Source organism: Zingiber officinale, chromosome 3B (assembly GCF_018446385.1).
Source record: "Zingiber officinale cultivar Zhangliang chromosome 3B, Zo_v1.1, whole genome shotgun sequence".
Taxonomy (NCBI): domain Eukaryota; kingdom Viridiplantae; phylum Streptophyta; class Magnoliopsida; order Zingiberales; family Zingiberaceae; genus Zingiber; species Zingiber officinale.
Window position 1 is genome coordinate 4057725 of NC_055991.1, and position 139942 is coordinate 4197666.

The window sequence follows — 139942 nt, forward strand, 5'->3', positions numbered from 1 at the left end:
AAACCTGGAGGGCAGCAAGTGCAAGGTTGCTCTGTCGAAGTGGTAAAGAATTTGCAAAATGCAGGATCAGACACAATTCCACAAGATCTATTGGGTAAAGAAGTAGAATGTGCAGATGATAGCGAATTATATAAACTGCTGGAATTTGATATGGATTTAGCGATAGAGAATGATGTTGGCAATGCTAATGATGCATCAGAATCTGTTGCGCCGAAGTCGCATGCTGCAAAAGAATCACTCACTGAACATGCAGACAGCAAAGTGGTTTCCTCTGTCTCAGAAACAGAGAACTTGAAAAGTGGATAATGGAGATTATGCTTCAGCAGGGAAGGCAATTTCATCAATCAATAAGGATAATAAAATCTCAATCAACTAGTTTCAAACAGTTAGACATATTGGATGAACCAAAGGCTAGACCGGTAAAAAAAGCACAGGAATCTTTTATGGAATTAATAAATTTTTTAGGGGCTATATTTCATGTCCATGCTGACTTTTTCAAAGACCATTTGATTTTTGACAGATGATTATGATGTGCATATATGAAAGTATTTATTTTTTTAATTCAGTTTCCAGCTCAAGTAATTATTTTTCATCAAACTTGTTTCTGTCATTCATGTTCAATAAGTTGCATGTGGAAATCACAATTTGGTGGGTTTATTCACTCTTATCAACAATGTCCAAACTTCTCATCCTGTTGACATCCACACCCACCGAAGAGTTCTCAGACTGCCTCAGCATACAAGTGAACTCTTGTGATCCGCAATGGTCCACTGCTCTTTCTTCTCTGATTGCTGCTGGTTGCGGGCCGACTAGAGAATTTTCTATCTTAATTTTGAAACGTTCAGTAGTGTTCTAGTAGTTACCAAATCGTACTTACTATTGTAGGATTACATGATTTTAAAAACTCGTATTTGGTTCGGAGTTTTCGACGAGTTTTACTCTAACACTCATGATCCCTCATACCATATCGATAGACAATCCACTATAATCCTCTTTCGGAATTGCTAAAAGAGTGAAACAAGTACAATAGAAAAATTAGAACAAGTGTAACAAGTTATACTTTCCTTTATGCAGTAATTATGTATAGAATTAAACTTTCATTACCCAACACTTTTGAAGATGATCGGATCGAGCTCGGTGTTGGAGGGATTCTCAGCAGTAGTCGGGCATAGTAGTGTTGTAGCACAGCGGGACGAAGTTGAAGCAGTCGGAAACTCGAAGGGTCACGTATTGAAGTTGTAATTGAGTTGTATTGAAAGCTTGTCAGAACCCTTCTTTTATAGGCTGTTTAGGGCGCCTCCAAGCCTCGTCCAGGGCACCTCCAAGAGAAAACTTTATCCCACAAATCTCGGTCACGATAAGCTCTACAACCTTTGGTTTTTATCCTTTGGAGGGTGTCTTCAATGCTCTTCCAAGGCGCCTCCAAATCAACGAAATCTAAGCTCAAAACCCTGAAGGTGACGTGGGACGAAACGTCGCCATCAGAATCCGAAGTTGAAGCCTATGCCAGACTAAACCCTAATAGCATATTATCAAAAGGAAGATGAAAGCAACTCAAAGATGAACATTGATGAAGGGAGAGGATCATCAGAGGAAAGCTGCGATGAAGGAGAAGCATTAGAATACGAGGTAAGTTAGATACGTGCCTTATCTCCTGAAAAGTCATTTCAATTTATTAAGATCCTTTCTAAGGATTTAGTAAAATTAGAAAAATAAAATATAGACTTGAAAAGACTTAGCAAATGCACGCCCTTTAGATTTGTTTGATAAATTAAAGTTAGAAAATGATAAATTGAAAATACAAATTGAAAGTTTTAAAAATGAACATGAATGTTTGAAACTGAATAACTTTTAAAAATCAAAATTTAGAAAGTATGATAGGCTAAACTGGTACATTAGAAAACATCAGAGACAAATTAGAAAAAAAAATTCAAAAATTACGTACCTCCTAAATTTTTAGTAAATCCAGTAGGTAGGAACTTATACTGGGTTCCAAGATCATACTTAGATTAAAATGTGATCATTCAATTTTTTTTAAATAAAATAAAAAAACTTAGAAGTCTCAGAAAAAAAATTAAATATTTATTTTCTTTAAAAGATTTTGTCCAGAAGTGGTTGTTGTTCTAATACCTAAGAATGTCTAGTACCTCGCTACAGTCTAGAAGTCAATTATTGAAATTAGTATTTAATTGTCTAACTGTTAAGATGGTTAATGGTTATAAATTTTTTTTAAAGACACGTCTAGAAAAGTGTTTCATATTTTTTTAATATGATTAAAGGGGGAGATAAGTATAAGTTAAGGGGGAGTAAGAACGTTTTTACTATTTTTTTTTTTTCAAATTTTTGCAAATTTTGTTAACTTGGTTAATTCTCTATATTGCAAGATTTTTTTGCAACTTGTTATTATTTTGTAAGATCCTAACTTTAACTTGGGTTGATGCACATCAAAAAGGGGGAGATTGTTAGTACCCCGTTATAGTTTTGATGTAGTCAACCAAGTTAAGTTAGGTCATGCATATTTGATCCTTGTGTCTAAGTGTGCAGGAGCTTAAGAATACAAGAAGTCGAGTGGAAGACGTAGCTAGCGAGAAGGATGGTGCGGGAAGGGAGCCGACTGGCTCAGTACATCCAAGGGATGAGAAGGACGCGCGCGACGCTCAGAGGGACGAGAAGACAGGGAGGAAGGCTGCTCGAGAAGAAGGTCAGAAAATGAGTTTAGGTGAGGCCTGTTCCGGTGGCCGAAATCACCCAAATGAACGGAGCAGCAGAAGAGCAAAATGGAGTTGCTGGAGCTGTTAGAGGAGCCTCCAATGCTACTGAAGGCGCCCTCGCACCTTTCTCGTGGAAGGCGTCTTCAAGTTATTGAAGACGCCTTCAAATGTAAATCCGCTATATTAACGGCCCCCTAGTGTCAGCTCCACGGATATGGAGAGAGGTACATGCAGGTACACAGACGTCAGCCGCATGGTATTGAAGACGCCTTCAAGCCTTCATGGAAGGTGCCTTCAATCACTTGAAGGCGCCTTAAACTAGGTAAAAATTGGCCGTTAGCGAGGATAAAGTCTTAACCTTGCCTGCCTCGCTGGAGGTGCCTTCCAGCTTGTTGGAGGCGCCTTCCAGCCCCAGATAAAATTTTTCAGGGGCTATAAAAAGACCCATGGAGCTAGGAAATAGATATGAACTCCTGTATTTATTTCCTAGCAACTGTCTGAGCATTCAACCAATGTAAGAGGCTTATCCACCTTCATCAAAGGAGACTTTTAGTGCTTTTCATTTGTTTTGGATTAACAACCACCTACGTCGTAAGCAAGTAAAGTTTTTTGTTTCTTCTTTCATTTTTTAGTTGTTATAATTATACTGTTGCTACTAATCTGAGTTGAAAGTTGGGAAATGTTCATTTTTTTTAATAGGCAATTCACCCCTTCTTGCTGGCCCACCTAGACTAACACACAAGATTTGTGTCTTAGAGTAGGAGTCGTTGAAGACTTTAAAATAAGTAAATCACTTGTGTTCGTATTGTTTATTTATTTATCTATTCTCTTATTCAACTGCGTTCGTACGTTGAATTGAAAATTGAAAACAACAAGATTTTCAAAATCACTTGATTCACCCCCCTCCCCCCTCTCACGTGTGACTCGATCCAACATATGTTGGCTACCTAACAACTATAGGCACATGATTTCTAGGAGAAGTCCTAGGCTAAGTCCATAACAATTTTGAAATACTAGAAAATTGGGGATTTTGAAAAAATAAGATAAGAATTTTTCTTAGAATTTGAAAATTGCTTGTAAAAAAAATGAAGTGAGATTAAGTCATAATCTGTCATGAAACAAAATCATTAGATTATCAAGGGAAGCTATCCATCAGACAAAATATGATCAATAAGTAGGTCGATTAGTCAAATAACATATCCAAGTATAGTCATAAAACATAATAATATCTAAGGATCATCAGTAGGTGGAGATGGGGGTTGATCAGTGATATGTAGAGCTTGGAGGATCACCTGCATCTGCTGGTCCAACTTCCAAAATCTAGTAGTCATCTTGTCTCGAAGGATGGTGTACCCTTGTGAGATGGGCTGCTCGATCCTGGAGAAAGACTTCTCTAATCTGGCGAGGCACTCATCTATGTAGAGTGAGGTGGAAGGCTATGTTGGGATTAGAAGAGGTGCAAAGAACTCATCAAAAGTAAACTCTGGCATCTCCTCTTCCGTGGCGGCAATCACCTCGTCAATCTTGGCCAGAATGACTGGTGGGATACCCCCATCGTCCTTATCTGAAATAGTTAGCTCAGGCTGGATACCCCCTCTCCAAGCTAGACCCCCCTGAGCAATGACCTCTATATGTGATAGGGTTAAATAACGCTGCCCAATACTATCATACTCACTCAGCAAAGTGAGCATGCCCTGGGTGACAACGCCTATGGACGAGAAGATGGCGGTCAACACATGACAATAAGACATATGAATGTGCCCATGGGTGACTAGGCTGGATGCATGTATGATATTATATAAGATATGTAATGTAATGCTAATGTCTAATCGTTGGCACAATACGTAAAGGAAAAATGAGTAGGATGGTCTCATCAATGCAACATCGCGGGATGTGACCGACAAAATGTAGGTGGTGAGTGTTGGTGCAATTGACCTCCAGAGTTTTGATATTTGACAATGTACCTAAGTCTGGTCATTTTGACCAAGGGTTGATCCAAATATGATTTGATGTTTGTAAGAGAGAAGTCTAGTAGGACTAGATGACTATCAAGGGTAAGTCCTAACCGAAGGATAGACAGGTGAGAAGTTTATTGAGTGACTAGTTCTAACTGGATGTTAGGCAAGGGAAAATCCTGATGAGTGAAGCCAGACCTTAGTGAGCGAAGCTAAGTAGTAGAAGTCTTGGTGAGTGAAGTCGGGTTCTAGTGAGTGAAGCTACGTAGTGGAAGTCCTGGTGAGTGAAGTCGGACCCTAGCGAGTGAAGCTATGTAGTGAAAATCCTAGTGAGTGAAACTAGGTAGTGAAAGTCCTGGTGAGTGAAGCCGAACTCTAGTGGGTAAAGATAGATGGTGGAAGCCTTGGTGAGTGAAACCAGGTAATTGAAGTCCTAGTAAATGAAGTTGGGCAACCATAGGGAGAGGTAATCCTAGGTAATATGTGATCGACTAGTTTTCGGTATACCGCGCATGATTAACTGGACCAGCGAATTATTAATAATGCTAACGCTATTTTTCTTTACCATTTTATATCTATTGTACTAACTCAATGTTGCAGACAAGTCTTAGTAGATCAGCTTGGTCAGATACTAAGCAAGGCTAGAGAAAGTCCAAATAGGTCTGAAGGACCATATATGTGGAAGGTAAGTGGAGGTAAGTCACTGGAGGAGAGTGACTCAGTGAGGATGGTCCCGGTTGAGGGGACAATATGCGTCAATCCAATTTAGGTCTATTTTGAAAATTAAATTGAGACCCTAACTATATCTTGATTTGGAGGACAGAGTCTAAATTATAAATTAATCATATTACTATTGTGCTAACTTTATGTTGTAGATTATTATTTGTTATATTGAACTAACATGTTATATAAGGCAAAAGGAGCAAAATTTTACCTCGGGTGAACAATACTTAAGACGCCTTCTATTCAACGAAAAACACCTTCAGTACTATTCATGGAAGGCGTCTTTGGTGCTATAGAAGGTGCCTTCCATCAAATAAAATCTGACTTCGTCGACAATAAGGATCAGTACATTTTGGAATAAACTTTTATCTATGGAAGGTGCCTTCATCCCTATAGAAGACACCTTCTACGCTCTATAAAAGTGTTGCTCGACTAAGACTTTTACAATATCAACTCTACAAGCTTCTACACATCCGATTGAGGATCCGCTACTCTAGCTTCCTACTGTTGCTCTGCTATAATGCTGCTGTGCTCGACCACTGTTGAGGAGCCTTCCAACACACTGAGCAATCAGATCATCGTCGAAAGTGTTAGGTAACAAAGCTAAATTTTGTATTTACTTTCTGTAAAAGAAAAAGTGTTGCATGTTACACTTATTCCTATTCTTCTTGTACTCGATCCCCTCCTCCGGCGGTTCTGGAAGAGATTATTAGTGGATTACCCATCAGTAGGTCCGCGGGACTTGGGTCTTGGAGTAAGAGTCATTGAATGCTCCAAACTAAGTAAAACCGATTGAGTCGTGTTTTCTTGCTTTTTATTTTTGTGTTAAAATTTTCTACTGTGTATACCTTGATTTCAAAACTAAAAAGAAAAGTCTTTTGAAAATCATGTGATTCACCCCCCTCTCACATGCATCTCGATCCAACAGTGAGGACTCGATATAATGTGTAGTCCTGTACCCTAAGGGAGTGAGATATAAAATCAGGAATCTAGCATCGATAGATGTTGTAGTGATGGGTGGAGTAACTGTTGGTGCAATTTACACTAATGGTCTAATTCAGATTTTGATGAATGACAAGTGAGTTAAGTTAGGTGTTTTTATGATCTAATGCATTTACCGAGTGTGTAGAGATTGATGAGTTTAGGGGACCTGATATTAGGATGAAATCCAACTAGGTTTGAGGATCCGATAGTTGGTGCGAAGCCCAGATTGCTCAAAGGGCTGACTTGATATCTGGCGAGAAGTTGAGCTGGGTCCGCGAGGCCTAACAGTTGGCCGAATTTTAGTTGGGTCTGCGGACCTGACAATTGACGGGAACACTTGGTAGGTTGAGAGTCTAGTCAATAGAATGCAACTTGGTAAGTAAAGGTAAGTCATTGGAGAAGAGAGTTCCGATGAGAACGAGTCTAAGTTTGAACTTTAGGCACCGGCCTAATTTAGGTCCATATTGGATCCCAAAACTGAGGCTTTGACTAGTTCCTACCTCCTGATAAGTTATTTTAGTTTATAAAAATATTATCAAAAAATGCATGTAGATTAAAAAAAATGAAGAGTTAAAATTAACCTTAGCAACATCTTATCGACTAGAGGATTTTGATAAGATAAAAATTGAAAATGAAAAATTAAAAATAGAAATAAAGAATCTAATGAATTCTACATGTTCGAATATAGCTATTTCTAACTTCAAAAATTATCAAGAACTAAATTGACACTTTAGATATCATAAGGACCAAATCAGAAAACTATCAATAAAATATATCCCTAAGAAATTTTTGATTAACCTAGTTGGAAGTAACCTATGTTGAGTTCCAAAATAATGCTTAAATTGAAAAATCAGTATGAATATTTTATTTTTAATTTAATTCCATATTCTTGCTGAGAATTATCAAATAAATTGTTCTACATAATTTTGTTATGAATTAATTAAAATTAATTTTTTTTAGAAAGACAATTTCATTCCTCATCTATAGAAATTTTTTTAAATTTTTTTGACTATTGTATTATTTTTCTATGAATTTTCTTAAAAAAAAATTCATATTCTTCGATTTAAAAAATCTTGCAGTGCAACTTTTTTTTTTTTTTTTTTACAAAATTTATTTTTCTGTGAAACTATATTCTTTTTTTCTATCTAAGAAAATTCTCCTGAAATTTATCCAAATACAAAATTTTAACATTAAATTTTTCAAAAATTCAAATCTTTAAAATTTATTTTTTCTTGAAAATTACGTACTATTATACAGTCTTAGAAAATATTTCACGATTTTTCGAAATTAATAACTATTTTTAATTATTTCTTTTTTGGAAAATATATATTTATGCTGAAAAGAATTTATTTTTGCTTAAAATAATTTTAATTTTTCGCGAAAATTTTTATATCTGCTTTAAATATATTTGTTCAACCATTATAAAACTTTAAAAAAATTTCAAGTCTAAAAACACTTTTTAAAAAAAAATACTTAGGAGCATATTATTAAAAATTACAAAATTTATACTTATTACCTTATTGTTATTTATGTTAGATTTACCCTAATTTAACTTGGGTTGCTCACATCAAAAAGAAGAGATTGTAAGTGTAGGACCGTTGGGCCGGCTAGAAGGGGGGGAGGTTGAATAGCCCTAAATAAAACGCAACCCTTTCTCAAACGATTAAGCTAACACTTGAAAAATAGATTAAGCAGAAAATAAAGCATAAAGACGAGGCATCGGATTTGACTTGGTTACAACCGGGGAGGTTGTTAATCCAAGGAAGATGGTCGCACTAAGAACTCCTTCAGGCGGAGAAGCCTCGTTTACAACAGTGTAGGCACAGAAAGACAGAAGCTTATCTAAACAGTGGAAGTGCACAAGTGTTGTTTACAATTTCTGAATTGATGAAGAGCTTCTGGACCAAGGCTATATTTATAGCCTTGGTCGGGGCGCCTGGAAGGGGTTCCGGGCGCCCTGGGGGATAAAACTTTATCCCCAACGTTCAGATCGCGTTTGATGCGATCTGGTCAAAAAACCAGGTCCGGGCGCCCGGAAGGGTTCCGGGCGCCCCGGGATGCTCCGGGCGCCCCGGAGCCTAAAAGTCAACATTGGTTGACTTTTTCATCCGAGACCACTGCTCCGGTTCGGTTCGACTCGGTCCGGGTCTTCTACTCCGGATCCGTTCGCTTGGGTGATCTCTGCCATCCGGAAAAGGGCTCACCCGAATCCAACTTCCAGTCTTCTCGTCCGTCGGCGTACTCATCTGCAGTCTTCGTCCCACGGACGCACCGCGTGCCGTCTTTCTCGCTAGCTGCGTCTCTTGCTCCCCGAGCAATCTTCCGCTCGGGCTTTCGTCCCTCGGAACCATCGCACGCTTCCTTCTCGTCAGCCGGTGTACTCTTCCGCAGCACCTCGTCCCTCGGATTGCCGTCATTCTCGCTAGCTGCGTCTTCCGCTCGACTACCTGTGCTCCTAAGCTCCTGCACACTTAGACATTAAGTTAGAAACAAACAGGACCTAACTTAACTTGTTGATCACACCAAAATAACCTTGGGGTTCCAACAGTAAATACCCCGTGATAGTTTTGATGTGATCAACAAAGTCAAGTAAGTCATGTTGTGTTTTGATATCCTTGTGTCTAAGTGTACAGGAACTTAGGAGCATAAGAAGTCGAGCAAAAGACGCAACTAGCGAGAAGGACGGCATGGGAAAAAGTCGACGGGCTCGGTGTGTCTGAGGGACGAGGTGCTGCCGAAGAGTATGCTGGCGGGCGAGAAGGAGGCACACAACGTTTCCAAGAGACAAGAAGCCGGAGTGAAAGTTTGCTCGAGAAGGCTGAAAAATAAATTCGGGTGAGGTCTATTCCGAATGACCGAAATCACCCAAGCGAACGGAACCGGAGCGGAATACCCAGACGAAAAGTGAACCAGAAGTTGACTGCGATCCCAGGGCCTAGATTGGGTCTGAGCGCACGGACTGCCCGGACCTAGGGTGCCCCAGGAGAGTGCCCTGGTCGCTGGTTGGACTAGCCTTGTTGAGGCGCCCATACCAGAAAAGTTATCAAAAATGTAGCTGTTGTGATCTGCTGCAACGAGGATAAAATTTTATCCTCATTCAAGTGTCTGGAACCCTTCTAGGCGTCCCGATCGGGGCTATAAATACAGCTCTAATCCCAAATGCTAGATACAATACTTGTAATCGATTCTAATTGAGTTTAGCTTTGTAGTTGTGAGATTTGACTATTGTAAGAGACTTCTCCACCTGAAGGAGACATTAGTGAGCTTTCAAATATCTTGGATTAGCAATACCCTATTGCAAACCAAGTAAATTGTTGTGTCTCTTTTTTTGGTCTATTAATCAGTTTCTTTTTATACAAGTGTTTTATTTCTAAAGTTCTGAGAAAGGTGTTTATTTTTATTGTGCAGGGCTATTCACCCCCTCTAGCCGACAGCCAAGAGACCAACATCTCCTTCCTGTATTTTAATATTAAATAATTTATTTAATAAAAGGTCGCATTTGGTTACATTGGCATCAATCGTTCCTTTGTACAATTCGATGAGTTTGTCCCACAGTTCCTTTGCATTCTCGTGTGGGTCGATGCAGTTCAGTTCTTCTTTTGTGAGTTCTCACTGAAGAGTGTTAACAGCTTTGAACTTGATTTGTGCCTTTTTTCATCTCAAGGTTCTAATTTTCCTGGTCGAGGGATATTTTTGTAACTTCATCCATTGACGCCTTGTAACCTCATCGAATAGTGAACCATTGGTCGATGTCGATCTTGAGGTATACCTCCATCCGCTTCTTCCAATAAGAGAAGTCATCTTTGTTGAACAGCGGGCGACGAGTGGTACTGTATTCTTCGATGTGGGCCATATGATTGCTGAAATAGTAAAGGCTAAACAGACACTAAGACTTGGTCTTGAGGTAAGTAGTTTGGTAGAAAGAATAAGACAAAAACTTCAAGTGGTGTTGCACCAACTTGAGCAAAACCGAAATGAAAAAGGATTTATTTGAAAAGGTAATTATACCAATTCAAATAGATTCAAAAACTAAAATCTAAAAATATAAATCGTAAAAGGAAAAAATAATTAAACTCCTGCTTAATTGACGGTTGCACTAATCCAGAGCTTACAAGATTCTGATACCACTTGTAGGATCATAGCGCACGTGAGAGGTGGAAGGTGGGGGGTGAATCACATGGTTTTAAAAACTATTTTTTGGTTTTACAAAAATGAGTACACAATGGAAAAGATAGAAACATAAACAAAAAAGAAATAAGAAATCGATCAATTACTTGGTTTGGAGCCTTCAGCTACTTCTACTCCAAGACCCACGATTCCTTAGACTGTATCGATGGACAATCCACTATAATCCTCTTCTAGAACCGCTGGAAGAGGGAAACGAGTACAATAGAAAAACTAGGACAAGTGTAACATGTTATACTTTCCTTTATGCATTAATTAAGTACAGAATTAAACTTTCATTACCCAACACTTTTGAAGATGATTAGATTGAGCTCGGTGTTGGACAACTTCTCAGCAGTAGTCGGGAGCAGCAGCACCATAGCACAGCGGACGGACGAAGTTGGAACAGCCATAAACTCGAAGGGTTGTGTATTGAAGTTGTAATTGAGTTGTATTTAAAGCTTGGTCGAACCCTTCTTTATAGGCTGTTTAGGGCACCTCCACGCCTCGTCCAAGGTGCCTCCAAGAGTAAACTTTATCCCATAAAGCTCAGTCATGATAAGCTCCGCAATTTTCGATTTTTTATCTTTTGGAGGGCGCCTTCAATGCTCTTCCAAGGCACTTCCAGCGACATGCAAGACACTTTCTCACCCTCTCATGTGGAGTCTTCGACCATCATTCGAGAAGCCTCACGCGCACAGGAGGCGCCTCCAAGCCACTATCTAGGGCACCTCCAATCGACCATGATGTGCCTTGAGCTATTGAGCACTGTTCACCAAGGCTGATTTTTCTCTTTAACTCCTGTAAAAATATGTTACTCTAAAAATAAAGTATAACCTATAAAATGGAGTTAACATAATAATAAAATAGTATTATTAATTAGATCTTGTCTTCTCGAGACAAGGATCTAGTTACGGTCTCAGTTTAGGGATCTAAAATGGACCTAAACTAGACTTGCGCCTAAAGTCCTTAAATGGGACTTGTCCTCACTAGAATTCTCTCATTTAGTGACTTACCTTACTTACCACGCAGAATTGCTTGACTCTCTCAAGGTCCACCAGGTCATTCTGCCAGATGTCAGGTCCGCAGACCTAACTGGACTTCAGTTAGTTGTCAGGTCCTGCAGACCCAGCCAGACTTCTCGCTAGATATCGGATCACTCCTTAACCTATTTGGACTTTTACACTAGCTATCAGGTCCTCCATAACTAGCTGAATTTTAGCATGGTGTCAGACCAGTTAAGTCCTGCTCACTTGGTAGAAAGGTTAAATCACAATATAACTAACTTTAATCCACTGATCATTCATTAAAACTTAAGTTTGACCATTGGTATCAACTGCACCAACAACTACACATGTTGCAATATTTACGATTTTATAGCTACTACAATATGAATATTATGTGAGCATGTTGATTCTGTATTACAACAGTTTTTCTTTTGTAACTATTACAATGTGAATGATAGGTGAATATGACTGAATTTGTATAATAGCAGCTAGGGCTATAAACAAGCCAAACCGAGTCAAGCTTTATGGTGTTCAAGCTTAATTGATAGGGCAACCAAACTAAGCCAAGCTGAGCCAAGCCTAAACCAAGCCGTTAAAATAATGGTTTAATCTTGGCTTGTTTTTTTTTTAATGAGCTTGAGCTTGGTTTAAGTTTAGTTTGAGTTTGATTCATTTAGATATTATTGAGCTCTCAATTCAAATTTATTTGATTATTTGAAATTTTTACATTTAAACTTGTTTGTTTGATATTAATTATTGAGTTTGATAATAAAAGTTTATTTATTTATTTTGAAAGTGTTTTATTTATTTAGCAAGTTAATAAAAATTTTATTAATTAATTTGATTCATGAATATTATTCACGAATATTGTTTACTAACAGTATTCATAAACATTAACAAATTAAACACGTATATATATATATATTCAAGCTTATTTATTTAGTTAAACGAATTATTTAAACTTATTTATTTAATTAATTTTATGTATATTCAACTTTTACTAAACTAAATATTAAATTCATTCATCAATATTCTTTTTATTTATCACCCTAATAGTCACTTAAATTTGTTTAAATAGGTTAAATATGATTTATATGTTGTATTAGCTACTACATGCATAGATTAATTTAAAATTTAAAATTTAAAAGAAAAATTTAGATATAAAAATGAGGGTAATAGGATAAGAGTGTAAATATACACAATTGATAATTACGAGTCACGTGCTTCCAATACCCGTTCCCCTATATAAAGGGAACAAAAGAGGGGGCAACGAAATCGCCCACCTGCCCCACCTCTCCAATGCCTACTGCCGCCGACTCGCCCTCCTCCTCCTCCTCCTCCTCCAATGCCTCATCCATCTTCGTCGCCGGATCCGATCCTGACGGGAAGCACATCGTCGGCGCCTCAGGGGCGAACGTGGCTCACTCATGGCTCGCTCCCGGATCCTCGACCTTGCATCCCTCCTCTCCTCGCCGAGCCTCGCCTCGCCTCCCTCGCTGAATCTCACCGCCCCTCTCGCTCCCTTGGTGAATCACCAGCCGATGCCGGCGCCATTTCCTCAGGCCCTTGCCTCTCCATCCTCCGGATCCGGTGACAACCCTCTCTGCAACTGGCCTACGACACATTCCAATCCTCTAACCCCCGACCTCTGCCTATCGCCCTTTCTCTCGGCCCGCGTCATCTCCTTCCCCTCCGCCACCGGCGCAGCCAACTCTCCCTCCCTCTCCGGGTTTAGGGCCGTACTCCTCGCCCTCTTTGCCGCCGAGGACAGAACCCGCGCAGGGAGGCCCGTTCTCCTGCCACAGGCCATCTTGTCTTCCCGTTGCTGGATTCAACTGGATAATAGTACAAGGAACTCTGCCAAAACTGTATCTGGTAATACTTGAAATCCCAACACTCCAAATCAGCTAAACTGTAGGTCTCTAAATGATCTCTACTTGTCTATGCAGTTTCAGCATTGGTTGTGTAATTTCTTTTGTTGCTGTTTTCGTAGCTTTCAAATGATACTGTCAATGTGCAACTCACAAATTCAACTAAATCAATCGTATTTAAATGAGGAGGTAATGGAGTAAACCTTTATAAATTGGGATGAAACCTCTACATCTCCTATCGGTATAAATCTAACTCAGTGGGCGGATTATTCTTCCCCCTCCCCGCGACACGGAAGCGGTTGCAGTGGCGTCGGCTCCTCCCCTCCCCTCCCCTCCACTTGTTTCTTTAAAGCAAGCGCCGGGTCTCGACGCAGTCCCACTCCAATTTCCGTGGCCTGCTCTTGCCTTCTCGCCGGCCCCTCCTTTCTCCGTTCAATCCTCCACGGAATAGACGGTGCCCCGCCGCCGGAGGCTGCATTAGCACCACCGCGGCCCTCCATTTTCCCAACTACTCGCGCTCTTCTAAGTGGTTACTCTGTAAAGGGCCCTCCTTCCTCCCTCGGTTTTGGGTTGGTTCGGTAACCTTTCCAGCGATGAAGAAGGTCACCATCAGCCAGCAAGATATCTTTATTCTCTCGCAAAGGTTCTTTCTTATTCCCTTCTCAATCCCTCCGGGTCGCTGGCTGGTGCTTTCTTTTCTTTCTTTCTTTCTCGACTGGCTGCGTCTTTAATCGGTAGCAGATTCTTTTGTCATTTTGCTGAATTTCGAAATCGGGTTTGGGGTTTAGTTTAGGGGTTAGGGTTTGCTCGTTGAGATTTTTGCTGAGTTGTTGCTATCGGAAACTTTTTTTTTTTTTTTTCTGGAGCTACAATATTCTGGTAGTAACGTAATGCATTTTTCTCGCAATCTGCAAGAATCTCAATGTGTTTGTTTACAATTTTAGGGTATCCAAAACCTGGGTCATTTCTTGAGAATTTGTATGTGAATTTTGTGGCGGTTATTTAGAGGAAAATCATGAACGCACAATTTTCAAACTCTTGCAGGTACAGCCCATCAACGGTTCTTACTCTATTACAAGAGGTTTCTGCAGCTGCTGATGTTAAGATAGACTGGAATGCGCTTGTCGAGAAAACTGCAACTGGAATTACGAATGCCCGAGAGTACCAAATGCTGTGGAGGCATTTGGCCTACCGTCACCCATTGCTTGATAAGATAGAAGAAGGAGCTGAACCTTTGGTTGGCTACTTTGTGTCCATATTCTGTTCTTGTGTATACAATTTTATAAAAATGGTTGAATTACAATTCAATCAGATTGATAGTACTTGCTTCATGTTGCAGGATGATGACAGTGATCTCGAGATAGAATTAGAAATTGCACCTCCTATCACAGAAGAAGCCTCATGTCAGGCGAAAGAGTACGCCCAGGTACTTGTTTCATCATATTATGTGCCTGTACCGTCGTTTGTATAGGAATATTTTCATTGAACATCATGAAACATTCAACTAATCTATCTCCTCTGGTATGAAACTTGCAAACACACATACACACACATTGATATAGTAGGTGTGCTTAATGGTTTGACACGAACAGCTAGCTACAGACTCAGAGAAATGCTATACTTCTGACAACCTTCGGAACAAAAGATTTAGTTCTGTTGCCCACCAAGTCCCTTCAATTTTCTTCTAAATAGTTTATACTCTTAGGACAAGATTGTTCTTCAAGAATTTATTGTATTTTTAGTTCCATGTTCATACGATTTGAATGGATTGGACACACTAGAAACATCTGCAAGTTTAAAAAAGTTCTATTCTTGGTTTCTCTCAATTTCCAATTGACATTCATGTGATTTTCCAAGATTTGTATTAGGGAAGGTTGAATTGTTTTGGCATAATATAAATCTACTGTCAACATATTGTTTTATATTGTCTACTAATGGTAAGATGAACTTTGATCATGCTTATTTGTTATTGTACAAACTTTTGTCATGGTCGAAAATGCTCACTTATTGCAATTGAAAAAAAAAATGGTTACCATACAATTGCAGAGCACGTCTGAAGACAAATTTCTAAACTAATCTAGCTTAAATGCCCAAGCAAGGCCAAACCCACATGTTCAATACCTCATAAACCTAACTAAACTAGATTATTGCAATTGGACAAATCCATGAAAGTTTTTTTCCCCATTAATTGTAATTTTCATATGTGGCTGATTAAATTAATGAATTCCCCACATGTTTAGCTTTTGTTAGGCTCAAGGAAGAATACAGATCTAGAAGCTCCTTTGGCTGAAAAAGGAGTTGACAAGGAGATGCTGGACACCGCTCCAGATAAACAACCCCTTCAAACTAGCCATGCTGTTGCTTCTAGCAGTCTCCAGAAGAAGCTGAGCCAGCCAACAGGAGCACCTATCGTCGGCAGCATTGAACCAGGATTGGATGAGGTAGCAGAGGGTGTGGTTGGGGATGTGCAGGGCCTGGTCCGCAAGAAGCGGCGGCTTGGTGATGGGGCAGATGAGACTCCGGTTGACTAAAAGCCAACTCTCGATGCTGGTGATTTGAAGCGATATGGGGCAAATGAAGTGGTGGGGGACTTCTTGATCCCTTAACGATGTCTACTGGTCAATGCAGTTTCATCATAGTTATGTTCCCATTTAACATTGGTTGTGTGTTTTCTTTTGTTGCTGTTTTCTAGCCTTCAAATGATACTGTCAATGTGTAACTCACAAATTCAACTATTCAATCTTTTGAATGAGATAATGAAGTAAACCTCTATCAATTGGGGATGAAACCTCAACAACTCCTATGGGTATAAATCTTAACTCTAATGCGAAAGAGATATTACCTATAAGTGCTTTCAAAGACATTTAGTGTTTCCTTTTACACTTGAGATAAAATGTTCTTGATTACAAGTGTTTTTGTTCAAGCATTGGATTTTCAGTGTATTTAGCATTGGATGTTTAGCAATATTACTACGTGCTTTAAGATTATTTTACATCTTTCATCATAATCTATTCTTAAAATATAGATGCCATTAGATCTTTTATCTCAATCTGCGAGATGCATAAATACCATGAGATTCTTAACAAAAGAATAATTTTATTTATATAAAATGAAATTGATTAATGATTCCTTAATCCCTACTTCAAACTGTGATTTTTTTTTCTCCTTTTGTTTCATCTTCTTTTGTTTTTTTTTCTTTGGGTCTTGAATCATCATTCTCTTTGAATCTTGAGTATCAATTTTCTAATTGCACTTCTTAAATCTAAGTTCGCTAAGCGGACTTAGATTCACCTCTGTAAAGTCTCCAACCTTTTGTGGCCTGCTGCTTTTGTGTAACTCTGCTCGTGACCTTGTACACCCAAGCTGCTTATCTAACTACAAAGTTAACACCAGTGAGAGGGGGTTGGCATTGTCGGCTTTACTTCTCCGATAACTTAAGTCAACACAATGCTAAAGAAAAAAGTCACCTCCCTCGAGAGGAGGGCTTGAACTAGAAAAGAAATTCGTTCTGCAGGGGAAAGGTTTTGGCAAGCTGCCAGATAGAGTGCATTCCGTTGGGAGAAGGACTTTAACAAGCTGTGAGCCAAAGTGCCTTCCACTTGGAGAAAGGCTTGAGCAAGTTGTGAGGCAAAGTGCTTCCAGTTGGAGAGAGGGCTTGAGTTAAAAAACAAAGAAAGACAGAAGAGAAGAGGAGGAAGAGGAAGTCAAACCACTGCCTTGACCCCTCAGTCCTCACAACACTCTTGTCTAATTTGTTCAACTAATTGATCAGTCAATCCCCCTTTAATGAGCTTCTTCCATTTTATATAGAGTTAAAATCAGGTTCCTTGTATACAACCATATGTGCTAACAACCTTTCTACATTATGGGCAGAGGACAACTTTATACATGGGAGGCGGCTGTCACTTCATGTCAAGGATATACTTTGCCATTTTGTGTTCTCGGCATATTGTAGACAATCAGAAGTCAATCTTCAAAGTACAAAGTGACGGCCATCACCTTAGGTATGAGACATCTTTTGGCACCCCTAGGCCCAACATGTTGAAGATAGAAATTGAGAGGTATAGTGACAATACATGATTTCCTCTGTATTAGATTTGATCCGACCGACTACTTCTACCTTTATAGCTTCCTTCTATTCCCTTACTCAACACGCACCTGCTTATAAAGATATTGTTTCAAGGAGAGTCCACATAGTTGATGAAACAAAGTAGCCAAAAGGGGTTGGAGTGCATGAGAGATGCTCCCATGGGAGACTGTTCTCGCAGCCTGATTGATAACATCTCTTGTTGGATTACTAAGTATAGATATAGTTGTAAATGAGTCAAGCCTAGTTAAGTTTTGAAATGTTCAAGCTTATTTAATAAGGTAATGAGTTAAACTATGTCTAAAATGAACCAAGCTATTGAAATGATTATTCAAACTTGACTTAGTTTCTTTTATAAGTTTGAACTTGGCTCATGCTTGGCTCGAGTTTAGTTTGTTTAAATATTATCGAACTATAAATTCAAACTTATTTTATTGTTTAAAATTTTTACTTTTTTGATTGATTATTGAGTTGATATTATAAATTTATTTGTTCATTTTGAATTATTTATTTATTTAACATGTTTATAAGAGTTTTATTAATAAACATAGTTCAAGAACATTAGCGAGCCAAATACATATGTGTTAGTTGTTCAAGTTTCATGATATTATCCACTTTGGGTCTAAGCCCTCAAGGTTTTATTTTTGTACTCTATCCAAAAGGTTTCATACTAATGGAGATATCTTTCACTTATAAATCTATGATCTTTCCCATGTATTTTTAATATGCGACTTTGTTTGCAACCTTACAACTTAACAATCCTCCCCTCAAATGAAGGATTACAGATTTTCCACGTCTGATCCTCGACCCACCAGGTCTTTTGCCCCTCGGTCCACCCAACCTACTAGGATTTTCTTGCCTAGCCGCAACTAGGACTTCCTATCTGGTGTATGGTCCTCTTGATTCGGACATGGGAGCCCCCACTTCAGTTGTTCGAGGTCAATATTTTACTCATATGACTCAATTAAACTAAAGTTCTTGTGTACAGTCGACGGTTAGACCTTCTGGCTGTCCGGGCTATGATACCACTTGTTAGATCGAGATGCGCGTGAGAGGGGGGGGGGTGAATCACGCGGTTTTAAAACCTTTTTTATTTTGAAATCAAAGTAAGTAAGTGCTGCGAAAAATTAAGCACGAAAATGGAAAAAGACACGGTCAATTTTACTTGATTAGAAGCTTTCGACGACTCCTACTCTAAGACAAGGTTCTGCGGACCTATCGTTCCTTCGTACAATTCGATGAGTTTGTCCCACAGTTCCTTTGCATTCTCGTGTGGGCCGATGCAGTTCAGTTCTTCTTTTGTGAGTTTGTACCGAAGGGTGTTAACAGCTTTGAACTCGATTTATGCCTTTTTTTCATCTCAAGATTCCAATTTTCCAGGTCGAGGGGTATTTTTGTAACTTCATCCATTGACGCCTTGTATCCTCGTTGAATAGTGAACCATTGGTCGATGTCAGTCTTGAAGTATACCTCCATCCGCTTCTTCCAGTAAGAGAAGTCATCTTTGTTGAACAGCGGGCGACGAGTAGAGCTGTAAATAAGCCGAGCTGAATCGAGCTTTGGGGGTTCAAGTTTGTTTGATAAGGTAACCAAGCCGAGCCGAGCTAAGCTTAAAATGAACCAAGCTTTTGCAATGAGTGTTCAAGCTTGGCTTGGTTTATTTTTTATGAGTTTGAGCTTGTTTGAAGTTTGGTTTGAGTTTGGTTCGTTTAGATGTTATCAAACTCTCAATTCAAGCTTGACTTGAGCTTGATTCAATTGTGGCAAAAGGCGAATACGCTCGCCCCCAACGCCCCCGCCAACCCGTCCCAGGGCCAACACGGAGGAGGTAAATCACGACTTGAGCTTGATTCAATCTTGGCTTGAGCTTGGTTCGAGCTTGGTTCATTTAGATGTTATCAAACTCTTAATTCAAGCTTGTTTGATTATTTGAAACTTTTAGTTGTTTGATTGGTTATTGAGCTTGATAATTTAAATTTATTTATTTATTTATTTTATTATTTATTTAGCATATTGAAAAGAGTTTTATTAATGAATATGGTTTGTGAACGTTGTTCACGAACATTGTTCACGAACGTTAACGAGTTGAACACATATGTGTTCAAGCTTGTTTGGTTAGCTTAATGAGCTATTCAAACTTGTTTGTTTAATTAATCTTATGTATATTGAATGAACATAAACAAGCTCTTACCAAGATGAACACCAAGCTTGTCCACGAACGCTTAGTTCATTTATAGCCCTAGCGACGAGTGGTACTATATTCTTTGATGTGGGTCATGTGATTGCTAAAATAGTAAAGGCTAAACAGATACCAAGACTTGGTTTTGAGGTAAGTACTGTGGTAGAAAGAATAAGACAAAAACCTCAAGTGGTGTTGCACCAACTTGAGCAAAACCAAAATGAAAAAAGATTTATTTGAAAAGGTAATTATATCAATTCAAATAGATTCAAAAAACTAAAATCCAAAAAAATTAAAGCGTAAAAGAAAAAAATAATTAAACTCCTACTTGATTGGCGGTTGCACTAATTCAGAGCTTACAGGATTCTGATATCACTTGTAGGATCATAGCGCACGTGAGAGGTGGAGGATGGGGGGCGAATCACATGGTTTTAAAAACTTTATTTTTTTGATTTTACAAAAATGAGTACAAAATGGAAAAGATAGAAACAAAAACAACAAAAGAAATAAGAACTCGATCAATTACTTGGTTTGGAGCCTTCGGCTACTTTTACTCCAAGACCCATGATCCCTCAGATTGTATCGATGGGCAATCCACTATAATCTTCTTCCAGAACCGCTAGAAGAGGGAAACGAGTACAATAGAAAAACTAGGACAAGTGTAACATGTTATACTTTCCTTTATGCATTAATTAAGTACAAAATTAAATTTTCATTACCCAACACTTTTGAAGATGATTGGATTGAGCTCGGTGTTGGACAACTTCTCAATAGTAGTCGGGCGCAACAGTGTCATAGCACAGCAGACGAACGAAGTTGGAGCAGCCGGAAACTCGAAGGGTTATGTATTGAAGTTGTAATTGAGTTGTATTGAAAGCTTGGCCGAACCCTTCTTTTATAGGCTGTTTAGGGCACCTCCAAGCCTCGTCCAGGGTGCCTCCAAGAGCAAAGTTTATCCCATAAACCTCGGTCATGATAAGCTCCGCAACCTTCGATTTTTTATCTTCTGGAAGGCACCTTCAATGCTCTTCCAAGGCGTTTCCAGCGCTAAGCTTAAGGCGCCTCCAAAGACATGCAAGGCGCTTTACACCCTCTCATGTGGAGTCTTTGACCAGTATCCAAGGCGCCTCACGCGCACAGGAGGCGCCTTCAAGCCACTATCCGAGGCACCTCCAATCGATCATGATGTGCCTTAAGCACTATTCACCAAGGTTGATTTTTCTCTTTAACTCCTGTAAAAATATGTTAGTCTAAAAATAAAGTATAACCTATAAAATGGAGTTAACATAATAATAAAATAGTATTATTAATTAGACTCTGTCTTCTCGAGACAATGATCTAGTTACAGTCTCAGTTTAGGGATCTAAAATGGACCTAAACTAGACTTGCGCCTAAAGTCCTTAAATGGGACTTGTCCTCACTAGAACTCTCTCCTCAGTGACTTACCTTACTTACTACACAGAATTGCTTGACTCTCTCAAGGTCCACCAGGTCTTTCTAGACTTCAGTTAGTTGTCAGGTCCCGCAGACCCAACCGGACTTCTCGCTAGATATCGGGTCACTCCTTACTTATTTGGACTTTTACACTAGCTATCAGGTCCTCCATACCTAGCTGAATTGTAGCATGGTGTCAGACCAGTTAAGTCTTGCTCACTTAGTAAAAAGGTTAAATAACAACATAACTAACTTTAATCTACTTATCATTCATTAAAATTTAAGTTTGACCATTGGTATAAACTGCACCAACAACTACACGTGTTGCAATATTTACGATTTTATAGCTAATACAATGTGAATATTAGGTGAGCATGTTGAATCTGTATTACAACAATTTTGCTTTTGTAACTATTACAATGTGAATGATAGGTGAATATGACTGAATTTGTATTATAGCAGCTAAGGTTGTAAACAAGTCAAATCGCGCCAAGCTTTATGGTGTTCAAGCTTAATTGATAGGGCAACCAAACTAAGCCAAGCTGAGCCAAGCCTAAACCAAGCCGTTAAAATAATGGTTCAACCTTGGCTTGGTTTTTTTTTTTAATGAGATTGAGCTTGGTTTAAGTTTGGTTTGAGTTTGGTTCATTTAGATGTTATTAAGCTCTCAATTCAAGTTTATTTGATTATTTAAAACTTTTACATTTAAACTTGTTTGTTTGATCAATTATTGAGTTTGATAATAAAAATTTATTTATTTATTTTCAAAGTTTTTTATTTATTTAGCAAGTTGATAAGAGTTTTATTAATGAATATGATTCATGAACATTGTTCACGAATATTGTTCATGAATATTGTTTAAGAATGTTGTTCATGAATAATGTTTACTAATATTATTCACAAATATTAACGAATTAAACACGTATATTCAAACTTATTTATTTAGTTAAATAAATTGTTCAAATTTATTCATTTAATTAATTATATATATATTAAACAAATATAAATAAATTCTTACTAAGTGAAAATATTAAATTTATTCATCAATATTCGTTTATTTATCATCCTAATAGTCACGTAAATTTGTTTAAATAGGTTAAATATGATTTATATGTGGTATTAGCTACTACATCATGCATAGATTAATTTAAAATTTAAAAGAAAAAAATGAGCGTCATAGGATAAGAGTGTAAAATCTACACAATTAATAATTACGAGTCACGTGCTTCCAATACCCGTTCCCCTATACATAGGGAACAAAAGAGGGGGCGACAAAATCGCCCACCTGCCCCACCTCTCCAATGCCTACCGCCGCCGACTCGCCCTCCTCCTCCTCCTCCTCCTCCAATGCCTCATCCATCTTCGTCGCCGGATCCGATCCTGACGAGAAGCACATCGTCGGCGCCTCAGGGGCGAGCGTGGCTCACTCATGGCTCGCTCCCGGATCCTCGACCTTACATCCCTCCTCTCCTCGCCGAGCCGAGCCTCATCTCGCCTCCCTCGCTGACTCTCACCGCCCCTCTCGCTCCCTTATTGAATCACCAGCCGATGCCGGCGCCATTTCCTCAGGCCCTTGCCTCTCCATCCTCCGGATCCAGTGACAACCCTCTCTGCAACTGGCCTACGACACATTCCAATCCTCTAACCCCCGACCTCTGCCTATCGCCCTTTCTCTCGTCCCGCGTCATCTCCTCCTCCTTCGCCACCGGCGCAGCCAACTCTCCCTCCCTCTCCGGGTTTAGGGCCGTACTCCTCGCCCTCTTTGCCGCCGAGGTCAGAACCCGCGTAGGGAGGTCCGTTCTCCTGCCACAGGCCATCTTGTCTTCCCGTTGCTGGATTCAACTGGATAACAGTACAAGGAAATCTGCCAAAACTGTATCTGGTAATACTTCAAAACCCAACACCCCAAATCCGTTAAACTGTAGGTCTCTAAATGATCTCTACTTGTCTATGCAGTTTCAGCATTGGTTGTGTAATTTCTTTTGTTGCTGTTTTCGTAGCTTTCAAATGATACTGTCAATGTGGAACTCACAAATTCAACTAAATCAACCTCATTTAAATGAGGAGGTAATGAAGTAAACCTTTATAAATTGGGGATGAAACCTCTACATCTCCTATCGGTATAAATCTAACTCAGTTGGCGGATTATTCTTCCTCCTCCCTGCGACACGGAAGGCGGTTGCAGTGGCGTCGGCTCCTCCCCTCCCCTCCACTTGTTTCTTTAAAGCGACTCGGGTCTCGACGCAGTCCCACTCCAATTCCCGTGGCCTGCTCTTGCCTTCTCGCCGGCCCTCCTCCTTTCTCCATTCAATCCTCCACGGAATATACGGTGCCTCCGGCTGCATTAGCACCGCCGCGGCCCTCCATTTTCCCAACTACTCGCGCTCTTCTAAGTGGTTACTCTGTAAAGGGCCCGCCTTCCTCCCTCGGTTTTGGGTTGGTTCGGTAACCTTTCCTGCGATGAAGAAGGTCACGATCAACCAGCAAGATATCTTTATTCTCTCGGAAAGGTTCTTTCTTATTCCCTTCTCAATCCCTCCGGGTCGCTGGCTGGTGCTTTCTTTTCTTTTCTTTCTTTCTTTCTCGACTTGCTGCGTCTTTAATCGGAAGCAGATTCTTTTGTCATTTTGCTGAATTTCGAAATCGGGTTTGGGGTTTAGTTTAGGGGTTAGGGTTTGTTCGTTGAGATTTTTGCTGAGTTGTTGCTATCGGAAACTTTCTTTTTTTCTGGAGCTACAATATTCTGGTAGTAACGTAATGCATTTTTCTTGCAATCTGCAAGAATCTCAATGTGTTTGTTTACAATTTTAGGGTATCCAAAACCTGGGTCATTTCTTGAGAATTTGCATGTGAATTTTGTGGCGGTTATTTAGAGGAAAATCATGAACGCGCAATTTTCAAACTATTGCAGCTACAGCCCAATAACGGTTCTTACTCTATTACAAGAGGTTTCTGCGGCTGTTGATGTTAAGATAGACTGGAATGCGCTTGTCAAGAAAACTGCAACTGAAATTACGAATGCCCGAGAGTACCAAATGCTGTGGAGGCATTTGGCCTACCGTCACCCATTGCTTGATAAGATAGAAGAAGGCCCCCACGGGCGGGATCAACCGGTTATGACATGGTATTCTTGCAACATGGGTCGGGAGGTCGAAGGTCTGCGGCAGCAATTGCGATAACATCAATATCTGTCCGTGCTAAACACCTTCGACCGCCATGTCATCGCCGGGCCCGTATTCACCGTGATTTACTCCCTCTCATACTCGTGGGGCAGGGGTGAGGGGGCCGCTGGGCGGCGGGACCCGCCTTTTGCAACTTGATAAGATAGAAGAAGGAGCTGAACCTTTGGTTGGTTACTTTGTGTCCATATTCTGTTCTTGTGTTTACAATTTTATAAAAATGGTTGAATTACAATTCAATCAGATTGACAGTACTTGCTTCATATGCAGGATGATGACAGTGATCTCGAGATAGAATTAGAAATTGCACCTCCTAACATAGAAGAAACCTTATGTCAGGCGAAAGAGTACGCCCAGGTACTTGTTTCATCATATTATGTGCCTGTACCATCGTTTGTATAGGAATATTTTCATTGAACATCATGAAACATTCAAATAATCTATCTCCTCTGGTACGAAACTCGCAAACACACATACACACACATTGATATAGTAGGTGTGCTTAATGGTTTGACACGAACAGCTAGCTACAGACTCAGAGAAATGCTATACTTCTGACAACCTTCGGAACAAAAGATTTAGTTCTGTTGCCCACCAAGTCCCTTCAGTTTTCTTCTAAATAGTTTATACTCTTAGGACAAGATTGTTCTTCAAGAATTTATTGTGTTTTTAGTTCCATGTTCATACGATTTGAATGGATTGGACACACTAGAAACATCTGCAAGTTTAAAAAAGTGTTATTCTTGGTTTCTCTCAATTTCCAATTGACATTCATGTGATTTTCCAAGATTTGTATTAGGGAAGGTTGAATTGTATTGGCATAATATAAATCTGTTGTCAACATATTGTTTTATATTGTCTACTAATGGTAAGATGAACTTTGATTATTCTTATTTGTTATTGTACAATTTTAGTCATGGTCGAAAATGCTCACTTATTGCAATTGGAAAAAAAGAAAATTGTTACCATACATTGCAGAGCACGTCTGAAGACAAATTTCTAAACTAATCTAGTTTAAATGCCCAAGCAAGGCCAAACCCACATGTTCAATACCTCATAAACCTAACTAAACTAGTTCATTGCAATTGGACAAATCCATGAAAGTTTTTTTTCCCCGTTAATTGTAATTTTCATATGTGGCTGATTAAATTAATGAATTCCCCACATGTTTAGCTTTTGTTAGGCATAACGAAGAAGACAGATCTAAAAGCTCCTTTGGCTGAAAAAGGAGTTGACAAGGAGATGCTAGACGCCGCTCCAGATAAACAACCCCCTCAAACTAGCCATGCTGTTGCTTCTAGCAGTCTCCAGAAGAAGCTGATCCAGCCAACAGGAGCACCTATTGTCGGCGGCATTGAACCAGGATTGGATGAGGCAACAGAGGGTGTGGTTGGGGATGTGCAGGGCCTGCTCGGCAAGAAGCGGCATCTTGGTGATGGGGCAGATGAGACTCCGGTTGACTAAAAGCCACCTCTTGATGCTGGTGATTTGAAGCGATATGGGGCAAATGAAGTGGTGGGGGACTTCTTGATCCCTTAACGATGTCTACCTGTCTATGCAGTTTCATCATGGTTATGTTCCCATTTAACATTGGTTGTGTGTTTTCTTTTGTTGCTGTTTTCTAGCCTTCAAATGATACTGTCAATGTGTAACTCACAAATTCAACTATTCAATCTTTTAAATGAGATAATGAAGTAAACTTCTATCAATTGGGGATGAAACCTCAACAACTCCTATGGGTATAAATCTTAACTCTAGATGCGAAAGAGATTACCTATAAGTGCTTTCAAAGACATTTAGTGTTTCCTTTTACACTTGAGATAAAATGTTCTTGATTACAAGTGTTTTTGTTAAAGCATTGGATTTTCAATGTATTTAGCATTGGATGTTTATCAATATTACTACGTGCTTTAAGATTATTTTACATGTTTCATCGTAATCTATTCCTAAATGAATCTCTTAGATTTTTTATCTCAATCTACGAGATGCATAAATACCATGAGATTCTTAACCAAAGAATAATTTTATTTATATAAAATGAAATTGATTAATGATTCCTTAATCCCTAATTCAAACTGTGATTTTTTTCTCCTTTTGTTTCGTCTTCTTTTGTTTTTTTTTGCTTTGGGTCTTGAATCATCATTCTCTTTGAATCTTGAGTATCAGTTTTCTAATTGTACTTCTGAAATCTAAGTTCGTTAAGCGGACTTAGATTCACCTCTGTAAAATCTCCAACCTTTTGTGACCTGCTGTTTCTGTGTAACTCTGCTCGTGACCTCGTATACCTAAGCTGCTTATCTAACTACAAAGTTAAGACTAGTGAGAGGGGTCGGCATTGTTAGCTTTACCCCTCCGATACTTAAATCAGCACAATACTAAAGAAAAAAGGTGCCTCCCTCGAGAGGTTTTGGCAAGCTGCCAGATAGAGTGCATTCTATTGGGAGGACTTTAACAAGATGTGAGCCAGAGTGCCTTCCACTTAGAGAAAGGCTTGAGTATGTTGTGAGGCAAAGTGCTTCTAGTTGGGGAGAGGGCTTGAGTTAAAACAAAGAAAGAAGAGAAGAGGAGGAAGAGGAAGTCAAACCACTGCCTTGACCCCTCAGTCCTCGCAACACTCTTGTCTAGTTTGTTCAACTAATTGATCACTCAATCCCCCTTCAATGAGCTTCTTCCATTTTATAGAGAGTTAAAACCAAGTTCCTCGTATACAACCATCTTTCTACATTATTATGGGCAGAGGACAACTTTATATATGGGAGGCGGCTGTCGCTTCATGTCAGGGATATACTCTGACATTTTGCGTTCTCAGCATATTGCAGACAATTATGAGTCAATCTTCAAAGTACAAAGTGACGGTCGTCACCTTAAGTATGAGACATCTTTTGACACCCACTAGGCCCAACATGTTGAAGATAGAAAATTGAGAGGTATACTGAGGGACATGATTTCCTCTCCTCACTGTCAGTTAAAATTTTCATAATTATTTAAAGTTGATTTTTATTAATTTCGGAATTATTTAACGTTGGATTTTCATTAATTCCAGAATTATTTAAATTAATATTTGAATTTTTGGAATTGTTTAAATTTGATTTTTCACTACTTGAATCTTTATTAATATTCATATTTTCAAAATTAATTAAGTTATTTAAATTGATTTGGTCAATGACCAAATCAAGGTTGATGTTGATTTGATCAAAGTTTCGATTTACTTGATCAAAATCTAGATTTATTTTAGAATTTTTCATATCTAACTTAGCATGTAAATCTAGATTATCATACAGATTATTTAAATCATTATTGACAGGGGTATTTTGATAAATTATATTAACCTTAAGCGCATACCCTACTTCAGTAGGTTTTTTCGTTGGATTGGACTCGAGTTTGGATTCACTTTTGACTTGATCCTCTAACTTCAATGGCTCAAACTTGGTCAGGTGGGTCCAAAACTCATGGGCATTTTTGACATTTCCTATCCTTCATGTAACTTTGTTTGGTAATAAATCTGAAATTAACTTTATTATCTTTTGATTTGTTTCCAAGTTATGAGAAGATCGCTTCAGTGTCATGCCACCATCGAAATCATTCATCAGGATGAAGCTTTCCTTTTACATCCTCCATAGATTGAATTCTTCCTTCTTATATATCTCGTATGGAGGTGGTTTGTTAACATTTCACCCAAGTATTTCTTTGTTCACCATTTTTCAACGCTGAAAATGAACTCACGAAGATTCTTAGACTGTTTCTTGGGATAAGTAGCATGTGAGATAAGGAAATAAAGGTGTTTTATTAATTTTGAGAATAATAATAATAATAATAAATATTATGACAAATTTTGTCAAATGAGATATTTCATCAATTCTGACTAATGATGAAAAATGAAAATGAATCCCCTACTTGATTGGTGGTTGCGCCAATTTAGAGCCAAAAGAAATTTAGATATCTTCACAATGACATAATATTGTCTACTGGTTTTATTTTTGGGCTCTACCCAAAAGATTGTTAAATATATATGAATGGAGAAGAGGTGGAAAAGAGAAAAAACTCCATTGTGAATAAGACTTTAGTCTCATATTGGGAGTTTTAAGGTATTTTGGATGGTTCATATTGATTCACATGCTTTGATGGCGTGAACAAATACATGGGGAGAGACTCTCTCTCACACGTGGGTGTGCAGGGGGTGCAAATCCAGTGCTCGGATTGCACTGAACCAAGTTAACTCATGCTCGAGCACGACCTATGTGTGTCGAATGCTGAACCGGTCGGGGCATAATTTGCCCAAGTGGAATAACCAACATTTTACCACGTAAATCTTTTTGCTGCTTGTGTAACAGATGCATTAAAGAAAGATTAATGCAGTCGAGTGAAACGTCCGCAAAAGGTTACACGAACAAAAAGTTGAAGCTCTCCACCTATGATCCCCTTCTCCTCTGTCGTGTATCTCTTACTCGGTGGAGTGCCCGTGATAGCAGTCAGGTACCTCTCAGTTCGTCGTAACCATCAATACTTGGTGGGAATCATAGTTCACTGTTGTATCCTGCGAAACAAATAACCCAAGGAAACCTCGAAGCACAGCCGGAGGTGGGGCAAATTTGTTTCAACGAAACTACGTATCGCGGGCCTCGGTTCACATGTTCGGCCGCTCGCATCGCTCGCCCGATAGCAATGCCCACCCGACCTCTCGCTCGACCTATCTGCTCGCCCGACCAACCTCTCACTCGGCATATTTGCTCGCCGAACTGGCCACTCGCTCGACCTCTCACTTGGCCTGTTTGCTCCATTAGAGTATTGTTGGCTATTGTCACTTTATAAAATCTCAAAATACATCAGATGGATGTAAAAATAATCTTTCAAAACGGAGATTTAGAAGAGGAAATATACATGGAGCAACCGGAAGGGTTTTCTATGCCAAGACAGAAAAACAAGGTTTGTAGATTGGAGAAGTCATTATATGACTTGAAACAAGCACCAAAATAGTGGCATGAAAAATTCGATAATGCCATGAAGGAATGTGTATTCAAGATTAATGAATGTGATAAATGTATCTATATAAAAGTCACAGAGAATAACTACATTATATTGTGCATATATGTAAATGTCATACTTATCATTGGGAGTAATGATAATCAAATCCACTAAAGATATGTTGAACTCAAGATTTGACATAAAAGACATGGGCCTAGTTAATGTGATTCTAGAAATCAAAATTCTTAGAATAACAGAAGGACTTGTTCTTAGTCAGTCTCATTACGTGGACAAGATTTTTGAGACATTCACCAAGGGTAATACTGCGTTAGCACGAATATCGATTGATATGAGTCAACATCTATCGAAAAATTAAGGTGAAAGTATCTCTCAGATAGAGTACTTTCGAGTAATTAGAAATCTGATGTACCTGATGAGTTGTACACGACCAGACTTGGCCTACGCAGTAAGTAAACTGAGTAGATATACGAGTAATCCTGATGTTGAGCACTAGGAAAGGATAATAAGAGTACTGAGGTACTTGAAGTATACTCGTGAATATAGTGTTGGCGTTGCTCGGAATTCCGTTCTGTTTCCCTTGTACAAAAATTTGTACAAGCACAGAAATTTTCCTAGCAACCCATGTGCTTTTCAGAAGTTAAACTTGGATTGCAAACGAAACTTAACATTATTAATCCAAGTTCAACCCATGTGTTCATCAGAAGTTAAACCATATTACAGAAGTTGATTAAATATTTATTTCAAGGATTGACTTCCAGGTCGTTGGCGAGGCACTCGGCCTTCTTGGGTATGGGATCATCTACCACTTCCTAGTCAAAGTTTTTCAAAGAAATTGAATATTTAAACTCCTTACAGTAAACCCTAGGTTAAACTACAGAGACCTCAATCAAAGCACAAGATTGCTAGCCTCTTGTGTTGGTACTTCAGGATCCATACAAAGGAAAAATAAACTAGTACATAGCGGAAACAATTAACTAGTTATACCTTTCTTTGTAGCTTAAAGATCTCTTGATCTTCTGCTGTATTCCTCTCCTCCTCTTGGACATTGTGTGGGCGACGATCTACCAAGATGCAAAAATAACCCAAGTCATTCTTTCTTCCAAGATTTTCGGCCACCAAGGGATCGAAACTAGGAACACCACCTCTTGTTCTTCTTTTTTCCTTGCAACCCGTCGTCCACAAGATGGTTGAAGCCTCTTGATGTCGCCGACCTTAGGTGAGAGAGCAAGGGGAGAATAAGAATATGAGGGGGCCGGCCACAAGGAGAATAGAAGAGGAATAGAAATTGTGTAGATGATTATTTCCTCTAATCCACCATCTATCCTCTTTTATAATCCTTGGTGATGGCTAAAAAGGAAAGATTTTAACAACAATTAAAATCTCTCTTTTAAATTTCCTATTGTAAATGACTACAAAAGGAAAGATTTTTAAAATTAAAACCTCTCTTTTAAATCATGGTTACAAAAAAAGAAAGTTTTAACAAAAATAAAATCTCTCTTTTAAACCATTGTAGATGACTACAAAAGGAAAGATTTTTTAAATTTAAAACTCTCTTTTAAAACCATGTGGATGACTTCAAAAAAGGAAAAATTTTAAAATTTAAAATCTCTCTTTTAAAACATTGTAGATAAATTAGTACCAAATTATACTACAACTTTTCAATGGTTTGTCCCAATCCATCTTGGTTGTGAGCTTCTATTTATAATTTATAAGGAATTGATAACATGATATTCTGTGTGACACCACACACCATGTTATTTACAATATAAATTAAATGGATAACTACATTTAACTTAATTCAGACATTGACCAATTTGATTCTCATTTCAAAATGAATGTTTATACAAAAAGCTAGGCGTTTAGTGTACATTCTAACATATAGATTGCACTATACGAGATATCCTGTTGTGATCGAAGGATATAACGATGTGAGTTGGATATCTAACATAAAAGACTCTAAGTCTACGAGTGGATATGTATTCACTCTTGGAGGTGCAGTCATTTCCTGAGTAAACGGTAATAACCATGATGTAGTGATAAAGGGGGGCGTACTAAGTGCGGGTCAAAGGACAGAGATAGAGGCTAACGTGGAGGTCAAAGTCAAAGAGGTTAACGCCAGAGAACCGGCAAGCACACGGTCCGAGTCAGTCTCTACTGCAATGGCCAATCGGGAATAAGGCTCCCAACTAGCAATGAGCTTGCTAGAGCAAGTTTCTACTGCAACGACCGATCAGGAATGATGCTCCCGACCGACAATGATTTGGCCAGAGTGGGTATATTAGGAATGAGGCGCCTGACCGACCATGGTCTGGTCCGAGCAGAAGGCCCATGCAGCCAAGATCATTGGACACTCATCATGGAGCAGAGGAGAGCTAGGATGACCGGGGCGTTAGCCCGGTCAGGCGAGCATAAGCTATCAGGTCACGCTACCCCATGGAAAAATGGCCCAATTAGGCCTAGCGGGGGAGTACTCGACCCAGCAGTTATCTTGCTCAGCTGAGCAAAGGGACCACTAACGTATCTTTCAATATCCTTTTGGGAGATAGTGCTCCTGACACCAAGCATAGTCAACATACAAATCGTATGGTAGAAACTTTCACTGTCTCATCATAGGTTTGCACGCCCTGTTAAGGCAAGGTGTCAGAGACGCTTTATTGACACGTCCTTTCATAGGACAAGTATGGAAATATGCATGCACCTTAGGACGTGTGGTCGTACGTTTCTACGGCTCCATATGTCTAGGGGCGCGTGCTCGCACATCACCGTAGCTCTATATAAAGGGGGTCCAACCACTAGAGGAGGTACGCACGCACACCTATTCTACTATTTAGAGCTCTCGTCTACTGTTTGTGTTCATCTTTGCTACTATCGGTGACTAACTTGAGCGCCGGAGGGCCAACGTCGGGGATCCCTTCCCCGGCCTGGCACTGACATTTTGTCCTTGCAAATCAGGCGTAGTCTTCGCATAGTCCACCAAGGAGCCACATCCCCAGCCACTCGTCTTCACCGAGTTTGGATAGGATCAAACTTTATCCATGATGAAATTTGAGTTTGTAGCTCTTGACAGATGTGGTGAAGAGACTGAATAACTACGATAATTCTTAGAAGATATTCCAAGATGACTGAAACTTGTGTTGACAATTTGCATACATTGCGATAGTCAATCAGCAATTGATCGAGCACAGAACCATCTATATAATGGTAAGTCTAAGCATATACGTCGTAGACATAATTTTATTAGACAACTACTCTCAACGGGAGTTATCGCTGTTAACAATGTGCTGTCAAAGGATAACCTAGAGGATCCACTAACTAAGAGGTTAAACTGAGAGTTAGTTGCAAGCTCATCACGAGGGGTGAGTTTGATGTCGATAAAAAATATTTGTACAAAGGAAACCAATCTATGCAAACTGGAGATCCAAAGAACTAGGTTCAAAGGGACAACCTAATTGTACCGACAAAGTTGCTCACTATGGGGGAACGACCCATTAAATCAGTGAAGGATGGAGGTTAAACACACAACTTTTAATGATCCAAGAAGAGTAATGTGGAATAATCTTAAAAGATCACCTATGTGAGAAAGAAGTGGGGTTGCTTCGAAGAGAATTGGAGACACAATTCTTAGAAGTTCTCACAGAATCAGGCGTGTTCATGGCTAAGAACAAACACACTCATGAGAACTGAGTTGTAGGGAGAGTATTGGGTGAGATATGTTAATGCTTACACAGATGACAGAACAGTTCAAGGACATCGCGTCCACTGTCAGCCAGTAAGCAAACAGATCTTCACAAGGGAAGGTTCAAAGGTAAATAGAGAAGAGGTGGAATGTTATACTGTCCTATACTAGACTCAACTGCTAAATGTTATCATATACCCTATCTCCATTCATGTGAGAGACTGTTGGATATATGTGAATGGAGAAGAGGTGGAAGAGGGAAGAAGCTCCATTGTGAATGAGACTTTAGTCCCACATTGGGAGTTTCAAGGTATTTTGGTTGGTTTATATTGATTCACATGCTTTGATGATGTGAACAAATGCATGGGGAGAGGCTATCTCTCACGCGTGGGTGCGCAAGGGGGTGCAAATCTAGGGCCTAGATTGTACTGAACCAAGTTGGTTCGTGTGGAGTACGACCTATGCACGTCGAATGTAGAACTAGTCGGGGTATAATTTGCCCAAGTGGAACAACCAACATTTTACCGCGTAAACCTTTTTGCTGCTTGTGTAACTGATGTATTAAAGAAAGATTAATGCAGCCGAGTGAAACATTGACGTTTCACAGTTGGCAAATAGTGATCATTAAAAGATCATTAATGTTGTGCTTGGTGGGATTCACGGTTCACCATTATATCCTGGGAAATAGACGACCCGAGGAAACCTCGAAGTATAGCCGAAGGTGGTGCGAATATATTTCAAGGAAACTACGAATTGCAGGCCTCGATTCACACGTTCGGCCGCTTGCATTGCCCACCCGGCCTCATAGTCCGTTTAGTTGCTCGCATCGCTCGCCCGGTTGCAGCGCCCGCCCAGCCTCTCGGTCGCTTGCCTGATCGCCGCTCACTCGGTCACTTGGCCTTTCTGCTTGCCCGACCAACCACTTGCTTGGCACACTCACCAGACTGATCGTGCTCATTGCCTGGTCGACTGCTCTATCTGCTAGAACTTGCTCGACCTTACTTCCCAGTCGGCCTCTCTGCTATGTGACTCGGATGCGGGGTTGATCGCTCACTAGCTCGGTCTAACTGCCCGCTCGACTTGTTTGCCCAGTGGTCCAATCTACTACTTGCCTGCCCGACCATTCAGTCCGCTCAGACTTTACTGCCCGGACTCGGAGCTCGGTCTACACTCAGCAATTAGTAGAAACCAGCCCCTGCTGGCAGCTTGAGATTATCTGCTCAGATCATCTTTACAGATAAGTTGAATTTAATTTCGTGTAATTTAAATTCGACAAAGTTCCAAACATCTCCGGCAGATTATTGTTTTTTATCCAATAAAGGTCTTGTAATAATGGAGATATCTTTCTCTTATAAATATATTATCTTTCCATGTATTTTCAATATGGGACTTTATTTGCAACCTTGCAATCGAACATATATTACTTCGGGGATGTTCCCAATCCTTTCACTACTAAATGCATGAATTTATGAGTCCACGCACTTCCGAGTTCATGTACTTCTGAGGCCATGCATTTTCGAGTCCATGCACTTTTGAGTCTATAATCACTTAGTCTTTCTAGAAATATACCCAAAGGGGTTGTACCCACTCTGCCATCCTTTCAAAATCGTGGACTCTTAGTCTTTTTAAGGATGTATCCAAAAGGGTTGTTCCCAATCCACCATTCTTTCGAAGCCATGAGCACTTTCAAGGATGTATTCAAAGGGATTGCTCTCAATCCACTATCCTTCCGAAGCAATAAACACTTAGGTGACGTTTGGTTTAGAGGTTTGGGAATGGATTCATTCTCAAACCTTATGTTTGGTTGATGGGAATGGAATCAAGATTTTGGAATGAATCCCAAAAATTTGGATATGGATGAAACTCACCTTTTCCCTTGGGTTTTGATGGTATGGGAATAAGAATTAAGTTTAGACGAAAATACCCTTAGTATATTTGTTTAATTTTTCTTTCATTTCACTCTCTCTCCTTGCTCTCTCTCATCATACTTTCTCTCTCCTCAGTCTCTCTCATCACACATTCTCTACCATTTTCTCTCTATATTCTCTCTAATCACACACACTCTCATTATTTTCTCTCTTCATTCTCTCCTCATTTTTTCATCATACTTTTTCTCTCCTCATACTTTCTCTTACCATACTATCTCTCCATATTTCCTCTCATCACACTTTCTCTCTCTTCATTTTCTTCCATCACACTCTCTCTCCTCATTCGCTCTCATCATAGATTCTCTACCATTTTCTCTTTGTATTCTCTCTCATTATTTTCTCTCTTCTTTCTCTCCTTAATTATTTTTTCATCATACTTTCTCTCTCCGCAATCGCCATTACCATACTCTATATCTCCATATTTTCTCTCATCACACTTTCTCTCTCTTCATTCTCTTCCATCACACTCTCTCTCCTCATTTTCTCTCATCACACTTTCCCTCTCTTTATTTTTTCCCATCACACTTTCTCTCTTATCATACTTTATCTCCTCAATATCTCATTTTCTTTCATCACACTTTCTCTTTCTTCATTTTTTCCTATCACTCTTTCTCTCTCAGCACACTTTCTCTTTCATCATACTTTTTCTCTTTTCAATCTCTTCTATCACGTTCTCTCTCCTCATTTTCTCTCATCACACTCTCTCTCTCTTTATTTTTTTCCATCACACTTTCTCTCTCATCATTTTCTTTTATTATATGTTTCTCTCACATTCAACTTTTTCTTCCGTATAATTTTTTCTCTTATTTTCCTCTAAGGGTAAAAAAGAAAATTTAGATTCATTCCGATTGAAAATATTCAATTAACCAAACATTATTTTTAAGAATGATACCCAAACTCATACTCATTCTCATTCCACTATACTATGATACTCATTCACATTTCAATTCCTAGAAAAAAAATCAAACGTCACCTTAATTTTTCTAGAATGTACGGTGTACCCAAAAAAAAAAAAAAAATGATTCCTAATCTGTCATCCTTCTAAAGCCATGAGCACTTATACTTCGTATGGGCGGATCATATAAAGGATTTAAAGAAGCCATGAGCACTTATACTTCGTATGGGCGGATCATATAAAGGATTTAAAGAAGCCATGAGAGTGCTTCGTATGGACGGATCATATAAAGGATTTAAAGAAGCCATGAGCACTTATACTTCGTATGGGCGGATCATATAAAGGATTTAAAGAAGGTATAGATGGATGATTTTAAATACCTCCACATATTGAATTTAATATATTTTCTTGTCCACCTAAAATTGGATATAACACTTCCATTCCTCCTTCACTTTGGCTACTTCAGGTTACTCAACAACCAACGGCGAGGTTACGGGATGAGGCATGAGATGAATTTTTTTCCCTTTCTTTCTTCGGGTCTAGAATTATCAGTCTCTTTAAACCTTGAGTTACAGATTTCTAATTGCACTTCCAAAGTTTCTATTCGATTTCTTTCAATCAAAATCAATTTATCTATCGTTACGATAGAGTCATCAATTTAGATTAAGACTGTGAGATTAGTTCGAACCGTCAAATAATTTAAACAGATTAAATTAAAATTTTATTAACTCAATTTTAGGGTCTAAACCAGTTTAGGCTTGTAACTGACCAGTCTAGGTTTGTAACTCGTGCGGATTGACATGTAGAATTTTCTTTCTTTTAAGCTTTTAAATTAAAATGATTCTTTTTTTTTTTTACTTTAAATTGAATTGGATGAGAGATTTCTTAATTCTATAGCGGATGGATCCGTCCCATCCGTTCCGTTCCGCACCATAACGGAATGGCCGATTGACAGCACTAGTGGAGGTGAGGTTCGTTGATTCAGTTCTGAATGAAGAATTTAATTTATTTTTGGAATTAAAAAGTTGCTTGTTTGGTCCGATGGCCTTCCTGATAAAGAGTCCGTTCTACGCAGGCAGGCCTGAATTCTTCTTGCTTTAATCCCGAAAAGAGGCAGAGGAAGGCGATTGGGCCGAGTTCCCAGATCAGTGGGCGGACTATTCTTCCTCCTACCCGCGACCAGGAAGGCGGTTGAAGTGGCGTCGGCTCCTCCGCTCCACTTGTTTCTTTAAAGCGAGCGCCGGGTCTCGACGCAGTCCCACTCCAATTCCCGTGGCCTGCTCTTGCCTTCTCGCCGGCCGCTCCTCCTTTCTCCGTTCAATCCTCCACGGAATATACGGCGCCCCGACGCCGGAGGCTGCATTGGCACCGCCGCGGCCCGACTGCTCGCGCTCTTCGTAAGTGGTTACTCTGTAAAGGGCCCCCCTTCCTCCCTCGGTTTTGGGTTGGCTCGGTAACGTTTCCGGCGATGAAGAAGGTCGCCACCAACGAGCAAGATACCTATATTCTCTCGCAAAGGTTCTTTCTTATTCCCCTCTCAATCCCCCCCGGGTCGCTGGCTAGTGCTTTCTTTCTTTTCTTTCTTTTCTTTCTTTCTTTCTCGACTTGCTGCGTCTTTAATCGGATGCAGATTCTTTTGTCCTTTTCCTGAATTTCGAAATCGGGTTTGGGTTTTAGTTTAGGGGTTAGGGTTTGTTCGTTGAGATTTTTGCTGAGTTGTTGCTATCGGAAACTATCCTTTTTTTGCTGAGTTGTTGCAATCTGCAAGAATCTCAATGTGTTTGTTTACGATTTTAGGGTATCCAAATCCTGGGTCATTTCTTGAGAATTTGTTTGTGAATTTTGTGGCGGTTATTTAGAGGAAATCATGAACGTGCAATTTTCAAACTCTCGCAGGTACAACCTATCAACGCCTCTTACTCTACTCCAAGAGGTTTATGAGGTTTATGAGGTTGCTGATACTGATGTTAAGATAGACTGGCATGCTCTTGTCAAGAAAACTGCAACTGGAATTACGAATGCCCGAGAGTACCAAATGCTGTGGAGGCATTTGGCCTACCGTCACCCATTGCTTGATAAGATAGAAGAAGGAGCTGAACCTTTGGTTGGTTACTTTGTGACCATATTCTGTTCTTGTGTTTACAATTTTATAAAAATGGTTGAATTACAGTTCAATCAGATTGATAGTACTTGCTTCGTGTTGCAGGATGATGACAGTGATCTCGAGATAGAATTAGAAATTGTACCTCCTGTCATAGATGAAGCCGTACGTCAGGCAAAAGAGTGCGTCCAGGTACTTGTTTCATCGTATTATGTACCTGTAACTGTCGTTTGTATAGGAATATTTTCATTGAACATCATGAAACATTCAAATAAACTATCTCCTCTGGTCTGAAACTCGCAAACACACATACACACACACTGATATAGTAGGTGTGCTTAATGGTTTGACGCGTACAGCTAGCTACAGACTCAGAAAAATGCTATACTCCTGACAACCTTCGGAACAAAAGATTTAGTTATGTTGCCTACCAAGTCCCTTCAATTTTCTTCTAAATAGTTTATACTCTTAGGACAAGAATGTTCTTCAAGAATTTATTGTGTTTTTAGTTCCATGTTCATATGATTTGAATGGATTGGACACACTAGAAACATCTGCAAGTTTAAAAAAGTGCTATTCTTGGTTTCTCTCAATTTCCAATTGACATTCATGTGATTTTCCAAGATTTGTATTAGGGAAGGTTGGATTGTATTGGCATAATATAAATCTGTTGTCAACATATTGTTTTATATTGTCTACTAATGGTAAGATGAACTTTGATTATGCTTATTTGTTATTGTACAAATTTTAGTCATGGTCGAAAATGCTCACTTATTGCAATTGGAAAAAAAAAAAAAAAATTGTTACCATACATTGCAGAGCACGTCTGAAGACAAATTTCTAAACTAATCTAGTTTAAATGCCCAAGCAAGGCCAAACCCACATGTTCAATACCTCATAAACCTAACTAAACTAGATCATTGCAATTGGACAAATCCATGAGTTTTTTTTTTCCCGTTAATTGTAATTTTCATATGTGGCTGATTAAATTAATGTATTCCCCACATGTTTAGCTTTTGTTCTCATCATGCGGGCTAGGCTCAACGAAGAAGACAGGTCTAAAAGCTCCTTTGGTTGAAAAAGGAGTTGACAAGGAGATTTTAGACGCCACTCCAAGTAAACCCTCTCAAACTAGCCATGGTGTTGCTATTAGCACTCTCCTGAAGAAGCAGACAGAAAATGAATTGGTAGGTTCAAGCTATCATCCTAAGAAGAAGAGGAAGCTATGGACTAAAGAGGAGGATAAGGAATTAATAGCTGCAGTACGTAAATTTGGAGAAGGTAATTGGGTAAACATTCTCAGAGAAAATTTAAAGCTTGACCGTACACCATCCCAGTTATCTCAGGTACTGAACATGTTTTTTTTTTCTCACTTAAGGGGCCATAATATTTCTTTTTTGCTCTTTTTTCTTTTTGTGATATTAATGGCCGATAATATTTTGCGACAATAGAAGATTGGTATATTTTTCAAAGGGAGCCTTGGCGCAATAGTAAAGTTGTTGCTTTGTGACCAAAATGTCATGAGTTCGAATCTTGGAAACAGCTTCTTGCAAAAAGCAAGATAAGGCTGCGTACAATGGATCCTTCCTCGGGACCCCGCATAACGGGAGCTTCGTGCACCGGCTGCTTTTTTTTTTAGAAGATTGGTATATTTTGTTTAATGGCATGTTCCCATGCTAATATGCTTCAAGATATGCAAATTGAGATATGGTAATCTGGTTAGCAGCAAAATGAATATATGTTGTAGAGCATGAAAGAACTAACTGTTCCACCTTCTACATAGATTAATGCATATCCATCAGATTTAATCTAGCAATCAATTTATGCAAATTCAATGCCTCATACTTCACTAAAATTTACTCAGAAATAAAAAAGTTTCTTTTCTGATATTTATGAACACCGATGATAATTTTGTATACTTTTGGTAACTGCAGAGATGGTCCATCATCAGGAAGCGTGATGCTAACATCCTTGCTGTTTCGGGCAATAAGTCGGTTAGCTCAGCCCAATCTGAAGAGAGGATAGCAGCACAAAAGGCAATTATATTAGCTCTTGGTACTCCCAAAGGTGGTAGACTGTCAGGTTTGCAGTCTAAGTTCTTTCTTTATTCCCTTTGTACACTAGTAAATGCATAACAGCGACAATCTTAGTAGTGGTAACTATACTTCTCAACTTTATTACAGGTGGCGCGCAATCAATTGGCAGGACAAGTTCTTCACCACTCGTAGGTTCAGTGCCTGAAGCATTGGCCGTCTCAAGCCAACCATTTAATCAACATAAACCACCTGTTCCAGCAGCATCTCAAGCATTAGATTCAAGATTTCCCTATAAATGCGGGACAACCTCAACAAAATCTACTACACATTTTGCTACAAATTCTTCGATACAAGCTGCTGCATTTGCTGCTGGGGGGCGCATTGCTACACCTTCCACTGCTGCCTCTTTATTCAGAGCTGCACAATCTAAAACTGCTGTTCATATTGGGCCTTGCAGCAGTAGTGTACCTTCTTCAAGTAACTTAATCAAATCATTTGCTGTTACTAGCACTGCAGCAATGGCGTCAAAGAGCATGCCGACAGTTGGTACGACTGCACCATCTTTGGCAAATCCAGTGTCATCTTCCTATAATACAAAACCTGGAGGGCAGCAAGTGCAAGGTTGCTCTGTCGAAGTGGTAAAGAATTTGCAAAATGCAGGATCAGACACAATTCCACATGATCTATTGGGTGAAGAAGTAGAATGGGCAGATGATAGCGAATTATATAAACTGCTGGAATTTGATATGGATTTAGCGATAGAGAATGATGTTGGCAATGCTAATGATGCATCAGAATCTGCTGCGCCGAAGTCGCATGCTGCAAAAGAATTACTCACTGAACATGCAGACAGCAAAGTGGTTTCCTCTGTCTCAGAAACAGAGAACTTGAAAAGTGGATAATGGGGATTGTGCGTCAGCAGGGAAGGCAATTTCATCAATCAATAAGGATAATAAAATCTCAATCAACTAGTTTCAATCAGTTAGACATGTTGGATGAACATACGGCTAGACCGGTAAAAAAAACACAGGAATCTTTTATGCAATTAACAAATTTTGTAGGGGCTATATTTCATGTCCATGCTGACTTTTTCAAAGACCATTTGATTTTTGACAGATGATTATGATATACATATATGAAAGTATTTTGTTTTTTTGTAATTCAGTATCCAGCTCAAGTAATTATTTTTCATCTAACTTGTATCTGTCATTCATGTTCAATAAGTTGCATGTATAGTTTGAAAATTCTCAATTTAGTTGGTGCTGCCAGATTGAATTTTTTTATGGGCAAACATGAAACTAAACCAAACCCTTTTTTGAACTATCATAGGAGTAAAATATCATCTAATTCAGTTAATAATTGTTCCATTGAACCTGTTACTTAACAATAACATCAGAATACTCACAGCTGTGGTCTGAACTGGTGCCATCAATTGTTGCATAGCAGCAGGTGCCTCTTCTTTCAATTTCTTCTGAGAATTGACAGAGAATGATCTTATTATTATTATGCAAAAACAATCCACTCCTCAACAACATATATAGCTTAATGAGTTATTGAATTATTGCCTTTGGCATTTGGCAAACAGACTACCTAAAAAGAACTTTCCTTTGGCATCCCCTTCTTCTTTCCTGAGGCATCTGACTGCTTACCTCTTGCAATCGTGCCAGTCTTTGAGTGTGCATCTTCTTCACATGGAGGATCGTCTGCTGCAGAGGACTTCTTGGAACAGAACAATCCCATGGTAAAGAAATGGAGAACACAAGAGAAGAGATCGATAGGGAGCTGGGAGCAAATCATGGAAATGGAAACTCATTTCAATGCCACAATCTCCATATGACTTTGTTAATCAATTGATTTTTAGGCGGCCAGGTATTATTTTTCTCTGTGCAAAGATTTAACAATGAGGTCTGAGGTTCGAATAGAAACTCATTTCAAAGTTTGTCCTTTCGGATGGATCTAGTGACTAGCACATGAGATATTATCACAATAAGGTCTGGGGTTCGAATTTCGGCAAAGCCGAAGTAAATACCTCCCTTATGTGCTAGTCACTATTCTAAAGGTTAGTAGTCGCCCGTGATTTACCTCCTCTGTGTTAATCTTGGAACGGGTTGACGAGGACGTTAAGAGCGAACGTATTCACTTTTTACCACGAAGATTTAACAATATCAACTTTTTAGTAACCTTCAAATCTCAAGAACTATTCGAGTTGAGGGTGAGCATAAACTTTCTAAATTCATTCAGGGGCAGACTTTAATTTTAGTTATTCTACTATGTTATATGGATCCTTTTACTAATAACTCTTTTTTTTTTATTATTATTATTATTTTTTTTTTTTGCGTTTGAAGTATTTCCTGACCGTATCTTTAAAAAAAAATAAAAAAAATCAATTTAAGTGAAGAAATTTGATCCACGCAACGTTATTTGATATCGTCGCGATGGTGAATGCGGCTGCTCCTCTCCTCTCTCCTCCTGGTTTCGTACGCTCTTCGGCCGCTCAGAAATGCTCGATTCCTTCCTTGATTGCTGCTTCCAGGAGGCGGAGGAGGAGGAGGGGCCTCCTCCTCTCCACGGCCGCCGCGCTCCTCCTCGCTTGCCGGGGTTCCGCCGCCGTGGTCCCGCCGCCCTTCGACCCTGTCACTCAGCGCGAGAGGAACGCGAGCGCCTCCCTCTCTCTCCGGATATCGGACGCCGTCCGCTTGCTCGACCTCGCCCGTGACCTCCAGGCCAAGGGGGACTACTCCCGAGCCCTAGACTACTTCACTCTGGTAATTCTTTTCTTTTACTGCTATGTGCCCCTTCCGTCCCTTTGGGGAAGCAGAGATTGCACATGTAGCTGGGACTGAGGCCTGTCTAGCACTTATTTTTAGCATTTACATCACCAAAAGCCAGCTTAATGGTCAATTTCAATAAGATTTAGTGGCTAAAAATCTTCATGCCTAACACACCTAGATTTGGCAAGCATTAAGTCTATCCCATGAAGTGAATTCAAGTATATTTAAGTCTATTTATAATTTGAGAGTAAAAGCACAAATAGATTTGGAAAAAGCAAGAACTGACCCCTCTACTGGATTTTCAGTCTCCCAATACCTCAACATTCATCCTGAGTCTCTCAAGGTTTTAGAGTGCTTTTTTGGTGAAAACCTATAGCCTTGTTGTGTATGACTGATATGATCTATAAAACAGATCATGAAAAACCTAAAATATAGTTTTTGTTCCGTGCTAATTGTAGCTATGTTGTTGGTCCTTGCACTAAAGTTCATGGCGTTGTGTGCTTAAGTTGAGCCAACATATGCCATGGTCATTGTCTTCTTGTCAGTATCCAACAAACTCTATTTCAGTGAGATCCTACTCCATTGCTCCATTGTTATGCCAAGGTGGTATTCCGAAGGAGTCTGACTCCTTTGGCCTACATCATGTTAGCATTGTGTTCTTTTTGTATTTGTTCGTATTTTCACTGCCCTAGGCAAGGTTGAGTTGGCTATTGTGGGGCAAAACTTGCTACAATGAGAAGGGATCGATTCTAACCAAAGCCGAATGAATAACCCTCACCTGCAGTGGCTAACTGCAACTTCTCGATTTACCTCATAATAGTCTTGGGGCCGACGGTGTAGGGGTGACAGATTCCACCTTTTGCTACAATTGATACAATACATATAAGCACTCACACTCAACCCTTGTTTTGTTTGAGTTTTGGTGCAAGAAGTCAAATTTGAGTGCGTTGTCTCTTCACTCCCGCTGATCAGTTACTTGATGGAGCCTTGGTCTTTTGTGGTAGAGGGAATGCACTGGACACTTTATGGGCACCTAAGCCTACAACTTCCAAGATGACAAACACAAATACATATGAAAAGAACAAAAGCAATACAACATGATTTGGCCTAAGTCTATTCCATGGAGAGAATCCAAAAGTACTTATAAATTGGGATTAGCCATCGCTGAAATTTAATGCAAAAGTTCATTCAGTCCTCCCTAGACTTCCTTCTCAAAGTTGATGGAAACAAGATGTGAAACCTCACTTAAAGTGCTTAGTTAACAAAAACCTCTTTGAGAAGAACACCTTCTCGTATGTAGGTCACAGATCTTTGATTAAAATATGTAACTCTTTTGTCATTTTAGGTAGTTCAAGAGTACAAGGACTTTGCTTTCTCAGACTATGCAAGAGTTGGAAGGGCATTGTTATTGTATGAGATTGGAGACAGGGACGAGGCCATTGCTGAGATGGAGGATGTTTCAATTTCCCTAAAGGGCTACCCAGGTACTTCTTCAAGATTAGCTTTATGCTTCCTACAATACATGATCTTTTACAAGTTTTTATAACAGGTATCTTTCATCTTGCAGAGATACATGCAGCTCTAGCTGCAGCATTGTATGCTGACAAGCACGCTGCACTCCTTGCTGAGAACCAGTTTACAATTGCCACTCTTTTGGACCCTCATTATACTGATCTCTCATATGTGAGGGAAACTAAGCATTGGCCTCCGAGCTTGATCGATTCCTTGCAGCATTTCATCACACTTTCCTAACAAGCTCCAATATCTTGCTTGGTTGCTAAATGGTGATGCATTAAGTCTCTTTCAATGCAGATGTTAATAGGCTAGAAACAAATTTTGTGTGCCACTTCTAAAGGCAATCATATCATGGGTAAATTCTAAAGGATACATTTGATAAGCTTATTTAAGTTGATTATGGGATCATTACAGAAGAATCTGCATTGCTGATAACACATGCCAAGCATACAATTTTTACTTTAAACCTCATCTCAGGCCCAACGAAAAGGCCACATATAAACAGAGCTAAGTGATGCTCAAAATTACTTGCATGATGCTATTTGAGGAGACATTGGTAAGCGAAGAGTGCAGAGCAGTAGCAGAAGAAGAGGAGGAAGAAGCACTACTTGATAATATGGAGGATTAAGATGCAGAACAAAGAAAAATGAAAGGAAGGGAAAGGAGCGGCAGTTCTAGATGATGGTCCGGAGGAGGGTGTGGAGGTGGAGGAAGGGTCAATCTGTGCGGAACTATTCGCGGCGAGGTGCAATTGCCACTCCGACACTGCGTCGCCGGAGCTGGTGTTCCGCGTGTGCGTCCTCACGAGCACGTAGCCGAGGGCGAGGCGGAAGGCGCCGGTGCCGCCCACGACCGGCAGCTCACGCTGCGGCGCGTAGATGGGGTCGTGCCCCATCACCGCCACCGTGCTCCCGTTGGGAAACACCAGGTTGAGGCACAGCAGCTGCGCCGCCGCGTCGGCCCGCTGAGACGCGAAGGCGTAGAACCCCTGCGCCCGGCCGACCAAAGCGGAGTCGGCGGCGGGCCCCTCGGTCAGTGGGTCGTCCACCACGTAGACGTCGCCGAAGCCGTTGCCGAAGCCGAGGCCGGTGGAGTTGGGCCCCTGCACCACCCGCATCGCGCTGGGGCTCGACCCGCTCATCGTGTCGTGCATGTAGAACCGCACGGACGTCGTCGTCTCATCCGCTGCCGCCGCCGCTGCTGCCGCGCCAAGTAGCAGCAGGAGGAGGTTGGACTGCAAAGAAGCCATGGCTGCAAGCTGGTCTTCTTCTCGGTAGAGAACAAGTTGTAGAGGTTAATGGCTGAGCAATTATGATGCTTCTTGACTTCGTTGGGTCGAGTATTTTCTTCTTTAGTTCCCACCTACTGCGTACACCTACTCTCCTTCCCGCTAAAAAAGGTACACATGGTTGGACTAATTGTCTGCAGTTGATCTACCCGGCCGGCCACCTAAACTTGTTGAGTCGATGGCCGTTCTTTTTAACTAAAGCAGCCCTCGCGATGAGTTAGGTGTTAGGCGTAGCAGTAGGTGCTCGAATAGTCAACTGCAGTCGTATGACTTGACTTATAATTAGGCGCTTCTTTGTTGACGGTGCGGAACGGATCACGCTTTCTCAGCCTCTCATCTAGGAGCGGGCGCGGATCGTATTTTATCAGATTTCGATCATTATAATATCCGATCACTACCTAATAAGATCGGGTACTCATAATTCAGGTACCCAAATAATATCGATACCGGATGTCAAGTATCGGGTAACTTTTTTTAAAAATATATATTAATAAAATAAATGAGAAAAATTTATACCCAAAACAAAAATAAGAATTTTATGTGACAAAACAAGTAGAAAGAGATAAAATTATAAAATTTAGAAAAATTACCCGGCCCAATCAGGTTGGGTTTCAGATGTCCGAATCCGAATTTCCACCCCTACTCTCATCAATACTAATTTTTTGTTATCCTCTTCCACCTTAATTGCCAAGCTAAAATAAAATGTAAGTTCCATTCTTATTTCTTCATAAACCTCGCCTTATTAAAGAGAAATCACACGTTACTATCATCGTTGTGAGTTGTGACATATGGTAGGAAGGGAAACTAAACCTAGTGTTACACGAAGATATTAACTAAGTTCCAAGGGTCCTTCCAAACTATGTAATGCTGTTTTTCATGAAGGAACAAAGTGTGAGGTTACCTTAATCACATATTTTAGTATGTGAATAACCAGACTCAAACACCAGACCAACTTCCAGGATCTACGGTCAGCACTCAGGTTGCCTTTTGCGCCATCCTTTTGGCAACCAACAAAATTTCTCCTACGAACCTTGAATTAATGAGTCCTTCATGGGTACCCCGATGCACCAGGAAAGAGTTCTGAGATCTTTGCGAACACATCCATGATCTAGGACAAGTGAATCATGAGAATGTAAGAGTATAATACAGCTTAAGGAAATATGGGTGTGAAGATTCATAAGTACAGGACAAATTGCCATTTTAACAAAATTCATGGAGATGGCAAACTGCAATTCTATGTTTCAAAATGTGACTGCAATTCTATGTTTCAAGATGCTCACATCTACTACTGATTCTTTATAGGTCATTCTGTCGTTATATGGGCAACAAAAATATGAGTGCAGCATCAGTTGCAAAATTCAAAGGGCAAAAGGACTCAATGGAATAAAATAACTAACCCTACTGCTAAAGCAAAAGATACTCATACAAGAGAATTGTTGCTTGTTTCTTCTGTTGTAATGTGTGACACTACAATGTTAGTCATGGTTCATGTTTTTGATAAAGTTTTATGATTCAATATAGATTTTTTTTTCCCTCCGGCATCTGTTTTTTTATTTATAGAACAATTTCAACTAACCATAATGAAATTCTTTAGGTCTAAATTCCAAGAAATCAAAATTAAGCATGAGTATCCAGACGGGTAAATTTACGACTAACAGCTTTAAAAGAAATAAAAGAGCTGGATTGCATAACATAATCCACAGAATGTTCTTTAGGCCTACTGATCTTCCTCTTAATATTTACATGAACCTGAAAATGAGAGGAACGGCTTGTTCTATTCAGATGACTGTAAATAATCTCAAGTAGAGAGACTGGGCAGTTGAAGGATATATGGACATAAAGGCACATATAACTCCCAGATCAAAAAGGTAATTTCTGATAGAACTAAGATAGTGTTTAATTCGTAAAAGATATTCAGTATTCATCTTACACCTATAAATATAAGTAACCTTGGTATTGAAGAGCCAAAAAAGATTGACCACAATTGTAACAAAATATAGCTAAATGGCAGGATGTATGACTCACCTCCTTGTCATTCTGATACTTTGCAATGCTAAGTGGATTCTGAGAGCACTGTTTAATCAAAAAATATGTTAAGATATTGGATAAAAGAAGAAACTTCAAGAAAATGAAATGTATTTAAGAATACATCTAATATGGCAGCTTGCACTTTAGGATTTTGAAACGCCATGGCAACATCAGGATTGGCCATTATCTTAGATATAACTTCTTCTGGTGTAAGTCCTATCTGTTCTGAAAATATAAGATGAATATATTTTAGCAACAGACCCAACAAACTAGAATATGAAAGAACAAGACTTCCATTCCATGGTTTTCCATAGTTTAGACTTCCTGATTGTCAGATGAATGATAAAGTAGATATACAAAACCACCATGTAAATTTCAAGCAAGTTAAGTTGGCACATTAGTAGATGATTCTGAATCCTACTCCTGGAGAGTGGACAGTGTGCACTGTGTCTAGTATATGAGATTAATCAGATGCAAGGGCAATTTTAACCCTGAATATATGTGGCACATAAAGGCATTCAGAACCACCTGGAATTTCATTGCTTAATTCTTTCAAACAACAAATAAGGCATAGTCTTGGTTTCTTCAGTTGTATGATTCTAGAAATAAGACCACATGAAAAGGCCAGCCAAGAATCGTGACAGTTAGATACTGACTTTTTTAAACAATCAAACAAGTAAAAAAAGCAAGAAGAGATGGTAAACTAATAAAACCATTGTTGCAAGAAGTAAAGAACAGAAGAAAACAACAAAAAGGAAAAGCAACCAAGGGGAGTAGAGGGAATATGCAGGGTAGTTTTCTGAAAGGCTAATGAATGAAAATTGATATGAATACTATAGCCAAGTTACTAACATTTCAAGTTGTTGAGTTGATTTTTAAGTTTCAATCCATGCTAACTCCAATATGCAATTCAGTGCTCCTGGTTTCCTCCACGATGTTGCAGGAACCTAGGGAGCAATTTTTTTTCCTATGCTCTAACAAGTAAACCAAATACCAAGAGAAAAAAAATGAAATGGAGAATCAATAGAACGACTCATTGAAACAATACTTGCATTTTAGCAGTCAAATGAGCATCTGAGACAAATCACTATATGCCAGAATCCAAGCTTGATTTTCCTTTTGTATGTATAGAACGTAGTAGGACAAACAAAGAGATAATCTTGGACTTACCAAATTGCTGCTTGACCTCAGGACTGTTGAGATTAAAGTTTTTCAAGGAATCTGTTAAGCGGTTGTCCCATTCATTATTTCCACCCATATTGTTCCTAAGCAACGAAAATTTCATAAACACAGAAGCAATAGTCTACATTTTTATATATAGAAATATGACAAGTACAACAAAAGATAAAAGTATAGTGCCATATATAATAGACTGTAAAATAAAGAAAATCAAAGTGTTCAAACTTGATTTTGGAAGTAGAGATTATAGACATACAGCATATCTTGCATTTGTTGCCGGAATTGAGGATTTTGCATCATCCCTATCAAAAGGCAATAACAAAAATCTGTTAGTAATTTCTGAAAATTTACAGCCATATTGTAACCACAATGTTCATTTAAAATTATAAAAAAACTGAGCCAAACTTCTTTAGCAAATCAAATGAACACATACACTTGAATGTCTCTGGGTTCCTCATTTCTTCAGGTAAATAGCTGCCAAATAGGAGTATGAAACATGAACAGTATTGTTGTATTTGTGAAGTGATTCAATATGATAATAAAAGGAATACAATCAAGAATATGTTGAGGATGAACGTTGGAAACAAGAAGGCAAGTCTAGTTCGAAAAGATCATAACTATTCGTGCTCTTGAACAATCAAAATCAAAGGAAAAAGCTACAGGCAATAGATGCAGTAACAACTCTCACACAGTGAGTATCTCACCCAGAAATTAAACAGGTGGGATACTATAAAGGTTATTTTGCTTCTAGAAGGCCAGTCATATGACTTCATGTCAATAACCCTCAAGAAAAAGTAAACCTTCGACTATTAAACAACTTAACTTCATTGCACATGAAAAGGTGAGTGGCCACCTGTCCTAAAGGGATGAAAAGAAAAAGGTAGCGAGAAAATTCACGATAAGATTTCAATTGTTTAATAAGCATGAAGCTTACGGGTAAACCATTTTCTGCACAGTAGGGTCCTCCATCATTTTCTCCAATGCATCAACTGATAAGGGAGATGATGATGATTGACCTAGAAAACAGTGAAGAAAATTAAATTTACATGACCAAAGCATATACCAAATTCCTGATCATGAATAACAGTTGAAAAAAAATGCAAAAAATAAATTTTGTGAAACTTGGATTATCAAACATATACAGTAGATATATGATTAAAAAACCAGAGAGAAAGTAAATAAGAAAATTATGAGAAATGGAACTACTCAAGTTGATACAGGCAATGAATGGAACCAAGTATGAGTGAATGGATGTTTGACTATACAACTGTATCCATACAGGTAATGTATTGATGTTTGACTATGAATCCAAGTACTAATGAATAAAAAACCTTATAAAAAATAAGCTCTTGTGCAGATGCATTTCATAATTTTCAACTACTATATATGATGACAGTTTCAATAGAAAACTTATACATGCGTGAGAAAATGGCACTCGCCAAGAAAATTCTGATTGTAAAAGGAAAAAAAAAAGTGTAAGACATGACCTGAACCACAACTTCTCCAATGTGCAGTAGATAGCAGGAAAATGTATAAATAAATGTATACATGAAAAACAAAACAAAAAAAATCATCCAATGTCACTTACGATAATCAGGTTGTTCGGTTGAAGAACTTGCATTCTGTTTTACAGTTCCATTCGTTTGTATCTTCAATAGGCACAAGATAATAATTCAGCAATAAATTAACAATAATACCGAAATACAACATAGCTTATTCCTAGCATTGCATACTTACTTCCTTAGCGGATTGAGTCTCCATCGTGCTTGCCTTTGATGCCTCATTCATAAAGGAACGTTCATTGTGAAATAGTTCTTCTGGAGAAACATCTACAAACGCTGCAGAATTTTACATAAGACAATATGTCTCATACAGATAGAAGGTATAAAACATAATATCTCTATCATAATTCTTTTATATCATGTTCAATGCCTTTAAATTTAGGACTCAAATGTTCTGTTTGCTACTCTGCTTTGAGTATCCCTAGCAGAGATTCAAACTAGTTTATTGGCTCCAACTAAACAAATTTTTGGGATTTAGTAAGGATGGTTTCTTTAACAAATTTAACACAGTATTTGGAAGCTTTGGGTTGTCTATTGTACTATAGCCAAATATGCTGTGGACACTATCCAATTTAATATGGTGTATTCACTAAATGTGATACCTTATTTAATTAGAACCGCCAGCATTTCTATAACTGGACCTTCAACTATGATTTAGTTATTTGTAACCTAATCAAACATTTCCTCAGCGTAACTCCATCATTTGAGTTTAACCCTGCTCAACCAATGGCAGGCTCAGAAAGGGTAGAAAAGAAAAGAAAACATAAACCTGAGAAGAAGCTGGATTAACTAAGGATAGGTTTGGGACCCCAGAATAGTTCTGGGTTAAAAGAATGGACGTTTATTACAATGCGACCTATATAAGTAACAGTTCTGGCTAGCAAAAGCCATGACCTGAGTAAAAAAATGAAGCAGCAACAGAAGTCTTTAATATGATGTTTGATGTTTGTGGAAGTTGAACCCGTGACATGAAGGTTAGTGTAAAATAAGACCATGGAAGAAAACTATCAATAATGATAATGACACGTAAAGGTTATAAGAGATCCTTTGGCTTTCACAAACTGACTTCAACTGTTGATATACTAGAGCAGCAACATATGTTTAAAAATACTTATCCAGAATGTTAGTGATGAAATTTTGACTAACATTGCAGCAACTAAATGAGTATCCAATTATGTTTACAGAATTATGTGAGTTCCCTATATGGCCATGAGAATTATCAGCTTAATCCAACCAGAACAATAAGCAGATTAATAGCGCATTGTCAAAAGTTATAGCTAGAATATTAAAATAATACAATGCCTAGCCTACAATGCTGCATACCAAATTTCTTCGATTGTGATTCTTCTTTTGGGGCCTGAACCTCAGATGACGAGGTTGATTCAACCTTAGTTGGTGCAACATCTACTGTAACTGGTTCCTGCACAGAAACCTGTTTAGGTGGTGGTGGTGTGGGATTTTGTGGAGGCATTATTGTAGTAGGAAACGGAAACGGTGGGCTTGATCCAAACGGAGGACTGTTAAATTGTTCGCCTTGAGGTGCTGCTTGGTTCATCATCGTCTTGAAAGCTTGCTGAAGGGCATATGTCTGTGACAATGATTCACAATTTCAACCATTAAGTTTAAAGACATGTTTGATTACAAAGTTCACATACAGAAGCTTGTAAACTTGCTGAGAATAAGAAATAGGTGCATGCTATGCTTTTCTAGATCCAAAATAACTGTTTATACCAAACCTGCACTGCAACATTATGCAAAGGCCCCCACATGTACATGTCCAAATATCAAGATAGGGGAAAAAAAAAAGATGCATTGTAGGAAAACTCGGACGATCCCACTAAGGATTGGCCGAGTTGGATTGGGATCGGCAAAGACCAATCTGATTTTGACTGAGAATTGGGCAATGCTATCAATCCTTTGGAGGTATGCAAGAATACGTTAAAAAGAATTGGGAATCAAATTAGTTTCAGCATGAATTAGATAGAATGGAAGAGAATTGAAGGAATCAGCCCTTTTCACCCAAAGTCATGCAACATCAATCCAAGATCGTTCTCTCACAAGCAATCGGAGGAAAGAAAAATGAAGTCAGCTAGGGTTGGGACACCTCGTAACTGTGATTTCTCAGCAGGAAGAGGAACCGAAGAAGAGGCCATTAAGTCATATGAATTGGCTTGGAAGGAAAATGAATTGGTGCCATTAAGTCATATGGCTGCTAAATTCGGAAGGATAAGATGAAGGAGATCTCTTCAGTGATCCATGTTTGCTGAAAGCTTGCATAGTTTCTACTTTCTAATATATGAAACAGTTTCAATTAATAATGTTTATTAATTTAATCTAAATTTCAATATGTCATTGTTTTTAGTTAAGATATTGTTTGATAATTAATTTGTTTAATAATTAATACAACACTATATAATTTATTCATATATGACAATTAAAGAATGTACAGCAACTAATTGCCAAAAATATAATATATATAACTGATAATATTTTTGTCTATCAACATAAGAATATTCAGAATAAGTGTGGGAAAAAGGTGAGAGTGAAGACTATGGAAAAAGTGGATTGGAACATGTCATCTGGAGGGAGAAGGGGGTAATGAACATATCAAAGTGGAAACCATGATTTCAAATTTTGTTCTGTAACGGTCAGCATGGCCAAAATTTCTCATTTTGTCTGCCAATTGGCACACGAGAAGGCACAAGACATGGTCATGAATGGTAAGAACTCCTTCCTCCTCCGCTAGCAATGAAGGATGACTAGGGTTCCACAACAAGACTTCTTCAAGTTACGCCTCTTCCTCCACCTCATACGCCTCTTCCTTTGCTTTCATCTGCTCCTTCCACCTTCGTCCGCCTCTTCCTCCACCTCCTATTCACACCCAACTAAAGCAGCAATATTTTTTTGAAATAATATCACTATGGTCTCTAGTCAAAACTCTGATTCGCATCAAAACTATAAACCTTGGTAGAAACATTTGTTTGTTGTGGGATGAAATAATTATTGGAATGATTAATTACTACAAAATTAATTAATAACTTTATATTGCTGATTAATATGTAATTAATTAATATTGTTAATTATGTACAATTAATAGGTAAATTGGTAATATATAATTAACATTATTGGTTAAATTGTTGATTAACATTATCAAATAATAAATATCACTGATATATAATTAAAGATTTAATTACACAATATATACGAAATGCAATTAAAAGTTTTTTGACTACAAATATGTTAATATATAACTAGATCTAGATTAACAATGAATTGATCAATTGCAATATCTGGATACTAGTAATTACATTATTTGTTATAACATTATTGATGAAGTCATCAATTTTTAATAATACTTATATAATAGTATATTTAAATATTTAAATTATTTATTGGGATGGTGTTGATTGAAGGGGAGCCTTGGCGCAACAGTAAAGTTATTGCCATGTGACCAAAAGGTCAAGGGTTCGAATCTTGGAAACAGCCTCTTGCAAAAAGCAAGGTAAGGCTGCGTACAATGGATCCTTCCCCGGGACCCCGCATGGCGAGAGCTTCGTGCACCGGGCTGCCCTTTATTGGGATGGTGTTGATTATTTATCTTGTTTTCACTGATATTTACAGAGTAAACAAAATTTAATAATAATATTTAATCAAATATAGCATGTATCATTCTTAGGTTTTTGAATATTTTATATTATCTTATTTATTAAACAAGCTTATTTCTTTTTTCTTTCTTTTTTTCTTCATTGATTTCGATCCACCAAATTTACCAATCCAATATAGCCGATACCTAAGTTTTTGGAATGCCTGATATTGATACCAATATTGACAACCATGCTATATTGTTCCCAGTGCCCACACAAATGACACAAGAGAAGCAAGTAGAAAAGACTGCAATTGCAAATAGAATAATTTAGAAGACAAATTGAAATTGTAATGAAATAAAAATCTTTTTCAGTGATATTTACTGGTTTGCAAGTACAATAATCACATTTCAAAAATAATTCATTTTTCCATTAGTTATTTACTACTTTGCAGGTTCAATAATCATAGGCAATAAACTGGAGATTCAAACATTGTGCCCAAAGTTAATTCAGAAAAAAGAAAACAGTTAACTAATAGTGAGAAACCTCTAACAATATCTCTTCTCTTTGATGAAAAAAAGAGGGAAAAACTAATAGACATTTTTTCAACAACCAAACAACAAGGCTATCTTCTGAATCTTCTCACTTCATTGAGCTCTACGCCAAAGCATATCACTAGTAATATTCAAATCCATTAAGAAGATTCAAATTCATTGAGGTCTACCTCTATCTGATTGAACTCTTCCAACCATAAAATATATTAGTGCCCTTTAAAGATGAACATATCATCCCAACCTATTTCATGATATAACTGCCCTATGATATGAGCATTTTCTTATTCACGATATACAAAGCACTAAAAAAGGAAGCCGAGAATGTGCAAAACCTTTCTACGGATAGGAAGATCATCTTGTTATTTCCAAAAGAGACCTGGACAGTGTACTTTCACAAACCAATGACAACATGTTAAGCCAACTTCCAAAGAAATTCACACAATCTAGAAATAAATTTCTAATATCAAGCATTTTTAATTGAAAATAAGATTCTTAGGATAGAGATAATCTTACAAAGGGTACAAGCTGCAAAGGGACTCACCTTTAATCTATTCGCAACCTGTCACACCATTAACATGCTTTTCAGTAAGATAAAGAAGAAATCTTCATAAAACAAAAGCAAAACTTATCCAAGAAGTATGAACAGACTCACCACTTGAAAAATGACTGACAGACCAACTCCAACTCCAATCCAAAACAGTGGTGAACCCCTACAATTTCCCAGGGGGATTAAATGGGAATGATGAGTCGTGCAAGTATCACAAACATATATGCTATAAAAGAAACAAGTTCACTCATTATTGTGAGAAAGAGCGACAAGTTATTAGTTCGAAACATGAACAAATATCAAGTAGCAAATGCTTCAATTTCAGCGTCAACCAAGAGTAAACCTTCATTTTCAAACACAACGAAAATGCCTACGGGACATACATGGATGACGATGATGACAGCACAGGAATTGGGGTATTTGCGCTACTTGTTGTCAATTGGCCGTTGCCAGAAGACGTAACACTAGCAAAAAACTGCGTATTGAGCTCTTTCCCTACATAAAATAAGATGTAGTACGTCTGTAAACCACATCTACTCAGAGAGAAGGCAGTAAAATTTTTAAGAGAAGCAGATGCAGCGAGAACATTTACACTCACAAAGTCGAACAAAATTAACCATCAAACTATGCAGAGATAAACTAATATGAACAATTTAAAAGAAATTGCCAAATTATGATACGAGGAACCTAACCCCTTAACGGAAGAGAGACTTGCAAAACCCGAAACAATTAGCTAAGTTACGGCTCGTGGAAGATCTAGTAGTTTACGAAGCGAGGCAATACCAATACTAGATGAGGCTCGATCGCTGCTTCCACTCGTTAGAGCGAAGGTAACGAATCCAGGACCTCCTCTGCTTCCTACCCTTCTGCTTCTTCTCGCAGGTAGAGGGGGAAAGGAAAAAAGAGTAGGCCGCCGCCGGCTGATGACCTCGTGGGGATTTGGACCCGCGGCAAGAAGGGAGAATCTGGAAAGGAGCGCGAAACTATCCATTGATTAGGAAAGGGTGGAAAACCTAGAGATCGAGCTGCCCCAATCTGATGTTCTTTCTGCTCTTCCTTTGTCGCTTGACTACACCAGCAAGGAGAAGGGCTATCAGTTCTGAGCCGAGAGAGAAAGACAAAGAATCTATGCATGGGCCGGCATAGGACGGCCCAGTTCTAGTTTCCGTCGGCCCGTCATTCGACCCACCGGACCTCGGACAAAATATTCACACGTACAGAAAATCGTATATATATATATATATATATATAAAGAATCTATGCATGGGCCGGCATAGGACGGCCCAGTTCTAGTTACCGTCGGCCCGTCATTCGACCCACCGGACCTCGGACAAAATATTCACACGTACAGAAAAGCGTATATATATATATATATATATATATATATAAAGAATCTATGCATGGGCCGGCATAGGACGGCCCAGTTCTAGTTACCGTCGGCCCGTCATTCGACCCACCGGACCTCGGACAAAATATTCACACGTACAGAAAAGCGTGTATATATATATATATATATATATATATATATATATAAAAGAATATTCCTTTTGAAAATATTTAAAATGTGTCTATTTGTTATTTATTTTGAAAGTCTCTTTATTTCTTATAGTCATAATTATTATTTTATGGAAAAAATTATTTTTAATAAGTGCCTTTTAATATATAAAGAGGGTTTTTAAATTTTTATATTTGATTTTAATTAACATTTACATGTGTTATTAAATAATATAATAATAAAGCATCCTGTTCCAAACGCCCACGCTGTCATGTCACAGCACAGGAATCTCTTTCGCATTGTTCTTTCTTTCAACATCCTTCCCTTTCTTCTTCTCCCCACCTAACCTCGCTATTTAAAAGTAAAACTCCCCATTTTCCTGTTCTATTCGAATCCCTAAACCGACCTCCCCAAGGCCATTGCGTTCCGCTGCTCATTGCAGGGATTCGCGTTCTCTAGCTAGAAAATAGTCGTGATCTCGAGTGAGAAGCCTGCTTGCGAGGTAATCGGAAATCGAAAGTCGGAAATCTATAGAGAGAAGAGCAAGGTGTAGCAACTTTGATGCATCGTACGTTTTCCTATTTGCTCGAACCAATGTTTTCATAATTATAAAAAACGATACTTGCAAGAAAAATCGTGTTTTGATCTCCTGGTTTTGGAAAATTAAGTTCCCTTTTATTGGTTATTCTGGTGGATCTGCTCACTTTTTGGTCAGGTTAAGTGAGTTGCGACCCCAGGGAGGCGATGCTTGATTGGTTGCACTGGAGGGAGGAGAGTGGTCTTCCATGAAGGTACTGTGCGATGTGTGCGAGAGGGCAGCGGCGGCGGTGGTCTGTTGTGCCGACGAGGCGGCTCTCTGCTGGGGCTGCGACGAGAAGATCCACGCCGCCAATAAGCTTGCCGGGAAGCACCAGCGAGTGCCCCTGCTCCTTGCCAGCTCCAACTCTGCTGCCGCTACTAATTCATCTTTGCAAATCCCTACTTGTGATATTTGCCAGGTTTGTCACCTCTCTTAGATCTTTTTCCATTGGAATATATTTATCTGCTATAGAGGTATAGTTGGCCATGTAATTGGTTGCTGTGTTAGTCATTATGAGTTTGGTATTGGATATTTTTATTGATCATAGAATATTCTGTGGAATTATATATTGATTTAATAACAGTTAAAGTTGATTGGCTAACCACTAACCTAAATGCTCAACCAGTTGTTAAGAAAGAGACTAATGTTTATATATTAGGCCATCCCACTTGCTCATGTGGGACTAATGGGCATGCAGTATCTTAACTTTAAAATGGCCCCATGCTCATGATAACTCAGAGGTAAGTGCCTTTTTTTGAGACACGCAGGCTTTGAACCCTAAACTTTATTCTGATACCATGTTAAAGTTGACAAAAAAAAACACTCAAGATGTTAAGAAAGAGACTTGTCCATGTGAGACTCCTGGAACATTCTAGCTTCAACAATGACATAGAAATGATTATGTAACCAATGGAATCATAGGTGAATTGAGAAGGAATCAGGAGTGAATTGGGAAGAAATTGATATAATCTTGCATAAGACCTAGGTATTGGTTGATCTGATATGATCAATGTCCACCAGAAAGTAAACAAAAAAAGGTTTGAATAAGTAAAATACATTTGTTTCTTGTATCAGATAAGAAGAAAAGTTTGAAAATCCTAAGAAGTGCAAAATTATACTTTATTGATATCTAAAAATTATATATTGACATAGGAAGTTTAAGAAAATGAATAAAATATTAAGTTCATTTTTTGATATATAAATACTGACATAAAAATGCACTGTTAAACTTTCCTTTAGATAGGTTCCCTCACTGTCATGCTGGTAGTAAAAATGACAACAATTATACTTGGGGTTGTAAGACTGAATGTCACACTTACACTTACGAGGTTTTTATCTTCTCTTTAGTACTAAAGTTTCGCTCTTCTCTTTCTTATTTTATCTGTATGTTTCATTCAATTTGTTAACATGCTTTAGTATGTCATCCAACCATCTATTTCACTCGCTTGTTCGTGTTCGCCCCACTTACCCCATAATCTTTTTTGTTAACTTAGTGCTTTTAGTGATTTAGCAATAAGAGAAGTAATTTTTCTTGCTTCACAACATGCTTATTGGACGGGATGAGTTAAAAAAAAACTTATTACAAGTGAATGAAGATCAAAAATTAAATCTTTGCTTGCCCCCATACCACTCCAACTGCTGTATTTAATATGGTACTTTTGGCCGCAAAGTCATTAAAGTCTATTCATTTTCACTTTACCATTTTTTAAGGGGGTTTGTCTTTAGAGGACAGGAAGTGGTCCTTTTTTCAAAGAAAAAAAAAAAGAAAAAGAAAAAAAATGGAGTCCACTAATTTATTGATGCAAGATTGTTTATATGAGAATGTGAAGATGGTTATTTTAGATTAATGGAAAAAATATTATTATGGAGCAATCAGGTATAGCTCCAATAGATTGATGATAAATAAGAAAAATAGGTATATGATGATATGGATATGTTCAAAGCTGGTCAAAATATTTTATAGCTAAGAGGTATCGAAGGTGATATAGGCATAGAGTGGAAACAAAACTCTAGTCAATATGATTTAATTGGCTTGCATATTATTGTTGATATAGTCATCCATCGTGCTTAATGGAGGAATATGAGTTATGTAGCTGACCTTGATAGTTTGAACAAATACTTCGTGATGGTGATGATGATGTCAACTATATATATTATACAGAATCACAGTGCAGTCATCATGCCTGATAGCCATTTTATTTTTTCTCTTACAAATTTTGCACCTTCGTATCATGTTCTTAATTACATTAATTAGCAACTTCTCTTTGAGGATATTAAACTTCAATCTCTCTCAGTCAGACAGATTTTGGAAAATTTTCCTGATTTCTTTTGCCTTTTCAGTCCATTATGTATGCATTTTTCTGTATCAACGCATTAAGAAATTGGATCTCCAGCTTGAGTGCTGCACCTTTTTCTATGTTTTCTTGCATACAAACTCAATTTTTAAGTTAAAAAGAAGACAAGGAATTCTTCTGTGATGATGTGAAGCCTACGGTCTATGGAAAATCTATTTCTATGCAGGAAAGTAATTTATGATACAATAAATGTGTAGCTGATTAGGCTGGTTGTGCTAATGTGCTTCGGTGGTTTTCTTCCTAAAAATCAAAGCAAATTCAAAAACCGTCACATCATGTCAAATGTTGATGCGATAATCAGATACTGAATTCATAAAGGAGAAATAATGTCTATGCTAGGCGCTTGGGCTTCATAAATAGTGTCCGCATATAAAGCTGACAGACATAAGACAGTGACTGTTTGGATAATTGAAACCATTCATCCATTAAAGTGGTCCACTTGCCACAACCATGCATTCAAACACCTAATCCAAGGAGATGGTATTAAGAAGTGTGATATGAGATTAGTCGTGAACAAAGTCAAGTCGTGATAAAATGCTTACTTAGTGGTTTTCTAGAATATGCCTTAAGAATTTGTTAGGTATGAAGTTCCATTAGGCATAGACTTGAAGACTCCTACTCTAAGAATTCATTTATTTTTTTAAAATGTTTTCCTTGAGAAATACAATAATTCTTTAAAGTTCAGTATATAGTTACATGTTTACATTTTTAGGAGAGAAATAGAATATTTAATGTTAGACAAGGTTGCAATTTGGAGGCTTCTTACTTGAAAGCTTAATTGTTAGATTTGTTCGGCCTTTCAATTGTCATTTCCTAAATTAATAATCTTCCACTTCTATCTAAATTAGTTGCTCTGTGTTTCATTTGCTTGGTTTCTTGCAAAATAGCTTCTTCATACTCTAAAGCCATGTTTGATAGGGTAATTGGATGAGAATGGATAATCTCCTCTATATATAACTTTATTCCAATATTTAGATAGATAAATTTAAGGTTAAATAGTCATATATCAACATAAATGGCTCCAGTTCCCTAGTTTAAAATTAAAATATAGCTAAATAAGATGGATGATTGACTAGACCAACAAATTGAGTTGACCGAGTTAGTTGGGCCAATTGAGCAAGATCCTGTGGATGGGGTTTTAAAGATGACAGGAGTTGGTAGAGTAAACTGCTGGATACACCTAATAGATTAAGAAAATTGAACAAATTCAAAAAATCCAACGAGGAGAACAAATTGATCGGGCTAGATGGATTAGTAGAGTTGATGAATCAAGTGAGGCAGATAAGCATGGCAAAGAAGATCAAATAGGTTAGGTTGACAAAGTAGATCGAATAGGCAGACCAGATGAGCTAATTTAGTTAAGAGGGTAAAATTGACTAGATATATTGAGCAATTGGACTCGTTGTCTAAGTTAGGTGAATTGGATGGACTAACCTAAGTTGGATGAGCCAATGAGCTAAGCTGTTGGGATTCAATTAAAGTTTTATATATATTAAAAGGATTTGATAAAGATAATAGGTTTAAAAGTATATAGGATATCTTCATTAGTATGAGGTCTTTTGAGTAGAGGTTAAGAGTAAAGTCATGAGGGCCTAGGCCTAAAGTGAACAATATCATGTTATTATAGAAATACGTGAACATTCGTTAGGCACAACAAATGGTATCAGAATCATGATCCAAACCAGATGTCATATAAGGCGGCCTTAAACAAAGTTAAGGGTGGACTTGGGGTAGGTCAGGTTGATTGGATGTTTACAGGAAGACCCCGAAATAGGTCAAGGTGACTGAATGCTTGCGGGGAGACCTGGAGTAAGTCAGGATGACGGAATGCTCGCGAGGAGGGCCAGAGCATATCAGGATGACCGAATGCTCGCGGAGAGGCCCGAACTATGAGAGAAATTGTAGTCGGATGCTCACAGAGAGGTCCGGACCATGAGAGTAATTATGGTCTTTCGTTTGAGGGGAGTATTATTAGGATTCAATCAAAATTTCATATTGGAAATGTTTGGTAAAGATCATGAGTTTAAAAGGATGTAGGATATTTATATTGGTATGAGACCTTAGGTAAAGTTCAAAAACAAAGCAATGAAAGTTTCGACCTAAAATAGATAATATCATACTATTATACAAATATATAAAAATCTTTTGCACACAACATCACAGATCATGAATCACTTCATTTAGATATTTCATTACATTGGCCGACCAAATATTTTAATGGAATGAGCATCACAGAAATGAATCGCTTCATTTAGCTATTTCATTACATTGGCCGATCAATATTTTAATGGAACAAGTCATTCACTTATAATTCTTTTCCTTTTCATTCTATTCTCTACTATCAAACATAGACAAATGCTGTTGTAATATCTCATCATGCTGTAATACGAATGGCTTGACAATTCCATTTATTACTGTCAATACAGGAGAAACCTGGGTACTTCTTCTGCTTGGAGGACCGAGCATTGCTGTGTCGGCAGTGCGACGTGGCCATCCACACAGCCAGCCCCCATGCTTCTTCGCATCAGCGTTTCCTGATCACTGGTGTGCGAGTTGCGCTCGAACACCATCGCACCCATGGTTTCGACATTAACAACAGTTGCAGCGACGGCAACAGCACAAACACTAACAACAGCAGCAGCATCCCTCTTGCATCCGTCGTGCCCACTGATTCCATTGCAGACAAGAAACTTCAAGAGGATTTTAAGACGCAGTGGCCTTGGAATGAGTTTCTCGACAGTTTCGAATTCGATCCTTACGGGTTATCGGGGCCAGGTTCATCCAGCTAAAACCCGATCCAGGGAAGTTGAACGAAATGATTGGAAGTTGTTTAACCGTCCGATTGATCCTTTCTTGAATCTTGACTGCTTTTAATTTTGTATTAAAAAATTATACCTTTTTATATAAAAAACATTTATCATGTACTTAAAATTTATCTATAAATACTAACGCAATATAAATTATAAAATACAAAGGGCCGGGAAATCGGTCCGGCGTTTAAATTTCAAAAAAAAAAATCTTTTCTTTTTTTTTGAAAACAATATTAAAAATAAATTAAGTTCCATTTTTCTAATAAATGCTCCGGATTCCTTTTATCTCTCCCCTGCCCCTTGCTCCTTCGTCCGCCTCGCTGCCCTACGCCGATCGTGTTTCTCCGCTTCCTAATCTGGTGAGCGGAGGAGAAGACGATGGCGATGGCGCTGGCGGCCTCGGATCAAGCCGAGCTTCTCAATGAGTCAGGCAAGGCCTTCGTCGGGAAAAAGCGTTTCCTTGCTGCCATTGAAGCTTACACCGAGGTAAAATTGGCCTTTTCTTATTTACATTTCCCCTTCGTTTCGATTCGCCGCGATCCGCTCTTCAGCTTTCTGTTGTTACTGGTTCAGCGGGGGATTACTTGTCCGTTGTTGTTCGATGTAATCTGTTCTGTCTTGATGGCCCCATTTTTTTTTTTTTTTTTTTTTTGAGGTTTGAATTTCCATCGTTTCGTTATTTTTTAGGCATGGTAGATCCTGTGTCAAAATTATCATACAGAGCTCTGGTTTCTTATGAAATTTCCACTTGTTTGTTACAATGTTTTCTTCATTGGCTTTCTATTGTATGCTCCTTAATTCTTCTCGGCATAATTTGTATTTTGGCATTCGAGTTTTCAGGCTATAACTCTTTGCCCAAGAGTTGCAAAATACTATGCAAACCGAGCTATCTGCTATAGGAAATTGAGGTCTGTATAATTTCCTTTTTTTCATTGTCAATTATTCTTCAGCTTGCTGTTATCAGTTATGCTTGTTGGGTTTGATAGACAGTGGACTAAGGTTGAGTCTGATTCAAGGAGAGCAATTGAACTTGACAGTAGATACTCCAAGGTGATCCTGTATCCTTGCTTTTATGGCCGTTCTTTTGATTGCTTTAAGGTTTCAGCGAATGTTGCGTTATGTATGTTTGTAGTCAAATTTATCTTGCGTTTTTATGATAGTTGTGATGATTTCTTCTTACATCTGTGCTTGAAAAAACGCAAAATGTTCTTTATCATCTTCTACATTTCATTGCAGAAAGCTGTTGGTAATTGCCCCTCAAAAATACTGAAAGCCTAATGTAAATGACTATTTGATTGCCATAATGCATATTCATTGGTCCAATCTTTGTAAATCTGAGATATTCAAGTAGATTTGACTCACATCATCCGAAAACTGTTTTCTAAACATATAGTTTATGCTCCATCACTAAAGTGAGTCACAATAATTTTCCTGTTCAGTCTTATAGGGTAGTTATAGGACAAAACAAGTTAATCCTAGGAAAGCTATAAGTTGTATCTATGATGTGAGTGCAGATGCACAAGATATTTAATGGCTAAATATCTAAATTCATGGTTACCCTTTTTTAAAAAAATATATATTTATTTGAGTAGTAAAGTTTTTCTCTTAACCCTTGTCTGGTATCTATATTTCTTACTTGACATTTTGGACTTGTCTAAAAGTCATTGTTTATATCTTAGTTTGTTCTAAACCAGATTTGACATGCAGGCTCACTATATCTTAGGAGTTGCATTAGTGGAGTTGCAGGATTTTGCTGGAGGCATTAAAGAACTGCAGAAGGTTAGCATCGTATTATCTAACTATAACGGTGAATAGTTTCTAGACTAGTCAGGATTTGATGCCAAACGTGGAACTTGATTTTTTTTTGCATAATTTGTCAAACAATCCATGCCCCATTTCAGCTTCTGCACCTTAAAATTACATTACAATTGTCTTCAGTCACATGGTCATCAGTGAAAATCCTACCCTTGTGGAATTGGGAAAAGAAAAATATTCAATTTTTATTAATCTATTGAAGTTTAGATTTGAAATATCTTTTGTTAATCATGTAGTTGAATGAAATTGGCAATTGCAGTTTAACACCCCAGTAAAATATGATTTTGGAATTGGGGAGGTTCACTAAGGTGATAAACATCAACTATTTCATACAAAGTTTTCCACTTTCTTTATTAAACTTGTTAAAATTTACTGTGTTAAAGGATCTGCATAACCGTACTTCATAGTTTTAACTGTTGGGTTGTGAGCATGGTCGGTTTCCCTTCGCTCATTTCTGTTGCAATGGTTGTTCCAGTGGTATATCTCAGTGATTTTGGCCTAGTATTTTGACTTGTGCTCTTATTTGTCTAGTTTTGGCATTATTTTTAGTCATAGAGTCACGATTATTTTATCAAAATTGTCTATGGAGTCCCCCTGATAACCAACTTGAATAAGTCAAGTGTGAAGTAAATGAAAGAAGCTTCCATCTAAATATAACAAATCGAGGAAAGAGCTTCCTTGTGAATTTTCAAAATAGCAAGAGAGTGCAGATAAGAAGCTACAAACTGGGTTCGCCATCAAGCTATTGAAAAGTGGTTCAAGGCTGTAGGCGGCGATTAAGGCATTGCTTGGCGCCTAGGCGATAAGCAGTAAAGCGGAGGCTGTCAACATTAAATTAATGTTAAATGATTGGTTCATGACCTGGTGATGGCAAAGTTCATTCTTTATGCACATCCATACTCCACACTTCCCACAGATAATACCCAACTAACGTGATCTACCCAAGCTACCTTGAGTGCTAACTTAAGTTGTATATACTAAAAATTAACAAGTTCGATATTAGAAACGGATAATATATGAGGAAATGCTAACACAGGAAAGTAAGATTGGTTACTAATTAAGCTCCTTGTAGTATCAAATAAAATAGTATCTTTGCAATTTACAAGCCAAGATCTGCATTCATTGACATGTGGGGATGACAAGAAAAGGAACTCGTCTGAAAATTAATAGTTTGGTACTGACCTACCATTGTGACCTCATCAATGATTGCAGTGCTTACAGTGTTCAAGTTGAGGAAGAACAAATTGATGTCATATTTTTAGTTATTTGGTTTTCAGGCTGAAAGTACAGACATGCTCAATAGAAGGAGATTATTACATATAGTCAGTGGATTAATTTGACTGAGATGCAAGACACATTATGCTTAATATCAAGGCAAAAGAGCTGAGAAATGATGTATTGTCTTCAGAGACATTGAGGAGAAATGGTGTATTCACTTGAACCACTTGAGATAGATGAGTTAAAGAAGCAGAATATTAGATTGTCTAGCCTTATTTTAGATTTTTCAGTATTAAATGAAACATACAACATAACTTCTAGCCGGATATATGTTGATATCAGCGTAACTTTTTTTCTATTGAGATAAGCAATTCTAGCTGATGCTGTTTAAAGGATCAGAAGTGCAATTCTAATTTTTTAGGTGTTTTTTTCTCTTTTGTACTAGAATTAAATAGTCAATAATCATGAGTATACTCATAGAATATCAGTTTCAGTTTTATGTTTTTCAAAGTTGTTATTGATTTCATTGGTGCTTTTGGTTTAATTTTAACCATCTCAATATTTCAGTAAGATAGTTACAGTTACTTTGCTATGTAGGCCTTGAACATTGAAGGAAATCATAAACAACAAAGTGAGCAAGTGATGGAGATCCGTGAGATTCTTGCCAAAGCGAAATACAGTGAATGGGAATTATTGTTCAGCAAGCATGATTTGAAGCTGTTAAATCTCAAGTACGTAGCAGTTCTTTAAAATTGTATCAATCTCAATTTCCTTCCAGTAAAGGACAGGTTTGATCAAGTTTTAGTATAAACCAAACATTCACTTATGTTCCAGGGAATCTTGTGAAAAAGCTTTGAGAGAATATCATTTTCTTCATGATTTTCAAGCGTCTAATGAAACAGGGAATGATCTTATTGAGCAACTCAAACTCCTTGATGAAGTGTTTCGAGAAACCACATCTATTAACATGCCAACAGAAGTAACCATTCAAATCCCTTCTCAATTCATTCTGTTTCTCTAGACCATATTGATAAAAAAAAAAAAAACTCTTGGCCTTTCAGGTGCCTGACCACCTTTGCTGTAAGATTACACTACAGCTCTTCCAGGATCCTGTAATTGCGCCTAGTGGTGTAACATATGAAAAAGCTATGATAATGCAACATTTAGATAAGGTAATCTGAAAATTCCTATCAGTAGAGCTTCTGTGTATATGTGTATAAACTGGATGGAGGCTGAGTTCTTTGATCTGTAGGTTGGCAACTTTGATCCATTTACTAGAGAACCATTGGAACGAAAACAGTTGGTACCAAACCTAGCAATCAAGGCAGCAGTGCAAGCCTATCTGGATGAGCATCCTTGGGCATACAATACAAACCAATGATCATTTCCTAGATCTTATGGGAGAACATCGATAATCTGATATTCTTCACTGAAGGTATCAGGTTCAGTTTGAAATCTGATGGTGTGAAGTTCTGTTTTTGGTGTAAATGTTCAGTTAGACAGACTGCAGGAATGCGGGGACTTAATAGGATAAACTACTGAAAATAGCGTTGTAGATGCTAGAATGGATCATCGATGGAGACCTTTGGTTTGTGATTTTTTTTTTTTTCAGTTTTAGTTTTCATTGTTTAAAAAAAATAGAATATAAAAGTACTAAAAATTATTATTTAACTTTTTGACACTATTTACCTTTAAAATTAAAACTGATCCTTCTATTATATTATATATTGTTTTATAAAAGATAATAATGTTCATTTGAGATGGTTTAGTATCGCCGGTTCTCTTGGTTAGATATAGATAAGTAAATGGGTTTGTGTGTGGTAATATCACTGTATGAATTATTTGTGTCAGTCCGTGGGGCAATCGATTATATTTTTGATCGCATGGATAGAGTTGGATGACATTATTAAGTCGTAGTAAACATTGTTAAGGAATTGTAATGCAGAAAATGCAACAAAGTTGATGGAAACTACTAAACGATATACAGTACGCCTTGTTCCCACAAAAATAACGATCGAAGCAAAAGGTGAAGATGAGGCTCCTTTTCTCTCCTTCCTCCTCAGCCAAACATTCAATTTTCACTCTCCTTCCTTTCTCTCTTTCACCTTTTTTTTTTCCTCCTCATCTTTTGATCCAAAGTTATTGCTTTTCAAATCAAATTATCAAGTAAAAGCAAATCATTAATCCTAGAAATCACAAACATATGCAATCACAAAAATATTTAGCTTTGGAATGAAATTTTAATCAAGGTATGATCATCAAGTACTACTATCAAAGCTAATTGATGGAGTATTTAATGTGAAAATGAAATGTTTAAAAAATTAGAAAAATGCTACATTACAGTAATCTGTCTTGTCTTGACCATAATGACTTGAGAGTTGAGAGTCATTAAAAACGTTGAAAAGTACTGTTCAAACACAGTCTGGACTGTTAATAAAGACTCCCTCCTCCATGGCCAAGCTTGCTTCCCTTGCGCTCTTTAACTCCACTAGCTTCTTCTTTGACCACGCCGTCCCAAGTCTTCTTGACTCTTGCTCTGCTCCAATCACCGAGAACCATGGCCGGAGGAGGTGGCGGCGGCGACGAGTCGAACACAACGCTGGAGCAAACTCCGACATGGTTCGTCGCCATCGTCTGCTCTGTTATAGTCTTCATCTCCGTCCTCTTCGAGCGCTTCCTTCATCGTCTCGGCAAGGTCTGTACTCCTTTCTCTATCCCTCCTTCGGCGAAGGTGGATTCTAAAAATTCGATCTTGCAGGGGCTCCAGAAGAACAACCGAAAGCCCCTCTTCGAGGCCCTCCAGAAAATTAAAGAAGGTCGAAGCGGATTTTGCTGGGAAAAAAGTGTTTTTTTTCCTTCTTGTTTGAGATTTTAGGGCTTCATTTTGAATCTTTGGTGACAGAGTTGATGTTGCTGGGGTTTATCTCGCTCTTGCTGGTGGTGCTGCAGGGCCCTATCCAGCGCATCTGCATCCCTGAGGGCATCACGCGTAAGCTGCGCCATTGCAAAGGAAATGATGCGCCTTCCTCCGTTGCCGGCGGTTCCTCCTCCGGCGGAAATCACGGTGGCGCGCGCAGGTTACTGGCCGGGGGAGGAGAAATTTCCGGCCACTGCCATAGCCAGGCGAGCTGCGACTCTACTTTCTTCAATTCTTTGTGTTTTTTTTTCTGAGAAACTTTCATTTTGCCCCCTCATACTTTACTCTCTTTCTAAAATGTCATTTTTTTATCCTTATGGTTTCAAAAACGTTTAATATTTTTGGAGATGCAAACTCACGTTACATTTTGTGTTAAATCTAGGAATTAAAAAAAGTTCATTGTGTCTCAAATTTTGGCCACAAACTATTTTGCAAATCATTTTGGATTCATTCTATGGAAAGTTATGGAAATACAATAAAAATGAATTAATAATTTGTAACTTAATGGAAAAGTTATCACTTACTTTGGTCTCAAATAATATGCTGAATAAATTTTTCTGGCTGCACCCAATTAGCAAGAGCTAGAAATCCTTGAGTTTTGAGCTACAAGTATGGATTTTGATTCCTAATTGTATGCAATTAAAAGAACAAAAGTTCACCATATTTGATAATGATTTCCTTAATATCCTCCAGGGAAAAGTTCCATTGATGTCGGTTGAGGCAATTCATGAACTGCACATGTTCATCTTTGTTCTGGCTGTCACTCATGTCATGTCCAGCCTCATCACTATGGTTCTTGGAATCATGCAGGTGACGACTTGACGACGCTTGTTCTCAACTAAAATGCTTGTTCAGCATGCTAAAAAGTTTGAGATGTTTACATATTTCAGATGCGCAAATGGAGAAGCTGGGAGGATTCAATCCACGAAGCGAAGGGGAACGGTAAGAATCAAGTTTGGAAATCTTGATATGCTTTGCTTTCTCAAATGATGTTTGTACTTACATTTTAACAAGAAGCATGAGATGAATTGACCGAGATGAATTTGCTGAATAATTAACCAACAAAATTGAGTATGTGCAGTTCCTCCAAAGATCAGAGATGTACAGAAATGCAAATTCACCATAAAGTGTTTCGAGGGATTCAGCAAGGATTCATCGATATTAAGTTGGGTGGTAGGCAAAATATTTTCCTCCTTACAACTAATGAAACTTTCTACCTATCAATAGCAAACCTATGATTCTGTTTTTTTCAGCATTCTTTTTTTAAGCAATTCTATGGATCCGTCACCAAATCGGATTACAATACTATGAGACACGGATTCATCATGGTGTGTACAATTTCTCAGCAATTCTAAAGACAAAATCACTAGTAGCTCTTATAGTTCCATTTGATTCCTCATTTTCTCATTCCAGACTCACTGTAGAGGAAACCCGGGGTTCGACTTTTACAAATATATGATAAGAGTCCTTGAAGCTGATTACAAACAAGTTGTTGGCATAAGGTTCAAATTTAGTGGTTTCATAAATATTTTCTTTGTTCATTATTTTGATGTGGTTCCTTGTGCTCTGCAGTGGGTACTTGTGGATTTTCGCTGTGATATTCTTGCTGGTGGGTGTCGAAGGTGTGTTCATCAAGTATTTTCAAATGCACATTGCTCTATCTTCAAACACAAAATTATATTCTAATAATCAGTCTATACATTTATGTCCTGAACTCACAAATCTATAGAATTTTTTCTGTTTGTTATGGTTCTTTACATTTCTTATTCTGCTTGCAGCTTGGCATGTATATTTTTGGATATCATTCGTGCCCCTTATTGTAAGTCTATAACACGAACATACTTTTCGTTCGATAGTTTGATTGATTCCTACATCATTCATGAAACAGATTTGAGAATTAATTGGTTCTTATCATCATCCTGATGACTTTACAGCTTTTGCTTGCTGTTGGCACCAAATTGGAGCATGTGATCGCCGAACTGGTTAGTCAGGTTGCTGAAGGCCACTTGAAAGCAACTCTTTCAGATAAATTATTCTGGTTTAACAATCCAAGAGTTGTGTTGTTCTTGATCCACTTCATGCTGTTCCAAGTTGCATTTGAGATTGCAATTTTCTTCTGGAAACTGGTACATAGCACAATTTTATTAGGGTTTGAGTCGAGAAGAGGGTTTTATGATCTCAATATCAAAAAAGAAGGATTTTCTATAGTAAAAGCAATGGTTTTGGTGATGCAGACAACATATGGCATGGAGTCCTGCATCATGGAGCAAGTAGGCTACATTGTTCCCAGGCTTATCATCTGGTTGGTGCATGCCAAATTCTTCTGAATTTTCCATTATTATCTCTCTTTTTCTGTAAGAATGTGTGTCCTTGAAGTCACGAGTTCGAGTCGTGAAAATAATCTCTTGCAAAATACAAAATAAGGCTGCGTACAATTGATCCAATATGGTTCGACCCTGCACTGGTAGGAGTTTCGTGTATCGGACTGCCTTTTATAGTTTTAATGATCTCCAAGTCTAGATGCAGATAAATAGAGTGTAGCTCATGGGGTCTTATGATTGCCGTTTTGATCTCCTAAACTTATATAATTGTTGCCAATTTTGGAGGCATTTCGACAATACTTATGAAAGTGAAAGTGCAAGACCTAAAATAACAATAATAATGATGGTGAAATTAGTAGGGGTGTTTGGATAAAAGAGTAAACTCAGAAGCATTTTGTTGTCAAAATGTTTCCTAGTATCAAAATGACCTTCAATTTTCAGTTTTGCCCTCAAAGTTTTCTGAACTATGGCAAAACTGAATCAGCAAACTAAAACTTTGGGCATTTTGTAAACAAAAGCCGAAATCTAGGCGGATTTTTAACAATGTTAAAACTCTGGATGGCACTTTGTAAACTAAAAAAGGCTGTTAGATAAGAGCTAATATTGTCTATGTTAACTCATTTCTTGTTGCTCTCCAGTGTGCTTGTCCAAATCCTTAGCAGTTATAGCACCCTTCCACTCTATGCCATTGTTACTCAGGTGAAACAAACTTCAAACTGTATTTCCTTCCTCTTTAAATGATGAATCGAGTTACTGTCTTTTAACTTGTTGAAAAATCCAGATGGGGAGCTCATTCAACATGGCCATATTTAATGAGAATGTGCGAGCTGGTGTTCTCGATTGGGCCAGATGTGCAAGGAACAAGAAAGATAGGAAAATGAGTGGTGACGGCGGTGAATCGAACATGAAGGAATCGACAGATGGAAACAATAAGTTTGATGATAGCCCCCAGTTGGAGAGAGTTGTTGTGAAGGAAGATGCTGCATTGGAAGGTTGAGATATTATCTCAACTACATCACTACCCAATATTATGAAGCAAATGAAGACTGCAAAACTTGATGGAGCAACCTCAAGATCATCTATTGTTCTCTATCAGGTAGACTGCAATAATAAATCACTTCCTTAATATGTGTCAATAGATAGCATTTGTTAGCCAGGTTTAATTGTCTTGTGTTAAGTCTTGCTCATGCACATTGTTTGTTATATATAAGTTGATATTTTTGGCTGATGACTTGTTAGATTAAGGAAGTGAGATACATCAATGTTTTTGTCCATATATCCAAGCTTTCTTTAGATTTTTATTATCTTGATTGATTGATCTCAATATGCTTCTGAAGAATTTGACAGTTTTTACTATGATTGAAATATATTATTAGAAGCAATTCAAACATCTAGTTTATGTGATTCTCAAAGAAAATACAAGTTATGCAAGAATAAACAGTTAAAATAATGAACATGCTTGATAATTCGAACCAGAGGTTTTTGATTACGAAACTTGTTATTTACAAATAATAATGTTATCATTACAAGAAATCAAGCCACAGAGCCAGAAAATACTAACGTCTTCAAAATACATCATTGAGGGTGCCCAAGTAGCCAAATAAGATTTGTATAACTGCAGGCTAGGCCACTTATATACTCCCATTACCAAGGTTAAATTACAGAGAGTTGGCTGAAGCATGCAATTGATAAGTTGGAAGGGGCAAATTTAGCAAACAAGACTCGCATATGGCCAAATGTTGAAAGGCTTAATCCTTCACAAAATCAATTGCAAAGAAGCATCAGAGAGGAAATGGTATTGCAGATTGTAGAATGGGAAACGCTCTGCTATGCCTTGCATCCTGGAATGCATTGTTCTGCACAGCAATCTCAACCGATATCTTTGTGTGCTCTGCTCCGACCTGCTTCTTTACCATCCTACCACAAGTAGAAAAATTATTCAAGCTGCTGTAATGTCACTACGAAAAAGTGTGCAGTGCCAGTGTTATGTTTGACATTGAATACATAAGAGAACCAAGCAAATCACAACCATATGTTTGACATTGAATATCTCGAATTCCATCTATGAGATAAATGATACACATGTTCTACAGAATTGATTTTTAAAATATAACAGTTTACATCACATAAATTGATTTTTCCAGAGTTAATAACCATTTCTTTTTTGAAAAATTTTAATAATCGTGCAAGAACTGCTGAATTTCCAGCCCTAATTAAAGTTACATGAGCAAAAAACTTTGGTATGAGTGATCACACATTAAGATGCAAGTACTTAGCTAAAGAATAGTCATCTAAATCCATGACAATGTGATCTGGCATGATGTGTAGCATACCTTGGGTTAGATGTGCAGTTTGGTGTTGTTCCCATTAACCAGTTGATGCGACAGGAGGTTCTTTTGGATCTTGAGTAGATTCAACAGGCTTTTGATCACGGAATATCTTCCGTCTCCTTTTGGGGGGACCTGGTGCCAGAGGATCCTTTGGGTTCTGAGTAGCCTACATATTATCAGATTATGTCAGGATAAACACAATTTGAAATACTCCCATGAAAGGAACAATAAATCAACTAAACTATACTTGGAGCACTGGCTGGTATATCCATGGCATCAAAGGTCCATTTCCAAATGTCTGTGGGTCAAATCCACCCTGTAACACAATTAATTATTTAAAGCTCAATAAAAAGTCATGATGAATATTTGAAAAATTAATATAAATTTAAAAAGTCTTAGTAAACATTCATTTTAGGATACTGAAACAGATTGAGACATTGATTGCTATTATAGATATGATGTAGTGACCTAAAACTGATGAGCATACTCTTGCAATGACAGAACGGCCATGGAGAAAATTCACTTATCATGCAATAATTTTTAACAAGGGAAACATTAGAAGGAGAATGGAAGAACTGAAGATTAAGACATACTGGGAACATATACACAATGCCTGGTCGTACTGTTGCTTGGTTTCCATTCAGTGGCATGCCAAATTGATTCCGAGGCAAGACAGCTGGGTTTCCACCTTCCTGTTGCAAACATAATTTCCAAGAAAAGGTAAGTGACGCCATATAAATCTACCAGAATAGAAATGTACAGAAAGGAAAAAAAAACAGAATAATGAGGACCGTGGATTTTATATTTGGTTGGGGCCTGCTTTGGGTGGCAAGATATGGAGTTGGAAGAACTTGAAACTCAGTAGCCTTTGTGATTCCTAGAGAAGGCTGCCCATGAAGGGTTCAAAAACATTTAGTGATGTATCAATCATAAAAGAAATTATAAACACAATTATCAATCAACTAATGGATCAAATTAAGCGCAAACCCTTACATGGCCCTCATTTAATTGCACAAAACCACCAAGCTGCTGTACTGCATTTCCATTTCCAGATGCCATGCTAGTTCCAACATTTAGCTTGCGATTTTGGATCAATCTATTTGCTTTAGGAATTCGAGGCTTAATCTTAGGCTGTGTATCATCATATGTGTTGTCACTTAGAAGAAACTTCTCCATCTCTTTTATCAATCTAAGAGCTAGTTGGTATTTATCTGACAACATTCCTACTTCAACAAGCTGAAGACATCGCATTGATAAGTAATCATATCGATCAATTCTGTTATTAGCAATGACATCATCCGAAGACTGAGCAAGAGCATGCAATTGCTTAAAGTCTTTTTTCCACCGGTTAATGACATACCGCAATGGAATTTCATGCACTTGTTGCAACTTGAGTACAGACAAAGCATGCCTGCATAGGATCCCTCTAAACTGAAATGAACCACATATGCACTGAATCTCCTTCTCTTCTGTGTTGTATAAAACCCCATGGTTCTTGTTCATTGTTCTCTTGCCATCATCAAGAAAAATACATTCCCTGACATCAAAAGTAGATATGGGTCCATCTACCTTGAGCAGAGATGCATGACAGTACATTATGGCCTCAATCTCATCCTGAAACTTCTTAAACATATTAAGTGTGAAGACTCTAGAAATTTGTTCTTCCATGTAAAACTTAGACACAGAAGGTCGCCTCTTGTGAAATGTCTCAAAATCTGCTTGGGCTTCCTTTTCATATTTATCCAGCAACGCCATCTCGTATTTACCAAGAAATTGCTTCAAGGAAGTCTTTGTTTCAACATGCCCATCAAAAAATGCAACTATAGTCTCATTTCGCTGGGTGGTAGACATGCCAGCCCAGAATGTATCTTTCAAATATACAGGGACCCAAGAAAGCCGGAATTCATACAATGATCTGATCCATTCATTGCCTTGAAGACCATATATGTCAACCATCCTTGTCCAATCTTCTTCAAACTCATCAACTGTTAAGGAATCATAAACAGCCTTTTGCAATGCCTTATTAATGGATCTATAATCTGCTGAGCCACCTAATTTTTCAGGTACCCTTTTCAGTATCTGTGACAGGCACAAGCGATGGCGAACATTGGGGAGAACTTGACCCACAGCACTCTGAATGGCCTTAAAATGATCCGTAATAAGGGCCTTGGGGAACTCCCCATACATACATGCTATCCATGCCTTAAACAACCATACATATGTCTCCATGGTCTCATCTGATAGCAAGCTGCAACCCAGTAAGACCAACTGGCCATGATGGTTCACCCCAACAAATGTAGCAAGAGGTAGATCATATTTGTTCGTCACATATGTGGTATCAAGCATGACAACGTCATTGTAATATTGATATGCAGCTCTTGACCGTGCATCTGCCCAGAAGACATTTCTCACATGCCCCTCCTCATCCAAATCCACGACATTGAAGAAATTAATATTCTTCGCTTGCATTCGAGTGAAAAAAAGGCGAAGGGCTTCAGCATCCCCTTCCCCAAGCTTCAATCTACCTCTTTCAACAAAACTCCTATGCTGGCTCTCACTAAAGAGTAATTCTTCAAGCGCACTTAATCTATCAAGCGGCATAGTTGGCGGCGATCTTGGTTCATCTATCTCTCCTTTGTTTCGATCAGCTCGCTTCTTGGCAGCACCTGACAGCTGCCTATAACAAGTCAAGAACCTTGCCATGGAGGGGCTAACTGGGTGGTTGTGGTCAATGTTAGCCACAACCAAGTGAAGCATCCCATCACCCCAGAGCTTAACTTTAATCCTTGCAGGGCAATTCGTTTTTGCTGAGTTGCGCTTCCTGTACTTGGGCTCTGGTCGCTTCCGGCCACCTTTGCAGCACATCAATTCTAAGTACAAGCAGTGTCCGTCTTCCGTAAAGGCAGATCGTCTTATAGCGATGCCAAACCCCACCCGGCGAGCATATCTCTTGTAGAACTTTGATACCTCTTGATGATTCTTGAACACCATGCCCACCTCAGGTACTCTGTCGTCAAATTCATCTCCAACACTATCATCGATCAATTCATCATCGTCCATTCCTTCAATTGCGTCCATGGTAGTATCTCCCGTCACATCCTACAGAGTTTTTTTTTTAAAAAAAATCATCAAACATATAAAAGAATAAAAATTTCCTATCAGAAATCGCCAAAGAATCCACCTTTACAGCTAAAAGCAGAAGAAGAAAAGAAGGGAAGAAAGTAAAACCCTAAATCTACAACATGAAGTCGTGAAGCTAAGAAGACAAGAAACTAATCGAACGGAAACCAATAAACTACGAGTATGCGGGATGCAAGAGATTGAAAATTGACTTCAAGAGGTGAGCCAACCTGGGAGTTGAGAGTGAGGGCGGGTCTTCTTGGTTTCCTCTGTCGACCGCTGGGTCCTTCCATGACCTGCATCGCTTGCTCGAGAAAAGAGAATTGCACCTTTGTGTTGATCCCCGGCGTTGCTCTCCGACGAAACTGTAAGGATTTCGCCGAGGGTTTCCTGACGGTGAGCGAGAGAGGAGGAGGAGGAGGAGGAGGAGGAGGTGGTGGTGGTGCCGCGATGGTGGTCGGGCTCGGATCGCGAGTGCTGCTCCTTCTTCTGTAGGGAAAAGGACCCCACCGTAAACACGCGAGAGGCCAGTGACGACGGTACAAAGTTGAGTAAGGCCATCTATTTTAAGTATGGTAATTCTCAACTGCTCTGCCCTAACGTATCTATTTTTTATAAAAACCCTATCAAAACTTTCTTTTTCAGAAACACCCACCGGATGCTCTTTTTAAGTAAACCACCAGAAATATTCTGCAATAACCAGTCGTGCCTGTCCTACCCAGAAAATATTTTTCCAATCATCCTCTCAAAGTTAGAGATCCAAAAAGATATTTTACATCTATTAAAAATTAATCTCAACTATGTCAATCCGTAGGGATATCAATCACTCACCATGAGATCGGAAGATCAAATCCTGACTAATAGTCAGATGTTTACCCTCCACGCTATTCAACTATCCAAGACTAATAATCATCTATAATTTATCTCTTCTATGTTGATAATATCAATCACTCACCATGAGATCGGAAGATCAAATCCTGACTAATAGTCAGATGTTTACCCTCCACGCTATTCAACTATCCAAGACTAATAATCATCTATAATTTATCTCTTCTATGTTGATATGAAGACGGACTAGCGGAAATGCTCAACAAACAAATCACCTTTTTACCGGTAGACAAGCAAATTGGCCAAAGTTTTTTTCACTGTTTTTTTTTTAGGGTTTAGTTTCTGAATAGCAGCTATCCGGATTGTGAAGTTTATGAGATCACCGAGAAAGGCAGGAAGGAGTAATCATCATTGATCTATTTAGTCTAGCCTAAAGTCTACTTTTGGCACAGCATCATATTTTAACTAAAGATGATTGAGCACCCAGGTCAGAACTCAAAACGTACACGATAACCTAATCATTGTGAAGTTTATGAGATCACCGAGAAAGGCAGGAAGGAGTAATCATCATTGATCTATTTAGTCTAGCCTAAAGTCTACTTTTGGCACAGCATCATATTTTAACTAAAGATGATTGAGCACCCAGGTCAGAACTCAAAACGTACACGATAACCTAATCATAGTAATTAATGTTGATGAAACAGTTCTTTTTATGGTTGATTAACGTATTAATATGATTTAAATTATTACCATACTATATATTTTTTTTTTTATATGCATCAAGTATACAAATGCTTAGGCAGTGCGCATATAGAGTCAGAACAAATGGAGTAATATGAAACGTTGGATATTGCTGATGCACCATGTAGAGTCTCAAATTAGTGTCTGTTTGACAGTGATCTAATAAATAATACGACTGAAGAAAATTAATGCATAACTGAAGAACCACTAACAGGCCGACCCCCTCACATTTCTTCAGAAAAATAACCTTTAGGGCTAGTTCAATTGGGAGGGAAGGAGAGCATTATGCGAGACAACTTTTCATTGGTCTCGGTTAAAGCACACCAGGGATTATAGTAAACAACCACTACTTCCAATATATTGTTTGCTATTAGATATGAGTGACAATTAGATATGAGTGAAGTAAACAGCAGAAGGAATACTTGAGGCAGTTTTCATCCTCCTCTGAAGTTACAACATGGGAAGTTAAATCACATCCATTATGTTTTATATCCTTGAAGTAAAAAAAAGGCAAGTAAAACATAGGATTTGCACTGTATCAATGTATGGTTCGAAGAGAGAGAGAGAGAGAGAGAGAGAAACAAAATGAAAATGATGAATTAGATATCACCGAATCCAGAGAGAGAGAGAGAGACCTGGCCTAATTTCTTGAGCTACTCATTTTCATCTTCTTCTAGCATTAGCACTTGGTGCCCGCTGTGCAGCTTGCCCAGCAGCCCCTTCCTCTGGCATGTTCATGGCTTGGGTCATGGCATTCAGCACAATGAAGACTAGAGGAATTAAATACATCCACTGCAGATAAGATGATAAAAACGATTGGAAATGTTAGGTAACTTGATTAAGTCATCAGCAATTGCACTTTATGCTAATTGAAAAATATTAACAAACTTAATGTATGGATAAAACCTAACTGCACATGATGAAAGAAAAACAAAAAGGTCTCTTACATATTTAGCCCAGAAAGATCTTTCGGGTGGCATCACACCTTCACCAACTCCCTCCTCTGCAGCAAGCAATTCTTCAGTAAATGTCGGAGTTCTGCAGGTATTAGAGAATAAGGTTTGATATTTAACAAAGTTGTATTGGTTTACTGGTTAATACTTTCAAAACATTTACTCTGAAAATTTAGTATCAAATAATAGAACCAGTGCATTATATAAAGACATGATGGATTTATACTCAGTTTAGACAGGTGTAGTTGTACCTTGGAGCTTGCTCACTGGTCTTCATGACAGTGTATGACGTGAAAGACCACTTTGCAGGCTGAAAATGAGAGGTTATGCATACAAATATAGTTTTATTAACCAAAAGAATGCAAATAAACTAATTCTTATGCTCAATAACCTTCAACAATCCACCTCAAATACACAGAAAGAGGCAAGTTAATTGCAAGCCTAAGCTCTATAAAGTTCTCTTTCCTTAAAGTAGAACAAAGATAAGGCATCACCAAATGGTCTCATGGGAAGAATTAGCAGTTTTCTCTGAACTCAATCTGGGATCAAATCAACAATAATTCAACTTAAACTGAGTTTGAACTAGCAGTTTTGGGGCATTGGTTCTGCTTAACCAGTTTGAAATGGGATTCATATTGGCGACAGGGTTGATACTATGGATTTCCATTTCTTATTCCCTTCTTGCCTTTGTCTTCTGAGAGAGGGTGAGCATCATAGTCTGATGGACTGAGCTGGCAAATACCAGCAGCCATCATCTATATATGGGGAAGAGAGGTATTGGATGTGATGTAAACATCATCTTGGATTTGGGTGTGAATGTCTATAACTTGGCAGTTAACATAGTCAAGATGTTTAAACCACTTTTAACTTTGAACGTTTGAGCTTGATTGCTTATGGAAGAACCAAACCTGACATAAAACCTCTACTTGTATTGATGCTTCTTCTGTACACTTATTTAATTCAATTCTGTCCAGTTATCTCCTTGGTAATATTTGTGTATATGTTATTCTTACTAGTGATTGTGCACACGTGTTGCGTGTGTAATATAATACAATCTTAGCCAAAAGGCCCCTCATAAATTGGGTAAAGGTGCGTCAGACCCATGCAATAGTGCAATGCAAGGGTGACGCTAGCGATCGTGCACACGCGTTGCATGTGTAATATAATATATGAATACATGTAAATTTTATAAGAACAAATACTACATTTAATCTTAGCCAAAAAGCCGCCCATAAATTGGGTAAGGATCCGTCAAACTCATGTAATAGTGCAATGCAAGGGTGACACTCGAGAATCGTAGCAGCAAGCTATTGTAACGGACTCACTCTTATAAAAAAATAATTTAATATATCATACTTGATCTTAGCCAAAAAGTCGAAAAAATCATGCTTTCTAATATCGCCGACCCAAGGTATTTATAGAAACTTCTTTGCTCACAGTATTGCCAATCCTAAGATGTGGGACTAAAGAGATTCTAAATTCCTAATTGATTAATAAAAAAAATTCTCAATAATACGGCGCAATTGAGTCTCAAACTCTAGATCCCTAATTGATTAATGAGAAAAATTCTTAATAATACACTGCAGCTCAGTCTCGAACTCTAGATCCTTAATTGATTATTGAGAAAGATTCTCAATAATATACCGTAACTTAGTTTCGAACTCTAGATCCTGATTGATACGCTTGTAGAAATTATTAATAAATTTTAAAATTATTTTCGATGTGAATAAAAAAAAATGACATTAACATAATTTCATTTTGGACTTCACCAAAATTAGTTAGTAAAAGGTCCAGATTCTTAATAAAATAATAAGATAATATCAGGCTTAAATATTTTTTACAATTTATGTGGAGATTGAGGCTCACTATAGATTATTGTAATACATCTTTCATCACATGCATGCTATGTCATGTTGTATGATTGATCTTAGTTCTTTCCCTAGAGACAAGTGGATTTGTTCTTGTTCTACTTCCTTCCTTGGATCTGAAATTGAATTCACTAACAAACAAAAAAAAAAATCCTTCTCAGTCAAAACTTCGTAAACACACATTTTCCCCAGCATTTTGACTTATTTAATTAACGGTTCCCTGATAATGAGCAAGATTGAGAGAAAGTGCACAAGTAACATCAAGTAGGTTAGATCATAAGAACTCATAAAAGAAGAGAGAGAGAGAGAGAGAGAGAGAGAGAGCCTAGCATAGTAAGTCAGATATTCACTCAGTAAACACAATACTCCAAGATAAGACTAGGAAAAGGCATTCACCAAATTTCAATTTCTGCCAAGAATGGCTTTGATTGATTTCTGCAGTAGAGAACACCGCTTTCCTCCTTAATTGAGTTATTTTATTAAGGCTTTTTATATGTGTGGTTATCTTGTATGGATCAGCTGTTTAGCTCAGAGCTGACGTTAATACTTAAGAGCATCCATACAAACACTATAGTAGATGAATAGCCAACGAGTGTGGAGCATTCGGTGAAACATTATCACACTAACAAGATATTACATTATTACATAATTGTGCATATTCTTGAAGTTAGGGATTAGGAAGAAATCCATAGATCCTATATGCTCTGGCACATAAGCTGACATATAGTTGGTTGCTTGCTTAGTAGTTTGTATGTGATTGCATTAGTTGATAGAACTTTTTTCATTTGATTGCATTTGTTATCATTAGCAGTAAGTCTAGTGCTTAGTTGTGGAGTAGGATGCATTATTGATAGTGTTTTTATCAAACTTTCAGCGGTAATTGATGTGAATGCATCTGCATGATATTTATGGTATTCCTACTCAACATTCCTTGTTGACTTCCTTCGATTTATACTTAATTGAACAAGCTCCATCCATTGGCTTGTTCATCCATCAATCCACCTTTATCATCTAAGGAAAAATGAAGTAATCGACCAGAGTGGTGGAGCTACTTAATATCAGCTTGATAGGTTTAATTGTATTCTAGTCCACCTCATTTTGTTTTGGTTTCGAAAGTGATAGATAGTGTACAGATTTGATTGTTACATGTACTAACAATTAAGATATAAAGCATTATTACAACTACTTAGGAGAACAAACATAGTCTTAACCATCTAGGAGAACATACATATCTGAGTAATCTCGGATATTGACAAGCTCCAGCTGACCCATAATTCACTGCCAAAATATTCACACCATCCTGCAAAATCAGATGCAATTTGTTAAGAAGATAAAGCATTAAGTTAGTTGAGAGGATGAAATATCATATTGTTGTTATTAAGAAATAATTAGTAATTTATTATAATTATGATATCAATAAGACTCAATATGATGCTGTATAACTATAGCTCTCAAAGTCAGAATAGGCCCACAACAAATATAACTAACACCACCATTAATCTAACAACTGTACACTGTCTTTGATGCAGATCATAGAAATTACCTATGTTCAACTTACAACACTAAACCAGCAAAAGATCTTATATATAGAAAATATAACCAAAACACTTCATGATGATGAAAACAAGGATACAACATTGGTGCTAAGATTGATCTTCAAAGAGTTGATGACTGAACCAACAACCATGAAAATAGGGAATTAATTTAATGTTTGGTTGAGTCCTTCAGGCATAGGATTGTTTCTTCCTGGAATAATTTTCAATTTAGTATTGTAAGGGCCTAAGAAACCTAATCCCCCATGTTAGACATCGTCTTCTTAATAATATTTTATTTTTCAAGAGTTTGGTTGGTGCAGCAACAATTGGAAAGCTGAATTTTGTGAAGTATTTGATACTTTGTTTGTGTTTCTCCTCGCCATGCTCCACCATCACCCTATGAACAGCAAGGAGAAGAACCTTCCCATGATGTTTAGAAATGACCCTCTTGCCCTGTCAGCCTTTTTCTGCACGCTCGATTGTGACATCAATGCATGCTAATTTCATTTCAATGAACATAAGGATAATATATGAGACACAATTTTCAAGTAATCGCTGTAAGGTAAGGAACTATGGCATGAAGTTTTTTTTGCAAAACTAGATATCATTATACATGCCAATCATAAGTAATAGACAATTACCATATGGATGACCAAATGCTCGTCCAAACTCTCTCTAGGAATGCACCTCTGGAATAAAAACTTAATTAGCAAAGTAGCAATTAAGATCCAATTGCTTATGAAAATTAAATCCATCAACTATTATTGTCATTGAGAACAATCAATATCAGCGTGATATCCTTCAGGATGACCTTTAATACTTTGAAATATAGGTACAAAATAGCCATTTTCCATCATTACACAAAACATGGCATGGTTTTAAAAAGATTATCTAGAGGTTGTAACAATCCAAGAGATTGAAAAAATGTTGATATACAGCAAAGAATAGTAAAATTTATTATTCATTCCAAAGCATATTTGAGTATTATCTGGAGGATCAAATCTTAAAATAGTCAAAATAGTCCATGAAAGAATTGCTTAAAACAATTTTACAAGCATGCAAAAGCATCAACTCAGTGTCTTAAGAAGAAAAAGGAAAATCATGTAGCCATAGTAGAACCATTGATCTTGTAGAAGAGGTGGAAAATAAAAAGTCTAACCAGATAGTTTTTATTATATTATATATATAACAAGCTTTTATAATCTGAGCCAGACATTTAAGCACCAACATTTATAAAACTATTGCAATGTGAATTAAGTGTTAAGTGGACCAAACAAATCAGTCAATGAAATATATTTCATGTATTCAGACCTTTATTCTTATGTCATTGTCTTGTAGTTCACACATACATTAAAAGTGGGTTTATTTCTACTGTTACGTAGAATAGAACTGAACCTAAATCTGACACTATCTTGTTACAATATGGTACTGGAAGTAACTAAACTGCAATTTCAGAAGCATTATTTTGCATATCTTTCCAGTTCAAATTAGAATCAAAAGCGAATAGAACAAGGTCAAAAATATGAAGTTAAGCAGAAAGATCAGCAAATCAATGGTTGTTTACTCACAGCTCTGACTGATGAAACAACAAAATCTCTTCCCGGAGGGTCTAACACATTAGATGGTAGTCTGATCGTATAGTATCCATCTTCCTTCAATAGCTTCTGCAGCACATTAAATTTAACAGCTCCAGTGTCGATTTTATGACTCATCTAAATTCCAGTCACGCATAATAAAGGACATTTTCTCCGAAACAAAAAATACCTTGAAAGCCTCCTTTTCTTCTTCTGCCAGCGAGTTTCTCGAGAACCTAAGCTTGGTCAGAGTCTGTAATCATGTCCAACAGCACTGAGAGATGCAATAATTTGACCGGAAAAGACCAACACTCTTATTATCGCCCGTAATGAATGAAGATTACAAATCCCCCAAACATTAATAAGAAGATCGATTGGTTAAAGAACCAATAAATTGAAAAGCAATAGCGGTAGATCAAATCAAAGGGAAAGTGGAAACTGATCTATACCTGCCCTCCATGGCTCCAAGACTTGAGGCGAGCAGTAAAAGTTCCAGCAGGCGAGAACCCAGAGGTTCCCAACTGATGCTCCAGAGAGAACTGGACCGACTTGGAATCGGATGATCCGAAGGGAAGATCAAGCTCAGGTTTGCGGCGGAGCGGCGGGTGGGTAGGGATGGAAGGTTGCGGATCGACGGCTGGTCGGCCACCCTCGAGCCCGAATTCTTCATCATCCTGCACCAACTCATCTGACTGGAACCCAACGGCACCCGAGAACGAGAGGAGGGCCAAGAAGAGAACCAAGGGCAGCCGGCGGTAGCTCTTCCCCATCTCTGCGCTCCGCGTCGCCTGTACAATGCCAAACTTCTGCTCGAGTTACTACCAAAAGAATGTTGTCAGTCCAGCTCAGCCCGGCCCATTTATGTGTCTAGTTGGATTAGCCCAACAGGAGTCCACGATTCTTTTCTTCAAGTTAAACACGAGAGGACATGAAATAGACAAATATAATTTATTTGACAAATACTACATTTTTTTTTATCCAATGCAATTTGTGGCTAGTTGTTGTTGACCAAATTATATTTTTTTATCTTGGTTTTATTCGATTGAAGAATATTTGTCATTTGAAATTAAATAGAAGCTCATGATGGACCTCGACATACTTTCCTCATTCTTCAAGTCACTAAGTGCTATCATCAAACTACGAGCTTTTTATAAGGAATAGAAAGAACAAATAGCAGTCAGTGGGTGCCAAACCTGATACAGATAATGAAAACACCAAAACCGTTTTGCGCAAATTGCCAACATGGAAGGCTCATCAGATTGAATCGAAGTCCAGAAGTACAAAACTTGGAGTCATGCCAAGCGACCACCAATCACCAACACCTCGACAAGCTTAACCATGCCCGTCGTCACATACACCAGAAAAAGACATGAAGCGAAGAAAAAGAAGAGAACAAAACCCAATTGAAATACAAATATTGCATCCACTATTCACATGGCGAATTGGTATGGCTTCGTAGGGTGGTGTGCCACTCCCGGAGTTCCCAGCCGTAGATCTCTCCTACATTGTTTTCTTACCGCCGAGACCTACTGCTCCAGAATGCATCACTCCAACGCACAAGTCAAATCGTTTCCTCCAAAATGAGTTGCGAAACATGGATACCGACTCACCTGATCTGAGTGGTTTCCAGACATCTAGATCAACCTTGATTTAGATTTGGAAGACCATGATCATAGCACTAAGCTGGCAATGATGTACCCAACAGTGACTAAGGTTCTTGCAATTTCGTAGCTACCTAAATTTAGCAACGAAATAATATCAATGATAGCAACAATACAGAAAGAGAAGACAATGTAAAACGAGAAACAAAACGGGCTTTCGGAAGAAAATTAAAAACTATAAAGAGTGCAAAATGATTTATCATAACCCTAGCTGACAGACAGCAAACACCTTACAACCAGACAGTCCACAAAAAATTGCCAATAATGCAATTGACTGTTGGGACTTCTTGGATGAAAATAATGTCAATATCAACAGATCTGATTTACCTGAGTTTACAGAAGTTTGTGGTACTGGCAGTGCAGGCAATGACATCTCTGCATATATTAAGAGAATAATTAGAAACATAAACTTCAGATTTGATACTAATCACATCATTTTCCTACCTAATTGAATGGGAAATAACACTACAGAACAAATCTAGTCACAAGAAACAAGGTATACCACTCAAAGCAGGTAATACCCTTTTTAGCATGTATGATTTGTTGGTGTTTTTTCATTTAGGAAATTCAAATTTTAAAATACATTTTTTTGTTTTTAGTTTTTAGCCATTAAGCACTTAAGCCTAATTGAATGGATATTTAAACGAGTCATTTGCTATCCATAACAAAGGAGAATCATTCCATTTGTTAATGCATCTAAAAAGCCAAAGTTCTAATAAACTGTGGAGAATTTTCCTACTTGCTTCCTATTCTTCTTTAATTATATTATTCAAAATCGAAAGTAGCTAAGGCAGGCCTCTGCACTAATGTAATGGCAATAGAGATAACACTAGTTGCATTCATAGGGTAAAAGATTAGAATCAGACCCACACAAAATTGAATATCTGCCTGACTGAAATTCAGCTTGTCGCCGAGTTCAGTTTATCTAATCTTTCTTATTTATATGAATTATATTAGCAGATTAATTAACCATACTGATAGTCGGGATAGGCTATATGCAATTTTATTCCTTGTGACTTATCAAAAACGAAGTTATTTTAATTCAGTTCCAACAACCCAATCCAAAGAAGAATTTCAATTTTCAAACTTGAGATGGGTACACATACAATTACATTCATTTTATGTATCAATATCATCCTTGAACAGTACATTAGTTTTAAACACTTTACTTTCATGCTACACCATAAAAATTTAAAAATAATTATAATTTTATTACTTGTATTTCTATGCATACATATTAAGGAAAAAGGTAACATCTCTCTCACTTGGTATCTTTTGTTAATGTCTGTTCTATTTATGAGAAGCTTTTGTTTATCGGTCAAAGAGGAAAGGAACTCTTCCTTTCCAACAACAGAATGAGGACAAAAGGGATGCACTGGTTAACTAGCCACAACTATTGGCACCTACATCGTATGACCGACTGGTGAAGCTGAACTGACTGCCTTAGTCAACATGCCTGTCAACAAGCTTGAGTAAAAGATGAGCAACCTTGCCGTTGTGTTGGCCATGCATTTGTCTTGGACGAAAAGGCATCATTGCATTCCCAATGAACATGGCAGCTACTGAAGACAAGTGATCCTTTAAATTTGGGCTTTGATAGAACAATTATCCCATGCCATATGCATGAAATGTACCCTGTAGCTTAAGCTCGAAGGCCTGCATAGAAGTCGGTATGCAAGAGCAAGAACAAAGCCATGGTCTCCTAAAGGTTGCCGACACATCTACATCTAAGCATACAAATGCATACAAATTGATGATACCTCTTTGTCCAGCAGAGTACAACTCGACTTAGTGCAAGTAGTGGTAAATAATGTGACCAAGGAGAAACTCCTTACTTTGCTCTAAAGCTGACACAATACCTGACATGTGACATCCCTACTCAACCTCAAACATGATTAGCATGAACAGTACGAGGACAACCGAATATATAATGGAGTGAGATATGAATTGAAATATTGGCAAAGTAAATTAAAGGCGTCAACTTTCCTATATAGGGGTACTTTATCGAAAACCTGAACTGTGAACCATTGTATCTGTGAGATGTACCTACACACATCCTTAGCATAGAGATTCTCTCCCAAATGGGAGTATTTTATACAGTCATGACTAGAAATGATGTTTTGGCATTGAACCTTGTGTGGTGGCAAAAGCCTATGAGATCGAATTGCTCATTTTACTTCCTATTTTTGATAAGTGATGTAATTAATGAATGATATAACTAATTATGGTACCTGGCTGGAAATTTTCACATCATTATCCCTATTTTGGAAGTCAACTAAATTTTTAGTCAAAATTTGAGACGAGACCATTTTAAAAGTAAGAAGAGGTTTCAAAAAGTAATTTATGAAAAGAGGGGTTCAGAAAATAAAGACCTCTTTAGGGCAATTGTCCAAATCAAAAAATAGTTCACTTTATTTTTGGTTTGTTTACAACAACAACCAAACCTAATCTCACTAGGTGAGGTCGGCTATATGGATCCTTTTATACCATTGGGCTCTATCCTCTATAATATCATCATCTATACTTAAATAAATTTTATCTTGTTTTATTGTTCGTTTAAATTTTTTGTTTGTTTAAATTCTAATTTTTTTTACTTGACTAAAGGGCACCACTCTTGTGGCCAAGACCCTAATTGAATGGATGTTTTCAAGGGGTATTTGCTCTCTACAAGAGGAGAGACATTTCAATGGTTATATATATATATATAAAGTTCTAACCAAGAAGAATATGGGAGTTTCTCTATTATCCACCCCTATTCTTCTTCTCCAATATTTTCAAATCTAGTATACTTATATTGCTCAATATTGAAAGGAGAAATGACAAGCCTCCACACTAGCATACTGCAATGGAGATGACACTAAATGTATCCCTGGCATAAAAAACCAAAATCAGCATGAAAGAATTGAAACTACCTTAAGACTATGTTTTTGAGGTTGGTGGGTCAAAGTGGATAAAAGTTTGGAAAGATGAACAAGGAGAGGCAACAATGTCCAAGTTGGAGAAAATTTGATTGCCTGGCATGCAACTCCAGATACAATAACTGGTTTAAATCCTCCTTTTATAGCTCCAGGGGACAAGCCCCCTGATGATGTCTTGCCACATGTTGTATCATGACCAGAAAATCAAGTTGTTCCCTGTTGCAGTACTTCCTCTCTACTTGGCTGTGTGTTTGCTCTGAATTAGTTTGGCTCCATTGCCTCGAATCATGTTCTATTCACACTGATGGAACTCTCCGTACATGCAATGGATTACTAAGTGATCATTTTGCCCACACTAGTACATTACTTTCTTGCATAGATATAAAAATTCAATCTACTGCCAAGACCTTGATTGGAAAAGCAACCTACGCCAATAAGCCCAGAGATCTATATGCTACAAAGTAATAAAATAAAGCATGCACTATGCTTACCAGGTGCACAAAGGGATAAGGATGAAAGAGATGATGAGGAAGGCCATGGAGCAGCTATATTGTCACTTAAATCACATGTAAAACTGAAGCCTGTAACATTGTCGAACACAATATCTGCTGGGAAGCTGCGCAGCAAACACCCTGCATCCACAAAGCTCAAGAAATCAGACCACAGCATTACAGAATGCCAAATAGGATATGCAACAAAATTCAAACTTTGAAAAGTCAAGGACATAAAAGAAGACCTTGTTGACTGTATGCTGCAGCCATCCAATTGAATTGTGCAATAGGAAACAGAGAACAGAGATCACAGTCAGACGTGAAATCACATAAGAAAAAACACATACAATGAAATAAAATGGTGCATGGCAAGTAGACTTACACTGAAGGCTAAAGTCTTTCAGATCAATTTTGCAAAGCTCATAGATATTTGCTGTAACCCCACCTTTCTGTAACATTGATCCAAACAATGTAGCACAATTGATGGCTTGCCTATTTGTTATGAGCATCTGCTTCTGAATTGATCCAATATACGTGTTCAAGGAACTGCAACATGAAAGAGTGGGAGCCGAACCATGACAAGCATTGACTATTGCTGAAGGCTCTTCAAATTCCAAAGGACAAACTAGGGATGCATGGATAATAGATCACTAGTCAGTAGTAGTCAGTTACAAGATCAATAGAACATACATCATGCAAAAATATAGATTTCAATAAGAATGGCACTCTAGATTTAGTTTGACATTCAAATTTTAGATTGTCAAATGTGGCCGACCAAAATTATATAGAAGTGCAAAGGCATCGAGATTACAGTTTTAATAGTCACCAGTGCTCTGACATGCCTTATGCTGATAACTTGGTGCACATGTTGGTCAAAACAATCTAATGTGTGTTTGGACAGACCACTGAAGTGAAGCTGTGTTCAAATCACAAGTGAAGTAGCCAAAGCTCAGACAGCGTGATAATTCTAAATCATCATGAAAATCTCCACATTCATATGAAAGGTTATTAGGGTTCTAAAACAAAAACAGATGACAGATTCTGGGTGGTTGGGTCAACAATAACATGATTAACATCCAAACCTATAGCAACATGAAGGCTCCATGTCCTGACCATATTTTTTTTTTATGTTCACTAGTTTTAGTGCAAAATACAAACTTTAAAGAAGCTGTTGAGTTTCTCAAACCCGAGAAATGATTATCATAAGAAATAAACCAGACATCAAATAGAGTTAAACAACATCATCATTAAGTTCTCAGTGGCACGCAACAGAACACCCATATTAATTGAACCTGAAACTGAAAAACTACCGGAATGTTCTGAAATCAGGAAAATCCAGCAAAGGTGCTAAAATGAACATGAGCACATCATTATTAAGTTCTCAGAGCCTTGATTCATCATCATTGTCATAAAGCCATGTTTATCCCAACTATTTAGGTCAGCAACATAAATTTTATATCTCCATGGAGCTCTATGCAAGGAAATATTACAATATTCAATTAAGTAAACATAGTTTTTATTCCATTGACTAATGTATTCTTTGGTCAATCTTTACCCTTTACATCTTCAGCTATAATAGATTCAACTGTTTTGGATACATTGGTTTGACTCTATGTCAATACCACTAAAAACATTGGTGTCAAGCATAAATGCTCTGATTGGGCATACACACGGATTAATCATAAAAAAGTTCTCAGCATATCAGGGTATCATACCAGGGAAGTTCTACTGAGCCATGAGGACGTTAAGGATTTAAATTTTTTAATGCTCTTCTCTACTTACCTCACCATTGGCATCAGGATTCATAAAGCCTTGCAATGAACTGCATTAACCCTCCACCAATTGTTGTTGGTGAATGTCAAACACATCTTTCAACCCTGGATTGACAAGGGCCTAATGGCTAATGGATGACTTGGAAAAGTAATACTACAATTATCTATGATCAAGTCTTGAATGGAGTTCCATCTAGTGTAATTAATAGAATAACAATAATTGATGTGACTTGAACATGTATCTGTCAGTATGCTTATGGAAAGTAATATGTACTGCATCTACAAAACTCACTACTATGTATTCCAGTCGCATGTTGATGAAAGTAAATATAGGTCAAAAAAAGTTAGTGAACATCAGAAAGAAATTGTATAACTTGTCAGAATAAATGGGAAAACAAACCTTTATTAACTTTGCAGCCAGATAAAATACGGAATGCAGTGTTGGCATCCTCTGTTGAGAGCTTTCGAGATAGCCAAGCATATACCACTCCTTTACAGTCATTGACCACATTAAAGCCACCAGCAATCCCAGGTATTCTAGAACTATCAAGCATGCTGGCTCCTCTTTGTGAAGTCTGAAGTGCAGCTTCCATGATTGCAGGTTGGCATACTGGCCTACAACACTCTTTAAGAGAATCGACTGTTCTACATGAGTCAAGTAATTTGCTTGTATTTACTATTTTCTCAAAAGTTGCAAGATCCTTAACAGGACATGAACCGCCAGTAAGATTTGAGGACTTGACTGAGCAAAGAGTGGGAATAGTGTTATTTGCCCCTCTGCTGGCCAATATACTAATCAGATCCGTGAAACAATAATTAGCTGCAGCTTGCTGGAAGACGAGCATGTTGGGATCATTACTGTAAGAACCTTGAAAAATATGCATCAAACTATTAACCTGGGGACAACAAATAACGTTCCCTACTAGTGCTGCTAAAGGTGCAGAGCAGTCTGATGCTGTCTTGTCTATGACATCCAATGCTGAAGAAAAATTGACTGGACATTTCCCAGTCAAATTTGGTTCATAAGTGCTCGGAAAGGATGGGTACATAGGTGATAATGGCTCAACAGGATAAGGATTGTGTGGAACAACAGCAGGAGAAATCTCTATGGGACCAAAGAGTCCCATGGGTGGATCGGACAACACAAGTTTGTCAGGGACTCGAGGCTTTGGCTTAAATTCTGTCTTCTGTGACACCACATCTTGGAAACAGCAAGTCCAAATGGCAAGTAAAAGAAACTGGAGAATTGCTTTACCTGCAGCAGGGTTTTTCTTAATATAATTGAACCAATTAGCAAATGGAATAAGGGTAACAATAGAATCTAATCCTGTAGTGATTTTGTAATGATTCCATAAAATCATACCTTATTACATAAAGAATTCTTCAAAAATACAGAGGTGATTGCAACATACAAGGTAATATGTACTACATTGAGTCTAGCATTTATTTTGCTATTTTCATGTGTGTTGGGCATGGACTTAAACAAATGGATGTAGAAACATGCAAGTAAATGTGCTGAGCATAGTTTTAGAATAGAAAAATATGAAGTAAAGTTAGACAAAGACAAGATGTTGCTTTGTCTGATTATAACATTCAGAAATTACTAGTGCAGCTTTGTTTCTACAGTAATATAAATTCATATCGATATCAGGTGTACATGAGTCTATAAATTCTTAGCATTCAAGATTTCCCTAAAATATGTAATAAGAAAATATATATAGCTTAAACTTTACTTTTTAGTTCCTACCATGATAGCATGTTCAATAATCCAACCTTAAAAAGAAAACATAGACAGAAGTGACATATGTCTTCTACAAAGAAGGTAGATCCTGGAAATGACAAGTCCATATATTTTCTAATGAGGTCCATAAAATTTTCCATGCAATTCTTTATTTTTGTCCTTTTGTAAGAATATTAACTCAAGGGAATCATCTAATTAGAAATCTTTTATAATATGTCAGAATTGAACAGGAAATTACAAAGATAGAAAAATTGAGATGAGAGTAAAATCAGTAGCAGCTACAAGTAGCCTGCTGATAGAGATGAAGATTATGAATGCTACTAGTGTGCTTGCATAATATTACAGTATTGCTCATTAATTTATTCAAAGACAGCAGTCCATTCATCACACAAGGAGTATCCCAGCGTAAAAATATTGATACAATATCAAAAGGCATGCATTACAAAGACAAACTGAGTATCCTAAGAATTCTCCAATAGTTTATAGTGACATAATTATCATGTGATTCACATGCTCAGTAAGCTTAAATTTTTTTAACCAACTAAAAGAACTATATGGATTCAACACAGAATGAACAACAAACACAAACAACAAAACATCATAAGGAAAAAGATACACAAACATCAAAAGCATTCCAATTGACTGTTACAGCATCTGAACTTTTGCCATAGGAGCGAACATTGTTGGAAAATGCATAGTTTTTAAGTTTTCCTTTGATAAGAAAAATTACCAATAAGACACTCCATATAAAATTTAGTGGAGGTAGACTCCTTTAGCCACTAGTTGCCAGTAATCAATTCATTTCCATCTTCCAGTTGAACATACAATGTGAGAATATGAGAAGAACCTGAATATACAAAAGAAAAAAAAACATTGAAATCTTGGCAAGAATGGAAGAAAAATAAGGAAAATATAATAAAATAACCCACAAAGATTTTATACTATTAGCAAGACAAAATACAAAAAGAATACAGATTAAACAATATTGTGAAAATTTAAGCGTTTCTTGATGACATCTGAAACTTGGTTGCAATTTTTAAACATGACCTAGCAATGATAAGTTACAAAACCAAAAACTTAAGTGTTTCTTAATCATAAAAACTGATACTCTCTAAGAGCAAAATACATCAGACAAGTATTCACGAATTTAGAAGAGGCCAACTTATTTTGATTAGAATAACATCAATTCCATTTTTTTTGTTGATTCTACATATGCTCACATAATGTGGTCCATAACCACAAAGCCATAGGCAACTGCATATGAAAGTGCGTTGAACACTCATAAGAATGCTGATACAAGTTATCATGAAAATCTGTTAAAGCATATTTATATTTGAATGAGAGGAAGGGAGATTAATCTCTCCCTTCCTGAAAACAGCCTTTGCAAAAAGCAGGGTAAGGCTGCGTACAATGGATCCTTCCTCAGGATCCCACATAACGGGAGTTTCGTGCACGGGGCTGTCCTTTTTTTTAGGAAGGGAGATTAATATAAAGACAACTTGGAGTAAACCATTTCATGCACGTTGACAATGGTAACTTCAAAACTAAGTATTGGATTTCTACCAAAGAATTATATAATATATATTCTTTTTCTACCACACTGTCTAGTATTGTATGATTATCAATTATTATATAATATTTACTATCACATTCATTATTTTCATAAAGAGTTGTATTGTATATGAGTATAGAACTTTTTCTATACAATATTAATAACTATGTTATGGAGTCAAGCCCATGCAACAAAAGAGAATCTGAAGCCCATCAAATACACGACAAATTTAGAAAAAATGATGCATATCAAGAGAATTGATTCAGCTATAATAATTGATTTTTATTTAAGTAAGTATCTTTGAATTTTAGTAGGATTGAGTCTAGTATCTTTTATTTTTAGTAAGAATAAAATCTTTCTTATTCAGTGTTTGTTTTCTTCCTTTGTCGGGAAGGAACATCAGTAGTTGTATTTAAACGGCTGAAATAATGCAATAAAGGTTACAATTGAGTTTACAAAAAAAAAAAAATCAAACCTCCCTAAATCGAGAGGTTCTCTAATCCCAACAAGCTTCAAATTATATGTACCACCATAGGACGTCAAGGTCGTAAAATCAAGAAGACAAAGATTGATTCCGCAGATCAGCTGGTAAACCATCTGATTATGTGATCCATACCCAAGGTCATAACAAATTGATATCAGAGCTCGTCATAATCGGTGACTCACAAGCACTTCAACAACACTTTGATGCATTTCTCAAAATTTACCAGAGGGCAAAGCTGCAACAGCTCATCCATGCTCAACTAGAAGAATTGTCCAAAGACTTCTCTAAGCTGCACTTGCGCAATAGCCATCGAGGTGAAGAGAGCAGCAACCATCCTGACCCACAAGAGCACCGCTCATAAGAGTACTGTGACCATGAGGAGTGATCCTTATATATATACCACGATTTTCAAAATTGGATTTCCCACGTTATGATGGTCAGTCTAATCCTTTAGGATGGCCATCAACACACTCCAAAGGATGAAAAGGTAGGCCTAGTCTCATTCTATCTTGAGGGAGATGGTCAATTATGATTCATCAAACTAGAACGTGATCGACCTCATATTCAATAGGAGGAATTTAAAGATCAGTGTAATCTGAAGTTTGGTCCACCTATTAGTAACAATAAATTGGACGAGCTTGCCAAACTTCAACAATCAGGATTCGTGGAAGACTACTAGCGAAAGTTTGAACAATTGGCGGCACGAGCGAGTTCCTTAATATCAGAACAAGTAGTTGAAATATTCAAGAGTGGCCTCCAAGATCACATCGATGTGGAAGTCGAGCTTCACCACCCAAGAGATCTCACATCGACTATGAGTTTTGCTTGTCTTTATGAGTGTTGCTCTAAATGATCTGAATCTACCGTCATACCGCAATGCGCCCCCATCCAGCCACCGAAGCATCCATTTATCAAACGATTAAATCAAGAGGAAATGGAAGAACGACGTGCCAAGGGTCTTTGTTTTAATTATGATGAACTTTACACTCCCGGTCACTGTTGCAAACGTCTTTTCTGGCTTGAGGGATTAGAAGATTATGATGAACAAGACCATGTCGAGGATATTGAAATTTCCTCAGGCACCCGTACTCCTCAAACCATGTGAATTCATAGGAAGATGCAGTAGCTAAAACGTTACCCCTCATTCGTGTTTGCGGACAAACCTATTTTTCAAGGAGTAATGTTATGGACCACGGGCAAGCCCATGCAACAAAAGAAAATCTGAACACATCAAATACACGACAAATTTAGAAAGAAGGGTGCATATCAAAAGAATTGATTCGACCATAGTAATTGATTTTTATTTAAGTCGAATATCTTTTATTTTTTTCGTACGAATAAAACCTTCCTTATTCAGTAGTTGTTTTCTTCCTTTGTCAGGAAGGATCATCAATAGTTATATTTAAATGGCTGGAATAATGCAATAAAGATTACAACTAAGTTTACAAAAAGAAATCAAACCCCTAGATCGAGAGGTTCTCTAATCCCAACGAGCATCAAATAATCCCTAGCACCATAGACCGTCAAGGTAGTAAAACTAAGAAGACAGAGATTGATCAGCTAGTAAACCGTCCCATTACTCGATCCATATCTAAGGATCATAACAAACTATAAATCTAGAGCATGGAACTGTGTAAGAAATATGTGAATTTAAGGTTGAAAAATTATTTGCACTTGATAGAGCTTCTGTGTGTTTTTTATGTGTTTATAAACTTCCTTTTTCATTTTCATCATTAATGATTAAGCTATCAAAGCACGCTTACTACTTAGCATAATTTTTTTATTATCAAGCCACTGCATAATGCATATGTGAAATGCTGATGCCTATGCAAAAAAGCAGATGCATATGGACAATATTCTTTAAACAGTAATAATAAAAATAACGGTAATAATATTATTAACAATCGATAATAACAATAATATTAGTGATATTGACAACAATGTATAACATCACATAAAAAATATATAGGAGTTTGCATCTATTATATAATTCATCCACTTAACCAAGCTAAGAAATTGTTTACATCTATTACTTAGTTGTCCTTTCATAGCTTCGTATAAGCATTGTTGTATTGCGCATAGCATATAGCATGATGTTAACCATTTGTCAATATCCATTAGAAAAATACATATTGCGCTAAGCCATACATAAAACTTGTTTGTTGTTTATATATTTGGTAAGTTTGATACTTAAGATAGTTGATATTAACTTAAATATGTTTTGAATTTTAATGAGATAGGGATTGAATCCTGAATGATCCTTATGCGGCCATAAACAAATGGCATGTTTTTTGTCACTGTATAAGTTTCTATGGTCATGTACGTGACTTAGGTGAAGGCTTTAGGTCAGTGCATGTAAGCACTGTAAGCAATTTACATGAGGATTATATCATGCGTCCATTAAAGGCGGACTTCTCATGATTTCTAATTTTCTATTATACAGTTTAAAGGATGCATGACGAGGTTGCCTTAACATGTAAAGTCAAACAAAAACATTAATGCAACCTCAGTTCCTTACTATCTTTCTTTCACAATTTTGCCATTCACATTTACCCTCAAAAAGAAACATGTAAAATGCACATGATAATACACTCATTATGTCTAAACCCAAAAGAAGTGTAATCGTGTGACCCTTAACTAACTATTATCATGTTTATTGATCAGAGCTAAAATGACATATTACCATTAAGAACTAGTACTGAAGTTTTTCCCTTTCATATTAGGGAAGAATATAGCTGAAATTACTCTAAGCCCATGCCATAATCTGTATTTGCATAATCTCTAGGTTAAACCTATCTTAGTTGCTCAAAATACCCATACAAGGTACATTATTATTCCCTACAGTGCCGCCTTGTAAGAACATTTCTTGCGTTGTCAAAACCTTTACTCACTTAATAATCACATTGAACCCAGGGATCTCAGTTAAAAATAATTCTGCCAGATGATAGCTGACAAGTGCTCTGAGGATCACATATTGCTCAGGCAAAGGGACCCTAAGAAGGTAACTAGGTATATAACCAAACCCACTTTCATAACGATAGCAGCAGCTAGTACACTGCATATGCTAAACACTAGAGAGGAAAGTAAGCAAGTGAAATTCTCACCGATTCTTAAGAAATACAATATGGATCGAACTTCAACAGATTTGTCTCTTACCACGCTTAGAAATGCCCCTATAAGTAAGCGATCATTTAATATTCGACAGGATTAAAAAAAAACAACAAAGATGAAATTCCTAATCTAACAAATTTCCAATGCTACCAAAAAACCAAACTTTGTCAGATCCTCAAAATGGATAGGACAAGTCATATTATGCTTTGTCTCCGTTGAATCCGACCTGATACTTTTCAGGTGGCGGAAAATCCTCTTGGAAACACACCCACACACACACACACACAAAAAAAAAAAACTCTTTAGCACAGGTGTTCAACTGAAAGCATTTGCGAATCAGTATGCTAACCAGAGAAAGCTCAAAAATCACAAAGAAACGAGCATTCCTCACTGCGATTCAACAACAAGCGCTCAAACTGAACTGATCAGCTCACGAAGGAGGCAATATCCGTAAAAACACGCTAGAAATAGCAAATCATCCGCCACAGTACTGAAGTGGAGCATGGGAGCGTACCTTTCCTTGGATCGGAATATCAATGTGGATCCGGAATCGCTCCTGCTAGTCTCCGCCCCAAGCCCGGCCTCTTTTCTCACTTCGCTTTCCTCGGATACCGCTTTCCCCTTTCCCACGCCCTCGCTTTCTGCTCGCTTTTCTTCCGCCGAGCACTCTCGTCTCCTACTCTCTCTCTCTCGGTCGATTTTTTTTTCCCAATTATTATTGCAATTAAAGTAGCGGATGCGAAGCTGGAATTTATTTCGGCTCTGCGAATGATTGCTCCCGAGGCAATACCCCAAAATGCCCATCACGGACGGAAAATGGGCTTTTGGGCCCATCTATTCATACCCGGCCCAGAATCCACAATCGAAATCATATGTTTTTATATATATTTTAGCGATTTTATTTAACGATGCAGTTTTCACGACCGGAGTTATGGTACTGGTATTCAGGTTGTCATCCAAATATTTATATTTTGAGCTCCAGGCTCCAACTATAATGAATTTGTAAGAATTTTTTTCTCCAAATGGGGCACGTAATTAAAGGATGTTGAGCTTCTGAGCTATCCGTTTCCTGATTTATTTTGATAATCGATGGAAAATTTTCATAGAGCCAGATCGATCATTCCAGACTCGACATTACCCAACCTGATTAATCGGTTATTTTAATATATTACGGATCATTCCTGTGTGATATTCTAGGCGTGGAACTAGGAGGCCGCACACTTTATTTAAGTGAACGAAGACGCATGCTAAAAGACTAATGATGCTTCTCCTCCCTAATACCAAAGCGTGGATCCAGCAAGCACTCGAGGCTGACTGAACCACTCACGAGAAGGCAAAGTAGAGGAATCAGAAGCGCGTGCAGTGAAGTCACTTTGACTGTGATTGATTCAAATCTGTTTCTTTTGAAAGAGACGAGATTAATTTGCTTGGTTGCACGAAGGAATCAGAATGTAATCTCCAGATCTTGATAGGGCCCTAGCGTGACACTGTTATCGATGATGCTTCAGTGAATTCCAAGTGTACTCGCTGAGTTGCTACAGGAGACGCTTTTGAGCTGCCGTCGTACTGATGCTGTCCTCGTTTGCTTGAAAGATCACCCTTGGTGGTTGGCGAACCACCAAGAGGACCACGAAGTGGCTCGAGTTCATCGATCGCCGGATCCCACAGTAGCAGGTGACTGACTGCCCTGCAAGCTTGTCAGGGATGTGAATGAAAACCAAACTGATGAAATGTTGTGGAGGTCGATCGAGAGTGATGTATATCAACCCAGAGGGAAGAAGATCACCAATTGATGTAACTAACAAGATCAAAGCCGAGTTTTGATGTGACATCAAACAAAACAAAGATTGATAGAAAAATCTAGCTACCTACCTCCAGGAAGAACATGGCGAGGAATCATAATAAGTTTTCCCTCTGAATTGTAGTAGCTCTTTGGCATTCTTCTTTCTATCATGTGAATGAAGAGGTGCAAGAGATAAGGAAACAGGGTTCATTATTCATTCAAACAATTACCATCTCTGCCAATAATAGCCATAATGTTTAACGGTAAAACACTTTAATTTCAAAGTTACGTTAATCAAATATATATTAACAGGATAACTAGATTAAAAATAATAATAATATAATTATGACGGATATGGGAGGTCAGGTTAAATAAGGGCAAGGTAAAAGTCAAGTCATAGATAGAGCGAAAGGAATCCATTAGACTCCGCCGACTCAGTTTTATGAGACTACATTAGCTTAATCATCAGGGTCTTTCAGCTTAGTCACTTTTGATTGGGACCCATATCATAGTTTACTAGACCATTTTTTTTTTTTTTGAAGAACGCGTGTAACATAGTCGTTACTCTCAAATAATACGGGTAATATAGTCATTACTCACGGAAGACGCGGACAAAAGCAGAAGTAACATAAGAGCATCCACAGTGGTTACACCTCACTGTGAGCTCCTTCGTTGCCACGTCTGTGCCACATCAAAAGTTAAAAACCTCACACCTCTTTCCACTATCAAAAAAACCTCTCAACAACTCCTTCATGGGTCCCACACTTTTCATTATATATAATTCTCATTTATCCTTCATATTTTACATTATACACCATTAAATTTTTATAAAATTTAAATTTACCACTTACTAACATGAAATAACATTAATAATTTAAAAAAAACATAAATATTACATTGCATCAAATGAAAAGACATACATTATAATAATATATAAAAATAAACATAAATTCATCCACACCAGGCCATGTCTCTGTTTAATTTTTTCCATCATTTTCTCATGTAAATAAAGTTGTCCTGGTGTCATCTCACTGGTATCCTTCATAAGAATTTCATAATCCTTATGAAATATCTCGGCTTCCCGCAGAGCCATTTTTTGCATTTGATATTTTTTAATATCTTGCCATTCTTTGTCGATGTTATGCTCCATTGTGTCGCCCTCTCTGGCTTTAGATTTGCCCTTCTTCTTCGCTGCCTTTTGCCCTATCGGACGAATGCGGACTTCAGAGACATCTAAATCAACACTTGTATCTGGATTTGATGTTGAAGTGTTTCCTCCTGACTCGGATGTTCTTGCCTTCTTGTTAGAGTAATGAGCAACTGATTGTGGAGTATATTTCTCGTAGTCTTTGAGAACCCTCCACACATGCATATACTTAAAATCCTTGTTATTGTTATTGGCTTTCCACATATTCAGTGCATTCTCCAACATATTTTCGTCACTCCAATCGCTTTGCCGATGAGTATAAAAATTATTATAAGTTGCAGAAAATTCATTTACCATCGGTGTAAACCTATAATAATGTGATTTCAGAAGCTGATAACTTCTCGTCATAGATCCAGTGGGGCGATGTTTGTTGTAGTAATCACCAATACGTTTCCAAAAAGCTTGATTCTTCTGGTCATTACCAATGATTGCATCAGTGCTTATAGTTGCCCATGACTTCGCAAGGACCACATCTTCATCGGGAGACCAGAATCTTCTTTTCGATTCATTTTCCTCCAGCTCAACTTCACGCTCTTCTTGTGATAAATGTGGTGGCACCTGAGTTGCTGGAACAGATGATGGCGTTAGAGATTCTTTGTCGCTGATAGACGGATCAATAGTCGCTCTTCTAGATTCATTCGAAAGTATGACAGGTGGTTGATTAGGAGAAACCCCGTAAGGATAAGACATCCCAAGTTGGCTACCCATTGCTGACCAGTCTTGGGATGAATACATACCAAATGGAGCTGAGGCGGTGTTACTTTGATTCCACGGCTGAAAATTTTTTTGAGAACTTTGGGAATTTGGAAAATTTGGAGAATATTGTGGAACATATGAAATATTTTGAAAATTTGGAGGATATTGTGGTTGAGAGAAAAAATGAGGATATTGGATATTTGGAGGAATGTGAGTATTTTGAGAAGATGTATTTCCTTCCGTATTTGAAGAATTCAAAAGATTCTTAAAGGAAGTATTGAGATTTTCATCCATCTCGAATACAAATATGGAATGAAAGGAAGAATTGAGTTGAGAGCAAAGATAGCAATGGAATGAATGAAATAGATCTCATATTTATAGATTTTTTATATATTAAAAAATTAAATTATAACCGTTGAACAACGGCTAAAAATTAGCCGTTGCTCAACGGCTGTGCTCACTGAAATGAGAAGCGGGTACCAGACTTTTTGATTATTATTTTTTAATTATTAAAAAAATAAAAAAAAAATTAAAAGACGAAGAAGCGGCTCTGCAGCGGCAGAGCCGCTTCTTCGTTTTAATCAAAAAACCTCCCTCCACTATGGGAGGGAGGTTTTTCACTCAGTCCACGTCACAGTGGGAGCTCGGAAAGAGCTCCCACTGTGGTTGCTCTAACGGTGCAGCTGCAGTCTTATTTAAAGTCGTCCGCTCCCATGGGCACAACACCTTTGATTGGGACCCATATCATGGTTTACTAAACCATTTTTCCCAAAGAACGTGTGTAACGTAGCCGTTACTAATAACGTGGGTAATATAGTCATTATTCATGGAAGACATGGATAAAAGTGGGAGTAACGTAAGGATGTAGCTATAATCCTATTTAAAGTCGGTCGCTCCCACGGGCACAGGAACGCATATAAAAACATTCAAACTCTTCTACTATTTCGTCTTTTTTTTCTCCCTAACCTTGGTAACTTGATCGTCGAAGTGATCACACCAAGTTCACCCTCGACATTCATTCTAATCTCTCATTATCAAAGTATCATCCGTAACCTTCTCCACAATAGTTATTTTTTGGTTGACCAATCGACGGTGATCTCAAACCGTAACAGTGCTATTGATTCAACTTGTATTTCCTAACATATTATTACAACTGAGAAAAATAGTTAGAAAGAAAAAACATGATCAGATTAATCTAGTGGTAAATTAGAGAAAAATACTCAATAAAAAAAATCTTATTTTCATCTCTGCATGCAAAAATTTAGTATGAGTATAATTCCTTTTAAATTCAGCACTTTACATTAGAATTGAGTATATTAAGTATGACTTTTTTCTACTTAAAATAATTTTTCCTAAATTTAACATCATTTAAAGAAATATAGTATATTTTCCATCCAATTAAGTACCATTTAAAAAAAATATAGTATATTTTCCATCCGGTGGAAAAATAATCGTGCTCAATTTGATAGAAAATACACTAAAACGAGTATAATTCCTCTTAAAATCAGCATTTTATATTAGAATCAAGTATATTTTATATCAAAATGTCCCTCATATTTTTTAGGTACAAATAGTATAAAAACGAGTATAATTTCTATTAAATTAAACACTTTACAATAGAATAATATATTTTTTATTAAATCGAGCATGACTTTTTTCCTGCTTAATATAATTATTCCTAAATTCAGCACCATTTACCATTTAAGAAAATCTAGTATATTTTTCATTTAATTGAAATGAAAAAAGAGTTCAGTTTAATAGAAAATATAGTATATTTTAATTTAATGCATTGAATTTAAGAATAATTATACTTATTTTTAAATTTTTTATATCTAAAAATATCAGAAAAAATTAGATAAATATATTTGATTAGAAAATGAAAATAAAGATTTGTGTCAATAGAAATTATATGTAAAAATTTTTTTACCAACGGTGACTGAATGTAAATTTTCCCTTAATCTGGACGAATCGATTAATCTCCCCTACAGTTGCGAGCAAGCAACCACGATAACGGCTGCTTGGTCAATCAACATTCGGCAGCGCCGAATCTTCCAACGCTCTCACTCCACAATCTAGTAAACATTTCGCTCAAACTTTCCTCCCACGTGGCGCACGAACCGGCGGGCAGAGACTAGAGAGGCCGAGAGGCGGACGCGTTGTCTGCTGAGTCCCCACACTCCGCAATTCTCTAATCGATCACCACGGCGGGTCAGCTCGATGCTCACCTACGTCGTTTGTGAATTGAAATCAGAGAGAAGTATCTGATTTGATTGAAAGTCATGAATTCGATCGAAGACATAGACGTGTTTAGTTGGACTTGGACGGTGTTATCATTATAATTTTGGCAACTTTGCTTTCTCTCCTTCCTCCAGCCAGCGGCCGCCCCAGCAGTCCTTACTGCTACTCTCCCGGATTTCCTTTATCTCCGCCTCGATTCTAATGCCAGAACAGGAGAATCAGGTCGAGCTCAAGTTCCGTCTTTATGATGGTTCGGACATCGGGCCGATCCGCTGCGCTTCTTCTTCCACCGTCGCGATGCTCAAGGAAAGGGTAATCTCCGAGTGGCCACGAGGTTTGAGCTCCTCTTTGTCTTCACCAATAGCTTTTTGCCTCTTCTCACCTCTCATTGAACTTCTGTGTAAATCACTCTCTCTTGCCATGGATTCTGCAAGTTGTCCATGAATTGATGGAGTTAGCAGCTAGCCATGAATGAATCGCTAATCATGGAGGGAGGATCAACAAAATCTCTCCTTTTGTTGGCATTGGCACTTTGTATTATCTATGACCACCATTTCTATGGCGAAGACACAAGCAATTAATGACTTGACAACACCTCTTGTATATCTATCTGCTGTTATATTTGCAAGCTTAATTAGGTGTGTTTTAATTTTCTGCTTATAAGTGATTTATTCCTCTACCGATCGATTTAGATAAGAAGATCATTCCAAGGGTGGCCACTGATGTGAAGTTAATATGTGGTGGCAAGATTTTGGAGAACAGCAAAACAGTTGCTCAGTGTAGATCACCTTTTGGAGGAATTCCTGCTGGGTTTATCACCATGCTTGTTGTTATCCAACCATCCTCGAATAAAATTAAAGCAGGTAAGCTTATTGATTGTTGTCTATGTGGATCTTTTGATCATCTTCCCTAATGCTAAACTAGCTAGCATGTGGATATCTTTGATTATTCTTACATGATTTAGTTTATTAGATGCATTCATTACTTAGCTTTCATTTTGAGTGATAAAGTTGCTAATTAATCAAGAAACAAGGGGAAACATCAAATGCTGCTCAAATATTGAAGGGTAATTTTAAGTTCAACATCTCAGTAGTTCTTTGTCAAAGAGCTTACAGTGCTGGTTCTTTGTCAATCATCTCAGTAGTTTCAGAAAAGAGTAGAATGGCTTTTTGTTTGTAAATGTTCGATCATCATGCTGGCTGGTGTGAATAGTTGCCACTGAATACTAAGAATTTTTGAACATTTTTCCAAACATGCACTTGTCGATCGCTGATTACCCATTCACAAACAACACCAGGAAAGAAGGTAGGCGAGCTATCGAAGAAGACCACCTGTTCATGCACTATTCTGTAGAACTAAGAGCTTTGCAGTGACTGCAGTACTACTTATTTGATTTGTTCTGTGCATAATCCAGGTTTGTTGGTATATGCCTATGCCTGTGTTCATCTGAAATGGTGGTACTTTGTGCCTCTGTATCTCTACTTCTCCTGGCAATGTATTTGTAGTCTTGGAGCATGACTTAAATCTTTGATAACAAAAGTTTTTTTTTTAAATAAATAAATAATAAGGTGATTTATATATAAATTAGTTTGGACCTTCAAAAACAGCAATTTTAATCGTAAAGGCTCTTAGTTACTAGTTCATTTATCGAACTATGGATCAATTAAACAAATTGCATATCAAATTACAAGTTGGCCTAGTCCAGCTAACTAAGAATTGGAAACTGGGTGTTTAAAAATTAACTTACATAAACACATATATGATTTTTAGAACCCAGAATTGGATATTAATAAAAAAGAATGTGTATATATTTTATGTTTTTTGAGAATCATACAACTCGATGAGAATGACATAAAAATATAGTAGAAGATGATTCGCTCGCTCTAGCGTCCCGTCAATCCATCCCTAGCTCAATACGGAGGAGATAAATTACGGGTAATTACTATAGTGGCATAGTAGTCATCTATGACTACTAGTCATTAGTGTAGGTGGCTAAGGCATGAGGGAAGTGAGTGACAACATCCTTGCCTTAATCACTGCATCGTCCCGAGAGGACCGTAGAATGATATAAAAATGGTGGCAAAAGACGACTGTGCTCGCTCTCAGCGCCCCGTCAATCCGTCCCAGACCAATAAAGAGGAGGTAATTAAATCACGGATGACTACTAACCTTTGAAATAATAACTGACGTATAAGGGAACATAAAAAATTATCCATATAATAGAGGGAGGAAGAGAGTGATGTAGCCCTACTTAAAAATTAATTAAAGGTTAATTAAATCCTAAATTCTAACCTCTAAAGACTAAACCCTAAAGCCTCAGCTCTAAAAAAAAATAAAATATATATTTGGTGCTCACCAATATATACATTTTGACGAAGAAGAATGAATTTTAGATCTAAGCTTGTTCCATTATGTTTTATTTGCTTGAGTCTATATGCAAGGATTAAGTGAGTGATCAAATAGGATATTGTCCCTTTTAAGCAAATGTCTCGAGGCCACTCGACAGAGATGAATAGTTGAAAATCATTCAAATGAGAATTGAGATCCAATCTTGAATTTATTTGATTGTGGTGTTCCTTAGAGCAACTGTTTCTTCTATGTGAACCATAAAGTACTTGACAAGCTTCATAATTGTTGCTTTGAATATCAATTCTTTAGATGTAGTTGATATATAATCTATGTTTCCTAATATTGTGTCCACTTGCAGGCTTGCCACTATACTTTTTCAGATGCAGATAGTATAGACTAATTTATATCTCCTAAAACAGTGTCCATTATAAGTTCATAATTGCAACAAGATCATTCTATTACTGAAAGCAAGGGGGCATTGATATATATGCTGTTTGGCAACATCTGTAGTTGCCATACAAACTTTTCTGTTGTTCTTTATGTTTCAAGTGCTCTAATATCATGCAACTTTAATTTATTCTTGTTAGGTTTCCATGCTGGGCATATTAACCGAACCTAGTACAACTCTAACTGAGAGATCCGATGCTGCATAGCAAGGCATTGGGCCGGTGGGCATGTCTGAAATCACTGCACCAAGCAGAGGATTCTGGGAGACAAGGAAATTGCAGGATTATGGCATGATACACTAGTTTTTTAAGAAGTGGGTTCTCCACTTAATTTGTTAGTTGGATGGTGTATTAGTTAGTCTTCTCCTTTCCCTTTGGAAAAAGGATGGATATATATGTTGGATGGTGGGGGACTCTTCCCTCATATTGGGCATCATGATTGATCACCGAGAATGGTGCTTCTGCTATAAAATAATGGCAGCTTGAATCATAATGCCTGTCGTAACGAGGGAAGTAGTGCACTAGTGACGTTTTCAGGAACAGCTTTTTCGACTTTGCTCTGGTTGGCAAGCAACTAGCTGGCTTTATTGTCAGCAGCATATGTGCTCGACTAATCAACCATAGTGCATGCTTTTAGGTTCTTCGAGTCTTCTCTCTCAATGGTTCTTGAGATAGCACATGACTTATGCTAGTTTTTGTTGTTGATAGGAGAGTACTAGCACGGTAGTAAATTGTATCAAAATAGTAAACATACAATAAATAGGTAAATAAAAGAGTCAGATTTAGAAATTGGTATCTTTCGGTTGAAGCGTCGGTGTGCCGACTGTCCTTAGAGAATTTATTGCCGCCCACGGTGCAGAGACTCTCCGACAAAATTCTCCCAAGATCCGACAACCACTCGCGTCGTCCGTAGGTGCACTCCAAGACGAACGTCGCACTCGGACTCAACTTCAGATCGCTAAACACCAAGCCTCAGGACAAGGAAAACTAGAACACGCAGAGAGAGAAGGGGGAAGGAGGAGAGAGCAGATTGCTCGAGAGTGAATGAAAAATATTGTTTGAGTGCGCAAGTATTTATTCACCCCGAAGCGAAGCACTGCTTTGCCTCGCGTTGGTTCACGTAGGACAGAACCAAACTAAAGACAGACTGGCAAAAACAAACCAGGCCGCCTGCAAGCGTGAGATCCACGAGCTGGGGATTTGCACCCTTCCCCCTGTACGCGATGATCGCGTGCGTCGCGCCCGGTTTATGGATTTCCGGCTTGAACCCCCGGAAACCACCTGATTTGGGCTCGGCTCGGACATGCGTGTAGGTCCCCTTAACATTGCTAGGCAAAGATGGAAGGACTCCATATATATAAGCTCTTCCAACCTTCTTGACTTAGCAATGTGAGACTAAATACATACATATATGTATTACCAAAACAAGAAAAATAATATGAATTAAATACACAAAACTCAACCTGTTTTCAAGTAACATCAGTCTTTTCATAGTAATGAAATTATTTATGTTTCATTATTTTGGGTCTATCTTAGTAGGACTTCTTATGTTGGGTCTATCTTTACCTAATTAAAGTACACGAGAATGTGCTGTGTCTGCTAGGATCGATTAAACAAAGTTTAGAGAGAGATCACTAAGCTTCCTAAAATGTCACACACTTGGAGCAGGGGCCTTGATTATGTTATCATTTCCTTCCACATTGGTTGCCTATAAAAGCCAGGCATGCCCGGACCATGGAATCCGTACCATACTACCATTTGTTGATTAGAAACATTTAACAAATGAATATGTTGCAAAGAGCAGTCCTGCTTTGCATTGCAGTGCTAATGCATCTGGCATTGAGCAGCTCGTTGGGCATCAATGCAACAACAGTTGGTAAGGCGAGCACTGCGGACCTCCTCGTCGGACAAGAGGTCATGAATCAAGCTGCAGGGCATGGCTTGGCCGATATAGACGGAGAACAAAAGCATTTACAGGGGGAAGTTAGCAAGCGCCTAGTTCCGTCGGGCCCTGATAATCCACCACACTTTGATCTCGACGCCGTCACCATCGCCGCCGCACTGCCGCCGCCTCCACCTAAGATGTTGATCGACTGAAGCCACACGTTATGGTTTGTTGCTGTATGTATATGCGTGTTTGCAGGTTTATGCTTTAAAATTGTAGCTTGCTCTCACTTCTTTGGAGATGTATAACTATGTACTAATGCTGCCTGTAACATGCGTGGACATGCAGGCAAATATAATAATAAGATTGTGAGAGATTTGAGTATAACTCTAGCACATCTATGTACCAATCTGTGAATCAAAGAGAAGTAGCTAATCTCAACAAAAAAAAAAAAAAAAAAAAAGCTACATAAAGGAAGTATAGTTGATGAATTTTAGTTGGTGAAGTTGAATCCAAAGTACTCTTGATTGTTGCATGCGTGGCCTCGCAAACTTGGGTTGTTTTTATAAATAACATGAATAAAAACTAGGGCTTTCTCGTGTATAGGATGCTTAGGGATCTCATCCTTATTTGTAATTAATATTAGTAAGTACATTTTGAAAATATAAAAGGTTTTCAAAACCTTTTAAAATTAATTTTAAAACGACTACTATTGTAAAATTATTTTTAAACTCAAATAGAATTTAATCCTCTTGATTAATTATTTTTTAAATTTGACTTCTTAAATTATAGAAAAATGATAATTCGGTCCATGAAACTCCTTCTACAGCAGGCTTCCTAAGAAGAGATGTATTATACACAATTTTATCCTAATTTAACAAGTGTGCATATTTCAACGGTAAATTAGGAAAAAAAAAAAAAAAAAAAAAAAACTCTCATCACAACTTTAATAAAACTTTATTTTCACTGTATGTAAGGTTTTATTTGTTTCTAACTTACTCATACAAATATTATTATCTAATTATTCCTCAAATTTTTTAAATGCAAAATGTCCAAAAATAAGTATAATTTCTTTTAAAGTCAACACTTTACACTATAATCGAGTATATTTTCTATTAAATTGAACATGATTTTTTTTTTGTTTAATATAATTCCTTTTAAATTCAACACAATTTAAATAAAATTTAGTATATTTTTCATCCAATTGAGTATCATTAAAATGAAATTTAGTATATTTTTCATACAATTGAGGTGGAAAAAGAATTATACTTAATTTGATAGAAAATATACTAAAATGAATATAATTTCTTTTAAAGTCAGCAATTTATACTGAATCAAGTATATTTTATATCAAAATTGTCCCCACATAATTTTTAGTTATAAATAGTCTAAAAATAAATATAATTCTTGTTAAATTTAATATTTTAAATTAGAGTCAAGTATATTTTCTATTAAATAGAATATGATTTTTTTTTCTTATTTAATATAATTCCTCTTAAATTTAATACTATTTAAATAAAATCTAATATATTTTCTATCAAATTAAATATTATTTTAAAAAAATTTAATATATTTTTTATTCGATTGACATGAACATATAAAATTTTATTTGCCAAAGATTGCATGTAAAATTTTTCCATATTTCACCACTTGCAGTGCAAGGCATGCAGAGGTTCCATTATCGCCAAACCCAATCCACGCATCATCCAACACACACAAGTAGCACTGGATTCCATCCGCAATCTGTGATGGCACCAGTACCGGCAAACTCCATGCACCAGCAGCGCCTGACACTGTCTGTGCGCGCTGTAGCTCCAGCAGATCTGGGCAGGGACTGCATCTGCCGTAGCACCAGCAGCGCCAGACATGGTCTGTGAGCACTATGGCACCAGCAACGCTGGGTTGACACTGTGCGTCGTAGCACCAGCAATAATGGGCCTAGTCCACGCACAACGGGGCGCCAGCAGTTTCAGACAGTCCGCACATGGTGCAGCACCAGCTGCATTGGATGCAATGCGCAATAATGGGCCTCGTCCACACACAATGGGGCGCCGGCAGTTTGAGACAGAGTCCGCAGATGGTGCAGTACCAGCTGCAATGGATACACTGTAGCGGACCTGATCCGCACACACTGATAACCATTGCTAAACTTCCTCAAGAAAATCTTTCTCTATTTCATCTTCTACAAAGGAGGCTTCGAACAACACACAGACCTGTTCTACCAACAAGAAAATCTTAAATCAAACAGGTTCGACAGTCTTAACAAACCTTCCTCAACTAGACAACCTTGTCTCCCTGTGAACTCCAGATGGCATGGGGAACAAGTTCCAGTAAGTTAAAGCTTAGTTTATAGAAGGGAAAAAACACTAAGATGGACGTCACTGAAAACATCAAGATGCGTTGAGAGCATCGAGCTGTCGTTGTAGTTCCATAAGATCATCCTCGATTTCTTTTGTTTCTACTGCACCAGGATCTATTTCAGCAACAGGGAGTTCATGAATGAGGCCCTCCGGTAGAGCAGCTGGTTAACATTTAAGAGGGCCAGAATTGAGGAAGAAACTTTAAAAATTTTGAAATAGGAAAGAAATAGTTCTTGGCAGGAGATACTAACCTGATGAAGAAGATGCATTTATGGTTTCAATCTCCTTATCATCAACCACACTGTACAATGATATACAGAAGTTAATCTAAAAGCCCAAAAATTGACTGGCAAGCCTATTCAAAACCTTATATTGAAGATTCTAGAAGGATAAAGCGGAGTGAGTAAAAAGTCTAATCGAAGAAAACGGACTGACATTTGTGAACTGCAACTGTAGTGTCAAAAACAAAAACTTGCAAGACAGAACATTCATTATGATATTTGCCTTAGTAATACTAAGAATATTCACTCTGGGACAAACAATTAGGATAGATGTTTTAATTTATATAAGATCAGGCACCTTATATTCCACTCATTATCAACATGGAGCGGGCCATCATTTTCAGAAGATTCAGCTTCTAGCTTTGCTTTTGCAGCGGCTTCTCTAGCTGGTTTTGCTTGAAGATACTCCTCCTGTGCAATATATATTGCTTTAGCTTCCAATCAAGGCAGGTAATTAATTAATTAATTGAAATAATCTTTTTTCGTTTCAAAACTTCTAGAACATGAAATTAACCTGTCGCTCAATGCAGGCTCCATTGGAACATTGTGGATTCGGTCTCATTTCCATGGTAGGAAAAAAATCTTTAAGTGAATTATATCCCTGAATTAGCAATGATGTACAAAGAAAAATAGAAATTATATAAATATTTGGACAAAGGAAAAGAGGAGAATATTTTATAAAATGATTGTTAATAAAATGGAGAAAAAAATCAATTTGCTTCATTTACAGTTTGCTCAATTTTTCTTTTAGAAAAGAAATATAATATCAATATAACCTCAGTATATTATATGTTATCTTTTGGTCATCATATAACCCTTTATGGGAAATCTGAAACTCCCAAATAATGTGACCATATGCACAAATACCGTGGGGTGGGATCAACATAAAGCACAACAGCAATTTTACAAGAAACTTCAAACATATTTGAAAATTAACATATTTTAGTATAAAGAGTTACCAAATAAGGTGAAACATTCCCAAATTTCAACAGGTATTTCAGTGCATTCTGAACAAGGAGACCAGCCACAACCCCCTGAAAATTGCCAATCAGTTATTACTTCATGCAAAGGTAAACAAACATTATAGCAGGAGCAAGATTCTGCATCAACATTGTAGAAGAAACGTAGAATGCAAATAAATGTATTTTCTATTAAATTAAGATATAATGGTATGCACCACAATCGAAAAAATGATAAGATACTAGAATATGTTCAGTTTACAGGAATTCAATGCTCAAAAAAAAAAAAAATAGAGTTGCACCACAGCATGGGTCTGTCTAATTGATTGTTTGCTTGGGTGGATGAATAGAGAAAGCAAGCGAGAGGAAGAAAAAGGAATCAAATACTCATACATGTTTTTTTATTGTTAATCTTCCCCTACCCTCATTGATGTAACCAATAAACAGGCCATAAATGACATGTAGACATGCAGATTATATGCCCTCTACCAAGTCTATAAAACCATATTTTCACTAGTAAGTAAACAAATGGATGATTAAGAAAGCCAGAATTCCTCGGATGAAATTTAAATCCGTACACGATTTTAGATTATTTCCTATCTTTATATCTTAATATGCACCAATCAATGCATTATTTCCTTGTGCATTGGAGTAACTATATGCCCTAAGTACTGCTATGATGGGAACATGACAGATAAATGTGATATCACTCAGCATATCAAAAAGAAAATAAGATGAGTAAAAACACTACCACAAGAACTAAAAGTTGCTTACCATAGTTGTTGGTAAGGATGCAGCACATACACCTTCACGCTTAAGCGTTCGCTCATCCACTCCAGATGCTACAACCTAAGAAAGGAGGAAAACCATCTTTATATTAATGAGTGCATGAGAAAATATTTTAGCTATTAATGAGCGCATTTCAGTTACCAAGCAATTTAAATGAGATTATTTGCATGATTAACACAGCATAAAAATTATACAAATATAAGGATCACACTGAATGATAGCAAAACAGCAAATTACAATTGTACAAATCTTTCATTCTAAAAAAGAATATTCCTATAGCGTTTCTTGTGATCTTCAATGTTCAATTAGAAGTGTATATTGATAGTTTAAGTAAATGCTGTAATTAGGACACAATGTACTTGAGAAGCAATATTCTTGTTGTTATGAACAATTACTAATTTGGAGACTTCTAGTATCCAATACAGCAAGTCAATACAAAGTGAGTGATAAGCAACTTACCAGGACAACCAAAATATTTGCTTCAAGAAGGAACTTCTTTTAATTGCTAGCATATATTATTAGGTGGTACCAACCAATCATGACAACCAGAAAAATATAGATTAGGAGGAATGCCATAAACCATGGACATTTTTACACAAGCTGGAACTTCAAGCACATTTAAGGTTCAAATTCCAGAGGTTTCCATGAGATGGATGAGTCATGTGAACAAAATTTGGAATAGATTCTTGTCTCTTGTCATGTCTCATGTAAAACAAGCCAAAACTAAAGATTTTTTTTTTTTCCTTCTACTAACTATACCCTGGGTAATTTTCTTTAAACCAGTAACACATCCATTGTCAGAAATATGCGTACACAACATTACTTACCAATACAACTTCTTCCTCAACAAAATGAGTGGCTACATCCAACACAAATATACAGTCCTATAACTAACATAAATAATTTCTAAGCTAGAATTTATTGACAACAAATGAATTTTCAAATTTTAATTACTGTCACAAATCACTCCAAAAAATGGCATATTCCATGCAATGGTCTAATTCAATATCATTACTGATGTTAACAAGTTAATTTGGAAATTGTTTCGTGCAATTCCAACAAAAATATTAAAATAAAGAAACTACTCGAATTAGAAACTAGTCAAGTGAATTTGAATATACCAAAGGAGGAGCACAAGCAAAACAAGCAGTTTCTCCAGGAACCAGCAATTGTATATGACCTGAAACAGCATCTTCAGATACACCTGAAATGGGAACAAGGGTTACATGGATGATAATATCTCTCTCTCTCTCTCTCTCTCTCTCTCACACACACACACACACACACACTCATGTTATTACCATTTTTTTTCCTTTATCATGATTAAAAGATGGCGAGATTCTAATTTCATAAAAGTATATTATACTGGTAATTATTTCCAAAAAAAGAGCATATTTAATGAAATTTTTTTTTTTTTTAAAAAAACAAGGATAGATCAGTGATATCACTGAAGTTTTTTTTCCTTGCATTTTCCTAATCATGAAGTAGCTTAATTATTAATAACTGAGATTTTCTTCACATTTTTACAGTATTATATGTAAAACTATCCATTATCACTATAATAATTGTAGCCATTAAGTAACTCATAAATGAACTCACTATTTTTTCCTTGACTTTTTTATGTTATCATTTTTTGCTTATTTTCTTGTAGTGGAGGGCAGATCTTATTTCCTTATATACTCATGAAAACAAAAATGTTTTTTTTAGTATGAAATTAAATGTCAACATAATTAAATGTGGTTCTAAATTAATTTGTTAGTAATGCAATATATTTAAATATGTTAATATCTTTGAATAACTTAATTAACATATATTTCACTTTAAAGTTAATAATTGATTATTATACAGATTATATTTTTCATTTTTATCTTTTTCTTTTAGTCTCAGTCACTGTGAAAAGCACACATATGAAACCAATTTGTTGATTTATTGTATATCAGAGGTAGAAATTGTAAATTAATAGTTGTGCACCATATGGTATGTTGATACATAATTGACATTTTAAGTATGTGATTTAGTCTCTAAGTTGTTAGTGATAATTTGGAGGGGAGAATTGTACTTACTCCTTCTCAAGGAATCCTAGGTAGCTCCCTCTACCTTTATATAAATATTATTGATAACTAGGAATATTACAATAAACCCTTAGCTATAGCTCCCTCTACCTTTATGTTTAATAAGATTCTATTTGTGTTGCTACAATGAGCATAACCACAATGCACTTAGCAGATGAAAAAGGATGAAGTTAGAATTTTGAACCTAAAGAAAGGAGAAGATAATTTACCAGATTCCATCCATGTCTGTCGCAATTCATTGCATGCCTGAACAATAAAAATAAATTCTCTGATTAATATTACTGTGGAAAATTTAAATAAAAATGAAAAGCATTTGATTTTGACATAGTTTCTTAAAACTATATGGAAAGCAATGTCCAAAGAAGAGGCATCCCACCTGATTCACAACCATACGAGCCTCGTAGTTGTCAACACAGCTCAAAACAAGATCAACCCTACTCTTCTGTTTACTTCTCAGCGAAACTTCTCTTTTAAGGCTCTCCATAAAAACTCCAAAACCTTCCACTGTTGTGATGTTCAATGAATAGCTCTAGTAAAAAAGAAAGTTCAAGTTATTATCATTTTAACTCATAGCTATACTAGAAACTGTATAGTAAAACAAGAAAAATAAATAAACTAATTGGCAAAGTCGATTGTACAAATTCTTTGTAACATCCACTTTGACTAGCAGTTGATCACACAAAAATGAGTGCAATGAATAGCTAAAAGGAGGTTAGAAAGTTAAAATAAAGGAATGAAAAAACTTGGAAGAGTTATTTTAGGCAGAGTAGCATTAGATGATTAACTAGTATTTACAAGAGATGCATTAACTACAGAAATAATGCAGAACCAACCCCAAAAATAGCTAACTATAATTCTACAGTTTTAATTTATGGCATCAGATACTAATATCCAAGTTCATTAATGTATTTTGAACTTCAGATGGGAAAGTTATGTATTGCTCTATGAACATATTGATCATATGACAGCTATTATTCTTTTAACAATTACAAAATTTAATAATACAGTAGGTGTAAATACATCGATAGTACAATGTAACATGACCGCAAATTAAGAAATACTCCATCACTACTGAAATGAGAAGAGGAAAGAAATAATGCTCACATAGCTCCTATTCATGCCTTTTCTTACCTCCAACACAACATCAGGATTGATTTCTTCAAGGGTTTGAACAGCAGCATCAGTCTTGGTCATGCCTACCTGACAAATATAGAAAACTTGGTCACCAAGGATGATAGTCTATCTTCCGGTGTTTCAATATAGAGCTGTAGATTGCATCTCTGCAACTACTAGATGATCACTGAACAAGTTGTTGTATATGAACATCACAAAGGACGACAGTTATCGTAATGTGAAACATAGACAACTTTAAAAAAATAATGAAAGCATATTAGTAGCAAAATATCATGCCTGATCAGGACGAAAGAATAGCCTGTTCATGTTAGCCAACTCAACAGTGTCATAGTCATATAACAATAGGCGACCAATCCCACATCTAGTGAGCATCTCTGCAGCAACACTGCCTACACCACCTATGCCCTATATCCATAGGAGAAACACCACAGGTAAAGTCAAAAGCTGTCATAAATTTTTGAAAATACAAGTTTAGAAAGCCTAACTAAAACATAAAAATAGTGCAATTATCAAAACAAGATTAGGAACAATAATTTATAAGTTGAACAGTAAGTTGACTGAGCAAATAAAATAAGCTCGCAACTGTTCATGCAATGCCATTATTTTTATTGTTACCAACACATAGAACTCTCCATGAAAACACAGTTCTTTCTATTTCTAGCTTCTACACAAGCATGTTTCTTTACTCGAATCCAGATGTATACATCGGCAATAATAATCTTATCATTTGAGAGTACCTTGGTAATTCATTCAGACTATAACTAATGAAATTTATTATTGACCATTTATGTGATAATATAAAGCTTAGATATCTCTTGTTTGTAAAAACACTATAACAGAAAAAAAAATTATTTCTTGATGCAGTCAATGATTGAGAATTTAAATTATTGTTTGAGGAAATAATCCTTTGGTAGCAAAAAATAAAATCTTGATACTATATTCTTCAATTTTATTCTTATGAGTTGTTCTGTGAAAAATATTATGCAAAAACTTTGACAAACAGCATACCCATTTTAGCTTACAGGAAAAAAAAATGATTTCCTCAAATTCGTGCAAAAAGGAACAACTATCTCTTCAAGGAAACTTTTAGGATAAAAAACAGTATAAGGTAAAACATAAACGAGCACGCACTACTATTGCAACAGAGAATTCTCGTATTCTTTCGTAGTTCACTACAATACCCATACGTTGAAGCGCCATCAGCCTACTGTATGGGTTGTTATCGATAACCTCAGCGCTCATGTCCTGCATCATACATCCCAAACACCACCTAGTCAACCAAATCAATTAAGATTAACAATCTCAAAGTTGCATCTTTTCTTGAAGACAATACGATTTCCCAAAGTTGCAGACCTTCACTTTGGATCGCTTAGCCATGCCAGCTTTTTTCAAGTTCATAACCTGAACAACTCGTTCTTTAATCTAAAAACAAAACATCGAAGAAATCAGAAAAAAAAACAACTAGAAAACTCAAAGATAATACATTGAAATAGCAAGAGAAAGATATTAAAAATAAAAAATAAAAAATCTCGCAACGACTACAACGAGATCAAGTCCCCACGACTTCTCCAAATCAGATGGAATACCTGATCGACGGAATCGACGCGACTGGGATTGGAGATGCATGCTTTGAGGGCTTCCAGATCTTGGAGAAGGGTTTGCAGATCTTCCTCCATCTGCATTAGGGCGACTGCTTTCCCCGATCCCTCGCCCCCAGTCCGGCCTTAACACGAGCTGCTGTTTCTAAAACGAACCGGATATGGTCATTTAATTCGCCAAAACGTTGCATTTTCAGAGCGAGCTGGTTTGAGTTGGGCCCACCGAAAGAATGCAAAATAACGTTTAGTAAACCAAAAAAAAAAAACGAATTGTTAAGAAACGACGTTAAATAAATTACGGACATCATTTTGTATCGTTCAAATATATTATTATTATTATTAAAATATCTTCTTTCTCAAGTATATATTCTCAAGTATATAAGAACATTTATAGATGGGTCGTACAATTAAAATATACTAGACTTCTAGATTATTTATTATATGTACTTCTTGAGTTACTCTGATTCGGATAAGTCATTTTTAGGACTAGTTAATGAGACTAATTAGATTTATTTTTCATTTTTTAAAAGCATCCACAATAGGCCCCGGGGCTATGATTCAGCAGCAAGGTATTTAAATTGTTATCTAGATACTCGTAGTTCAATCTCGAGTTATAACGAATTTGTAAGAATTTTTTTCTCCAAATAGGATGCACATCAAAGGATGCTGAACTTCTTGGCTACCTGTCACGAGCACTTTCCGACTTACCCTGGTGGCTGGTGGAAAAATTCCATGGGTTGGGTCAGTCACCCTAGTGCTAATCAAAGAATTTAACTGGGTTTATCATTAAGAGCATCCATAATAGTCCTGTGGCTATGGTGTTGTGGTAAAATATCCAAGTTGTCAGCCAAACAGCCGTAGTTCGATCCCCAGCTATGACATATTTGTAGTAAATTTTTTCTCCAATTAGAGCGTGCAACAAAGGATGCTGAGCTTCTAGGTTGTCCGCTATGCGCATTTCTCGATTTACCCTAGTGGTCGGTAGAAAAAGTTTGTGGGACAAGGACGATCACCCCTAGGGTTAGTCAATGAGACTAACTGGTTTTATCATTTTTTTAAAGAACATCCACAATAAGAGCTTCATTTTTTTTTGCCACATAAGAGCATCCACACTAGCTCCCGGGGCTATGATGTAATAGTAGGGCATTCAAGTTGTTAACTAGACATCCACGGTTCAATCCCCAGCTATGACAAATTTATAAAAAAAATTCCTCCAAATGGAACAAACAACCAAAGGATGCTGGGCTTCTGGACCACCCGTCACAAGTGTTTTCCGATTTACCCTTATGGTGTGTGGGAAAATTTCGTGGGGCTGGACTAATCACCCCAGAGCTAGCTGAGTTTATCATTTTAAAAAAAAAACATCCATAATAGGAGATATTTGAAAGGGATATTTCTCTAAATATCTTCAATCCCAAATATGTGGAGGAGATTTGAAATCAGCATTTCTCTATCTTTGTTTTTTAAAAATATATATTTAATGATAGAATTTGGAATATTTGATAGTGGGATATTTAATAAGTGGACCCATAAATATTCGGTTGATGAAATATTTGATTATAAGAACTCGAATATTTAAAGTGGATGCTCTAATAAATTAAATTGATATAAGAATAAATGACTAATGAATTACCCCTTCCCTATTTACTGTGATAACTGGTGGAAAATTTTTATATGACCGGACCAGTCATTGGGGCAGAACTCTAATATTAGGACAATTACCCCACCAACCTCTAGTTGCGTGTGTAATATAATGCATGAACGCGTGCGGGTAACGACTCTCCTTCATAAAAAATTAATTTAATTTTTATATCAGATATTAAATTAGGTAAGGGTGTGTGCTAGGGTGACATCTGAGAATCCCAACAGCAGGCTACTATAACATAACGAACTCCCCTTAAAAAAATTAATTTAATATTTGATCTTAGCCAAAAAGTTGAGAAAAACATGCTTTCTAACATCGCCAACTCAGGATATTTATCGAAGATTCTCTGCTCGCAGTATTGTCAATTCTAAGATGTGGGACTAAAGAGAATTCTAGATTTTAAATTGATTAATGAAAAAAAAATATCAATAATATGCCATAGGTGAGTCTTGAACTCTAAATCCCTGATTGATTAATAAGAAAAATTTCTAATAATATACCGCAGCCGAGTCTCAAATTCTAAATTACTGATTGATGCGTTTGTAGAAATTACTAATAAATCTTAAAAATATTTTTGATATGAATAGAAAAAAAGACATTAACATAATTTCCTAACTCCACCAAAAATTAGTTAATAAAAAAATAAATTCTTAATAAAATAGTAAGACGTGTACTCAGAGAAAAACATGAGTTGAATAATTCTTCTTCCTTTAGGCTCGGTTATCCTATAAGCATGTCTACTTGGCATGATCTATTCATAATATAAGCTTATTGAATGGCATGCCGAATACGACTAGCATGACATCATGCAAAAACTAGTATGTACCTAAACTTATTAGTTTGCATAACGTGAGTATATCTAGCATGTATATAAACATACTCAGACAATGACACAAACATAAACATAAACTCACTAATTTACAAAACTAGCATGAATATATCCATAGCATGACATGCTCATAATCATACATATATCATGAACCTAATATAAACATAGCATAACATGAACATGAATATAGCATATTATGAAGATAACATAAACATATACTAATGTAGGCATAACATATCATATTGTGATCCTAAACATAATCCTATCAAACGTGAACATGTACATAGCATAACAATCTAACAAAGACATAACTTTAGCATAATATGATCTGACGTGTTCACCGACATGGGTTCCCGAATCATACCATTGTCCCATTCATGAATACATGACTTCTAGCATACATGATCTAGCATGTTCACCGGGCATTGATCCCCGGATCATGCCACCGTCCCATTTATGAATGCAGGGTTTCTAGTATACATGATATGACGTGTTCACCGAATGTATGTGCAAGTACAACCAAGTCAAGTTAGATCCTGCTGTATTTGATCCTTGCGTCTAAATGTGTAAGAACTTAGGAGCACAAGAAGTCGAGCGAAAGACACAGATGTGAGAAGGATGACACTAGAAAGAGTCGACGAGCTCGATGCGCCGACTCTGATGAGCAAGCTAATATTTTATTCTTATAATTATGACATTTGAATTTGGACTTAATTGCAAATTGACTTATAATTATGGTATTTGATGCTAATATTTTATTTTTATTTTGTAGGCATCAAAAGGGTCATGGACCCGATCAAATCAGACCACATTTGGGCTCAAATCAAGGGCTAAACGAGGCGATCAAACCTTGGAGCATTATGGACCGTTCGTTGAAGATCAGAGAGATCTGAGCCATCCGTTGAGAATCCGGTCCATCCGACTTAATGAAGAGCAGATCTCGTCCATTGATGAATATCCATAGACTTTGATCCAGATCTGAGACATCTCCACCGTTGATCAAGCCCCGAGCAATCTGGATCGTCCGATTATATTTGAAACCGATATATAAGCTTTGAGAAGCTACAGTGCACGAGGGGCTCGGTCGCGATTTTCTTCTACAGTTCGTTCGTCTTCTTCGCGCGATCCGCAGCTCCCGTTCCTCAATTCCAAATCTGATGAGCAAGCTTCTTCTCCGACGGCGATCCTGAGCTGTCGGCGTCCATCCTCCGGTGATCAGAGAGTGCTAGAGGGAGGTTTCTCCGCACGCCTTGGTTCTGTTCATCGTCGTGATTCTGTGAGAGGGAGGTTTCTCAATCAGCGATCTTCGTATCCAACTGAGCTCAGAGGGAGGTTTCTTTGAGTCTTAGATCTTCTTCCGATCTTCATTCCGCAACTCAAGTGGATCGATCTGATCAATCGATCTGGCTTGGACAAATTACAGGTTCATACTCTGTTTCTTCGGTCGATGGAATTATCAGTTAGATGGGAGCTTGAGGGGAGGTTTCTAAGAGCCATGAGCATCATCTGATGATAGTTGGAGGCTTGGTAGTTCGTTGGATGTTTGAGGGGAGGTTTCCGAGAACAAATCTGTTTAACAGCAGATTGATGAAGGATTTGATCCGGGTTTGAGTTTTGGAATGTTTAGGGTTTTGTTTCTTTCACTTTTGTCTTCGAATTGTGTTCAAACATGCTCAAATCCTATGATCTGTTGTCTTTGTTTTGTAATTCCATTTCTGATTTCTTACTTGCAGTTCTTATTTTGTTGAATTTCGGCAATTAAAACCCATGATCAGTTACTTAAGAAGTTTGCAATTCTGATTAGATTAGTTAGTTTAACTACTTGGATTCTGAGAACTTCTTCCATTGGATCCTCGTTTTTAATGGTTAGATTAGTTTGTAATTTAGTTTTTGATTTTGATCAGAAGTTAGGATTGACACAAGTTTGCTAGTTTAGGTTATTTAGTTTGCAAAGCTTTTGTTCGGTTCATTGACATGTTATGATTGTGATCATGCTTATATTTGGAATGTTTATTTTGATATATTGTTTGTTATCTCTGTTTAATATGATTTTGTATGAGCCTATAAGTTCAATTGTTAAGTAAATTTGTGTTGTGAATTGAAGAGTTGATGAATGATTTCCTTCATTCAATGATGCATTGAATTCGAATTTAATTGCAGTAAAATTGATATTGAATTCTCCTTGATGATGTAAGAGTAGAATTTGAATCGAATCTAGAGTGTGCACATATTCACTAGTTAACCTTGGAAAAATACGACTTGGGACTCCTTACTACACGTGTTGTTTTAATTTTAATGAGTTTCAATAATAATTAATTTTGAGCGCCTCGTGACATGCAAAAAGGCCGACACCATCCACCATGGACTTCTCTTATGTTGATGCCGCCAGCCACAAAGGAGGAAGAGAAGAAAAGGAGAAGAGACCCTAGGGCCGGCCACACCAAGGAGGAAAAGAGAAGAAGAAAAAGAATAGAGATATTATCTATGAAGTCACCTCTACCACCTCTTTTATAATCCTTGGTCTTGGCAAATAAGAAAAAATTAATAAAAAGTTCCTTAATTCCTTTGTCATTGAAAAGGAAAATTTATTTAATTAAAAATAATTTTCTTTTCATCAATTATAATGGTCGGCCACTAACAATCCCAATCAAAGGAAAGTTTAATTCATACAAGAATTAAAACTTCCTAATTTATTTTTTTGAGAAGAGAAATTAAAATCTTTCTTTTAAATCCTTTCAAGGATAACTATTAAAAGAAAGATTTAAAATAAAATTTCTCTTTTAAATCCCTTCGTGATTGGATAGTTATAAAAGAATAAAAATTCCTCTCCTTTTAATTCCACGTGATCAGCCTTAGCATTGATCAACGTTGGCAAGCTTCTCACGTTGACTTAATTTGCAATAAAAAACGTGAGTTGCTTAAACAAGTTTCTCACGTTGACTTAATTTGCAAGCAAAAATCGTGAGTTGCTTAAACAAAGCTTCTCACGTTGATATCTCAAAGCTTCTCAAGCTTCTCACGTTGGCATCTCAAAATTTCTCACGTTGACACATCACAGCTTCTCACGTTGACACATCAACATTGGCAAGCAAAATGTTCACAAGCTTCCCGTGAGTTGTTGTTCTGTTCACGTTAATTTCAGCAATGTGAAGCAACACCAACAACATGAACTAGAAGATGGTCTTGGATGGATATAATTTTCTATATACAAGAGGTTATGGTAGGGATCGAGGGGAGAAATTGATTTTGGTCTCCCGATGAAATTAAGCTTCTCGTGTTCGCCCCGAACACACAACTTAATTTCATCAATAGTAATTCATACCACTAAAGAATTATTATTGAACTACCGCACCAATCACAAATTACATTTTGGACTCCTTCTTATTATGAGTGTGTTAGTCTCCCTGTGTTTAAGATGTCAAATGTCCACTAATTAATCGAGTTACTGACAACTCATTTTAATTAATATCTTAGTCCAAGAGTAGTACCACTCAACCTTATCGTCATGTCGGACTAAGTCCACCTGTAGGGTTTAACATGATAATCCTTATGAGCTCCTCTTAGGGACATTCTCAACCTAGATTACTAAAACACAGTTTCCTTCTATAATCAACAACACACACCATAAGTAATATCATTTCCCAACTTATGAGACCTATTGATTTATCGAGCTAAATCTCACCCATTAATAAGTCAAAGAAATAAATACTAAATATACGTGCTTGTTATTATATTAGGATTAAGAGCACACACTTCCATAATAACAGAGGTATTGTTCTTTTATTTAGTCGGTATAAAAAGAAACTACCTCAAATGGTCCTACTCAATACACTTAGAGTGTACTAGTGTAATTTATTAGTCAAGATAAACTAATACCTAATTACACTACGACTATTCTAATGGTTTGTTCATTTCCATCTTAGTTGTGAGCAATTGTCTATAATTTATAAAGAGCTGATAACATGATCTTCTGTGTGTGACACCACACACCATGTTATCTACGATATAAATTAATTGAACATCTACAAGTAACATAAATGTAGATATTTTTGACCAAAAGTGATTCTTTATTTCAAAATAAATGTTTACAAAAGCTTGGCTTTTAGTATACCCTCTAACAGACAAGTCCTTAGGAGAAGACGCTCATCAGGATCTCGATGGTGGCTGAAGGAACGTCCATAGCTACTTTGTTAAATTTTTAATATAGGACCTCAGTGATTCCTTAGGCTCCTGCTTTAGTGACAAAAGACTTAGGGGAGTCTTTTGGTATCGTCGATTGCTTGGAAAGTGGTGAAGGAAAACTTTGTAGAAATATTTGAAACAGTGAATAGATCTTGCAGGTAGTTGCTTAAACTACCTTTGAGCAGAACCGCCGAAGGTGGTGAGGAACACCTGGCACTTCACTCCATCAGTAAATTTGTGAAGGAGGGCGGTATGCTCAAATTTGATGAGATGACCCTCAGGGTCAGTTGACCCTGAGTATTCTCCTATTGCCAGAGTCTGATAATGCTTCAGCAGCTTATCCTCTAACACCTTCTGAGCAAACAACGTGCTAATTTCTTCAGGGGAACTATAGCGTGCCGGAGCTTTTCCCCTTTGCCTTTCATGAATAGGTTCTTCTTTGAAAAACTCCCGGTGGGGCTCTTCTTGGTCAATTTGCTCAGGCGACGTGAGAAAAAGAGCTCGGTGGTGTGGAGCTGGTGAACGAGATGCCCTAGGAAAATGAGCTGGACCCTCTTCCTGTACTCCTAGCTCCCTCTGGTGAGCCATCGTTGAAGCGACAGGATTGATGGTAGCAAAACACTGCTGGGAGCTCCTTGCTATTGTTGTTGCTGTTGCATTAATTTTTGTGCTTTTGCGTTGATGAGTAGATCTAGGTCATCTTGTGTCCAAGTGTTGGTGGTGAGTTTTCCAACCTTCTCCATCTCTGATTCTCAGATTCTCAGATTCAGGCGAAGATTCCCACAGACGACGCTAAATTTGATCCTATCTGAGATCTGCAGAGATGACGTGCTGGGCACGGTGGATGAATGATTGATTATCAGAAGACCTTTCTCTCTAAAAGAAGCTTCTCCTTCGATCCTGCGCACCAAGAGACAATCCAACAAAACGTCAGCGCCTAAAAATCGGGAGGAGTCCCTGTGGAAGGCCCTTTGATGCTCAAATCAGTTTCAGTCTAAACGAACGAATAAAGAACCGTCAGAACGTATGCGTGAAAGTAGAGTTGCAGATGCCAATGAGCGTACCTTCGTCCCGGAGATAACTCCCCTTTTATATGCCACCTTAAGTAACCTCCACAATTATGAGGCGGCAAAATGTGTCAGAGTTTGTTAAGCAGTTCACCATAATCGTCCGAGGAATCTTTATTTTACCAGCATGTATACCCTTTTGTCGTTTATCGCTTCTGTCATTGCCGAGGTTACTGAAATAATATACTGTTATTATTAGTCTGCTGATGTGAGACATGATGATTCCTGAAGAAGTTTCTAGAAGAATATTATCTGACATAAAATTGTTATTATGATACATTGTTTGGATATTGTCTGCTCAGCATAATTCGGCCGGTCCTTAAATCTACCGCCCTGTTGAGATGATATTGTCAATTGAATACAATCTGGATGGTCCTTATGTCGGTCGCTTTGTTAATATGATATTGCTGGTTGAATATAATTTAGTTAGTCCTTAAGTCGGTCACTTTGTTAAGATGATATTGTTGGATGAATATAATCTGATCGGTCCTTAAGCCGGTCGCTTTGTTAAGATGATATTGTTGGCTGAATATAATCCGACCGATCCTTAAGCTGGTTGTCTTGTTAAGATGATATTATTAGCTAAATATAATCTGACTGATCCTTAAGCTGGTCACTTTTATTGAGTTGTTCAGTTGCATTCTGTGTATTCCACTGCTATGTATCATATTAAGCTTCTCAACCACGCTCTGCGCAGCATTAAGATACTCACTAGAGAATGGTAGAGTGCATCATGCTCTCGAGAAATCCTTTTGATAATAATATATGTTGTGCTAGAAGTCCTTTCAGGCAATAATAATATAAGTATAAGCGTCGTATGTCCGGTCGTCCCTTTACCTAACCAAGTGTATGATAAGTTACCTAGAGAAGACCTGCTTCATTCTGAGAGACTTGATCAATATATCAGGCTGTGCTATATTTATCCTGCCCGAGTTTTTATACGACCGGGACATACTATTTTATTTGATTTTATGACTAGACGAGTTTACCTACCTACTGTCCTCAGTAGTTGGTTTGTGGTGTAGTGAGTCAATCATTCTTGTCAGCCCTTAAGGTCGACCGACCTCGCTCATGGTCACCTTAAAATCTAATGAGCCCTAAGACACCAAATTTCCTGACTCGCTCAGCTTAAGGAACCTTAACACTGGACAACTAATCCAAGTCAGATGAGGGGATATTACTCATTTCTAAGTAGACTGCCACATTATCTTAACTTTGATTATCTCATCATCTTGACTCATACTATTACGTTATTTTTCAGATCCACTCATTATAACCCGTATCATAGAACAAAACTATTTTTTTTTCTAAATTGTCCTTCCGCTATTGCCCGAATTTATTTTTAATTAGGAGTCTTTAAATAACTAAATTTGGCATTCGAGTGCATAATTGTAAATAATATTTTCTTTTATTTTAAAATTTTTATTATAACATTTAGGCATAATACATAGATTAGTTTGGTTCAAGGTAAAAAAAAAATTATATATGGTTTAATAAGTGATGTTGATTAAATTATTAATAGTGTTACACTTTGTTAAATAAATTACGGATTCCATAAGAGCATTCATAATGCTCTTATTAATCGGATGCTATAATACTCTTTTAGTATTAATATCATTTTGAACACGTTCAAAATCACATGCGGTGAGTGAGAGTTATCCCATCCCATAAGTGTATTATTATTTTTTTAAAATTTTAATTATTTAAAAAATTATAAAATTCAAAATTAAAAGTTGAATAAAATATCATCTGAACGCGTTAAGATGGCATGTGGTGAGCTAGGGTTGCAGGTCCACCCATAAGTGTATTATTATTATTATTTTTAATTTTAATTATTTTAAAAAATTATAAAATTTAAAATTAAAAGTTGAATAAAATGAATAAATAATAAAACATGAGTGCATTTTTTTTTAATAATAATATTATTTATTTTTTAAACAGTAATAATTTGATTTTTTTTAATCTATCTTTTCAACGATTTGAGCTTATATTTTATATTATTTTATTTATTTACAATTTATTTTTTATTTAATTCAAATTAAAAATAATAATAATAATTTTAATAATTTAAAATATATTTATTTAATATGATATAATGCGACGTATAAATAATGAGTTTTACTGTTAAAAGGAATATAGGTGAAAGAGATGCGTTATTATAAAGAGTGTATGATAGTGGACCTCATAGTTTTTATGATGGGATGGATGTTATAAAATGAGTGTATTATGAATACTTTAATGTATTAATTAAATAAATTTCAAATATTTAGATTGCATTCAAATTATCATATATAATTAATCACATAATCAAGATTATGAGAAATAAAATATAATTAAATATTATTTAGTTCAACTAGATAATGTAACAAATCTCAAATCTTTAAACCAAGGTTTAAGTTAAGGTTTAATAACGCATTTGTATGATTTAAAAACAACTGTCCGCCCATAGAAACATCGAAAATTATATTTACGGTGAAGCGGTTTTGGGACCTTATTTGGAAGCCTCACGAACAAAAAAAGGAAAACAGAAAAAGAGAAAGATGTTAACTCACTAATTATTCTCCAAAGTAAACATCAACGTGTATATATATATATTATTTGATAGAAATCGACGCAATCAAAAAACGCATGAATTCAGATCCACCCTAATAAAAATCGATTTATTAGTCAAGAACTCAAAGGGCAGAATTATGTTTTTATCACTTAACATAATTTGCTCATAACTCTCAATGTATAAATAGGTACACAATTCTATTAACTTTTTTTCACTTCACAGGCTTCTTCTTCTTCTTGTTCTGCTTCTTCTTCTTTCTCTTGAAAACAAAGATGGCTCGTTCTCCTCTTTTTCTCCTCTTTGCAGTCTGTTTCATGGTAATTTTAAATTGCATTTGGTTAATTAATTTCAGTAATTTCCTAAACCTTTTTTTTTTAAAAAAAGATATTTTTAAATTTCAGGCCGTGGTAGTTGTTGGAAATGCTTCCCGTTATCAAGTGGTAAGGAAATTTTAGATTGATATTATTTTTCTTTCACCATCTTTTCTGAAGAAATATTGACTGTGATGTTCATGATAATTCAGACGGGTGGAGAAGGCTCCCTACGCCCAGATCGTACGCAACTCCTTTAGCTAATTCAATTTCGCAAGATTAATTATGCTTTATGTGTTTTTTTGACGACTAAAATGTGGATCGATTATATTGTTGGCATGCAGAGTGTGGTCCAGCGTGCGACTACAGGTGCTCTGCGACCTCTCACAAAAGTGCTTGCTTGATGTACTGCAACATGTGTTGTGCTAAGTGCTTGTGTGTTCCTTCTGGTACTTATGGCCACAAGGAGGAGTGCCCTTGCTACAACAACTGGAAGACCAAGGAAGGGGGGCCCAAGTGCCCCTGAACTTGAACTAATTTGTGTACTTCGATGATGTTCAATATGTTTTAAAATAACTGAGCATTTTAATAAAGCTTGGTCTTATTCGATGATCATCATCCTTGTTATTGTGATTGGTCTTCTTTGATGATCATCTCCTTGGGATTGTGTGGTGGTTGAGATATGAGTATTATCATATAAGGTCAAAACTCATATGGTTGACTCCGTGTCTTAGCCACCTATACTAACGGCTAGTAGTCATCCATGATTTATCTTCTTCGTGTTAACATAGAGACGGATTGGTGGGGGTGCTGGAACGAGTGAATTACCTTTTTGTCACACAGGATGTAAATTTTCATGAAAATAACTACTCAAACCCTCTAGTTATTTGGCGGTAGGCTAATAGTTGACCCCGTGATTTACTTATTTTTTTTTCACATAATCTGAGGACGGGCTATGAGGGATGCCTGAGGTTAGCATAATCATCTTTCGCTACAAAAGATACAAAATTTCACCTGATCATGTGATTTAACTCTCTTAACATAACCTGAGAACGGATTGTGAGAGGCACCTGAAGTGAGCGTAATCACTTTTTTTTGCTACAAAAGATATAAAATTTCATGCACCCACGGGTTGACGTAGTTGATACATGTATCGGTGGCTGCTCCATTAGATCTTGGAATCAATTTTCATTTCCTAATGGGTGCGAAATGTCTCGTTTGGTGCTTGACTTCACCATGCAAAGGGTTGTTGTATTAGGATAAATGCACTCATGATTTATTCCCTTCTATAGAGTGTAAGACCGTCCTAGATGAGTCACTAAGGTGATAATTTTACCTTTAATTCCAAAAGATACAAAATTTCATAGTCCTCGGGGTCTTACCTGAGTTAGAACTTAAGTGGTAGACTTACATCAATGGGTAATGGTTCGAGTCGCAAGTGCGGCAAATAAGTTCTAATGGCTTCTCGACAACCACCATGGTATCCCAATCCATCTCAAAGAAGTTCTTCATCTTCATCATCCAAAATGTGATGTCCCATAGATTTCCTCCTTCATACTCTGGACGTTCAATAAAGTCGGACATCCTTGAAAGTTGCTCTTCTTGGTGGTTAGTTCGGTGAAGTGTGACCTCGCTCTGATACCATTTATTGGGGATCTTGGGCCGGCTAGAAGGGGGTTGAATAGTCGTGCACCCTAAATCATTAAATTCCTATAATGTTAGTGTGTAGCAGAAATACAAATAAGACAATAGAAAGTTAATCTAAAGACAAGAACAAGAAGGCAAACCATTACATGTTCATTTACGTGGTTCGGATATAAAGTTCCTACTCCACGATTATTTGTAAGGTGAATGATCCCGATCTGTCGGTGCATGACTCCCTAGAAAACCTTCGACTAGCTCATGTAGCTTCTGTGGGTGGAGAAACCTCACCACAACCCTCACAAGAACACTTGAGATGCTAGGACACTTAGAATACTACTAATAGGAGTTAACCACCTCTATTTTGTCAATCCTAACGTAACCAAGCTCCAAAGTATTGGTTATATAGGCCATGGATTTGAAAACTCCGCTTACCAGTCGACTGGTAAGTATACCAGTCGACTTCTCTCTATGAAAATTTAATTGTTTTAATCCAACGGCTCGATACCAGTTGACTGGTGACGTTACCACTCGACAGCTCCACATTGGCCGAGTGAACAGAAGCATTCTGTTCGCTCTCAGCCGACTATAGAGTCGACTGCACCAGTCGACTGGCAAAGTCACCAGTCAACTAGTAAACCATAAACCTAGGTTTTTATCCCGAGTATAATCTCTCAGCACTCGGACCCTCACAACTCACTTAACTCTTCCTTTCATCCTTTACCTCTCACTTTCAAGCCTACTCCCTTTGGCTCTTATCCCTCGGATGCATTCAAGCCCATGGCTTGTTCCAATGTTATCTTTCTTGTATGTCTCGAAGTGCGCTTCCCTCGGCTCTTGTCCTTACTACCTTGTCCATGGTCCCTCGGGTGCTCTATCATTTACCGAACCTAAAGTCTGATGCTGAGTCATATATGTATCTTGCAAACCTGCACAACTCAAATACATATATCAAATACAAGGGTAAACCTAATATAAACTCTTTTCCCAAACATCAAAACTCATAGTCACACCGGACCTCAAGATTGCCTCCAACAAAAATATCATCGTGTTTCTTACTCTTCCAAGAAATGAGAGAATCACCAAAAAAAAATATAGAAACCAGTGGCAGATTTGTGATTTGTTAGATTACGAGCCTAATCAGCATAAAAGTATGCACACAACTCTAGAGATAAAGTAGAAGAAAATAAAAGACTTTGAAATTGAGTTCCCCAGAGATACCTAAGAATTCGAATAACAACAACCCAATGAACTGTAGCTGGAGCAACGATAAATTGACTAACCACATGAACAACATATGCAATATCTGGACGAGTCATGGTGTGATAAACCAAGCTTTCAACAATAGTTCTGTATAAACTAGGATCCACTAAAGGTGAGCTATCAGATGGAGAATATCGAGCATTAGTCTCAATAGGAGTATCAACGATAATATTATCAGTAAGACGAGCACTCTCAAATAGATCAGATATATATTTTGTTTGAGATGAAATATAACCTTTTGGGGATAAGCGACCTTAATGCTTAGAAAGTAGCATAGTATATCCAAGTCTTTCATAGCAAAATAACGAGTCAACTCATACTTCAAGGAAGCAATTCTACCAGAATTATCACCAGTAGCAATCATGTCATTAACATATAATGATAAAAGAATATGACCTGCACTCGTATATCTAACAAACACTACTAAATCATAATTACTAAAATGAAAATCAAGCAAAATAATCGCTATAGAAAACATCTTAAACCAAGCACGAGGTGCTTGCTTGAGATCATAAAGTGTTTTATGAAGTTGCAAACTTTTCTAGGTTAGTGTAAAATACCAAGAGGAAGTGTGATATAAACTTCTTCATGAAGATCACCATTTAGAAATGTATTCTTGACATCCATCGAAGATATTCTCTATCGACAAATAGAAGCAACAACAATCAGAGTACGAACAGTCATCATTTTTACAACGGAAGCAAATGTTTCCTCATAATCAATGTCATACTCAGAATAACCTTTAGCAAAAAGATGAGCTTTATATTTTTTGATAGATCCATCAGATTTAGTTTTAATCTTATATACCCAACGAGAACCAATAGTGTGTTTTCCCGGTGGCAACTATACTAAATCTCATGTATGAGTCTGATGCAAAGCAGTTAGTTCCTCAGCCAAAACACTCTGCTAAAGTGGGTTACAAATAGTTTTTCTATAGGATACAAACTCAGAAAAACTAAGAACAGATGCAATAAATGAAGCAAAAGAATGAAAATAACAAGAGTAAGTAAAATCTTGTAGTTTAATACACTTAGGAACATGAGTGAATTGATGACTGTGGAGAGAAGGATCATCTGTAATATCAGGAGATGATTGGGTAGTGGAAGAATGAGAAACATGTAGAGCGGATATCTCGGGAACCAAAGTACCAGATTTAGTTGAGCTACCTCTAGGAGTTATGGGTGAAGCTTCCTCAGTGTCAGTATTGAAAGTGTTGGGACCTTGATGTCGCTAGAGGGGGGATGAATAGCTCATCACCCAAATTGTCGCTTCCTATGCTTGTTAGTGCATAGTGGAAATACAAAACAAAACTAAAAAATAAAGAACTAAACCAAGAGACAATAATCAAGACAAGCAAACCTCTAACACGTTTATTTAATGTGGTTTGGAGATCACTTACTCCTACTTCATGACTGTCCGTAAGGTAGTCGATCCCAATCCGTCAGTGGATGATTTTTCAGAGAATTTTTGGCTAGCTCGTGTAGCTCCTTGTGGGTGGAGAAACCTCACCGCAACTCGCACAAGACCACACTAGATCACTTAAACACTTGGAGACTCTAATTAGGATTAACCACCACTAATTTCATCACCTTGCTCAAACATCCCGAGCTCCATTAAATAGAACTCGGATGGAAACATCCAAACAATGTTTCCTCCACCAGTCGACTAACATACTTACTAGTCGACTGACCTTCATGGATTTCGACCGTTATAGGTCAACAGCTCGATACCAGTCGACTGATGAAAACACCAGTCGACTGCTACAGTAATATTACAGTAATGTTATAGTAATGTTATAGTAATTGCTACAATAACTTAGAATTTTACCCTGAGTACAGTCTCTCATGTACCCATCCTTGCCCGCCGGGTTGAGAGCTCCGGTTGGTTCCAAGCGAGAGTTGGCATCCAGTCCACAAATGGTGGTGGTGTCCTATGCTGTCACTCGGCCTCGGACTGATTTCTTCTGGGCAAGCCATGGTCCATTCGGTCTTCGATAGGGTCGGCGGTTGGACGATGGAGTGTGCCGACGAAATCTTCGAATGGCACCCTAGCGATTAGCTAGTGTGTAATAATCCTGCGTGTCATGGGTGGTCGATCGGTGAAGAGTGCACCATTGTCTTGGAGCTTCTTGAGGAGGTTCTGGATATCTTTCTTACTCGATCCTCACATGTTGTATGGCCTGAGGTCGTGATTCTTGATGATGAGGCTGAGGAGCTACTCAGGGTCCTCTACGTGGAGGAGCAGGCAATGCTTGACACTTAGGCCACAGAGCTAGTGTTGGTGCAGAGGCGTCTTTCCTCCGGGCGGCCTGCACCTCTTCAACATTGATGAATTCAGTCGTCCGGTCCAACAGATGATCAAAATTCTTCAAGGGTCTCCTGACCAAGGAGTTGAAGAAATCATTATTGACAAGTCCTTAGGAGAAGACGCTCATCAGGATCTCGGTGGTGGCTGAAGGAACGTCCATAGCTACTTGGGTTAAATTTTAATATAGGACCTCAGTGATTCCTTAGGCTCTTGCTTTAGTGACAAAAGACTCAGAGGAGTCTTTTGGTATTGTCGATTGCTTGGAAAGTGGTGAAGGAAAACATTGCGAAAATATTTGAAACAACAAATAGATCCTGTAGGTAGTCGCTTAAACCACCTTTGAGAAGAACCGCCGAAGGTGGTGAGGAACACTTGGCACTTCACCCTATCAGTAAATTTGTGAAGGAGGGCGGCATGCTCAAATTTGATGAGATGACCCTCAGGGTCAGTTAACCCTGAGTATTCTCCTATTGCCAGATTCTGATAATGCTTCAGCAGCTTATCCTCTAACACCTTCTGACCAAATGGCGTGCTAATTTCTTTAGGGGAACTATAGCGTGCCAGAGCTTTTCCCCTTCGGCTTTCACGAATAGGTTCTTCTTCAGAAAACTCCCGGTGGAGCTCTTCTTGGTCAATATGCTTAGGCGGCGCGTGGAGTTAGTGAACGAGATGCCCTAGGCAAATGAGTCGGACCCTCTTCCTGTACTCCTCGCTCCCTCTGCTGAGCTGTCGTTGAAGCGACAGGATTGATGGTAGCAAAACACTGCTGGGAGCTCCTTACTATTGTTGTTGTTGTTGCATTAATTTTTGCGCTTTTGCGTTGATGAGTAGATCTAGATCCTCTTGTGTCAAGGTGTTGGAGGTGAGTTTTCCAGCCTTCTCCATCTCTGATTCTCAGATTCAGATGAAGATTCCCACAGACGACGCTAAATTTGATTCTATCTGAGATCTGCGAAGATGATGCGCTGGGCACAGTGGACAAATGATTGATCATCAGAATACCTTTCACTCTAAAAGAAGCTTCTCCTTCTATCCTGTGCACCAAGAGACAATCCAACAAAACATCAGCACCTAAAAATTTGGAGGAGTCCCTGCCGAAGGCCCTCTGACACTCAAGTCAGTCTTAGTCCAAACGAACGAATGAAGTGTTGGTGCAGTCGACCTCAAAGGTTTTGATGTTTGACAATATACCTAAGTCTGGTCAATTTGACCAAGGGTTAATCCAAACAGGACTTGATGTTTGGAAAAGAATAGTCTAGTCAGGACTAGATAACTAGTAAGGAGAAGTTCTAACTGGAGGTTAGGCAAAGTGAAAGTCTTAGTGTGTGAAATTAGGCCCTAGTTGTAGGATCGAAAGTGCAAGAGGGGGGAGTGAATAGCGCTCGTAGCTTTCACATTCGTTTTTAAAACTATCGAGTAATACACGCAGTGAAAATAAAAGAAACAATGTAAACACCAAGATTTACTTGGTTGAGAGCCTGTGACGACTCCTACTCTAAGACCTGCGATCATTGATCTCTTTCGATGGGCAATCACTATAAGTTCAGAAAGTCTTTACAATTTGGAAGTACAATATTAAAGCAGTAATAAAAATTATACCGACAACGGAAAACAGTAAACTTGAAGCTTCTGGTCGTCGGAGTCATGTTACAGTTTTGTCAGGTCTTTTTTTTAGCAAAGCACGGAAGGAAGATTGCGATTTTGAGTGATATTGAAGTTGTTGCTCGAATTTGCCTTAAGTAGGCTGTTGAGGGCGCCTCTAACTGAATGGAGGGTGCCCTCAAGCCTCGAGTCAACCACGTGTGGATAAGCTCCGAACTGCCAGCTGTAACCACGCATGGATAAGCTCCGAACTGCTAGCTGCTTATCTGCTTGAGGACGCCTCCAAGCACCATGGAGGGCGCCCTCCACCCAACGTCGAGGGTGCCTCCAGCACCCCTGGAGGGCGCCTCTTGCTCTACCGTGCAGACTCTTCAAGCACCACATCGGAGGCACCTCCAAGCTCCATGGAGGGCGCCTCGGGTACTGTTCATCCGAGGCTTTAAGGTTTTTTCACTCCTTGCAAGATGTGTTAGTCCAAAATACAACACATATCCTGTAAAACAGAGTTTAGCATAATAATATAAGAAATATTAAGTCGTTTTGACAGTCTCTGGACTATCCAGTTCTGACTTCGGATTTTCATCCGGAAACCCTAGGTCTAATCGACGCTTACTGTTCCCTCACCAGGGAACACGTCCTCACTTACTCCACTCAAGAGAGTTTACCTGTTGCCAGACCAGTCCTCCAGGCCGACTGGACTTTTGCTCAACGCCCGAGTCTCCAAGACTTTCTGCTGGACGTTCACTCCACGACCCATCCAGTCTTTTCACCTGGTCCTCGACCACCAGGACTTTCCACCTAGAGTCCTCGACTCTAGGATTTTTGCTTGAAGCCCTCGATTCGCCAAGACTTTCCACCTCGGGTTACCACCCCCTAAGACCAGGGTTATCAGCCCCTAGAGTTTTCCCTTTACCTAACTACAGCTAGGACTTTTGCCTATTTACACTTAGGAAGTCACGCCCCAGGTAGTCTCTGTCAAAATAAATTCTGACAGCATCTCCCCTGTACCGGTGATAATCTGAGACATTACTACAAGCCCACCGGGCCACACTAACCTCGTCCAACATAACCGGAACAATAACAATAAAAAAATATTAAACAAACCACGCAGTTTATATCAAAACAGCCTCTGGCTGTCACCGCAATACAAAAGAAAGCAAAACAACACCTAAACTTACCTCTTCTGCCGATCAACAGGCGCGTAGCGAAACATAACAAAAACAAATCCACCAAGCAAACAAAAACCTCACGAGTACAATACTTAAAAACAAACCACATAAAATTCAGAGTGCAAAACCAATACAAGCCTGAAACATGGTTCTAAGTAAATAACTAGAAACCAAGAGACCAAATCGAAAGTTCTTGCGATAAGGGGACTAGCAACTGGAACCTCCTGACGGCATCAACCTGAAATAAAAAATATAAAGCAACGGCGTGAGTTCAACAACTCAGCGGATACCAGATAGACATGCATAATAAGTTATAACTAACAGTAATAATCATGCGATAAATTTTCCAAACAATAAAAGGAAATGTAACTGAAAAGAGCTATAGAAAATGGTACTCATCAGGACCTCCTATCTAAATGTAAAGGGTCATTATACTAGATACAAAATGTCACCTGTATGCATGTCAAACATATGCAACCCAAACAAATGCAGCATCCAAAATGCAGCAATCACAAACAATAAATGTAATCTATGCATATGATGTAAAAATGACATGTGTCACCCCTGACGCCAGTCAACCATCTCACACGCGATGGTGAGACCGAGTGGGTAGGGCTATCACAACTGTGCACTCTGCCATCACTGCTTCTGAGTGATCGAGTGGACAGGATACTGTCAGAGTACACCTATCCTTTATCCCAAACATAGTAGGGAGCTCAATGCTCTCATCTCCCTATATCATAGTCAAGGGGAGGGATCCCTGCCCGCTACACGCTACAATCATCGCTACCCAGGAGCAGACCAGCGGAGCCTTGACAGAGCAACATGCATACACCTTGCCTGATATACCACTAATTCATGAGTGATTGTGTGTGCAGACCATGTAACTGGCAATGCGCTCAGCAATCATGGAGCTGACCATCGCCAGCATGCAATTATGCAAGATGGTGCATGACACTAAACATGTAGATACAGACCATATACCCTCCATATAAAATGCACCAAAAGGAAATAAATCATACAATGATCTTGGTACACAAATCAGATATGACGAACAACAAGACTACTATACAGTAGGCAATGTGAGTAATTATTTCTATGAACAAGGATACACATGACGACAATCAAAGAAAATATAAGTAGGAATACATAACAGATAGGAATATAGGCAGACAACAGGAATCAGATAGTGGCATATCAAAGTAGATGCAAACATAATCATTACCCCTAGAAATAAACTATTATGCATATCTAACATGACTATATCAAGAGATAAATCAGAAGTACCCGCCTCAATAGAAGATCGTATCCAGAAATCCTACGTCGAGACGTCCGTCCCGAATCAGAGTCCTGCATCAATCATATGTATAACTTTTATTTAGCTAAAATCATACGAGTTAAATGGCTAAATAAAATCCCCTATTTGATATAATCACTAAGCTGATCTATTGATTAATCCACTAATTATTATCCATAAGTCAACTAGGGTTAGCCCATTAACCCTAATCATACCACTATTCAATTAGATTTAAATCTAAACCTAAATCAACTTAAACTCTCTCAAATATGAACCTATCATCTACAATATACAAATAATCCCATGATCTACAGCAAGATCAAATTCTCTACACCTCACCTCAAACTCACAACTTCTCCTGCCAATCCACGACCAGGGAGGGTACTGCCGGATAGAGAAGCTGCTGCTGGAAACCAAGAAAACACCATTGTGATCAATTAACCCACTTAACACAAGAATTGGAAACCAGATCCCTACATGCCTTACCCCAATTCTCTTCCTCTCCGACAGTAGACAATAGCAATCGGTTGGTGCCAGAGATCTGTGGTCGACGCCTCCCAAAAGCCACTACTAGCTCTCGTTGCTGGCAGTTTCTTCCCCAAACAAAACTAGGCAAGCGGCGATTAGAGTTGGCAAGAAAGAGAGGATCGGGCCGACAGCTGGGGCATAGAACCAATGGACCTGGGGTGCTCGGCTTCAAGCTAGGGCGCCGACCTCGGCGACAGGGTTGGGACGGCGGTGGCGAGCTTGGGAGAGAAGAAGAGGCGGCGGCTCGGGGAAGAGGAGAAAGCATCGACCCTAGGGCAGAGGAGAAAGAGGAGACGGCGTCAGGTGAGGGACGACGGTGTCGGCGAGAGGCTTAGGGCACAGGTAAGGGAGAAGAGAGGATAAAAGGAGAAGAAAGGGGCGGCGGTGGCGAGCTCGGGAAAGGGGAAGGGTTTGGCGCCGCATGAGAGGGGAGAAGGAAGGGATCGTCTCGGGAGAGAAAAGAAAAGGAAAATAATTTAATTAGAAAACTTAGGTTTGGTTTAATCAAACCCTAAGTACTTTCCTAAATCAACTCCTACTTTTGGGTATTTCTAAAAAGGTCTTTCCCATGCCTATTAATTCATCCCCGTAAAACTATCTCATACGAACTCTGAAAAATCTCCAGAAAATTTTTAAAAATTATGAAAAATTCTATTAAGATATTTCGTCCATTTAACCTTATTATAAAATATTTATTTGGGGTATCGTATTTTACATAGGACTTTCCTGCAAACTCATTCAAACATGTTAGACCACAAATAGCCTTAACATTGAACCCTTTGCCATTATCAAAACTTAGGTTTGATCATCGGATGCTTCTAGCACCAACACTAGTGAGTGAAGCTAGGTAGTGGATGGAAGTCATGGTGAGTGAAGTCAACCCCTAATGAGTGAAGCTAGGTAGTAGAAGTTCGGATAAGTGAAGCCAAGCCCTAGTGAGTGAAGCTAGGTAGTGGAAGTCTTGGTTAGTGAAGTCATACTCTAGTGAGTGAAGCTAGGTGGAGGAAGTCCTAGTGAGTGAAGTCGGGCTCTAGCGAGTGAAGCTAGGAGGAGGAAGTCCTGGTGAGTGAAGCCAGACAATGGAAGTCCTAGTGAGTGAAACTAGGCAACCCTAGGGGGAGATAACCCTATATTATACTTGAATTCTGTTAACACTGTTTTACCTTATTATTTTATCTATTGTTCTAACTCAGTGTTGCAGGGAAGTTCAGCTAGGTCGATGGGCTGACTAGATAGTTGTCACGAAGTCCAGACAGGTCGACGAGTTGACTGGATGTCTGGTAGGTAAGTTAAGATAAGTCACTGGAAGGGGAGTGATTTGATGAGGATGCGTTCCCCGTTCGAGGGAACAGTAGGCGTCGATCCAACTTAGAATCATTTTGGGAATCAAAGTTGAGATCGTGACTAGATTCTGGTGTCAGTGAGACATAATCTAATTACTACTCTATTTGAATATAATTGTACTAACACTTTATTTTGCAGGGTAGTATAACTTTTATTTTACCTTGGACTAACATTTTCTTGCAGAAAAATGAGTTTATGGAATATGGTGGTCTGGAATCTTGGAACTGGTCCGGGCGCCTAGAAGGCAAAAGTCTATCTCGTCGTAAACGTGGAGCGCGCTAATTGATCATATCGACATCACGGTCTCGGCGCCCGGAAGGGATCCGGCTGCCCGGAGCACTCCTATAAAAGGAGCCTTCCTCCAAAGCTACTCACAAGAACTTCTTTCCACGATTACTCTGTTACGCCTTGGTCCTACGACGCTGCAAAGCTTCTCTGACAACTTGCGGCTCAAGTTCTTTTCAATTGTTGTCGGTATTTCTTTTAAGAGTTCTTGTACTTATCTTTGTAATCTTTTTTGCGAGCTGCTAGTGAATTGCCCAACGAAAGCACTCGACGAGTGCGGGTCTTGGAGTAGGAGTCGACGAAGGCTCTGAACCAAGTAAAATTGGTTTGTGTTAACATTATGTTTTTCATATTTTCGCTGTGTACTCGACTTGACTTTGTTACAAATTTTTCAATCACTATTCACCCCCCTCTAGCGAATTCTACGATCCAACATGAAGAACCATCAGAACGTATGTGTGAAAGTAGAATTGCATATGCCAATGAGCGTACCTTCATCCCGGAGAGAACTCCCCTTTTATATGTCACCTTAAGTAACCTCCACAATTATGAGGTGGCAAAATGTGTCAGAGTTTGTTAAGCAGTTCACCATAATCGTCTGAGGAATCTTTATTTTACTAACATGTATATCCCTTTTGTCATTTATCACTTTTGTCATTGTCGAGGTTACCAAAAGAATATACTGTTATTATTGGTCTGCTGATGTGAGACATGATGGTCCCTAAAGAAGTTTTTAGAAGAATATTATCTGACATAAAGTTGTTATTATAACAAGTTGTCAGGATATTGTCTGCTGAGCATAATTTGGCCGCTCCTTAAGTCTGCAACCCTATTGAGATGATGTTGTCAACTGAATACAATTTGGATGGTCCTTAAGTCGGTTGCTTTGTTAAGATGATATTACTGGTTGAATATAATTTAGTCAGTGTTTAAGTCGGTCGCTTTGTTAAGATGATATTGTTGGTTGAATATAATCCGGCCGATCCTTAAG

The 139942-nt window shown here is 37.7% G+C and overlaps 15 protein-coding genes, 1 long non-coding RNA gene and 2 pseudogenes across 27 annotated transcripts in view; 9 read left to right on the forward strand and 9 right to left on the reverse strand.

Annotated features, from left to right (window-relative positions):
* LOC122055558 overlaps positions 1-561 on the forward strand; it is a 3891-nt gene extending 3330 nt beyond the window's left edge. For all 3 annotated transcript variants that reach the window (XM_042617042.1, XM_042617043.1, XM_042617044.1), the window contains one exon: positions 1-561. This exon is cut by the window's left edge and continues 449 nt beyond it. In XM_042617042.1, the coding sequence (XP_042472976.1) occupies positions 1-306 (306 nt within the window). In that variant the 3' untranslated portion in view covers positions 307-561.
* Positions 562-12824: 12263 nt separating this feature from the next.
* Positions 12825-16181, forward strand: LOC122055560. Of its 2 annotated transcripts, XM_042617046.1 has the most exons (5): positions 12825-13419; positions 13494-14058; positions 14460-14652; positions 14755-14841; positions 15656-16181. In XM_042617046.1, the coding sequence occupies exons 2-5, from the start codon at positions 14009-14011 to the stop codon at positions 15944-15946; spliced, it is 621 nt and encodes a 206-aa protein (XP_042472980.1). In that variant the 5' UTR covers positions 12825-13419; positions 13494-14008; the 3' UTR covers positions 15947-16181. The 2 variants fall into 2 exon arrangements, with proteins under 2 accessions (XP_042472980.1, XP_042472981.1); XM_042617047.1 differs by lacking the exons at positions 13494-14058; positions 14755-14841; positions 15656-16181 and having other exon boundaries at positions 14460-14596.
* A 6177-nt stretch (positions 16182-22358) lies between these two features.
* Positions 22359-26002, forward strand: LOC122055561. 2 transcript variants are annotated; one of them, XM_042617048.1, is made up of 6 exons: positions 22359-22997; positions 23072-23625; positions 24027-24205; positions 24450-24463; positions 24565-24651; positions 25468-26002. In XM_042617048.1, exons 2-6 carry the CDS (start codon positions 23576-23578, stop codon positions 25756-25758), a joined length of 621 nt encoding a protein of 206 aa, XP_042472982.1. In that variant the 5' UTR covers positions 22359-22997; positions 23072-23575; the 3' UTR covers positions 25759-26002. The 2 variants fall into 2 exon arrangements, 1 of the variants encoding a protein (XP_042472982.1); XR_006132898.1 differs by lacking the exon at positions 23072-23625 and having other exon boundaries at positions 24027-24463.
* A 10846-nt stretch (positions 26003-36848) lies between these two features.
* On the forward strand, positions 36849-41386 carry LOC122055562. Of its 2 annotated transcripts, none has more exons than XM_042617049.1 (6): positions 36849-37294; positions 37673-37880; positions 37983-38069; positions 38891-39223; positions 39812-39959; positions 40061-41386. In XM_042617049.1, the coding sequence occupies exons 1-6, from the start codon at positions 37245-37247 to the stop codon at positions 40813-40815; spliced, it is 1581 nt and encodes a 526-aa protein (XP_042472983.1). In that variant the 5' UTR covers positions 36849-37244; the 3' UTR covers positions 40816-41386. The 2 variants fall into 2 exon arrangements, with proteins under 2 accessions (XP_042472983.1, XP_042472984.1); XM_042617050.1 differs by lacking the exon at positions 36849-37294 and adding an exon at positions 37449-37574.
* LOC122055566 lies at positions 40598-42349 on the reverse strand. Its single transcript, XR_006132899.1, has 3 exons — positions 41504-42349; positions 41319-41384; positions 40598-40732 (listed from the first exon to the last, which is right to left on the reverse strand). It is a non-coding gene; the product is annotated as an uncharacterized LOC122055566 (long non-coding RNA).
* Positions 42339-44636, forward strand: LOC122055564. Its single transcript, XM_042617054.1, has 3 exons — positions 42339-42678; positions 44030-44168; positions 44252-44636. The coding sequence occupies exons 1-3, from the start codon at positions 42349-42351 to the stop codon at positions 44434-44436; spliced, it is 654 nt and encodes a 217-aa protein (XP_042472988.1). The 5' UTR covers positions 42339-42348; the 3' UTR covers positions 44437-44636.
* Positions 44625-45639, reverse strand: LOC122055565 (dirigent protein 21-like). Its single transcript, XM_042617055.1, has one exon. It carries the CDS (start codon positions 45446-45448, stop codon positions 44804-44806), a length of 645 nt encoding a protein of 214 aa, XP_042472989.1. The 5' UTR covers positions 45449-45639; the 3' UTR covers positions 44625-44803.
* A 541-nt stretch (positions 45640-46180) lies between these two features.
* LOC122055563 (protein TIC 40, chloroplastic-like) lies at positions 46181-56042 on the reverse strand. 2 transcript variants are annotated; one of them, XM_042617052.1, is made up of 14 exons: positions 55725-56042; positions 55325-55436; positions 55047-55104; positions 54936-54953; positions 51580-51844; positions 50432-50523; positions 50283-50343; positions 49629-49710; positions 49128-49168; positions 48951-48996; positions 48686-48780; positions 47637-47740; positions 47513-47560; positions 46181-46595 (listed from the first exon to the last, which is right to left on the reverse strand). In XM_042617052.1, exons 1-14 carry the CDS (start codon positions 55930-55932, stop codon positions 46536-46538), a joined length of 1290 nt encoding a protein of 429 aa, XP_042472986.1. In that variant the 5' UTR covers positions 55933-56042; the 3' UTR covers positions 46181-46535. The 2 variants fall into 2 exon arrangements, with proteins under 2 accessions (XP_042472986.1, XP_042472985.1); XM_042617051.1 differs by having other exon boundaries at positions 50432-50532; positions 55725-56041.
* Positions 56043-56741: 699 nt separating this feature from the next.
* LOC122055568 (B-box zinc finger protein 22-like) lies at positions 56742-62306 on the forward strand. Of its 2 annotated transcripts, none has more exons than XM_042617058.1 (3): positions 56742-56983; positions 57152-57434; positions 61797-62306. In XM_042617058.1, exons 2-3 carry the CDS (start codon positions 57222-57224, stop codon positions 62157-62159), a joined length of 576 nt encoding a protein of 191 aa, XP_042472992.1. In that variant the 5' UTR covers positions 56742-56983; positions 57152-57221; the 3' UTR covers positions 62160-62306. The 2 variants fall into 2 exon arrangements, with proteins under 2 accessions (XP_042472992.1, XP_042472991.1); XM_042617057.1 differs by having other exon boundaries at positions 56743-57004.
* Positions 62307-62449: 143 nt separating this feature from the next.
* On the forward strand, positions 62450-66818 carry LOC122055567 (E3 ubiquitin-protein ligase CHIP-like). Its single transcript, XM_042617056.1, has 8 exons — positions 62450-62666; positions 63021-63088; positions 63167-63230; positions 63888-63959; positions 65811-65944; positions 66048-66192; positions 66275-66385; positions 66466-66818. The coding sequence occupies exons 1-8, from the start codon at positions 62559-62561 to the stop codon at positions 66592-66594; spliced, it is 831 nt and encodes a 276-aa protein (XP_042472990.1). The 5' UTR covers positions 62450-62558; the 3' UTR covers positions 66595-66818.
* Positions 66819-67661: 843 nt separating this feature from the next.
* On the forward strand, positions 67662-71755 carry LOC122055570 (MLO-like protein 1). Its single transcript, XM_042617060.1, has 14 exons — positions 67662-67908; positions 67972-68029; positions 68116-68336; positions 68824-68940; positions 69021-69072; positions 69212-69303; positions 69384-69458; positions 69544-69632; positions 69703-69752; positions 69909-69949; positions 70065-70256; positions 70365-70432; positions 71090-71150; positions 71233-71755. Exons 1-14 carry the CDS (start codon positions 67771-67773, stop codon positions 71446-71448), a joined length of 1470 nt encoding a protein of 489 aa, XP_042472994.1. The 5' UTR covers positions 67662-67770; the 3' UTR covers positions 71449-71755.
* Positions 71756-71914: 159 nt separating this feature from the next.
* On the reverse strand, positions 71915-76452 carry LOC122055569 (protein FAR1-RELATED SEQUENCE 6-like). The gene is made up of 7 exons (XM_042617059.1): positions 76132-76452; positions 73775-75880; positions 73573-73668; positions 73375-73473; positions 73029-73097; positions 72785-72947; positions 71915-72368 (listed from the first exon to the last, which is right to left on the reverse strand). The coding sequence occupies exons 1-6, from the start codon at positions 76201-76203 to the stop codon at positions 72819-72821; spliced, it is 2571 nt and encodes an 856-aa protein (XP_042472993.1). The 5' UTR covers positions 76204-76452; the 3' UTR covers positions 71915-72368; positions 72785-72818.
* A 1399-nt stretch (positions 76453-77851) lies between these two features.
* Positions 77852-84240, reverse strand: LOC122055572 (ER membrane protein complex subunit 10-like). The gene is made up of 8 exons (XM_042617064.1): positions 83850-84240; positions 83591-83653; positions 83395-83490; positions 82468-82515; positions 81520-81591; positions 78675-78733; positions 78418-78508; positions 77852-78262 (listed from the first exon to the last, which is right to left on the reverse strand). The coding sequence occupies exons 1-8, from the start codon at positions 84168-84170 to the stop codon at positions 78134-78136; spliced, it is 879 nt and encodes a 292-aa protein (XP_042472998.1). The 5' UTR covers positions 84171-84240; the 3' UTR covers positions 77852-78133.
* LOC121968715 lies at positions 79508-79663 on the reverse strand (annotated as a pseudogene).
* LOC121968710 lies at positions 79665-79810 on the reverse strand (annotated as a pseudogene).
* A 383-nt stretch (positions 84241-84623) lies between the features above and the next one.
* Positions 84624-97850, reverse strand: LOC122055571 (uncharacterized GPI-anchored protein At1g61900-like). 3 transcript variants are annotated; one of them, XR_006132900.1, is made up of 9 exons: positions 97645-97850; positions 92714-92830; positions 90643-91497; positions 88853-89095; positions 88716-88730; positions 88471-88611; positions 87974-88280; positions 85389-85436; positions 84624-85135 (listed from the first exon to the last, which is right to left on the reverse strand). XR_006132900.1 is itself a non-coding variant. In XM_042617063.1 (9 exons), exons 3-9 carry the CDS (start codon positions 92727-92729, stop codon positions 85071-85073), a joined length of 1383 nt encoding a protein of 460 aa, XP_042472997.1. In that variant the 5' UTR covers positions 92730-92830; positions 97124-97192; positions 97645-97850; the 3' UTR covers positions 84624-85070. The 3 variants fall into 3 exon arrangements, 2 of the variants coding, with proteins under 2 accessions (XP_042472997.1, XP_042472996.1); XM_042617063.1 differs by lacking the exon at positions 87974-88280 and adding an exon at positions 97124-97192; XM_042617062.1 differs by lacking the exon at positions 87974-88280.
* A 5171-nt stretch (positions 97851-103021) lies between these two features.
* Positions 103022-107016, forward strand: LOC121968025 (membrane-anchored ubiquitin-fold protein 4-like). Of its 2 annotated transcripts, none has more exons than XM_042518549.1 (3): positions 103022-103388; positions 103747-103917; positions 105991-107016. In XM_042518549.1, the coding sequence occupies exons 1-3, from the start codon at positions 103256-103258 to the stop codon at positions 106020-106022; spliced, it is 336 nt and encodes a 111-aa protein (XP_042374483.1). In that variant the 5' UTR covers positions 103022-103255; the 3' UTR covers positions 106023-107016. The 2 variants fall into 2 exon arrangements, with proteins under 2 accessions (XP_042374483.1, XP_042374482.1); XM_042518548.1 differs by lacking the exon at positions 105991-107016 and adding an exon at positions 104352-104569 and having other exon boundaries at positions 103024-103388.
* Positions 107017-109884: 2868 nt separating this feature from the next.
* LOC122055573 (ubiquitin-like modifier-activating enzyme 5) lies at positions 109885-117091 on the reverse strand. 2 transcript variants are annotated; one of them, XM_042617065.1, is made up of 14 exons: positions 116916-117091; positions 116683-116751; positions 116461-116574; positions 115606-115734; positions 115327-115395; positions 114572-114724; positions 114405-114441; positions 113245-113327; positions 112109-112183; positions 111335-111409; positions 110890-110976; positions 110674-110786; positions 110346-110395; positions 109885-110255 (listed from the first exon to the last, which is right to left on the reverse strand). In XM_042617065.1, exons 1-14 carry the CDS (start codon positions 117009-117011, stop codon positions 110125-110127), a joined length of 1281 nt encoding a protein of 426 aa, XP_042472999.1. In that variant the 5' UTR covers positions 117012-117091; the 3' UTR covers positions 109885-110124. The 2 variants fall into 2 exon arrangements, with proteins under 2 accessions (XP_042472999.1, XP_042473000.1); XM_042617066.1 differs by having other exon boundaries at positions 116461-116599; positions 116916-116987.
* Positions 117092-139942: the final 22851 nt, after the last annotated feature.

Excerpts from the sequence above, each read along its gene's own strand:
- LOC122055562 (XM_042617049.1), top strand. The coding sequence starts at position 37,245 with ATGAAGAAGGTCGCCACCAACGAGCAAGATACCTATATTCTCTCGCAA. Across the intron at positions 37,295-37,672 it reads ACCTATATTCTCTCGCAAAG|GTACAACCTATCAACGCCTC; the intron begins GTTCTTTCTTAT and ends AAACTCTCGCAG. Across the intron at positions 39,960-40,060 it reads CAAAGGTGGTAGACTGTCAG|GTGGCGCGCAATCAATTGGC; the intron begins GTTTGCAGTCTA and ends ACTTTATTACAG.
- LOC122055568 (XM_042617058.1), top strand. The coding sequence starts at position 57,222 with ATGAAGGTACTGTGCGATGTGTGCGAGAGGGCAGCGGCGGCGGTGGTC. Across the intron at positions 57,435-61,796 it reads CTACTTGTGATATTTGCCAG|GAGAAACCTGGGTACTTCTT; the intron begins GTTTGTCACCTC and ends CTGTCAATACAG.
- LOC121968025 (XM_042518548.1), top strand. The coding sequence starts at position 103,256 with ATGCCAGAACAGGAGAATCAGGTCGAGCTCAAGTTCCGTCTTTATGAT. Across the intron at positions 103,389-103,746 it reads AATCTCCGAGTGGCCACGAG|ATAAGAAGATCATTCCAAGG; the intron begins GTTTGAGCTCCT and ends CGATCGATTTAG. Across the intron at positions 103,918-104,351 it reads CTCGAATAAAATTAAAGCAG|GAAAGAAGGTAGGCGAGCTA; the intron begins GTAAGCTTATTG and ends AAACAACACCAG.
- LOC122055573 (XM_042617065.1), bottom strand. The coding sequence starts at position 117,011 with ATGCAGATGGAGGAAGATCTGCAAACCCTTCTCCAAGATCTGGAAGCC. Across the intron at positions 114,442-114,571 it reads CTCGTATGGTTGTGAATCAG|GCATGCAATGAATTGCGACA; the intron begins GTGGGATGCCTC and ends TTTATTGTTCAG. Across the intron at positions 110,787-110,889 it reads GAGCCTGCATTGAGCGACAG|GAGGAGTATCTTCAAGCAAA; the intron begins GTTAATTTCATG and ends TATATTGCACAG.
- LOC122055561 (XM_042617048.1), top strand. The coding sequence starts at position 23,576 with ATGAAGAAGGTCACGATCAACCAGCAAGATATCTTTATTCTCTCGGAA. Across the intron at positions 23,626-24,026 it reads ATCTTTATTCTCTCGGAAAG|CTACAGCCCAATAACGGTTC; the intron begins GTTCTTTCTTAT and ends AAACTATTGCAG. Across the intron at positions 24,652-25,467 it reads AGGCGAAAGAGTACGCCCAG|CTTTTGTTAGGCATAACGAA; the intron begins GTACTTGTTTCA and ends CCACATGTTTAG.
- LOC122055572 (XM_042617064.1), bottom strand. The coding sequence starts at position 84,170 with ATGGGGAAGAGCTACCGCCGGCTGCCCTTGGTTCTCTTCTTGGCCCTC. Across the intron at positions 83,654-83,849 it reads CTTGGAGCCATGGAGGGCAG|ACTCTGACCAAGCTTAGGTT; the intron begins GTATAGATCAGT and ends ACATGATTACAG. Across the intron at positions 81,592-82,467 it reads AGCATTTGGTCATCCATATG|GATGGTGTGAATATTTTGGC; the intron begins GTAATTGTCTAT and ends CTGATTTTGCAG.
- LOC122055570 (XM_042617060.1), top strand. The coding sequence starts at position 67,771 with ATGGCCGGAGGAGGTGGCGGCGGCGACGAGTCGAACACAACGCTGGAG. Across the intron at positions 69,073-69,211 it reads CCACGAAGCGAAGGGGAACG|TTCCTCCAAAGATCAGAGAT; the intron begins GTAAGAATCAAG and ends GAGTATGTGCAG. Across the intron at positions 70,433-71,089 it reads GTTCCCAGGCTTATCATCTG|TGTGCTTGTCCAAATCCTTA; the intron begins GTTGGTGCATGC and ends GTTGCTCTCCAG.
- LOC122055571 (XM_042617062.1), bottom strand. Across the intron at positions 89,096-90,642 it reads TGGCTGCAAAGTTAATAAAG|TTTGTCCTTTGGAATTTGAA; the intron begins GTTTGTTTTCCC and ends ATGCATCCCTAG. Across the intron at positions 85,136-85,388 it reads ACAAACTTCTGTAAACTCAG|GTAGCTACGAAATTGCAAGA; the intron begins GTAAATCAGATC and ends TGCTAAATTTAG.
- LOC122055567 (XM_042617056.1), top strand. The coding sequence starts at position 62,559 with ATGGCGATGGCGCTGGCGGCCTCGGATCAAGCCGAGCTTCTCAATGAG. Across the intron at positions 63,089-63,166 it reads ATCTGCTATAGGAAATTGAG|ACAGTGGACTAAGGTTGAGT; the intron begins GTCTGTATAATT and ends TGGGTTTGATAG. Across the intron at positions 66,193-66,274 it reads CTATTAACATGCCAACAGAA|GTGCCTGACCACCTTTGCTG; the intron begins GTAACCATTCAA and ends TTGGCCTTTCAG.
- LOC122055569 (XM_042617059.1), bottom strand. The coding sequence starts at position 76,203 with ATGCAGGTCATGGAAGGACCCAGCGGTCGACAGAGGAAACCAAGAAGA. Across the intron at positions 75,881-76,131 it reads CCCTCACTCTCAACTCCCAG|GATGTGACGGGAGATACTAC; the intron begins GTTGGCTCACCT and ends AAAACTCTGTAG. Across the intron at positions 72,948-73,028 it reads TATACCAGCCAGTGCTCCAA|GCTACTCAGAACCCAAAGGA; the intron begins GTATAGTTTAGT and ends GATAATATGTAG.
- LOC122055564 (XM_042617054.1), top strand. The coding sequence starts at position 42,349 with ATGGTGAATGCGGCTGCTCCTCTCCTCTCTCCTCCTGGTTTCGTACGC. Across the intron at positions 42,679-44,029 it reads CCCTAGACTACTTCACTCTG|GTAGTTCAAGAGTACAAGGA; the intron begins GTAATTCTTTTC and ends TTGTCATTTTAG. Across the intron at positions 44,169-44,251 it reads TTCCCTAAAGGGCTACCCAG|AGATACATGCAGCTCTAGCT; the intron begins GTACTTCTTCAA and ends TTCATCTTGCAG.
- LOC122055565 (XM_042617055.1), bottom strand. The coding sequence starts at position 45,448 with ATGGCTTCTTTGCAGTCCAACCTCCTCCTGCTGCTACTTGGCGCGGCA.
- LOC122055560 (XM_042617046.1), top strand. The coding sequence starts at position 14,009 with ATGAAGAAGGTCACCATCAGCCAGCAAGATATCTTTATTCTCTCGCAA. Across the intron at positions 14,653-14,754 it reads AAGAAGGAGCTGAACCTTTG|GATGATGACAGTGATCTCGA; the intron begins GTTGGCTACTTT and ends TTCATGTTGCAG. Across the intron at positions 14,842-15,655 it reads AGGCGAAAGAGTACGCCCAG|CTTTTGTTAGGCTCAAGGAA; the intron begins GTACTTGTTTCA and ends CCACATGTTTAG.
- LOC122055563 (XM_042617051.1), bottom strand. The coding sequence starts at position 55,932 with ATGGATAGTTTCGCGCTCCTTTCCAGATTCTCCCTTCTTGCCGCGGGT. Across the intron at positions 47,741-48,685 it reads TGAGGTCAAGCAGCAATTTG|AACAGATAGGACTTACACCA; the intron begins GTAAGTCCAAGA and ends TTATATTTTCAG. Across the intron at positions 46,596-47,512 it reads AGTATCAGAATGACAAGGAG|ATCATGGATGTGTTCGCAAA; the intron begins GTGAGTCATACA and ends CACTTGTCCTAG.